The 144179-nt window shown below is 36.7% G+C and overlaps 3 protein-coding genes across 16 annotated transcripts; all 3 read left to right on the top strand.

Moving 5' to 3' along the window:
- Positions 1-36074: 36074 nt before the first annotated feature.
- On the top strand, positions 36075-42812 carry sfrp2 (secreted frizzled-related protein 2). Its single transcript, NM_001077384.2, is given in 3 exon segments — positions 36075-36601; positions 36715-36795; positions 40254-42812. Coding segments are annotated over 3 exon segments (885 nt in total). The 5' UTR covers positions 36075-36105; the 3' UTR covers positions 40562-42812.
- Positions 42813-45794: 2982 nt separating this feature from the next.
- Positions 45795-89813, top strand: arfip1 (ADP-ribosylation factor interacting protein 1 (arfaptin 1)). 14 transcript variants are annotated; one of them, XR_012388525.1, is made up of 10 exons: positions 45795-45947; positions 52635-52951; positions 65579-65677; positions 71226-71328; positions 76569-76670; positions 77548-77660; positions 79386-79607; positions 82260-82440; positions 84311-84552; positions 87644-89813. XR_012388525.1 is itself a non-coding variant. In XM_073918326.1 (10 exons), the coding sequence occupies exons 2-10, from the start codon at positions 52637-52639 to the stop codon at positions 87797-87799; spliced, it is 1320 nt and encodes a 439-aa protein (XP_073774427.1). In that variant the 5' UTR covers positions 45795-45947; positions 52635-52636; the 3' UTR covers positions 87800-89813.
- Positions 89814-92166: 2353 nt separating this feature from the next.
- Positions 92167-133743, top strand: fhdc1 (FH2 domain containing 1). The gene is made up of 12 exons (XM_001920021.7): positions 92167-92252; positions 111885-112778; positions 120276-120337; positions 123484-123586; positions 126022-126107; positions 126403-126503; positions 127018-127088; positions 127985-128092; positions 128251-128321; positions 128526-128643; positions 128800-128964; positions 129082-133743. The coding sequence occupies exons 2-12, from the start codon at positions 112332-112334 to the stop codon at positions 131245-131247; spliced, it is 3498 nt and encodes a 1165-aa protein (XP_001920056.3). The 5' UTR covers positions 92167-92252; positions 111885-112331; the 3' UTR covers positions 131248-133743.
- Positions 133744-144179: the final 10436 nt, after the last annotated feature.

Below are 144179 nucleotides of genomic sequence, written 5' to 3'. Positions count from 1 at the left end.
GTCTTTCAGCACTACAGTAGAGCGCTGAATAAATGATGGCCGACTATTCATCACCGCTGAACAACCTCCACAACACCAGACATTTAGGGATTGAGAACAGGTCAAAGGTTTGCCCCAAAATCCCCAAGTTCATTTGAGTTGTATTTTTGTTGAGTTTCTTTAATCCCTCTGCGTACGCCTGCTGGTCTCTGGCCTCATTATCAAGCTGAAAATGTAGCCTCTTCTCTTTGTGTTTAAAGAGACTAAAAGATAAAAAGATTTAAATGAAAATTAATGACAGCACCTTACATTTAATTAGTAATAATTAAGCTGTAAATTGGATATATCTTTGTTTGTGGTTCTTTCATTCTACAGAATATTTATTTATAAAACGTGTTTTTAAGATACTTTGATTTATCCATTGATCTCTACATATCCTTTATGACTTCATGTATTTTTGTACAATACGCCTTAGCTTCCCTCACATTCTGTTGTTAGCATTAAGCTTTATCAAAACCATGTGGAACACCAGCTCTATGATTTTCAGATGTGCTCTGGACCTTGGAAGGCAAGGGGAATGCATTATTTTTATGCACAAAAAAAAGGCATGATTTCACAGACTTGCTTGTGCTCCATTGAATGTGTTTGTTGAAACTTGAAAACTTTTGATTTGGTACTTTATACTAACTTTTGTTGTTGTTGTTTTAAATAAATGTCGATTGATATTTAATCTTTTTTAAGATTGATCTCTTTTATATTTAATACAACAAGCTGTAAATTATTTTTAAGATATATTGATTGAATTGAAAATTAGGTTGTATAGATTTATACTATTATTTAGATATATATTTAATTCTTTCCCAGAGATGGGTTGCAGCTGGAAGGGCATCTGCTGGGTAAAACATATGCTGCATGAGTTGGAGGTTCATTCCGCTGTGGCGACCCCAGATTAATGAAGGGATTAAGCCAAAAAAAATAAATATATATATATATATATATATATATATATATATATATATATATATATATATATATATATATATATATATATAAATAAATTTCATTCTAAAATATGGTTTACTAATGTCAAATATGGAAAAAAACACATTGTCTATTAATTATACATTTAAAATATACACAACAATGTGTTTTTTCTTCTAATATTGATATTTCTAAATTCTCGTATGTGTAATTGTTGTGTCAAAGGGGTCCTATTATGCTCTTTTATAAAAAGGTGAAGTATAGGTCTCAGAATGTAAAGTCTGTGAAGTTTCAGCTCAAAATACTTCACAGATCATTTATTCTAATATGATGTTGCAATGCTTGGTGTGTGATGATGGGTTGGATTCTAAATGCAGCTTATTTGAGTAGTCAGACAGGCAAAGTTCAATACAGGAGTGAACAGAAAGACGTAGAAAATCCAGACAGCAAACGAAAGGGTCAAGACAGGCAGCAAACAATCATGGACAGTAACAGTCCAAGATTTAAATGGCTAGGGAAAATGTGTAGAAAAGTACACAACACTGAAACAAGACTCAACAACTGGATGTTTATGTGAATGGTGTATACTGTATATCAGTGGTCCTCAACCACCGGGCCATGGACTGGTACCAGTCTGTGGATTCATTGGTACCAGGCCGCACAAGAAATCATTAATCATGAATAACTAATTATTAATTAGTCTAAACTATCTTTTATTTTGAAAAATCTTTTATTTTAAAAAATGACTGTATTCTCCCGCTTACATCTTGGTCACTTGAGCGGCCAAACATAACCCACAAGCAGCAAAATGAGTAACAAACAGACATCCTTGGAAAGTTTCTTTGCTAAGAGGAAAAGGTCCAGTGAAGAACCCGCACACCTTGAGTCACGTGATAAGAACTGATGATCAGCTTCATCTAGTATGGAATATACACATTTCGGTTGACTATTTATCTCAGACAACCATTGAACACCCAAGCACTGCAGCGCTTTGTAATTTTCTCCATAAATAAAACTTGTATCAGACTGACAGCAATGTTTTGTCAGCTTGTCATCCTCTGAGAAAATGGATGATGGTCACCTAGCTACCTACGAACCACCACCGGCCCCATTCCTCACATCCGTCCCAGTTTGAGGGAAAATTTTCAAGCAATGACTGGTCTCCAGTGATAAAAAGGTTGGGGACCACTACTTTATATGATGTCCTTCAGCTGTGTGTGTGTGTGTGTAATCAAGAGAACTGAAACTGGTGTGTGACTGCAGGGCAAGATGGGATATTTAATCACATCTCAAATGACAGGGAGTGCTCTCTAGCAACCCGCAAGGGCGATCATAAGAGATGTAAATTTTTCTTGGGTTCAAGCAAAAATATATTTTTGTGTCTATTTATATGCATATGAGCTGCTGCTCCCCAACTCCTTTCCTGAAAGTGGTGGGGTCTTTCTTGCTGGTACATTGGTTATACAAGAAATTAAGGATTATAAGAATAAAAGTGAGATGTTGAAAGCAAGCAAAGGCCTTCCACAGCCTAATGGGACTTATTGGTTTGGACTGCATTTACACTAGCTCAAAACTCACATTTTCTTGTATTTTTCTAATCTGTTTTAAGTCACTTCCAAATGGGGATTTTAATTGAATACATATCAGATATGTAGACATCCGACATGTGTCTAAACACAGATATCTGATTCACTTTGATGATTCTGCTAACAATCATTTTGCATCTGTAGCAAGGATGAGTGAGAATGAGGTGTTGTTATGACACAGACATATTCATTTGCACTGTTTACGCTGAAATTTTGTTTCATTTTCTTTAAGTCAAATTAGTGGACTTGATTTCCCCCCTTTTGCCTTGTAGATCTGGTCCACAGCTGTCGTGTCACTGATGTGGCAAACATTAAAGCCATGTGATTGCAGTATTTTAAAAAATGCTTTTAGATGTACTTATGAAAACTTTTGAATTAAGGAAAGTCGGTGTACAATCGACAATCCATAATCTTACAGTATTTGGATAGGTATCCTACACCTAGGAGGTGGTGTAAACAGACAGGTCATACAATCTGATTATATCAAAAGATTGTATCTGTGCATTAAGACTTGCAGTGTAAACGCATGGTTGTGAATAGTTAATGATTAGTAAGTGATTTCCTTTTGATTATGCTTTCTAATTTCATTATGGGTTCTATTTCAGCAAATTTTCACATTTTAAACTTTTGAGTTTAGCAAAGTGATATTATTAAAATGTTTAATATTTTGAAATTATATATTGTCTAGGTTGGTCATGCAAGTCAATGTGCATAAACCAGGTAATGAACTACAAGTGGTTTGGTTGGTCTATATTTGACCCAACTTTGGCTTTAAACAAAACGACAGATTTTATAGTGTATAAAATACGTCAATATTTTGGAATGTTTTTGTTTATTTGTATTGTCAGATATACTGGTAAACAGAAATGCAATTGAAAGTGTAATGCAGGTTTTTTTTAACATTGATTTATACTGTAAGTCTATAATTCAGCTGAAGATAACATTATTCCCATTTTTTAATTCATTTTTAATTTAATAGCTTGTTTATTTTCCTTCAGCTTAGTCCGTTTATTCATCAGGGGTCACCACAGTGGAATGAAAATATAGGGCATGTCTTTGGACTGTGAGGAAAACCGAAGTACCCGGAGCAAACCCACACCAACATGGGTAGAACATGCAAACTCCACACAGAATGCCAACTGACCCAATTAACTCAAACCAGAGACCTTTTTGTTGGCAGTACATAATAATTTTCTAGTTATTTTGCAAGATACTCATCTTGAAGTACAATTTAACAGCTAAACTGGTTAGTTAGGCAAGATAGGCTAACTAGGCAAGTAATTAGACAACAGTGCAACAGTTCTGTTGCCAATAAAATAAAATAATTTAATTTTAATAAGACTAGTAATTTTTATTCTTAGTAGTTAGTAATAAATTCCAGCCAAGACAAAAATCAACAAGACTATTATATACTGTAATGTAATAAGAAATACAGTTAAAGATTCAATGCTCTGTTCCACATCAGTTTGGATATATTTGAAATATTTAAGTATCAACAACAATTTCATTTATTTCATTTGGTCTTAAACTGAATATTTTGGGATATTCAAACACTCAAATAACGAATTCCTTATAAAATATTTTGGCAAAAACAAATGTCTAAGAATGACAGTGTGGAGAGGTAAGCATGATCGAACAGAGCATGCTCAGAGCCCGGCGGCTAATCAGCAGGCCAATCAGAAATAATAAGCAACACCTGTTTATTCTAGTGATTGGGCCGGAGAGACACCCGTCTTAAGAAGAACGGGAGGAACAGTCGGGAGAGAGAGCTGAACGACAGCCAAACAGTGGGAGCTGTCATTTGTTGCACCTTAAAATAAAAAGATTGTTACTTACCTCAACGCTGACCCTGTCTTCTTCTTCCCACACAAAGAACCTTTGTTACAGACAGTAATACAGTTTAAATCACATTCTAAATCCAACATCATTGTTGCTGTTTGCATGAATGTGTTCACAGTTTACAAGATTGTGTATACAAAATTGAGTTGTCATTTCATTTCTGTAACATATCCCTTTATTGATCTGTGGAAGAATAAAGTGTATCATAATGTGGGCAGATGTAATCAATTCAGTACCTAAATGTATAAAGTCACTGACAGACACTTCTCAGTTTTAAGAAACATTTGTTGGTTTTCTAATTGTTCATTGGTTTTATTAAAGACAATAAAATGTTGAAGTTGAGCTATAAAAGATCAGCATAAGAGGTGAAGGGTTGTAATCTGTCACTGATGATCTTGACAGACTGCAGCCAGTGAATCACATCACACTCTGCCGTTTGACTGCCCACAGTTATGGATGAGGTGAAAACAGCTTCAGTGATACAGGAACTGGATCATCAAGGTCTGTGACAGATTCAACTTTTTCAGCTGTCTTTAAGTATTTCTGGCTGCCAGCTCTGATTTACTTATCCAGATGCTCGTCCGCCCCATAGATGTTTTATCATCATTCATTGTAGTAGACTTTAAAAAAATGTTTTTTTACTTTTAAAATTGTGACTGCAGCTGTTTTTACAGAAACCAATGTTTGTATCTATATTTGGATGTATCTATTTTTAAAAAAAATTTTATGCAAACACACTTTTGTATTAGCACAATTCGTATTGTGTTGATATACACACTTATTTGTTATAAATATAGGTTAGTAAATTTATAGGACACACATATATTTATTATACACTTAACGGCAGTTTCAAAACATTTGAACATACATTTTAAGTCATTGTATTAATAATCTTTTATTTGAATGAAGTACGTTTAAATATTGTGATGTATTGATTGACATGCTAAATATCACATACTAATGATGTGATTATACGTGTAATTAAAATATCTGTATAGTTTATTTTATTCTGTATAGCACATTCCAAGGGGGCCTCATGGTGGCGCAGTGGGTAGCACAATCGCCTGTGGAATTTGCATCTTCTCCCCATGTTCGTGTGGGTTTCCTCTGGGTGCTCCAGTTTCCCCCACAGGCCAAAGGCATGTGGTATAGGTGAATTGAATAAATTGGCTGTAGTGTGTGTGTGTGTGTGTGTGTGTGTGTGTGTGTGTGTGTGTGTGTGTGAATGCAAGAGTGTATAAGTGTTTCCCGGTGATGGGTTGCAGCTGGAAGGGCATGCGCTGTGTAAAACATATGCTGGATAAGTTGGTGGTTTATTTCACTGTGGCGACCCCTGATTATTAAAGAGTCTAAGCCGAAAAGAATATGAATGTATGAATGAAGCACATTCCAATAATATGCAAGCATATGAGTAGCATAATTCAATTCAAGGTCAACATAGTGGACTTACTATTATGCTATGTGATTTACAGCACTCTAAAAAACACTGGGTTGCTTTCAATGACTGTATAAAATAGGTTGCTATAGCTCAAAGTTGGGTCAAATATGGACAAATCCAACTGTTGGGTTAGGAAGTATAATTTAAACTTAATTGAAAAATAATTCAGCCAACATTGGGTTGCAACAGTCTAGCATTTTTAAGGTGTAAGGTTCACAAAACGTTCACATCATACACAACAAAACTATTATAAGAAAAAGGTTTCATCTGAAAGCTTCAATTCCATATTACAAATTTTAAAATAGATTTTTTATCCCCACAGTGCATGTAAAATAGCTTGATGTCAAAATGACATCAAATTGACGTTTAATATTGGTGTCAAAAAAAGCAATTACAGCAGTCCTGTCGGTTGACATCAAAAAGATTTTCTTTTTTTTCACATGCTTTTTGAACCAGTTTTTTGATTAAGTTTTGCCATCAATGTGCCTGTTGGTTCAGGAAAACTTTTCTCAGAGTTAATTTTGCATTAATCTCTGACAGAATGTTTTGATGTGAATCTGAGCATGATTGGCATGTTCACATATGACCTAACAAACTTAAGAGAGAAAACAAACCAAATTCCAAAACAACAAGCCAGGTGTCAAAGCACCCACAGAATCTCTGCCTTACAACTACACTTAAATGTGAGTTGACTGACACTGCACAAATGTGACCCTGAACCACAAAACCAGCCTTATGTTGGAAGGGTATATTTCTGGCAATAGCCAAAAATACATTGTATAGGTAAAAAAAAATTTACATTTCTTTTTTATTATGCCACAAATCATTAGAATATTAAGAAAAGATTATGTTTCTTGAAGATATTTTGTAAATTTTCGACCACAAAAATATTAAAACATATTATTTGATTACTGAGAACTTTTTTGAGCAACTTTTAACACAATTTTTTCAATATTTAGTTTTTCCTCCCAAATATTCTAAAGATTTCCAATTAGACTTAATAGAATTCCAATTCGTTCTGTCTCAGCCAAATATCATTCTCTCTTAACAAAGTATACACCAATGGAAAGCCTATTTAAGATTATACAAAAATCTTAATTCCCAAAAGTGTATACTTGTTTTATGATCCAGGGTCACTTTGTCAAACTGACCTCTGATGAAGAGAAACTTTTTTGGGTTCAGGCAATCATGAAGAGATAAATTTGGCTTTGATGGAGTATTTGGCTTTGAGGCCCACAATAATTTATCACAGTCACTGCGCGTACACACTGAGATTCCTCGACCAAACCTTGTACAGCAACATTCAGCAGTCAGAAAGCATTTCAACCAGGGCGGCAGCAGGTCAAGGCCAGCAAGCTTTTGATTTACACCCCAACAGCCCCTCGGTTCAAGTGGCCTGCTGGGCTGAGCAGCATGCTGGAGTGTGACTGACAAGGGTAATGAGTGCACCGGCCCGCAATGCCTAAATTAAGCAGGAAACAATCCATATGTTATGTTGCACTGGAGGGTCACAGACTCCATACAGTACAGGTCAAGTTGTTCCAGTTCTCCTGATGGTGACTTCAGGAACCATTTGCCAGATCCCATTTGGGGCCTGGTGCAGAGTAAGGAACAAGTTTCGTCTTCTCAGACCGCAGCTGGGCCGGGATTAATCACTGATGCAAATGCAGCATATAAGACTTTCGTTTGAAGTGCCATGTGCGATTTTGAAAAAAAAGCTGCATTTGAAAGGAAGGACACTGTTATCGTAAGCAATTCATGGTGCGCTTAATCATTAATAGCTTCTGACTTAAACGAAAAGAGAGGGTGAAATGAGGGCTTAATTCCCCACATGCTCCAGAGCCCTGACTATATGGAGAGGAAGTTCATTTTTTTGATTGGTTGCACATGCAGTGTGTTACATAAGCACGGCTTAGCGACCTCACACATCTTCTTTGTTCCTCACTAACAAACTTCATATATTTCTTGCCCAAATTAATCCAGTTGAAAAAGAAACCAGTGTTCAACCAACATTTTTATTTAAGGAAAACCACTTTGATCATTATATGAGTTTGATTTGGTTCATAAACTTGGATTCCTGTTGTAAATTAGTTTTCCATTAAGCAATGGAAAATCATTTTCATACTGAACTTTAACTCCTCAATATTTATCAGCATGGACCAGTCCGATTTATTGAAAGAGATGCCATGAAATTCAACGCATGTTCACTGCATTACTGTTCATTCCTGCGCACATGGATTTCTGTAATGTAGTCATGCCTGGAATCAATAAAGCTATACACAAAACATTCTGTAAGAAGACTTCAGGACTAAACAAAGTCTTGGAACATTCAGTCAGACCTTTGGCACACACTTCAGCGGTGGGCAATGAACCTTGTGCTGCTGTGAGATCATGTTTCAAACACCTCACTTACACTGTACACTCTTTATGGTGTGAAACTTTGGTGCAAACAAGTTCTCAGTGAATTATGGAATGAAACAAGCTAAAACTTTAACAATCCCTTTTTATAACAGTGTTACCCATCAACTCTCTCATGCTCTCCAAGAGTACATTTACAGAATTTTTGATCAAACAAAAACATTTTGCTTTCTACCTTAAGTCCATGTCAACCAGACATTTCTGAGACTTTTAGTTTAATATGTTGATGTACATCCATTTGAAATGGAATAATGAATAGAGGTGTGTGTGTGTGGGGGGGGGGGGGGGGTGCATAATTCCATCATAACAAGTTAATAGGTAATATTGGGCGTGATTAAAAAATATTGTGTCTGAAGCCTTTAACTTTAGCTACCATCATTAAAGCTCCGCCACTTCAAACGTGGAATCAAATGTTTAGACTCTATTGTAAATTCAAGCTTTATATTAGGTAAGTTATTTAGAATAACTGTTGCTGCCATCTGCATTCATACATACAGTACATAATCATTTTAATAATAATTCGTCAAACATGTCTTTTGTTTAAATTGCACTGAAAGGCACGCACAACTTTCACCGTGGGATATTTTCTACTGCATGCGCCCGGAAAGCCGCAAGCGTGTCGCTCCGCTTGTGCACGCATTTTGTCATATATTCTGACATTAGAAATAACAAACTTGCAAGCGGAAAAGACGTGATATGGGAACGCTGCTGTAGTTAATCCATGCGTGTGCGTATTAGCCTCAGTGTACTTGGTGAACTTTAAAGTAGCGCACAGTTGGCAACTTGGCATAACTTTGTAAAACTGCAGCAGTTTCTTTCTGTGCAGCTTAAAGAAGCCTTTACGATTAATTAACTGTGACGTATTAAAGTGCAGTTAATAGTGAAATCGGCTAATTGTTGCATCCCTATTAACAATATCAGTGCACTGTACAAAATTCCTTTTCTACAAACATTTAAATGTTTTTCGGCTGCCCTTGCAGAAGCACTTCACTTCATAACTATAGCGGCCGTTTTTCGACTGAACTGAAATTATTTTTGATGTCTTGGTCACACTGTTTGAAGGGCCGGAACAAATTGCCTCGCAGGCCACCTATTGAATAGCCCTGGTGTATGTTTTTGGATGGTGGGAGGAAACCAGGGAACCCGGTGGAAACCCACGCGAACACAAGGAAAACATGCAAACTCCGCACAGAAACACCTACGGCACGATAGGAGGTTGGACCAGCGCGTTCTTGCTGTGAGGCAACAGCGCTAGCCACTGGGCCGCCGTTTCGCCCTATCGGAAAAAAGGGTGGGAAGTAGGGGTTGAAGCTTCAAGACGAAGATAATTGGAGTGAAAAACTCTGGTTATTTATAATGCTTCTGTAATCATCTAGGGCAGATTATGGAGCTAATGTGGTGCCAGCTGTGTTCATCATAAGCACGTGATCCTCTCAAAATTAGTTTAGAAATAAACCGCACATGTATGTGCATCTTGGCATATCTATTGAGTATTTTAATGTGATATTCCAAAATGTAAAAACATAAGAAAATGGACACACAACTGTTGTAAAATTTGATTCACTGCCTTATTCAGCAGCACTTACAGGGTTAAATCTGTATCGTTCAGCTGGCCCTGCAACATTAAAATGCTGGTGTTGAACAATCTCTATTTCTGCCAAAATCATAGAAAATCACAGGCACTGAGCAAAACCACAACTTAATGGTGCAAATACTGCCTTGTAACATTTTTTTCCAATGGTTTGATAAGCTGAAAAGAATGATATATAATTTATTTCAATTTATTTTGTGATTCAGACCTATAAAAGGCCTCTCCAAGACACAGTTAGAGCAAAACCACAAGATATTTGTATTGTCTGAATCATCCAATACATCTTTTTCTCTGGCTTTACTTTGTCAGTGAAATGCTGTAGACATTGGGTCAGATCATATATTTCCGTCATGTCATCTTACACAGACCAACACTGTCATAATTTTCCTGTGTCGGTTCAGTTCAGCACGTTCACGTCATAATTCATTTTAACAGTTCACATTAAAACGTGTCCTTGACAGACTGAAAGAAGCATTTTAATCCAGGCCTCTTTTTATAACTCATTCAGGGCTGCATTTCTTTTGGCCACTGGAGTGTTGATCGAATGAGAAAAGAAAGTTCACTTGGATGAAGGGTCTCATAAAAACTGATCATTGCACAGCTTGCAACCAGTGCTGTCATATATTATTACAAATGTGTATGAAAAGTCTCATTCCTCTGTAGCTGTTGGGTATGCAATAGTTACACTTTAAATTACATTTAAGATTATGTTGTCAGTTTCAAGATGTAGTCATAACAGTTTTAGAGTTTAATAAGCGTTTACTGTATTTTCTTTAACAACTGTAAAGAACAAAACACATCTGGCTGGCCGAGAATTGCAGTGAGACAAGCCAACATTCAATCAGACAATGAGATCATTAACCAGATACAGATCTTAAACACAGACACACACACACACACACACATAAGCGCACACACGCAGAGGCTACTGGTCACAGCTCTGAGAGGCTGAATCGAACTGAGCTATAATAAACTAACACTAGTGTACAAATTTGGGAATGTAATTTTATTTGGATTCCAATTAAATATTAATTGTTGTTATTACATTTAATAAAACAGCATAGATATATTGTTTATTACATAGATTTATTGTTTTTTTATTTTCTGAATGAGACATGTCGAGGCATATGTCGAGCTATTGTTGACATGAGTGAGTGATTAGTGAGTTTCTTTAAATTATAGACAATCGGACAAATTCTGAGGAATGAAAAAGAAACATCAAGGTTTTACATTTTCATTGCGGTGGTGTTTGACCCACAAGTAAATGAATACATGTTCGATATGTAAATATATTTGGGTCTCATGAAAATATTCATATTTTTATGTTAGACAGATTAGACAGACTTCACATGTCATTCGTTTTTGTCTAGTTGATGTCTACACTTTGAACTATCGTTAGACATCTACTAAATTTTCACGGACAGATAAAATTTTGCCTTGTTTTGGCCAAGATATCTTTTGCTGCATCCCAATTTGCATATTCTCCGTCCTAAAAAGTATTTGAAAATATATTTAGTATGTCCCAAATCGTAGTATGTTGAACTGAGTAAGCCAAAGATTCCTGGATGGTTTGCTACTTCCGGTGAAAAAATTTAAGTCTAGAACCGTCCATACTCTAACCGCTGATATTGCTCACAGTACATCGCACGTTGGAAATGAATTTAATTACAAACGCAGGTGAAAAGTGTAAATAAACTACAAGCATGATGGATGTACGAGACCAACTGTCAAGCAGAGAGGCTACAGTAAAGATGTTTGTATGACTGATATTTAATATCTAGCCCACTGGAAAAAATTCAAATCGCTTTGAATTTTCTGTGTTAAATTTCATCTGCAACAACAACATGACCTTTTATAAAAGGGTGTTTGGACATTAACATCTGATTGCAGAATTATCTAAAGACCTGAGTAGATTTCTCTGCATGAAAGACTTGTCAATGGGAGATTAATCTGCTGCTGCTTCTCCAATAAGGTAGGAAATTAAATATGAAAGAAATGTGGATGATTGACAGGGCTCATAACTAAGCAACGCAATGATCTGTTAACAAGGAAGTCGTATGTCCCAAAGCTTGCATACTGTTCTGTTACTCACTCAAAAACATATATTTTTCCTTCATAAAAAAGTACATAGGCTACCTTTAGTATAAGTATGTGAATTGGGACTATGCACGTTTCACAGTGTATTAGGCTTACTTTAAACACACATTCACAAAATAGTAGCTAATATAAGTTTAAACTTCAGAGTATGTCATTTTAAATACAAAGAATCTCATGCATTTTAATGTTCATTATCAAAAATGTTTTTGAGAGAATTAAGTTATGTTGTCTTGGTAATAAAAAAGTTGTCATGACAAAAATTTTCATGACAAAGACATCTCAAACAATGTTACTTTTGCATTTAACGTGGCATAACTGAGTGAAAGTGAGTGAAAGAAACTTAGGCCCAATACCAATTTTACACCTAAGCCTTTCCCCTTACCCTTTAGCTTACCAGTGTGGTTTAGTTTACCACACTCGAGACCAAGGGGTAGGAAAATTTCTCAGAATACGTTTTTTAGGACAACAGTATTTCTAGCAAAAGAATATACAAAAATGCAGTTTTAAATTGTAAAGAAATCTGTGTTTTAAATGAAAACAGAAGTCTATGATTCACTGTAATTATTTAGCGTGACATGTTTATGGTTCCAAAATATTATAAATCATTCAAAAAATACAATATATTGTTTTCAAAGAGTAAAAAAAAAGAGTAAAAAAAAGTTTTTTGTTGTTTTTTTACCCAGACATTTAAAAAAAATTATTTCATAGCAGTGAGCACAATACAGTGATATTGTGAAACCGGGGTATTTTTATCCAAGGTTATCATACCATAAAAATCTTATACCAGCCCATGCCTACTGCTAAATTTCACTATCTACAATCCAAAATAATAACTTCTCTATAGCAGTCACACAACATTCTGACACTCGATGACACTGGAATACCCTGTCAGAAAAGTCTAACATTAGTGGTTGGGAATGGCCTTTTCACAGTGTCTGCTAAAATGTTAATGTTATATTTGTGTGTTTATATAAATTAATATGGCCATGGTGTAAATGTACAGTATAGTCACAATCTCACTGCCACATTATATCATTATAATAACTTGTTATATGCCTTCAGTGATTTCCTGAAGATAAATACCAAAAAAAACAAAAAAACACAACTATAATAACTACAGTACTGGCGATTGTCGATCTCAAATGAAGCAAGAGCTCACTATAATATAAGATGACGTGTGTAAGTGTTGTAGTGCTGTACCATTTCTAAGGGGTACATTTTGAAGCCCTTCCACTTCACACTCTGTTTCAAGGGCCAAGGAGATGGGGTAGGGGTACAAAAATAGAGTTGGAATTGGGCCTTAATGAAAGTTATTATAAGCATGCATAAAATTTCATTCATATTCAAGACCTGCATCATGTCATGATTATAAAGGTTTCATTGCCTTTTCTATGGACACAGCTTTCAATTAAAGTGTTCCCAAAATAATTTAATTAAAACTAAATGAAAAGGAGGAGACCTTCACAGCAAGAAGGTCACTGGTTCGAGCCTCGGCTGGCTCAGTTGGTGTTTCTTTGTGGAGATTGCATGTTCTCCCTGCGTTTGCATGGGTTTCCTCTGGGTGCTCCGGTTTTCCCCACAGTCCAAAGGAATGCAGTACAGCTGAATTGGGTAGGCTAAATTGTCCGTAGTGTGAATGATGGGTTGCGGCTGGAAGGGCATCCGCTGCGTAAAAACGTGCTGGATAAGTTGGCGGTTCACTCTGCTGTGGCGTACCTGGATTAATAAAGGGACTAAGTAGAAAAGAAAATGAATGAATGAATGAATGAATGAATGAATGAAAAGGATCAAGAAATGCACAGTGGATTGCTAGTAGGTCCCTGGTGTGGACCAGGTTGCCTTTTTGTGTGAAGCCTGCATGTTCTCCCAATATCTATGCGATTTTCCTCCATGTATTCCCGTTTCCCCCACAATCCAAAAACAAGTGGTTTAGGTGAACTGGATAAAGTAAAATTGAAGATTTTTAGATGCAAACACCTCCATGTGCCATCTGAAATTTTTCTGGATTTTTCTCAGACTCGTGTATAGATTCAGTAATTTCAATTTTATGTCAATGAATAGGTCTCTATTATTGTCTTTAAAGTGAAGTAAATGAACATATACAATGCAGGAGGCAGAGAAGAGGAAATTTTTAGAGGAAAATTTGAGATGGCACCTAAAGTTTTTTCAATTGAGCTCTCCAATTGTCTGTTATAAGTGTGTGCCTGTGTAAGTGCGTGTCTATGAGTATGTGTGTGTGAATGTCTCAAATAACGAGCAAAAGTGTGTGTGAATGGGAGTGTGTTTCCCAGCATTGAGGTTTGCACTGCACTTTCAGTGCTTGGTTGTGGCACGATGGCATCTGCTGGAAAAACGTACCAGAGTAGTTGGAGGATCATTCCACTGTAGCGTCCCCTGATAAGGAAGGGAGCAAGCCAAAGCAAAGTGAGTGAGAAAAGAGGACGCTGTAAATGTCATCAAACAATCCTTTTATAAGTATCATTAACACTCACTTACCTTCCTTCAGATTATTTCCTGTTTATCACCAAGCAGAAGGAACTGCCAATTATTCTTGCAGCTGTTTTACACAGTGAAAACCATGGAGGACTTCTAGTGGTATCTATAATCCTGGACCAGGCTGTATCCTGAGCAGATGTTGTGGCAGTTATGGAGGGGTGGAGAACGTGAAAATGATTCTTGAAAGACCCCAGTGACAGACGACTCTCCGCATTGATTCCATGGGCCAGCCTAAGCATCCACAGGTGACTTACTCACACCTGCAACTTCTGCACGATGATCGTCCAGTGTTCTTCAGCCTCCGGTGCCTAAACTGCAGCTCTGCACAAGAAGTTTGGCCGAAGGAGAAATGGTCATGCCCAACTCTCTGTTTTTTTTTCCTTCACTTTGGTCAAATGGTGAAGTTTGTTCCTCTCCACTGTCACCACTGGCTTGCTTGGTTTGTGACTTGTGGAACTGCGCATTGACGGATTTGCTCTTCAGTGTTTGGACTTACAGCAGTAAAAATTAAACCACACTGAACTGAACTGAACTGAACTGAACTGAACTAAACTAAACTGAACATCAACTCTGAACTGGACTGACAGTTTCAATTTACTAGAACTTCGATGTTAAGCTGCTTTGACAAAATCTACATTTTAAAAGTGCTATAGAAATAAAAATGAATTGAATTCAATTCCTTGTGTACATAATACAACCCTCAGTGCTGGGAAACACCCACATAATCTCCCATTCACACACTGTAGCTAAATTTTTTATCCAATTCACTTATACTGCATGTCTTTCAATTGTGTGGGAAATGTGTGAGAAAGGCCCTATCAATAACATATTTATGATTTACTCTTTTTACATATTTACTCTTCATATGTACAAAGTTTTGTAAAACTGAAATAAATTCAGCCTTATAGCAAAAGAAAAACAACAAAGAAATGACCCAGACTCCCAAAAGCCTTCATGCTGTGGGACTTCATGCCACTGCAAAAATCATTCATCATGCCTTGTCAAAATAATCAGACACCAAAACACTTCAACGTGCAGCAGCTGCTTGATGAAAGCAAGTTTCATTATGTGCAACATTTGACTTGCAATGATACAAAAAGGGTGACCTTGTGATAGCACTTAGCGGGAACATTGATTACAAAAGACTGTAGCCAAGATTAGAGCAAAATGTCCCATAGATCAAAAGTCATTTTACTAGCTCAGTCTGGTCTTTATGGTCAAAAACGACAATAAACCTTGACATGTTTAACACTTCTTGTCACCCACTACTCTTCTACAACTAAATTTAGTGGTGTTTATGATGCAGCAATGCAAACTGAAAGAAAAAGTAGACATAGAAAGTATTTTTACTCAGAAATTAGTAAAATCCACAAACAATCTCAAGAAATGGCAGGTAACATTAAATGCATATCAATTTCATGTCAAAACCTTGATGTACATTTTACAATCACATTTATTTATTTATTCTCCTTTGGCTTAGTCTCTTAAATATCAGGGGTCGCCACAGCAAAATAAACCAACTATTCCAGCATTTGTTACGCAGCGGATGCCCTTCCAACCCTTAACTGGAAAACACCCTTTACTGACAAATACTACAGCCAATTGAGTATATTACTATAGCTAGGCCCACAAGGAATCTGTGCGCGCAGAAATTTGCAGATTTTTAGCCCATCGTTGAGTCTATGGATTTATTCAGTTTTTGAATTAATTTCACTAATATTATTGTGATTTAATAATAATAATAATAATAATAACAATAATAATATTAAAGTGTTTATATAATTTATTAACAATACCGTACATTTTGTAAAGTTATATTTTCTGTCATAGATATGTTACACAATAGACTTGCTTGTTTAAAAAGTGGATTTAGATGGATTTGCATTGTAAACATTAAATAAAAGTTGAAAAGCTATTATTTTATATTTCATAAATAAAGTTTTTAGCTACGATACTCTCAAAATAACTCCAAATAAATCCAAAGTTTTTTACAAATTTTTCAGCAGAAATTGGAGTACCCAGAGAAAACCCACAACAAGCAAACTCCACACGAAAATGCCACCTGGGACTTGAACCAGCGACCTTCTTGCTGCGAGGTGACAGTGCTGACCACTGAGCCACTGTGCTGCCCCTTGCCAATCGCATACTGACTCAAAAGTATTATATTATGAGGAAAGTTTTATTCATCTGAATGCTCTAATTCCAAATTCACACTCAATTTTGCATCCCTACAATGCATGAAAACTACTGTGGTGTTAAAACAACACCAAAATGACTTCAACCACTGACATCAAAAACACATCAAAAAGTTAAATTACGAGTTAATTGCACTTTTTATCTTACCAAAGAATATAAACTGGCATAAGAGATGCGGAAAAAGTGAAGCCTGCCTTTTTGGGTTTGTATGAAAAAAAAACTATGCAAAAAAGTTTTGGATGAGAATCGTTTGAGTACCTTTTATTTATAGTCACCTTTACATATTCTATAAGTAACTTTGCAACAGTACATGCCATCAAGCTCACAGTATTTTTAGGGTATTATGCATTCATTCACTCATTTTCCTTTATTCAATTCCCCTATACTGCATGTCTTGGGACCCACATCAACATAGGGAGAACATGGAAACTCCACACAGAAATGCCTAATGACTCAGCTGGGACTCGAACCAGCAACCTTCTTGCTGTGAGACAACAGCGCTAACCACTAAGCCACAGTGTCGCCCATTAGGGTATTTTTACAAAGTTAAATTAAAGATGAGGTGAGCAGAATAAGTTGGCAAACTATACATTACATACTATAGCCGGTTGAATGTGTCCAATATAGTGTTAGCAGATACTAAACAGACAGTCTAGTTGTGCTAGTTGACTGTACAATAGTGCTAGTTGGCATAGTTACAAAAACACATATTGAACAGAAAGTCTAAAGGAGACTATCAAAATAGTGTTATTATTCGTTTATTTTCTCAGTTTCTTTGATTACAATCTTGCCTGCTATTTTATGTTCCAGAGAACGTGTGGCATTCCTTCTTTCTTGATACAGCTGGTTCAACAGATTTCTATCTTGAGACTTTTTACCTCCTTCTGTTAGTTAAAGATCTTTTTCTCTGTAAATCACTCAACGCTTCACTTGTTAAAACAATATAATCTTGTGCCTTTCAAATTAAAAACTTTGTCTTTTAATCTGATTAAAAATTTAAGTATACTAACTTTAATCACGCTCAAGAGGCTCCAATATTTATGAGCTTCTTTTTTCTTTGTTATTGGAAGAAAAAAATAATAATTTGAAGAAAGTGACTTCAATGACTTCTGTAATGGACAAAAAAATATATAAAATACATTGAAGTCAGTGGTTACAAGCTTCCAGCTTTTTCAAATCCAAACATTTTATTGATATCAACCAAATAAAACAAAATTAAACCTTTCAAACGAACATACTTAGTTTGCATGAGAAGTTACAGTCATATAAAAGAAGGCAAAAGGATTAAAATTGTGCACATGTTAGATACAGTGTGGTGGGGGTTATTGAGGGTCTGTTTTGCTTCATGTATCACCAGGTCGTTTGGCTGATGCCTGTAAACCCTTTTTTGCCACTAGGCAAACTCCTATGGATGCCAAGCTTTATTTACCCACACAGCGATTCTCTGGAATGCCCCAGGTCACTTCAGGTCACATTGCAGCCCATCTAACACTCTATATGCAGTGGATGATTTTGCTGAACTCTGACATTCAACTATTCTATGAAATAGTTTCCAGTGAGTACATCACTTTAGGAAACAACGGTAAATTAGGAACTTCTCTTACATGTAATTTTAATAGAGAACTCTTGAATTTATTTTACATTGGTTTGAAGAGTTAAAAGCTGCCTTTGTTGTAGTTTTTTATTCAATTTTCACATTAATGGCACATAGGTGAGAGGTCACAGACATTTGTGTCTTGTCATGTCTTATTCTGAACATTTAAATAGGTTAAAGAAGTCACGCTCCACATATTTTATGCACATTTTTTGGATATTGCATAAAACACACTGGATGTAAACACCAACATACACACAACTTGAGCACTTTGAGTTGAGTTGTTTTAGTTACAGTTTGGTTGTTTTATACATTTTGATTTGCTTGAGGCAAAGTCTCTCCTCTATATTATTTAGTGAAATTACCTCTCAAAACTGTTCATTAGCTTGTTTTTCTCAATGTAAGGTACAGTAGCATGACATTGTCTGTTTTGTGTGTCTGTCAAGGCAAAAGAATTTATATTGTAAATTCAATGTAAAAAAAACTATTTTTGTTTAATTTACAGAAATTGTATTGGGGGCATACGACCATGTTTACATCAACTTCCATCATACTTCTCATGAAGTAATAATTTTCTTCTTTGAAACACGTAGGATCTAAATGATATGCGTTATTAACAAATTATTACAGACTTAGGGTAAAAGGATATTACAAACTTAGAATGGAGTGGATCTTGCAGTTTGGGTTGAATCTCTTGTTGATTCAACACAAAAAACGGTTGTAGGAAACTGGGAATTGTGGTCATCCCAGTGAAGAAAAATCCAATAGTATGGATGCAGCCTTTATGATGCAAGCTGAGATTGCATCTCTCATCTCGTCAGACACAATGCACTCAATGCACTCAATGGAGTTAGTGTTGTCACTGTGACGGGTAGGTTTAGAGGTGGGGTTAGATGAGCCCATTCAAAAGCATTGCATGCAGCTCAGATCTGTACTTTCCTTTTAAATTTATCAATAATTATCTAGCCTAAATTATTGCAGCTCTCTGGAATAGTTTATTGTGATTGGTCAATCACAACATTCTAAGATATTATTCCCAAATAATAACTGCTAAAAATTAAAATAGACTTCCATTCACTTGCATGCAAACAAGTCTGATGAAACTGAAATGAAAAATGTGGAGCAATCAGTTGCAGAACTGTTTGACGAAATTTTATATGAACAAACTGCAGTGTGACCATGGATTCATCTAGCTATTTTGATCGTCCATGATTGCATTTATATACATATTTATATGCTTATTTTGCATCTGTCATTGATTAATCTTTTAACTGAAAACATAAAGGTTAGTGGTGGCTGCAATTAGCCATTTTCTTTGTGTGTGTTTTACATTAGACTAAGGAATTAGTAAATGATTACCGCTCAGAGAAATTATTTATTGCAATTTTTGAAAAAAAAAATGGCTTACCAAATGTGTTTCACTATACTGATTGTCGAGTTAAACTCTCAGCATAAGTACTGAATAGAAGCTATATGTATTAATATGTGTACAAATTTGGATCAATAGCAATAATTAGACCTGGTATTTAAGCACCTTTTGACAGTAAAAAAAATGTATGACCATAATTATATAAATTATGGTAATTTCTTGTAATATTCTACTCCAGCCAGTGAACAAGAGCATGTGCACACATTGTTTGTTTGTTTGTTTGTTTCAATATGGGCCAGACTTTGACTTATATATCTAGCATAAGAAATAAATCACTAAAGCCTTTATGTTCCTATAAGTCTGCTTTAGAATTCAAAAGCACAGACAAATTCACACATGCAGACAAAGTCTTCCCACATTAGTCATTCAGTCTATACTGCCATTGGTTACATGCTGACTCAATTACCTCCCGCTTTCCTCTATATGTGTTAGTGAGGGGTAATTTTGAATTACAGCATGTAGTTGTAAGCAGAGTCTGTATGACTACATGGAAGTTTAGTTACATTAATATGTTTGCAGTGTGATTGAATTCTTCAGCTCAAGCTGTGCAGAGCCGAGACTGACACTAACAAGCTTGTTAGAGCAGCAGCTTATTTCTCTCTCTAAACTGCCCTTTTCCTTCCCAGCAGGAGAGACACAGTCCACATGAGCGTTAATGCCCTCTGCTGAATCTGTACACCTCGTCCTCAGTTAATCCTCCACATTCCCTCAATGTGGGTCAATGACATATAAAAGTGGTCACGACAAACTAAAAACAGTACATTTATATATATATATATATATATATATATATATATATATATATATATATATATATATATATATATATATATATATATATATATAATGAGGTATTTTGTTAAAATGTGCTAAAATGTCCTGAAAGTCATTTATTCATTACATTTTATTTCGACTTAGTCCCTTTCCTAATCTGCGGTTGTCATAGCAGAATGAACTGCCAACTTGTTTTCCAACAAGGTATCGAAAGACACTTGAATATTTAACCTTCAATAGTGCATAGCATAATTAAAAGATTTAAGGAACCTGGAGGAATTTCAGTGCGTAAAGGATAAGGGTGCAAGCTGAACTACCATGAGCATCAATCTCTCAGGTGGCACTTCATCAAGAATCATCATTCATCTTTAGGCATTATCACCACATGGGCTTAGGACTACTTTGGCAAACCTTTGTCAAGTACCACAATATGTAGTTACCTCATAGTTACTGTACTGTGCCAAAAGGAAACCGTATGTTAACAGTGTCCAGAAGCACTGTCAATTTCTCTGGGTTCGAAGGTATCTGGGATGGACCATCACACAGTGGAAACATACTGCAGTTATATGAATAAGTATTTCAAATATTTTTGGGAGAAATGGATGCTATGTGCTCCGGACCTAAGAAGAAAAGAATCACCAAAACTAGATACCAGCAACAAGTCCAAAAGCCAGGGTCTGACACGGAATAGGGTTGTGTCAGTGCCCTTGACAAAGAGCTGGCACTATCATTGCTGAAAAGTACATAGACATTTTTAGCACAATATGCTGCCTTCTTTTCCAGGGACACCCACATTCTGTACACATGACAAAATCCTGGCTGCGGAGGAAGAGGATATAGTTACTTGACTGGCCTGTTTACAGTCCTGACCGCTCTCTAATAGAGAATGTGTGGTGAATTTTGACGTGCAAAATGTCACAATGAAGACTTCATATACTGTTGCTCACCTTAAGACTTGTTTACAGAAAGATTGGGACAGTGCTCACAGTCCCCAAACATCTTTGAAGTTTTGTGAAAAGGAATGGTAACATGACAAAGTAGTAAACGCTTTACTGTAGTTTTTTGAAATGTGTTGCAGGAACCAAAATTGAAATACGTGTTTATTTCAATAGGATGCAGACTTGGATTTGCAAGTTGAGACTGCATATCTCAGAGATGTCTGAGATGATGTCATACACAATGCACTCAATGGAGCTAATGATGTCACTGTGAAACAAATCCAAGTCTGTAGGGTTAGGGGTGGGGTTAGGTGTGTATATTAAAAAGCATTGCATGCAGCTCAGATTGCAACAGCACAGAGTCTGCATCCAGACACTTCTTGTTTATTAAAAATACATATAAAAAAATATAAATAAGAAAAATAAAAAACAATTATATATATATATGTGTGTGTGTGTGTGTGTGTGTGTGTGTGTGTGTGTGTGTGTGTGTGTGTATATAATATATATAATAGGGTATCATAATATATATAATATGAGAAACACATGAAATAATGTTTGTTATATTGTCTGCAATGAAATACAAGTCAAAGAAAATTTCCCATATTGTCCCAACTATTTTTGATTTGGGGTTTGAAAGTGTCACATCCGTCTGTGACCACCTGAGGGCGCTGTAGTGCTCTAGGACTTTGTAGGCGCTACAGTGCCCCAGGAAAAACTACATTTTCATACATGCCCCGTGCACACACCGGAACACCTACACTGACCTGTCATCACATCTGTTTTGTGTTACCGTTGATTATCTGGACTATATATTCTACCATTCCACCCATGTTTGTCATCGCGTCGTTGTCTACCTTGTCTGTCTTGATCCCAGTCCTGCAGTAAGTCTGATATTCTTAGTTGTTTGTTCTTGATCGTGTTTTTGTATTTTTGCTTAGTCTAGTTTTTTCGAGTTGTGTTTCCTGAGCCTTGTCTCTGTTTTAGTTTCTGATTTTGTGGTTTATTTGTACTTTGAACGCCTTGTTTTATGTTTTTTTTGCACTGTAAATAAATCTGCACTTGAATCCGCAATCTTTTGTTCCTGTTTTGATATTGTTTTGATCTCGCCTAACGTGACAGAACGACGCGATCACCAATGGATTCAGCAGATAGTATTATCGTGCGTATAAAACAAGGTAATCGCTCAATTGAGCGATATATCAAGGAGTTTTTGGAGCTAGCCCCGAAGAGCTCTCATAGTGACCTATTACTAATGATGTTTTTTCGGGGAGGACTTTTGGATCCAGTCCGTTCATTAATGCCACCATATGAGGAGGACTGGAACCTTTACCGGTTTATTGAAGCAGCTTTGTTGATCGCTGGCTCCCCTCTCTCTGTTGCCCTGAGGGAGGAGAACCCTCAGGAGGGAGGCCTGAGTGGAGGGCAACAGAGAGGGATATTTTCGGGGCCAGCTGATTTAACCAAGGGAAAGAGGAGAGAGGCAGGACTGGAGTTGCGGCCTTATCAGCGTCGGGCTGTCCGAAGATCACCTTTTTCTGAGCCTCTGGAGAGCCTGCTTGAACTGTGTGGAACCCCAGTGTCTGCTCCAGTCCCACAATGCCCGCCAGTGTCGGCTCCAGCTCCAGAGCAAGCTGTTAACTATGCTCTTCCTTCTCAAACCACCAGACGGAGGAGGCGTAGGAACAGGACTGCTCCAGCCCCAGAGCGCCCGCCAGTGTCGGCTCCAGCCCCAGAGCGCCCGCCAGTGTCGGCTCCAGCCCCAGAGCGCCCGCCAGTGTCGGCTCCAGCCCCAGAGCGCCCGCCAGTGTCGGCTCCAGCCCCAGAGCGCCCGCCAGTGTCGGCTCCAGCCCCAGAGCGCCCGCCAGTGTCGGCTCCAGCCCCAGAGCGCCCGCCAGTGTCGGCTCCAGCCCCAGAGCGCCCGCCAGTGTCGGCTCCAGCCCCAGAGCGCCCGCCAGTGTCGGCTCCAGCCCCAGAGCGCCCGCCAGTGTCGGCTCCAGCCCCAGAGCGCCCGCCAGTGTCGGCTCCAGCCCCAGAGCGCCCGCCAGTGTCGGCTCCAGCCCCAGAGCGCCCGCCAGTGTCGGCTCCAGCCCCAGAGCGCAGTACAATGCCAGTTCCAGTCCCGCCCCTGGCTTTACCGGCCCCACCCAGGCTCCTCGCCCTGCCGGCGCCACCCAGGCTCCTCGCCCTGCCGGCGCCACCCAGGCTCCTCGCCCTGCCGGCGCCACCCAGACATCTTGCCCTGCTGGACCCAGTCCGGCTCCAGGCCCTGCCGGTTTCAGTCCGGCTCTTTGCTCTGCCGACCTCGCTCGGGCTCCTTGTTCTGCCAGCTCCAGTCCAGCTGCCTTCAGTTTCGCCGGCTCCAGTCCAGCTGCCTCCAGTCCCGCCGGCTCCTGTCCAGCTGCCTCTAGTCCCGCCGGCTCCTGTCCAGCTGCCTCCAGTCCCGCCGGCTCCAGTCCAGCTGCCTCCAGTCCCGCCGGCTCCAGTCCAGCTGCCTCCAGTCCCGCCGGCTCCAGTCCAGCTGCCTCCAGTCCCGCCGGCTCCAGTCCAGCTGCCTCCAGTCCCGCCGGCTCCAGCCCAGCTGCCTCCAGTCCCGCCGGCTCCAGCCCAGCTGCCTCCAGTCCCGCCGGCTCCAGCCCAGCTGCCTCCAGTCCCGCCGGCTCCAGCCCAGCTGCCTCCAGTCCCGCCGGCTCCAGCCCAGCTGCCTCCTGTCCCGCCGGCTCCAGCCCAGCTGCCTCCTGTCCCGCCGGCTCCAGCCCAGCTGCCTCCTGTCCCGCCGGCTCCAGCCCAGCTGCCTCCTGTCCCGCCGGCTCCAGCCCAGCTGCCTCCTGTCCCGCCGGCTCCAGCCCAGCTGCCTCCTGTCCCGCCGGCTTCAGCCCAGCTGCCTCCTGTCCCGCCGGCTCCAGCCCAGCTGCCTCCTGTTCCGCCGGCCCTCCTAAAGACCCCTGCCTTGTGTCCCCTAAGGGATCATCCATGGGTCATCCCTCCCGACCCTCCCTGGTGGTCCTTCCCACTACTTGGGACGGATTCACCGGCCGCACCCTGGCTTCCTGCTGGGGTGCCTGACCCACAGACTGACCCTGATATGACCCTCCCATCCCTCCCTTTGTTCCTGCTCTGCTCCGCCCCCCCTCTTGGAACCAGTCTGGGAGCGTCTGGAAGCCGCTCTTTAGAGGGGGGGTAATGTCACATCCGTCTGTGACCACCTGAGGGCGCTGTAGTGCTCTAGGACTTTGTAGGCGCTACAGTGCCCCAGGAAAAACTACATTTTCATACATGCCCCGTGCACACACCGGAACACCTACACTGACCTGTCATCACATCTGTTTTGTGTTACCGTTGATTATCTGGACTATATATTCTACCATTCCACCCATGTTTGTCATCGCGTCGTTGTCTACCTTGTCTGTCTTGATCCCAGTCCTGCAGTAAGTCTGATATTCTTAGTTGTTTGTTCTTGATCGTGTTTTTGTATTTTTGCTTAGTCTAGTTTTTTCGAGTTTTGTTTCCTGAGCCTTGTCTCTGTTTTAGTTTCTGATTTTGTGGTTTATTTGTACTTTGAACGCCTTGTTTTATGTTTTTTGCACTGTAAATAAATCTGCACTTGAATCCGCAATCTTTTGTTCCTGTTTTGATATTGTTTTGATCGCGCCTAACGTGACAGAAAGTCAATGGCTGTTTTTTTCCAACATTCTTCAGTAAACCTTCCTTTGTGTTCAACAGAAGAAAAAAAACTCAAACAGGTTTGGAACATGTGAAGGAAGATGATGACAGAAATTTCATTTTTGAAACTAAGGGTTTTTTTATTATTCTTGCTTATGATATCCCACTAAAAAGGGTATAGTAAACATGTTTAAGCAGAGGATGTTAGTGAAAGTTAAGGAACATACTAAATTAAATAAAAAAAAATTTAAAGTAGAATAATAAAAGTATATATTATTGGAATAAAACAATAGTCTTTACATTATGCCATATTATTTGAAAAATATAATAGATTGTAACAACAAATGCATTATTAATGTATGTCATTGACTTTAGTGTCTTCTTCTAGTCTAAAAATAACAAACATTCAAAGATATTAACTTGTTATCAACCTGTTTTTGCACTGTATAGAAAGATCTATCTTACGAGAAATATTGACTGTTTTATATCACAAACTAGACTTAATATTCATTTCAGAGAAACAATTATGAGAGAAAAAACGTGCAATCATGAAATTATGATTGCTGTACGTCCTTCGGGAAACAAAATATTCAGCCTATAATAACAACTGCTGGATGCATTTATAGTTTCTCTGCGCCAACATCCCTTCCTCTTATTTGATTTTGCTGTTTGTAAAGGGAAAAACACTTTAATGTAAAGAAATAAATGAACTGAACTCGCAGTATAAGAGATCTATCAAAGGTCTTTTAGTTCTTGCCAAAGTAAACATATGTTCTGTAATTATTCATGGCAGTGGCCTGACCTGTGAATCTCAATTATTTTAAAAAATGTTTCGGGAAAAAGCGAGGAGTAAGAGACAGAGAGAGAGAAGCATGGGTTAGAGAGGTGCAGATGTAAGATGCTGAACTGCTGCAAGCTGGATCTCATTTTCTCATGGGCACATTAATGAAAACCTGCTGTCCGCTGAAGGTGAAGGTTATGTCTCAGAACTGGACAGAAAACAGCTTTTAACCATTTTTGGAGGAACACAACTGACCAGGGACTGCAGCCCGAAATCAGGTGGAAATGTATCCATAGACCATTTTATGGGATGTAAACAAAAACAATGGTGCCAACATATGTCCTGTTTTACATTTTTAATTTCTAGAGAATCCATTAAAGAGCCACATATTGATAAGTAATGTTATGATAATGTGATGTTAAATTGCCTGTTGTTACAGTTATGAAATAGTTTGATAAAAGCAGGAAACGTTCATGGGCCAACGACATGACAACATTGAAACAGTCTATAATACATATTATCCGAAAAGTGGCAAATTTGTACAAATACTTTAGTATGAAACTGTATGGTTTTAAAAAGGAGGCATCTCCCCAAACCTCGCCCCTAGCCCTCATTGGGGGATGAGCAAAATGTACTAATATTTGTGAATGAAATGTAGGTACAAATTATTACAGATTGGCCACTTAATCAATAAGTTATGAATTGCCATGAGATGAGCCACTTTATTAGGTACACCTTACTAGTACCGTGTTGGACCCACTTTTGCCTTTAGAACTGCCTTAATCCTTTGTGGCATAGATTCAATAAGGTACTGAAAAATATTCCTGAGATTTTTCTCCATATTGACATGATAGCATCATGCAGCTGCTGCTGATTTGTCGGCTGCAAATCCATGATGCAAATCTCCCGTTCCATCACATCCTAAAGGTGCTCTATTGGATTGAGATCTAAACCCTAGAGATGGTTGGTTTCTGAAATACTCAGACCAGCCCATCTGGCATCAACAACCATCCCATGTTCAAAGTCACTTAAATCACCTTCCTTTCCCATTCTGATGCTCGGTTTGAACTGCAGCAGATCGTCTTGACCATGTGTACATGCCTAAATGCATTGAGTTGCTGACATGTGATTGGCTGATTAGAAATTTGCATTAACAAGCAATAGAGTGGCTGATGAGAATATCCAGATTTTATTCTACACATACGACTAATACGTTTCAAATTATAGGCTGCGCTTCCTATTTGGGGAACGTTCGAGGTTACAGAAGTAACCCTTCGTTCCCCGAGGAGGGGAACGGAAGTGCTATAGAGTGGATTTGATTTGAAATCCACGAAATGGAAGGATTCAGATCAGAAACCGCTTGTCTGGAGAGTATTGAACGGGCCAATGAATTAAATGAATTGGTAGCGTAAGCTTGCGCAGGTGTGCTGCATCGCCAATTATCCCAGCATATAAGCACACCTGGAGCGAGCAAACGCCATCCTTTTAAGCTGAAGAGACTTTCAAACAGCTAAGGGACAGTCATTATGGCGACGGAGTATAGCACTTCCGTTCCCCTCCTCGGGGAACGAAGGGTTACTTCTGTAACCTCGAACGTTCAACTTCGGTTGGGGAACTTCAGTGCTATAGAGTGAATTTGATTTGAAATCCACGAAATGGAAGAACTATGGAAAGCGCCATAATGACTGCACCTTACCAACGCCCCCAATGAGGGGATAGTCAAGCAAGCGTGACGCACCCACATCATGGGAGGCGCGGTCCTCCAACGTGTCCCTGGCCCTAATTTATCCTACTTCAACAGAAGTCTTACGGATTTAGATATATTTTTTGGGAAGTCGTGAGCATCTAGATAATTCTAGGAAAAAACGACAGTACGTTGGGAAGCGTGCAATCCCTATAGGGAGAACGCTGCGGAGGCCATCCGTTACCCAAGGGGGGATAGATGGCCGAATTTACATATGGACTAGCCCTAAAAAGGGGGAGTACGCATAGCAAAAGAGTGGTTAGCGGAGAGGGAAGACACGGGTCCGCCCGGGGGGGGGACTTAACCGTGGCGGAATAAGCATATGGGATTGCCTAGTGGGGATCACGCATAGCAGGCCCCTATACCCAAAACGCGGGTTTCAGACAGTTCAGCAACAGGCGAGCACGTTCCTCGGAGAGGTGCGCTACCATGGTGATCGAGTCCAGCTCCATCCCGAGAAAAGAGATCCTCTGCACGGGGGCGAGTTTGCTCTTTTCTCGGTTGACCTAAAGCCCCAGTAGGCGGAGATGCCGAAGCACCTTGTCCCTGTGCACAATCAATTGCTCCCGCGAGTGGGCTAAAATCAGCTAGTCGTCGAGATAATTGAGTATGCGGATACCCGCGAGCCGAAGGGGCGCTAAGGCACCCTCCGCGAGTTTGGTGAAGACCCGCGGAGACAGAGAGAGCCCGAAGGGGAGGACCTTGTACTGCCACACTCGACCCTCGAACGCAAACCGCAGAAATTGGCGATGGCGTGGAAGAATGGAGACATGGAAATACGCGTCCTTCAGGTCTATGGCTGCAAACCAATCGCGAGAATGAACACATTGGAGAATGCGCCTCTGCGTGAGCATTCTGAACGGCAGCTTGTGCAGACAGCAGTTCAAAACGCGCAGATCTAGGATTGGTCGTGACCCACCGCTCTTTTTGGGTACGATGAAGTATGGGCTGTAAAACCCACTCTCCATCTCGGCTAGAGGAACTGGCTCAATTGCACCCTTTCGTGAACTGAATGGCGTAACCGAGTCTGATTGTGCGTATGAGCCACCGCGAGGGGCTGGCCTGCACTAACCAGGCAGGCAGAGCCCTCGCTAATGGAGTCATCGCTACAATCGCTGACGTACCAGTGGTGGGGCAGCGCGGAGTGGATGTGCTGATCCGGGCAGCACGAGGGTCCCGCCGAAGCGATTCGCTCTGGCTCCACACCCTGACTCCGGAGAGGGGGCTGGAGGGCTGAGGGAAGGGAGACCGTCCTCCCAGCGTGAGCCACTGGCGAAGCACGTAGAATCTGCGAGCCGGAAGGCAGCGCGTCCCGGACTGGCAGAATTTGTGCTGTCACATCCGGGGAAGGGGAAAAGTGCTCTTTGATTTGTTTTGGTGTTTTGGTGGCACTGAAAAGTACCGTTGTAATCGGGGCCCCGTCCTCCAGCGGGGAAAGAGCAAGTTTCCTCTTCTCCGGATGGCCTGTCTCAGGGACGCTTCGCGGTCCGTTTGCCGGATTTAACGGTGCCCTGGGCAGGGGGGGCTGCCTGCTTTCGAGGTGTACGCCGCGGAGCAGCGGAGGTGGATGGCTCAGCGGGCGGAGCGGGCTTACGGCCACGCCGATAGATGATATTGCCCATCGCATCCGACTGCTCTTTCACCGCCTTGAATTCCTGGGTGAATTCACCGACGGTGTTGCCGAACAGGCCAACCTAGGATATGGGCGAGTCAAGAAAGCAAACTTTGTCAACATCGCGCATATCGGCCAGGTTTAGCCAGAGGTGGCGTTCCTGAACCACAAGTGTGGACATCGTCCTCCCCAGCGCACACGCGGCGGACTTAGTAGTCCGAAGAGCATAGTCGGTCGCGTTGCGCAGCTCCTGTAATAAGCCTGGGTTAGACCCGCCCTCGTGCAGCTAGGTGGCCATCGCGTGCAAAGCAGAAGCAGCCTGGCCCAACCTACAGGCTTTGGACGGGAGGCGGGGCAAACCCCGCCACGTAGAGGCGCCACGCGGACAAAGATTGACCGCGATAGCGCGCTCCACTGACAGGATCGCCTCATACCCCCTGGCAGCTCCGCCGTCAAGGGCGGTGAGGGCGAAGGGACACGCAGCACGGGCAGAGAAAGGTGCCCTCCAAGACTGCGTGAGCCTACTGTGCACTTCCGGGAAGAAGGGGACGAGAGGCTTCGAAGGCTTCGCCTTCTGGTCCTCTACGTAGCACCCATCTAGTCGGTCCGGCCGCGGAGCTGGGGGATGAACCAGCTCCAACCCCACGGCCGAAGCAGCCCGGGAAAGCACGGCTAACATGTCCGCTTCAGGATCCGATTTGACGGCGCTCACCTGCCCGGAGGGGGTGAGTGGGTCCGGATCTTCGTGGGACAGTGAAAGCCCACCCTCCGATGCCGCGGAGGACATCTGATCTCCAGTGTCAGCGAGCGTGAGAGCTACCATCTGGTTAGCAAGGTCACTCCCACTGCCCGAAGCTTGGATGGAGCGCCGTAAGGAGCGAGAGGTCCACGAGCCTGTGGGCGGCGGATTATCTCCCACTGGAACCCTCAGATCTGCCCGAGCGCCCGCTGCTTTTTTAGAACAGGAGGCAACTGGGGTGGCTCGCTCTCTTACGAAAGTTAGCCACGATCTTAGATGTGCAACGGTCATGGCATCGCAATGACGACATGAACCGCCCGCGAACACCGCATTAACATGCTGGACCCCCAAACATGCAATTCAGTGATCGTGTCCATCATCCGGAGCCAGGAAACCCCCGCATCCAGAAACGCACAGTCGGAGTGGCATCCTGAAAAGGACGTGCTGCACGACTGTGTTGCTCTTTTAGGAAAGTTGCAACAATACGCACCGACCTAAAGAACCGCAGGCAAGGGAGAAACCCAGCTCGACCGTCTGCCGCCGCGAAAACCCACTCTGGACCGGGAGACACTCGTTCGCTCTGAAGTGCTGAATAGCAAGAGGAACCCTCATTCACTCAGAAAGGATCTGAAGCGAAAAGGATGGCGTTTGCTCGCTCCAGGTGTGCTTATATGCTGGGATAATTGGCGATGCAGCACACCTGCGCAAGCTTACGCTGCCAATTCATTTAATTCATTGGCCCGTTCAATACTCTCCAGACAAGCGGATTCTGATCCGAATACTTCCATTTCTTGGATTTTAAATCAAATCCACTCTATAGCACTTCCGTTCCCCAACCGAAGGGGAACTGGGAGATCATAGTAGGCCTATAACTGATATTTTCTACTGTGGTTTGTACCTCCATATTATTTTCTTGTTGTTTAGTAATATTCAATATCAACCTATATCAGTCAAGCCCAAAATTATGCATTATTTTGGGCTTGACTGCATATTCAATATAATTTTAGCTGAAGAAATATTTGGGGTTGAATATGGTCTGCTAAAAGTGATTTCTTAATTCTGTTAAGTTGCCTTTTAATGTTGAATGAATGAACACTAAAGAATTCACAACTCATAACATTTTGATTTAGGCTGATTTGTATGAATTTGAACATTCTTATTCATTAATTTTAGTAGTGCATTTTTAGTCCTCCAATAACAGTTAAAATCACAAGTTTTCTTATAGATGAAATGTTAAGTATTTATATGAATTAGCCACTTTTTTCAAACTATATAAGATAGTTACATTTCCTCTTGATATTGTTATTTTTAATGAGCAGCCTTATTGGATTCAGAAGTCAGCATTGTGCCTGCTGGTTATATAAATAAATGAGATTGGATTACAAAATGCCTTCTTTAAATATTCAAGAAAGTCAAAAAGACTTTTCTTAAAGGGCACCTGTAATGAAAATCATCTTTTGTAAGCTGTTTGGACAGAACTGTGTGTAGGTATAGTGTGTCCACAGTCATATCATAGTGATAGAAACACAATAAGTCTCTTTTTTTATTTCCTGATGTTAAAATAGGATCCAAATCCCTCCCATTTTAAAGCCAACCGCAACATGACGTAGGAGTGCGGTTTACCCACCCACTGAATTGATTGACAGCCACACTTTAACGTGTCTCTGTAGTAACGCATATAATCTTATCAACAAGACAGGACAAGCACAAAGCAACTGGGATTAAAAGATCTGTTCAGCTCGCTGTGATCATCAATCATCATGAAATGTGATCAAGAATGTGTTTTACAAGTTTAAATCATAAAAATGGAAAGAGTGCATTTTACCGTCTTTACCACCACAGCTGCAGGTCAGTACAATAATAAAAGAAGATTCTTCAATCCCGTTTGTGGATGTTAAATCAGGTTAATTTTTAACATTAACATAACAGATATCCATAAAGCAGTGGATATTAACATGTATCCTGTCACAAGTTAAACGCGCACTGTGTGTGTATATCCGTGAGTACTGTGTGTGTGTGTGCGTGTGTCTCTGTGTGTGTGCATGAACAACATTGTAACAACATTGTGTGTGACTCATCGAAAGGCTTGAATTAACTTCACAACAAATACATCAAATAATCATTGGGAAAGTTCTTACTGTAGTATTTCTCATAAATGTTGCGTGAGATCTGCATACTTCATGTCTGTCGCTGTGCTCTTTATCTGACGCAGCCGAGGCGAAGTAGCGGCACACTCTGACAGGCACGTGGGAATGGTGAGGAAAACCAGCATTTAAGGCAAAGGCAACAAAAACAGCGACAACAGATACAGAGAGCTGAAAATTACAAACTTCAAAAAAAGTTTATAAATAATCTGATGGGTGTTTTGAGCTGCAACTTTACAAACACACTCTGGAGACACAAAAAACTTAACTTAAATGTTCAAAAAGGGTAAAATAGGTGTCCTTCGGGCTCTAGGTTAACTGGGTAAGCTAAATTGACCATGGATGTGTGTGAATAAGATTGTGTGGGTGTTTCTCGGTGATGGGTTGCAGCTGGAAGGGCATCCGCTGTGTAAAACATATGCTGGATAAGTTGCCGGTTCAATCCGCTGTGGCGACCCATGATTAAAAAAGGGACTAAGCTAAAAGAAAATGGAGCTTCTGCATACTTCATGTCATAAAACTGATTTTTGTAAATGTTGCATCATTTTGGCAAGGTTTGTGAGGTTTTCGGTACCTTCTAATAATAAATTTGTTCAGATTAATGTTTCAGAGCCAAAAAAACTAGCACAGTTTGATTTTTAAATCTTGAATATTCAGATTTTTATTTCATGCAGTTTAGCTAAAAAAAAAAGTGCAATAATACACACCATTGTCTGTGACACCCATAAAATGAATCCCTGATTCACACTGAAGAAGACCACATCAATATTAGAAACCCCTTCACTCAGGCTAGACAGACAAATACTTACAAAAAAAAGGGCCAAACGGAGGACACAGATCTCCTAGAGAGCCTAAGTGTCTTATCGTCATAGAGACCAAGGGCTATCACTTTACAGCTAAAAACAAGCCTTTAAACGGCTACTTCTTCCCAGCATGATCCCAAAGATGGGAAACCCCAGCAGCTAACCTGTATTTAATGGGGGCCTCTGAACCTATGACCTTTAGGAGCCTGAGGGGAATTTCTTCGTGATGACTTGAGGAGAAGCGGTTACCCAGTAAACCTGGTGACAAGAAAGATCCACCATGTGGCTTAACATTACTGCATAAACATTGAATTGTGTTAATATTTTGATATAATAATTGATTTTTTGATTTTGTGGTTCAGATTTGTCACTCTCCATTGCTGTAGAAGGATAAGGGTATGAGTCTGTCTTGAGGTGAGAAAGAGTTTGTTTGTGTGACCCGCTTGGTGGCTTAAAACTGGACCCTACAGAGTGATGAATGATGGAGAAACCAGACCTACTGCAGCAAGGAGTTCAGTTTCACTCAACAGCTCCGTCTTGCTCTTATTTTCTCCATCATTCTTATTATTTCTACTTATTCTCACTTCACACACATGCACACACACAAATATACAGGAAAAATCTTAGACATATTGTATAAACTTGAGAACTACTTCACATTTTTTGCCTTAATGATGACAGATGGCCATGAGTGTGAAAAGCCTAAAGACCACAGCATCGCTCAACAAAGAATTATGAACTCTTCATACCAAATGAAAGCCTTACTGTGGCTCATAAATCCACAGCTTACCTTAAAAAGAGAGAATGAATGTTAAATATTTTCTTTTAACTATTGGTTGAGAAACATGCTTGTAAAAATGGTTCATCATCAAGTCTTTTAAATATATAAATTTGAATATTAATGCATCACACTTAAACAATCTTTAAAACCAGCCTGATCTTGCGAGGAAACGTAAGAATTTTACGTTTTGTCAGTTTAGTTGCTAATTCGTACAAATTTGAGTTCAGTCGTACGAAAATGTACGATTTTAAAAAGGAGTCATGGCACCTAACCCCACCTCTAACCCCAACGGTCATTAGGTGATGAGCAAATGGTACTAAATTGTACAAATTATATCGTACGAATTCATACGAATTAGCCACTAAATTAAAAAGTTACGAATTGCCTTGAGATTGCGTGTGGTAAAAACACATTTAATTGCCTTCTGTTAATTTTTACAGTAAAGTTGTTAGTTAGTTAGTAAAAGCTGTTAGTTGTTTCATAAAATTATAATGTTTATCATTTAATGTCCGACATTGTTGTTTTGATCATCATGCCTGTAGACAGATGATATGCATGACTTCAGCATTTGAACAATATTGCGTTTGTAATACCTACATTATATAGAGATAATAAGATATCATTTACAAGAACTTTATCGCTCAAACCCATTGCATTTTAGATCCCCAAATGCATTACTTTTTTATTTTTATTTTTATTTTTCATTTTTTACAGTGAAATCACTTTTGCACTACCTGGTACTTGTGGAGCTTGCTCTTCAGTGTTTGGACTTTCAGCAGAGAGGATTAAACCACACTGATCTGAACTAAACTGAACTTCAACTATGAAAAATGGACTGAAACAGTTTCAATTTATAGAACTTCTCTGTTAAGCTGCTTTGACACAACCTACATTGTAAAAGCGCTAGAGAAATGAAGATGAATTGTATTAAATTGATAACTTTTTTTGTCTGCTTCCCCTTGTCCCTCTTTTTGATGCTACTTCTCACCAAGCAATTTTTTGTTTAAAAGACATATTACAGACATCCAAAAATAGACATCTTGGCTAAAAACAAGGTTAAAATTAGGCTGTCAATAAAAATCTAATAGATATCTTACAATAGTCCAAAAATAAAGTTATTAAAAAGAGAGACTTCACAAATGTAATCATTCATTTATGTGTATTTGATTTTGATTAAAAAAATTCAAAATCCACATTTATTCTTCCTAGTCTTGCTCAACATAATGCAACATGAGGAAATTTAAACCTAGAGAATATACTTTTTATAGAATTGACACCAATATGCTTCATTTCAGAAATTCTTTACAGTGGAAAAAAGTACTTAACGGTACATTCACTAAATGTTCTTCACACTAAGAAAAAAAAAAGTTATTTGAAAATTTAAAGGTTCTTTGAGCTATCCCAGCAGGCACACAACACCATACATTGACATAAGCTTAGATTAAGGTCATGACATCAGGTGACCAAAATTCAATGTCTAGCCAGCATCTAAGGACAATGTTATTTTAACATCCAAATACAACATCAAAATAGGTTGATATTTGACTAATTATTCTGACGTCAACCCGAGTTTTATTTCCAAACAAAATCCAACGTCCCCACAACGTTAGGGTAAATTTGGGCACAACGTCCTGTGCCTGCAGGTATGAGTATGAATGAGTCAAAAATGACTTACACAAAAAGTATATACAAAAAAGTTGAAAAAGTTTCAAGTATATTTTTCTAAGGAATACACAAATAAAAAAATCAGTGTTGCATATACGGCTATTTGTATACATTTTTGATTCTTTATGTTAAGATCCTCAAATGCAAATTAAAAAAAAAAAATACAGATTCAGCTAAAATAATTCATTGTTTCATTTTCTTTTCAACAGTCCCTTTATTAATCAGGAGTCACCACAGCGGAATGAACTGGCAACTTATTCAGCACATGATTTACACAGCAGATGCCTTTCCAGCTGCAACCCAGCACTGTGAAATACCCATACACACTCTTTCGCACCCAGGGGTCAGCTAAAATTGTGTAAATGTATTTTTATTTTGTACTACCTTTCTTTTTGTTCCATTTTAAAATATGTATAAAACACATAAAATATGTATTATAGACATAACTTCAGGTTAGGCTAACTAAAGCATTTCTGTTGAATGGGAGTTTGAAATGTATTGTTATTTTGGTATAAAGTTAGTTGACTATCTGAAAGATATGAAAAACTTAAAGTACACTATCTTAACTGAGCAACTTGAATAAACGTAAAAAAAACTGAACCAACCAATGCTGTCAGATTTAACACAAAAGTTGGAGGCTTTAATCACCGTGCTCCGAGAGGAAAAACGTTCTTAAGGCACAACCTATGCTGTAAACAGCATGATCTTGAACAGTGGACATCTGAGCTGCTTCCCTCGCTCCGCCCAGACTTTCCTATGAAGACAGGTTGGCACAGTGAAGAATTCAGTAACCCACGGACGCTCAACTGAAGTAAAGATGCGTGCCTATCTGGCTCTGCTGGTTGCGCTTTCCATCCCGGGATATCTGGATGCGCTTCATGGATTATACGCCTTCGATCAGCCTGAGCTCTTTCAGAAAAAGAGCAACTGTAAGCCCATACCTACAAACCTGCTCCTGTGCCATGACATCGAGTACACAAACATGCGTCTGCCTAACCTCCTCGGACACGAGACCATGAACGAGGTTCTGCAACAAGCATCCTCCTGGACCCCTCTGGTGCAGAAACAGTGTCATCCGGACACCAAGAAGTTTCTCTGCTCTCTCTTCGCTCCGGTGTGTTTGGATGACCTGGACGAGCCCATCCAGCCGTGCAGGTCTCTGTGTGAGAGCGTGAAGAGCGGCTGCGCTCCGGTGATGGCCGCTTTTGGGTTCCCTTGGCCGGACATGCTGGACTGCAGGCGCTTCCCTTTAGATAATGACCTGTGCATACCGCCTGCTGGCGCTGATGCTTTAGTACCAGTCACTAAGGAAGGTACGAAAAGTTTCAAGTCACTATACAAATGCGCGATCAATTCATTTTTATTGTCTTTGACCCTTTCTGTATTGATTATTTTTTCTTTTTTTTTTCTTTTTTTTTTTGCCTAGTTCCAAGAGTATGTGATGCCTGCAAGGAAAAGCCTGAAAATGACAACGAAATTGTGGACAGCCTATGCAAAAATGACTTTGGTAAGGCTACCATGTATAATTTGCTTGCTTTTTTTGCAAATTAATACGTTACTGCGTATAATGCGTTATACTCCGAAAACACATGCTCCAAATAAAAAAACAAGTTGTTCAAAGCAAAGAAAAAATATTTAAAGACATTACTCAGCCATAAATGCAGTTTTACTCACCGTGGTGTTGTTTCAAGACCCTTTTTGTCTATACAATAAAAGCCATTGTTGTCCAAAACAACACTGGACTCCATTGACTTTTACTGAATAGTGATGGAAAGGGACACTTTCTTTTTTTTAGAAAAATCATCTTTTGTGTCCCAAAGAAGAATGACATGAATAGTTTGAAACAACAAGAGCACGAGTAAATGACAGAATGCTTTATTAAAAAAAAAAACAAAAAAAAACATCTGGTGTTTTAAGGAATCCAGGAACAATTACATTGATTCAAATAACATGCACCCAAATATTTTTGGTTTCACCTTTTGTAAACACTTTGTGTGGTTTTAAGGCAAAGGGTTTCCACACAATTTTCTAGTAAAGTCTTTTCTATTTTTCTAGTAGTTGGGTTACAAGAGTGTAGTACAGCATCTAAAGCATTTAACTTTCAAAAAACTATTTAAACCAACCTAAGTCATTTTGCAGACAGTTTAAGATAAACCCTGAGCCTGTTCAAGCTAGTGTTCAGCTGGGTAAAAAGTGAACAAGACAATTTTTATACCAACCAACAGACCAACCTGAAAAAGATGGAAGATAAAAAATGACGAGCAAAGTTTGACTGGGTTCAAACTGTTTTATAGTCACAGTTCAGGCAATAGAAGGATATCAGTTTTAATGTGAAGAGCCAAACTGAAGACTAAATGATGTACGAAACCAAACACTGGTGAACATAATCAATTATCAATGAATAACTACTGAAACAGACAACACGAACATAGGGCACAGTAATGATTGTATACTTCAAATGCATAGAAATGTCCTCCCATTCAGGAGTTCACACTTACGCCCCATTCACACGGGGCGTCAACGCTTCCCATTCACTTTGAATGGGTGACGTCAGGCATTGCCGAACTGCATTGTGGATCCGTCAGCGCCGCTGCAGAGGCGTTGCTCTTTGCAGAAGTTGGGACTAGCTCAACTTTTTAAGCGCCGACGGAAGCGTCAGCCAATCAGATCGCTGTATGCAAATACACCTGCTAGACAGTGGCCTATTGCTGCCTGAATTTCATTGGCTGACGCTTCTATGAGGATCGTTTCAGCCCCAACTTCAGACATGCCTTTAGTCAAGCGTTGACGCTGAAGCCCAGTGTGAATGGGGCGTTAGCTGATGATTGATTATAGAGCTTGTTTGGCATGCTGTCCCAGGAGAGAGACCTGAGCTCATACGATTTTTGAGCCCGGGGCTCCCTCCCGTTTGCAAGGCGAGAGGGGAGTTTCAGCTCAGGTATATCTCAAGAACTCCCCTGCTGTAGAAGCTAATGAACAGATAGTAATTGCTCCTAAGAGATAACTACTTACTAGAAGCATGTCTATGGTGCCGATTTGGATTAGTCAATTAACTTAAGTTGCATGTTTTTGGACGGTGGGAGGAAACCGGTAAACCCAGGGGAAACTTCACTTCCTAATCTGCAATTGCCTCTCTGAACATCACACTAACTGTACCCAAAAAAAAAAAAAAAAAAACTAATATTACTAATACTTCCCTTCTTAGACTTTACAGACCTGAAACTTGCCTATAGCACTTATTCATTGTTGCTCTTAGTTGTGTAAATTGCTTCCTTGTCCTCATTTGTAAGTTGCTTTGGATAAAAGTGTCTGCTAAATGACTAAATGTAAATGTAAATGTAAACCCACGTGAGCACGGGGAGAACGTGTAAACTCCACACAGAAAAGTCGGCTGGCTTGACTTTTACCAATGAAGTTCTTGCTGTGAGGCAACAGTGCTAACCACCTGGCCCCCGTGCCACCCGTATAGGAAAGGAGGAGGAGTAGGAGTGGAAGGGTTCTTCAAAACGGTGATGGCTGTTATATGGAACTTAGGGTATATATAGTGGCTTAGGAATCTTCTGATTGGTTAATCATAAATTAGATAATTCAGTACCTGCCGCAAGCAATCGTAAGCATGTAATCCTCTTTAAATTAGTTTATAAATAAACTTCACTTTATAAGGTTGTAATTATGTGCTTCTCACATTCAAGTGCATTGTAATCTGAAAAAAAAATAGATATAACATTCCATTCATTGATAGCCACACAAACAGTCCACTGTGCAAGGTCAATTCTGAATTTTCAGTCAAATATATGCTAGCGCTATTCTTCTGGCCTTCATCTTAAAATTAATCTTCGAAAGGTATCCAAATATCTCAGTAGTATTTATGATTGAAAGGCCATTCATGTCCAATTTCAGACTAGAGAATGCATATGTATTTTGATATTAGCAATTGCATTTGAGTGCAGCACATATGTTTAAAGGACATGTGATCCAAAAGAATCAAAGCAAAGAGAACATAAACATTACTGGTATGACATTATATAGAGTGAAAAATAAATGATTATTTATTGATAAAGGGATGGTTCACCCAAAAATGAAAATTATTTTATCGTTTACTCATCCCTCACTCATTCCAAACCTGCTGAGTTTCTTTCTTTTATTGAACACAAAAATGTATGACCTGTTATGGATTTCAATAACTTCTTTAATAGTGTTCAACTATATAAAGTTGAAGTTAGAATTTTAAGCCCCCCTGTTTATTTTTTCCCTGTTTTCTGTTTAACAGAGAGAAGTTTCAACACATTTCAACACATTTCTAAACATAATAGTTTTAATAACTTAATAACTAAATCTCAAATAACTGTTTTATTTTATCTTTTCCATGATAGTTTTCAAGACACTTCTATACAGCTTAAAGTGACCTTCAAAGGCTTAACTAGGTTAATTAGGTTAACTGGGCAGTTTAGGGTAATTAGGCAAGTTATTGTATAACAGTGGTTTGTTCTGTAGACTATCGAAAAAAAATTAGCCTAAAGGGGCTAATAATTTTGTCGTTAAAATGTTTTTTAAAAATTAAAAAACTGCATTTATTCTAGCTGAAATAATACAAATAAGATTTTCTCCAGACGAAAAGATATTATCAGACATGCTGTTAAAATGTCTTTGCTCTGTTAAACATCGTTTGGAAGATATTTAAAAAGAGAAAAAAATCAAAGGGGGGCTAATAATTCTGACTTCAACTGTATATTGTTTATATATTGCTTGTTTGTATTGTAGGCTGTGAGGACTGTAATTTTATCTGTGCTGTTACTGTATATCAAGAATGTTCAGCATAGTTGACAAAAACAAAAAGGGCTTGATTTGACTTGAAGAACATACAAAGAATTTTCATTTTGGGGTGAAATCAGAAATGTTTATATATTGTGTCTGTGCTAAAGTAATATTCATTGTCCTCAATCTTTAATTGTATCCACTCTCTAGCTTTAAAGATCAAAGTCAAGGAGATCTCCTACATGAATGGTGACACCAAGATCATTCCAGAAACCAAGACCAAGATGATCTACAAGACGAATGGTGGCGTCACTGACCATGACTTTAGGAAGACGGTGCTTTGGCTAAAAGATGGTCTTCAGTGTGTGTGCGATGAACTAAATGACATCAATGCTGCTTATTTGGTGATGGGCCAGAAGATGGATGGAAATTTGGTCATCACATCGGTGAAACGCTGGCAGAAGGGTCAACGAGAGTTTAAGAGAATTTCTCGCAGCATTCGCAAACTTCAGTGCTAGGATTTGTCCACTTGAATCACTAGAGTGCTCAAATGATCTTACAAAATGAACACCTGTAACAATCACACTAGATACAGGAAGGTTTATTCAAGAGCCTTCTGTCTGCTTTACCAGTGCCATTATGAGAAATGAATGGTCAGAGCTCAGGATTGAGAATGGTGGATCTTTCAAAAAGCACCTAGTATAGATTCAGCCTCACCAGTTAATTTTTTCCTCATAAGTTTTACTTTACCTGTTATATTTACTACAAAACATATTTGCTTATTTCTCTCCTTTAGGATAGTTAACTTTACAAAATAAAAGAAATAAAATAAAAAAAAGATTAAATTAAGATTAATTTTATATTATGTGGGCAAAAATCATGGAGAGACTCAGTTACTCAGTTCAATTAATTTGACTGTTCCATAAATTTCAGAGAAATTTCAAAATCCAAACACATTTATTCATCGTTTTCTTCATAAAACCTGAGATATTTCAGCCTTCCATTAAATGTCCACAAACGTTGATGCTTCAAAAAGTTCATGAAGACATTGTGAATCCAAGTCATTATCCAGTTATGTAAATCCAGTTAATCCATTTCTTTTCAAGAGATATTATCACTTGATGAGCAAGCTTATTTTAGGCAATTATTCTGAAAGCATGGAACTGACATTTATAGTGGAACAAACCTCACTCTTAAACTTAAAAAATAACACAGAATATTAACAATTTGATCCATATTTAAACTGTTCAAAGCAGCAAAGATTTAGATTTGAAATCTCAACTCACATAAAAAAGATCTTTGTTAGTGTTTCAGATATGAAGAGAATTTTTGAATGAAATATTTTGGAATTACATGAGGTATTTGGTGATAGAATTGTAATATTTGGACAAACGAATCCTTCATTTAGCGTCATTTAAATCAACTGCGCTTCCAGCTTTGTTTTGGCATTTGAGAAGGGTATTTTTTTCTGTTTGTACATCACAACACCACTGTACACAAATTAATGTATATGCAAAATTGATTTACTGAGCATAACAAGAAGTAAATCCAAAGGTTTAGCTCTTGAACTTAGATACACCTAAAAATGAAAATTACCTCATCATTTATTCCCCCTCATTTGAGTTTCTTCTGTTGAACACAAAAGAAGATATTTTGAAAAAGGATTACCATGGAAGTCAATGGTGCCATCTACCTGCAATTTCAAAATATTTCTTTTTTTTATTCAGCAGAACAAAGAAATTAAAATAGTTTGAACAGGTGAAGGGCAAAGTAAAATCTTGAACGTAAGATTTTGAAATTGGGTGAATATGAAAGAAGATGCCAGAAGATCAAATACCTGTCATTGGACATAGACAGTAGTACGTATCCTAAGCAATTCTGTTGGGTATTCTTATCTTTCTCATATCAAATATGATCAAAAACATACTTTACTTTAGCAATCCATTTTCTACATGGATCTGAATCTGCCAAAAGTGAATAAGTGAGAGTGCATGTGTGAGTAGTTTTGCTAAAAGTACTTTTTTATCAGCACAATGAGATAGCTGGCTCTACTCTCAATGTTTAAAAATATCCCAAGTGACACTAGCATATGAAACATGGTCATGTATGTTAATGTGAATGTTTTCATTTCTCCCCAGACATCTTTTAAGAAGGTCAAAAAAAATACATGATGCCTTTAACCCAGTGTTTTGCCTTCTTTACTTGAGCCTAAATACTGCACTGTTCCTATGTTATATCTACCCTTTGAAATACAATCAGTTGTTTTATATAGTTTTGGATTATTTCCTTATTGTGTCAGTTATATTATTAGCGTTATACTCTATTGGTCTGTGTCTTGTCATGCTTGCATAGTTGCTTGCTCTTTTCAGTTGTTTAGGCTTGAGTACTTAGTATTAGAATAAAATCACATGCTGGTAAAACCACAGAGCAGTTCTTTTCTCTCAGTCTCAGTGCTGCACTGTTACAGCAATGTTGATTCAATTGTATTTTGTTGTGCAAACTGATTTGGTAAATAAGTTTCATGATAATATCCAAACTTTTATGATACTCTGTAAATATTCAGATTTTATGCTTGTACATAGTTTCAACACCTGTAGCATTTGATGTGTTCCTCGCAGTTGCAATATGTCGTCATTTAATAAGTGTTAAGTACATTTATTAACACCCACCGCCATGTAATGTACATTACTATTACTATTAATGATTTGTATCGTTTTTCATCAGCAGTCACACAATACAAAGAGCAAATAAAAAACATAAAGGACGAAATTGTCTGAAATTGTGTATTGTTTTCCTAAAATACAGATTTGTTTGACTTTAGATTACGTTATATATTTTACAATACATGACACTGCCTGATTAATATACCACAAACTTTACAGACTAACACTGTCAGTCAGTTACAGCTGTATCTGTGCTTTGTAGATCCACCTATAATGATCTCAGAAATGTTTTATATATAAATATGTGTAATCAGTACTGAGACAATATGCATTTTTAATACATTGACTTAACAAAGGTAACATAATGACTTCTTTAGTCTGTCTTTGGCACTACATTTTTAAACAGTATTTCCTCTGAAAGTTTTTTATTTCAATTTATCTTTATTTCTATAGCACTTTTACAATGTAGATTGTGTCGAAGCAGCTTAACATAGGAGTTCTAGTAAATTGAAACTGCATCAGTCTAGTTTTCAGAGTTGAAGTTCAGTTTAGTTCAGTTCAGTTCAGTGTGGTTTGATTTTTACTGCTGAAAGTCCAAACACTAAAGAGCAAATCCATCAATCCGCAGTTCCACAAGTCCTAAACCAAGCAAGCCAGAGGCGACAGAAATTTCTCCAATTGATGAAAGTGAAGGCGCTACATCTACAACTACATCTAGGCGCCGGAGGCTGAAGAACTCTAGACGTCCATCGTGAAGAAGCTGCAGGTGTGAGTAGGTCCCTGGGGTTCAGACTGGCCCATGGAATCAATGCGAACACTTGTCTGTCACTGTGGTCTTTCAGGAATCAGTCTTTTCAAGATACAATCACCAGCTCTGCTCAGTGGTCAAAATAGATGTTTTAAAATGTTAGCATTATGCTAAGTCAAGCAAGCAAATTGCTTAACAGGCTAGCAACTAACTAAAACATTAATTTCTGCTGGTGTAGTCGAAACATGTTAGCAACATGTAGTAGGCAATAAAAAATAATGTTATAAAATATTATTAACATGTTAACTCCTGATAGTACAGTGTTAAGGGATGCTAAAACATGTTTTCCATCTGCTAACTTGTATATCACACATACTGTATGCATGCCTGTAAAGTTTTTTCAAAAGCATTTGGTGTGGAAAGTCTAGTTATGCTGTATTCAAAGATATGATAAAGTTTTTTTTTTTTTTTTTTTTTTACAAACATTCTACATCAAAAACCTTTTAAGGACTAAAAACATACCTAACATTTTACAGATGTCTCAGATGAGCAAATAGTCAACAAAATAGATACAATGAACACAATCTACTGTAAACATCTCTGAGATGTACGAGTGCATGAGGGAAAATAGTAACATGATGACCTGGATTTTTCATGCCAACGTTAAAGATTGTCGAACTTTACTAACAGTTTTGCTAACTCTGTGGCAAGAGGATTTTGGTTGTTGCATCAAGAACAACCTAATTTGAAAACTCAAAGAAAATAGGGTTGAAAACAAAAATTGCAACACAAAATCTATAACAATATCAGAACTACATTAAAAATCACTTTCTTACGGCACATGTACATACAAAAAATAATCAATTGAAATGTTTAGAACAAGAAGAATGAAATGAATATGCATTCGGTCAAAATTAATTGGAGGGTCAGTATTTGCAGTATTGTACTGGAAAACAGAGGGCTCTAGGGTCAAAGACTGAGCAATGTCCTTGAGCACAGGTGCCAAACTCAGTTCCAAAAGGGCCGCAGCTCTGCACAGTTTAGTTTCAACCCTAATTAAACACACCTGATCAAACTAATTGAGTGCTTCAGGCTTGTTTGAAACCTACAGGAAAGTGTGTTGGAGCAGGGTTGGAACTAAACTGTGCAGGGCTTCGGCCCTCCAGGAATTGAGTTTGACACCCATGTCCTAGAGTGTGCAGGCTGTTGTAAATTTTGAATATTCCATGCCATCTAGTGGCTGAACAGTTTTAATCTCACACTGCTCTCAACATTGCTCTATTACTTTACACTACTTTACACTTTTTTATATATATACAAGAAACTAATTGTAATTTAATTTATTAAAATAGGGATTACTGAGAGGACCACACTACTAATATTATTATTTTTTAAATTATTAATAATAATAATTTAATCCAGTTAAGCTTTAAGGACGAGTATGCAATTGTGGTTTTCTGTTTGTGCACTGAGGGAAATAAATGTTTCATTCTTTCATTATATTTCAAATTTAATGTATGTGTGTATAAAATTCTCCATTTGATCCACTTTAGCTACTCTTCAGGATTCTTTGATGAATAAAAAGTAAACAATCTGAAATAATATCATATGTAGCTTTGATGTTTCTCTGTCATTGTTGATTAATTTAATTTAGATTTTTCTTCATGAATGAAGTTACTTTTTAAAAGAAAAATATATTTAACGGTATCTAAATTGTTCTCGAGCAGCAAATCAGCATATATGATTTCTGGAGGATCAAGCGACATTGAATAAATACATACTGCAGTTAAATAAAATTACTCATACAGTAAATAAACTATTTACATAATTTGTTATGTCAAATAACACAATCAAATCAAATCATACCTTGGTAGCTAATCTAAATTAAATAAGATAATTAATAGCCTATTTAAAATTAACAGGGACAAAATTAAAGTAATAAAGATGTTAATCTTACAATACATATAAAAAATTAAAACAAAAAACATCAATAGTGCATAACAGTTTTAAAACTAACTTAAGTCAAAACTTACTATACATCTCTCTTTTAATTTTTTCTTTTTTTTTTGTCTGTTATTTTCTCTTTTACTTTTTGTTAACTGTCAAAAAAATCTGATAAAGTCTTACTAAAAACTTACACAAGGTGATCAAAATATGAATAAATTGTATCCCGTTTCCCGTTATTCAAATAATACTAAAATAACACTTTATTAAAAGCTAGTCGTGTATATAGGCTACTGTACGACACTGTATTGTTTATCGATGTTGGCATTGTTGTTTTGACCACTAGGAGACAGACATGCTGTGGCTCAAGTACATGTAGCTACTGACACTCACGTCCTCTTCCGGGTGTGTTTGAAAAGACTTTCACTGAGCTGTGGAGGGACTCGCAGCGTATCGAATGATACACAAAGCAGCTCAAACTCAAGCCGGGATTGTTTTTATGAGCAGAGTCGTGCAACAGCGAAGAGAACAGCGGTAATCGGTGTGCAGGTGAGTGTTGTTGAACACGATCAACTGTTGCATCGGGGCTCGTGTGTGATGATGACTGCAGACAGGCGTGATGGCTTCAGTGTGCAGGGCTGATCTTCTGTCTTCTCATATGCCACGGGGAAAAGTCATTAAACCAAGTTCAGTGTTTTAAACAGGTGAAATATTCTCTTATTGTCTTAAGACCATTGCGCTTATCTAAAAAGATGGGCGAAAAATGAATGTCTCCCATCCATATTATGGATCTGTAATATGTTCATCCTTACTGAAGAAGATCGCAAAAGCGGTATAGAGAGTTGAGTGTTTATTGTGTTTTGTAACAAATAGCTCGGCTGAAGTGCTTGAGGCAAAGGAAGTAACTCAATCGCAACTTTGTGACGTGCGAGGCGCAACAATGAAGCAACGCTGGGAAACCGAATAGCAGGAAGGAACGAAAAATGTGTAAATGTACTACGAAACTTGTGTTTGTGAAGCTGGTGATTCTAATGTGAACCTTATTTTGCTTTTAGGTTTGTAAATGTGTATTGTTTTTAAACATTGGAAAGTAGAAAAGCGTTTACGTGTCCATGAAGCGAGTTAATAAACCCTACTATGGCAAATGATTTGGTGCCTGAATAATTATTAGGTCATGTGACTGTGCGCTCAAATGAGAAGTACCAAGCGTGACCTAAGATGTTCGTGTGCGAAGCCTTCGCCATACTAAGTTTCATAACTTCTTGCCCATGACCTTTTTAAAGGAACAGTGGGTTTCCTGCAATTGTATATGGCCTACTTTTAATTAGATTCTATTTTCTATTACTATATTACTTTTCTGTTACTGTTTCTGTTTCAGGATGTCTAAGTAGGGGGAGAGCGGGACACAAAGTAACATTTTTGCTTTTGGCCAAATAATAAACAAAGTAATGGGGTTAGACAAACCATATTTTTTTTACCAACAGCACACAGGCCTCTCCTACAAATAATCACTCGTTGTATGTTCGCCAGACCTATGGTTTCTGTGCATTTGCCAAAAGTTAACACAATTAATTTAACTTTAAATTTACTTTTAATAGTATATTTCCTCAGTAATTAACTCAATTTGATGTTTTTTATTTTAATTGTATGTTTTACTTAACTCATGTTTATTTATTTATCTGTTGGATAAACATTTGTAATTATTTGCATTATTATACATTATTATATAACACATTTATTTGCATTATTAGCAATAAAATGTTTTTTTTCTATTAAAAATAATTTCTATTAAAAACATTTTATATAAAAAGTTCTCATCATTACAAATAAAATAAAACAAATAAAAATTTAGTTTAATTTATGTTCCACAGTGTGTGGCTTATTTGTAACACCCTGTTACAACTAAAGCCTGGTTTATACTTCTGCCTCAAGTGATCGGTGTGACCCACGGCGCATGCAACTCGCGTAGTTGTGCATTCATACTTCTGTTTCTGTTGCTCTGCAATAACACTTCCGAAACGCTAGCTGGCAATTGATGTTTATGTTCCTCTGTGTCGAGTTTCTTTGCTGGTGTTTTGTTTTTTCTGAACGCTTCCTTAAAGTACAAGTGGTTCATACTCGCTCATTTTGAGGCAGGAACCGGCGGACATGCAACAACTTTAACCATAAGGTAAACACAAAGCAACAGTCTCCATCTGGAGCTCCTTGTAAACAGTCAACACTTGTAAACACTCGCTCCAACGGACTCGTGCGGCTCTCGGTCCCGCCCACACTCGTAAACGCTTCCAAGCCGACCAATCACAGAGCTTGCTCTATGCGTCGTTGCAGAGTGTAGTTACAATTTTTGAGAGGTGCACCTCAGCGAGGGCTATGCGTCCACGCCTAGGCTGCGCCGTAGCATATATGTACGCTTGACGCAGAAGTATAAATCAGCCTTAACCCTGCTGTGCTGTGTTTTCCTCAAAACTGGCTAGCAGTCACTTTCTGCATCCTAATTTGCATACTTGTACTACGCCCTAAAACAGGGGTCACCAATGTCATTCCTGTAGGGTCGGTGTCCCTGCAGGGTTTAGCTCCAACTTGCCTCAACACACCTGCCTGGATGTTTCAAGTATACCTTGTTAGAGCTTGATTAACTTGCTCAGGTGTGTTTGATTAGAGTTGGAGCTAAAACCTGCAGGACACCGGCCCTCCAGGAACAAGTTTGGCGACCCCTGCCCTAAAATATACTTTTTTTGTGAAGAAAAAAATATATAGTTGTCTGTGGGGCTGTGCGATTATTCGAAATCGAATCGCAATCGTGATTTGAAGTGTTGCTATTAGCTAATCGGTTGAGGCTGTGATATAAAATGTATATTATTTAACTTCCAGCACCCAGAGCAAATGCGTGACTGCCGTCTGTGTGTGACAGTCTTACTACGCAATTGAGTGAGCTCATTTTCATTCTGACAAATCAGAATTGCGAAACCAAACAATGCGGAACGCCCACCATAAAAAGCAGGAAAGCGCAAACAAAGGGGATGAAAGTGTCTGCTGTTTCGAAAGCATTAAAGGGCACCTATGGTGAAAAATCTTGGACAGACATTTATGTAAGTATAGTGTATAGACCAGGGGTGTGCAAACTCGGTCCTGGAGGGCCGGTGTCCTGCACAGTTTAGCTCCAACCCTAATCAAACACACCTGCTTATAGATTTTTTGTGATCTTAAAGACACTGATTAGCATGTTCAGGTGTGTTTGACTAGTGTTAGAACAAAACTCTGAAGGGACACCGGCCCTCGAGGATCAAGTTTCCTCTACAGTCCAAAGACATGCAGTACAGGTGAATTGTGTAGGCTAAATTGTCCGTAGTGTATGAGTGTGTGTGCGAATGTGTGTGTGGATGTTTCCCAGAGATGGGTTGCGGCTGGAAGGGCATCCGCTGCATAAAAACTTGCTGGATAAGTTGGCAGTTCATTCCGCTATTTATATATTTAATCCGTGGATTGATAAGGGACTAAGCCGACAAGAAAATGAATGAATTAACTTTTCGTAGGTTTGCAAACGTGTACTTTTCATTGCATCTACCCTTAAGTTAAGCCGTTTGCATTTCTCGCAGTCACAGTACCTCCCTATGATCGTAACTAGGAGCAGCTGGAAAGTGCAACAGTCCGTTGCCTCACATGCGCGTCTCTCCATTTGAAGTAAAATAACGAACTTGCCTGCAGGTCGCACACCAGAAGCACTTCTCTGCGTGGCGCGACACTGTGCCATGCATTTTAGAATTCTAAACATAGGTTTCTATCAGGGTACACAAAACGGCGCTTCAAGTTGGCAGTTGTCCTCAGCGCCCAGCCACGATTCGGAACACTTCATGTTTCTGCCGCGTCACAAAGCGGCATCTGAATAGTTTAATTTTAAAAACATCCGAATGTGCGTGTCTGGTGTGCCGTGTCGAGGCTCAGAGTGGCACATCCGGTGCCTCAGTCAAAGTTAATTCAGTGTGCATAGTCTCGGTGTACACACTTGGCACTTTAAAATAGCACACAGTTGGTTGTAAAACTATACAAAGACACAAATGATTTTGTAGTCTCTGCTTGGTCTGTGTCCGAGTTGTACATGTACGGCTGAATGCTGGTCCTCTAACTCGTGTTGCTTCTCTCTGTCTGCCTGTGTCTGTTGCCAAACACAGAGCTCCGCCCTCTTGTTACATTAGGCGGGAAGTCGAAACTAATTTTCACGTGACACAACACACCCCTAAAACAGCGAGCTTTGTACACACCCCAAAATAACACTTTTTAACACATTATAATAAACAAATCTAAACTGTGTTTTGAATTAACCCTAAACTGGCACACTCAGAAGAACCATAATATTAATATTAAATCATAAAAAAGGAGTATACTATGTACCCTTTAATAGCCTAATTAATATTACAGAAAAACACCACGTCTGTAATACATTTTTCCTATATAACAAAATGAAGTAATTTGTAAGAGCTGTCAGAGAATTGCTGCCACTGCATGAGGAAATATAACAATAGCACCTTAAAAAACAACACGAGCAGCTATATGAGGAGTGTCTTGCTGAAAAGTCAACTAAAAGTACTGCCAGTTACATTCAATCTAGTAGCAAGCAACAGCAAAGTACAATGTCAGAGTTGTTTGCTAAGTTTTTTTTTTTATTAAGCTAGCACTCACTGCATTTTAGCAGTAAGAAGCTACGATACAGATTATTGAGCTGAAACTTGACTACAAAATTAAATCGCAAATCGAAATCGCAGTATCTGTAAAAAAAAATTGCAAATAGATATTTTCACCAAATCACACAGCCCTACTTTTAAGTGTATAAATATGCAAGCTTTGGGACACGCTACTTCTTAGTTAACAGATCGTTATGTTGCTTCAATCATCCACATTTCTTTTATATTTAATTTCCCACCTTATTCGAGAAGCAGCAGCAGGTTTATTTCCCATTCACAAGTCTTTCATGCAGAGAACTTTCTTCAGGTCTTTAGATAATTATGCATTCAGAGGTTTATGTCCAAAGGTCAGTATTGTTGTTGCAGATGAAATATACCACAGAAAACGTGATTTAAATATTTTCCGGTCATACAAACATCTTTACCCAAACCTCTTTACTTTATAGTTGGTCTTGAAAACCTTGCAAGCAAGCCATAATTAACCCTAAGCAAATATCTTAAAACTGTTACATTTTACCCAGTGTTACTTTGTGCCCTGCGCTCTCCTACATTTTCACAATTTACGGGTAATGCTTGAGAAATTTCCTTGTACAAGATTGTTTAACAATCTTTAAAACTAGGACACGTTTTCATTGCATGCAATAAACTTCAATTGTGTAAATGTCACAGTTGAAGCAGGATGATAAACTGGAGTCGCTTTGAGCATTGCTTTTTATATTGTTTGTATATGTGTGAATACATGTAGTACTCAGTTTAATATCTGAGCTATGTTTTTTAGGAAGCATTATCATGTGTAACTGAAACTATAAAGTCATTATATTCAGACCTGTGCTATGTTCAAGCAGTTTACCACCATTCCTTCCTATTCCCTAAATTAGTTCAATTGAATGTGCGAGTAAAAATGAATGATTGATATTGCAGTCTAGGCGTGCCAGAATTAAAAAGTATAATAATCATTTTGAATATTAGCAAACGGCCAGGTTTTGTATAGTACTAATGAAAATGTTCACTTAAGATTTTAAAGGTTTAATTTTAATATAAAAAAAACATCTATCTGTATAGTAATAATGTGTTGCATATTTGACAAGCTGGATGGGACATAGATTGCATTATTCATGCTAGGGTTTGGTCGATAGACAATCCTATCGCCAATGGCCGATAGATATGAATCGCGATCCTCTGCCCCGGCCCATCAGAAACCCGCTCACGATAAACACACACTTAGGCCCCTTTTACACTAATACATCCTAATTTTAAACTGGCATTTTAGAACAAAAACGATCCACACCCACACTGGTGTTTCACCTAGTGTTTCTCAACTGCCCTCTGTCCACACTATACTGCTGAAAACACACATCAAGTGACCACGCATGCATGCTGTTATGCACTCGTCTGAGCTCCAGGCAGTCAGCGGGTCAGTACACTGCTTCAATCTTTCGCTTGGTAATTTTTGTGAAAACCTCACATACTGTTGGTTGGTTGCTGTTGGTTGTGCACCTTTTTTTACCAATCAAGTTTGTCTGTGCCATTAAAACGACACAGATCACTCTGCCTATTCATGCAAGAGTGTCGCGGAAAAAGTGATTGACAGGTGGTTATTTGTGTGTAACTTATGTTTATTTATTTATTTATGATTTGGTTATGGGTAAAACAAAGACCATGCGGGTCAGGTAGTTGAAACTGTAGGCTACAAGTAATCAATTTGTTATGAATTAATTAATTATTTATTCATAAATGATTAATTCACTGACAACAATGCAATAGTCCATCGCTATGTTTCACATTCGACATCAAACAATGCCAAATTGGTCGACTTCCCCCAACCCTAACTCATGCTGCTCCATTGTATTTTATCATACAAGAGTTTGCTTATAGACCATTTCAATGTGGTCATGTCAGTAGCCCATGAACATTTCCTGCTTGTCATCAGAAAGAGGCAATTCAATCCTAATTTACTGTTAAAACAGCTGTCATACGGTAATTTTTCAATATGTAGCTCTTATTGGGTTCTCGGAAGCTAAAGAAATAAAAAATGTAAAACAGGAAATACGTTGGGACCATTGTTTTTGTCTACATCCCTCAAAATGGTCTATTGTTAAACCATAACACACTCCTGTAAAACTAGTTTGCTTTAGAAGTAGCGCATTCCTTATTAAACTATAAATATTTAGTATGTGATTGACTATATATTTCCTGCTAGCCCTGAATTTGCATTTCTCTGTGTAAAGCAATGTTAGATATAATAGACCATATGACTTTTTTGTTAAACAATGTTAACTAAAAGGCAATTTAAACTAACATTTGGCCAGAAAGATTATTCTTGTGGTGGTTTATTAACCTAACTGTTGCCAGCTCTGTCATTGAAAAGAAAAATTACGACTTTCAGCTTTGGTTCCCTTCTATATTAACCTTTAAAAAATTGGTGTTGATTTATAGTACTTAAGTTTGTTTTGTAATGGATAATTCTAGCCTCAAGGGAATTCTAACCTTAACTTAAATTCAGCACAAGAATCAGAAACAGATTTGGTCAGCTGCTCACATGTATGTTTACTTTCAGGAATGTCAGAAGCTAGTTTTGACTTGGAGAAGAATGCCTCACGGGAAAAACAGTCGGATCCTAATGAACAGGCCTGCCAAAACACTGCTGACTCTCTGAGCCAATCAAAGGCCAGAAAAAACAGCCTGGATGAAACGCAGATGACTGAAATTGACATCAGTGAGAACAAGGAGGTTGAAAACCACAGTAATACTGTAAGTGAGGATGATGGTCATGAAGATGGGGATTCTGAGGCCCAGAGTAAAACTAGTGGAGTCATTCAAGATAATGCTGATTTTCAAAGAACGAGCAGAGTGGCAACAGAAGCTGATGTGAAGGTGACCGTAATCATGTAGTAAAACCTGTAGCTTGGCTTATGCTTGATCTCGCTCTTATCCGTTGCTGTCATTTCAGACATTTTGATTTTTGAAAATCAATAATGATAATCAACCAAATTGTGCCTGATTTTACAACTGCCTGAATACGACAGTGCTGGGTTTTTCTCTGTGTTTTCATGTCTTTGTGAGGTGTATTCTGTCCTTTTAATTGGGCGATGGTGGATTTTTTTAGTCTATTGTAAAAACTTGCTTGGTGGTGGTTTTGTTGCATCTAAATCTTTTACGTTTTTGTGCTCTGAAGTTCGCAGTCTTGTCCTTGCTGTTGTTGGTGGTGATTTTATTTATTTGATTTATTTGTTTTATTTTTTTTAGAGAAAATCTGATTCACAGATTCCCTGTGTAGTGTATAAAAGGCTGAAAATAACAGGCTTGTGGCAAAAATGCCACCAAACCAATACCAAAATAATAGTATGCTGCTTCACAATCAAAACAAACAATTACACAATTAAAGTGAAATGTGAAAGAATGGAAGGTGCCAGTTCACAGCTTTACATTTAAAGGAAACTTCTGTTATCATTTACTCATCCTTTACTTTACTTCCAAGCTTGTTTGAGTTTATTTCTTCTGTTGAACACAAATGGAAAACAAAAAATGTTATGGAAGTCAATGGAGATTGGTTTCCAGCATTCTTCAGAATATATTGTTTTGTGCTTAACAGAAGTAGGGATGCATCGAATAACCGATTCCACTATTAATCGCGCTTTAATTCGTCGCGGTTTATTAATCGTAAAGGCTTCTCAACACTGTGTTTTTGCATGGAACAAAACTGATGCAATTAAACAAAGTCTTGCCAATGGTGTGCTAGTTTAAAGGTTCTTGTACACCGAGGCTAATACACACACACACACACACACACACACACACACACACACACACACACACTGGATTAGCTATGGCTCAGGCTATTAACTAAGGGCCGTTCACATATCGCGTTCACACTGTATTCATATTTGTGGACACATATTTGTTCTCTTTAAAAGGTAAATACTTACATTTACATGATTAAATACGTGCAATAGATTTACATTAGACAATACTATTTATTTATTTATTTATTTAATCATTGTACTGTTATTTATTTTCGGTGTAAAATTATTACTTATCTTTAACTGTCAAAAACAAATGTTCTTATATTTATGCCCAAAGAGAAATGGACTATTGTTTTTTTATTATTATTTTGTACTGTATTATTTCTATAATCGTTGCATCCCTAAACAGAAGAAAGAAACACATCCAAAATTAATTTAGATAAATTTACGACCACTTGATGGTAAGGAAATGTTAGTTATTCATTTATCTCACTTCTCTTTTTTTTGTCTTGAACATATTCTTGCTGTTGTTTTACAAAGTTCTGATCATAACCATATTAATAACAAATGAGACAATGGCCAATAACATGTTTGGGTTAGTTTCCAGGGTGTCCGCGAGGATTACAAAGTATTAAAAATTGATGGAATAAATTTAGAGAAAGTTAAGGCCCTTAAAAGTATTTAAAAGTCTTAAATGCTATTTTTCCAAGGTATTTAATTTAGTTTCGTATTATAAGTTTACCTGAATTTAATCTTTAAATATTGAGATGCTGTGTAGTTCATTAAATAAAAATATCCTGCTAGATTTAACTGCTTTGTTTACTGCAGTAACCAGGGAAACACTGTTATTCCTGCTGCTGTAAAGGCGCCACCTGCTGGATTAACACTTTTATTCAGTTTATAAACAGTTTTAGTTTAGTATTCGTTTCTTGCAATCAGTATTTAGTAAATATACTGCAAGTTAAAATGTCGGCAATGGTACTGGTTGAAACCTTAAGTGGTGATGAGGTCTTATAAAGTATGCAAAGAGTAGTTATTGTTTTTCAATCTCTGATTCATGTATGTACCCTGGTTTCTAAAAACATCAAAGTTTTGTTGATCACAAATGTGTGCTGTGCGCAGCCTAATTTGTGCTCTTTTTAGTTCCCTCATAAACAACAAGCTGTAGATTATCTAAAAAAGAAATTTAACCACATAGACAGATTCAGTGATAATCATAGACTGTAAAATATATAAACGTAGTATCCGTGACGTCACCCATAGGTTTCTGAAGAGCGCAAAAGAAGTCACAAGTAGGTGTGGCCAACCGTCGCCATTTTGTTCGCGGATCATCGCACTTACGGCGGGATACCAAACAAGGGCAAAGAGGCGGAGAGTGAGCGGAGCTACAGACACCTGCTGGCATTTTGCTTGAACCTGGCTTAGACACATTTTACTTTGGGAGAACGCTCAATACTTTATCACCTGCGACTCGTTTGTGTTCTGACCACATGTGCTTGGCTATACACTATATCAATTTAGACTTGTGTAAGTGTTTAGACTTTTATAAACATAGTTGAAATACATTGAGCCACTAAACATTGTTCTTATGACGTTTTTCTACAGGAGGAAAACGCGAATTACTTCCAAACACTTTAGATATAGTCTGTGTTAGCAAATGCAAGAATATTGATGAAATCTAGCATAACACTGTATAATAACGCTTCAGATGACTGTTCTAGAGCCTACAGCTAATCAATCTATCAGATTCTGGAGTGCATTACAGCTCTAAAGAACATTATAAATGATAAATGATCTTAAAAAAAACAAATGCATTAATAGAGATGGTTTACAATTATATAACTTCACTCACATGGGAAACGGAGGCCACGTGAATGGTTTGTGAGCACAATTAAGTGCACACAGCATCCTAAATCATCTGATAATTGTATGAAATAATCCCAAAAGGCATCTGACTTTGTAAAGCCACATAAAACAAAACAAAAATATGATGAATATGCCAAAATCAGTGGCTAATCTGCCGGAGTCAGCTGAGGTTAAGTGTCAATCAAGTGGCCACGCCCTCAATTATGCAAACTTAATATAACCTAATATAAAGGAAACTGATTAGTTATAAAATAATTCACCCCCCTCACAGTTGTCATGAAGGGTAATATTAGCTTTATGAACCAACATCGTTCTTTGTAGCAGGCTGTAAACACCTTTTTTCTGCTGTAAAGTTGGCCATTCTAACAGTGTGCTCAATTGAAATTTGCTGTATTATGGAGCCAGGACTAGCGGATTTTCGATGAATTGCAGTTTTAGTTACTTCAGTATTGGCCTCCCGAGGGAGAGCGGGAGGTTGCCGCTTGGTGATAATGGGGTTTGTTGTGGAAGTCATGCTATAATATATTTGTGTAGCCAGAATTGATGAAGCTTTTTGTTTACAGCAAGATTGCTGCTGGGGTCTGTTCTTCGTACGTGGATTACTCAGTTAGCTGGATTTGGTTATTGATGATTTGACATGATCCAGGATCGTTTCGTTCTTCAAAACTCATCTGAGAGTTGTTGTCATAGCAACAGTTCTGGTAGTTCAAACCTGATCGGGAGCAGGTTCATTTCATATAAACAGGATTAGATCGGGTCAGTTCAAGCAAAGATAATACTGAAAGAATGTACCAAATGCTGGTATTTTCTTACAGTAGCAATACACACTTGAGAAAATAGTAAATATATATTTAACTATATTTATATATTATATGTATATATTATATAAGTAAAAAAAAATGTGTATTAATTAAACTTATGCAATCTGCACTCAGAAATAAAAGTACAAAGACGGCCAGCTGGTGGTTCAAAGTGAATATATTGAATATGAAAAAAAATTATTGATATGAACGACAAACGCATACATGCACAATATTGGAAAAAGGATAATAATTTAGGCAGTCATGCATGTGTTTTGACTGCTAATATACCAGTTATTTGATGTTTCAAAAAAGTAGCAGATACCTTTAGAGATATCAAAATCCTTTTTTGATGCAAAATTATTTATACAGTTATTCCTTACGCCGATTAAAAAAAAAACTTGAGGATAAAAATTTTTCTAAATGTGGAACTAAATACATTGATCTGCATTGAAATACATGATGAATACTCTTGACACATGAAAGTGTAAAGCCTGCAGACCACAACAAACGTGGAAAGTTATTGCGTATTTAACAAACCGTTTAACTGCTAATTTAATGTAATTTTGCTCACATGGATAATTGAATATTACTCGGATGATGTCATTACGCTGCTGTGCGTCAACCAATCGTTACATTGCTGATCATGATTTCGAGGATCGATAGATCTGTCCTTCACAACACACGCAGTGATCTCAGATCAGTTTATCTAGACATTTTAATCTGATTCGCAAACTTGTTTGAAGAACCAAATTAGCCTGAGACCAGTTATTAAGATGAACAGATCCAGGATCTACCAAATCATCTAAGATCATTTAAGCGAGGTACGAAGAACGGACCCCTGTTCAGCAAAATAAATATGAAGGATTTATTTTATTTTAATTTTTGGTCATAGTATTGCATGCCTGTTTGCATAGTGTTAGGTAAGGTATTACACCAGGGTGAGACTTTGAAGCTGAAAGTCCTTGCAATCAACTTTTTGCCCCTATGTGGAATTGAAGCACAAAATTGACATTTGCTAGCACTCTTGTGTATTCTTTATAACCACAAGTCTAAATTTGACCTCACACACTTATAAATAACCAATTTAGTCTCTTTCAAATGAACATATTTATTTGTTTTATCAGTATGGTTATTTACCCGTTTTAGTACACAGTGCATTTGTATTTGCATTTCTTTGGTATCAAGAACAACTATCTGCACTTTTTCTAAGAATAGCGACCGTAAATTAGGTACTTGTCAGCAGTAACAAACTAACAGTGGTAAACTCAGTGCTGTACTATTTGCCAGATGGCAGGATTCAGATAGCTCATCAGCGTGTGCTGATAAGGAAATGGTACCTGAATATGTTATCTTGTCAGACGTCTTTGTTTTCTTTGTGATAACTGAGGTCTTTGCATAACTGGCCAAAAACATCATGGAATCCATATATCAAAAGAAGGTTCAATTTTATTTATTTTTTATTTATTTATTTGTTTATTTTACAGCTGAAACACATGCCTTGCTTTTAACTTTAAAACATGTTGATAATGCAAAAAAAAAGTAGTTATGTCATTTTTACTAACTCTAAATTCATCCTTCAAATTATTGACTTTTTGTCTAATTATCTAATGGATATATTGTATTTTAATTTTAACCAAACTGGACCATCTACAGAATAATTTTTTATGTTGATTTTTTTTTTTGTAATGTATTTATTTTTCGCTCCTTGTTAGGCCATGTTGGGCTTTCAGGAAATGAGTGAGCTGATACCATTATCAGATTTCTCCCTCAGAGATCAAAGTTTTTATCAATTGTTATAAATAAGTGGAAAGAGTACTGGAAGTACATGAAATTCCTCAACATACTAAAATAAGTCTCAGTAACATCTGGTTCATGCAGACTTTAAAGGGTTAAGATTGAAATAAGAAAAAAAAAATTAAATTGATCCGAGAAATATTGTTATGTACTTGTGACTGCTTTGGGAAATAACGCTCATCGTAGATGTCACAGGATGATTAATCGTAAAGGGCCGTGTAGTCTGGCTCATTTGTTTCCCACGACAAGTCAAGATTTTATCAAAAAAATAATTAGCAAAATTGGACATAGTGACTTTAGTTACCGACACTAAAAGTCATGTGATCTGACCGGGGCTTAACTGGAATTATACAATACTCCCAAGTTCACTTTTGTGGACCAAAATACCACAGTAAAAATGTATTTTTTGTCAAAGTTTTCCCCATCAGATTAGGGTGTGCGTTTACTATGGGCAATACAAGACTTTCATATTACACTGCTGACTCTAATGGCAATATGCCTTTCTGACCATAATAAACGCGCACCCTGACCTGTTGAAAGAAAGAAAGAACAAAGGTGAACAAGGTCGTTTTTACAGGTTTTTTGACACAAAATATTCATAAAGCTTCATATAATTACTCTCGAACCACTGAAGTCACGTGGAATGTTTTGAAAAAAGTTAGTTTCTGGACTCGTCTTTGTCTCTGGAACTTTGCTGTTTATGGAGGATTTATCTAAAATATCTTAATTTGTGTTGTGAAGATGAAAGATTATCTTGGGGGATTGGAACAAAATGTGAGGAATTCATGTGAATGTGAGTAATTCAAAAAACTTTTTTGTTTGCTGGATTTATTGTATTTATTACATACTTGTATTTGCACAATTAATTTGATATGGAAATAACCTGGGATGCTGGCATGGCATCAAACTAAAATATTGTATTTGCATGAACTTATATTTAATTTTTTGAGCAATTATTAGGCTAACCAAGCATGTTGTTTAAATGGAGATCTCATGATAGCAGCTTTGTCTTCAGGATGTCTGATCAGATTGCTGGAGTTTCTGTTGGTTTCTTTTTTAAAGTCTCTAAGCAACTAAACTCTAAAGGCCTCTTTTGCAGGGCTTGACCGATGCTGCTCTAATCATCAAATCTAGCGGTGACACATTGTGTGTGGTGTGCAGAGTTGTGACTTTGAAAGAAGGTGGAGGACGAATGAACTTGCGTAAAGCAAAATGTGATGCCACGTCTTGTAGATTTGAATCGCTCATAAGCGCAACAAGTGAGAACCAAGATTGTCATTTGATTAATCTGAGAGAGTTTAGCGTCACTGACCTCCTGGTGGGAAGGTATCAGGTGGCTTTGAAAGATTCATGCACTGTTATTGGACACTGTGTGCTGTTTTCACCTGCCGGACAAACAAGCGGCATGTCTTAAACATTCAAACCACTCTCAGCAGAACTTCAATGGTCTTTCTTTGTAGTTGCACATCAAGTCACAAGCAACAGCACTTTTGTTGAAATTAGTTATGTTGCTGATTTAAAAGGTTCTACCAAATGGTGAAAATGTTGTGGTTCTAATTAGGGCTGTGCAATTAATCGAAAAGTAATTGAAATCGTCCTTCAGAACCTATAATTGATTTGATTTTTCCAGAACATTTTTTTTTCAATTTCTTTCCCTGCGTGTCACGTGACCCCGCTCTGTTGAAGGCTGTTTCTGATTTCTACTTTGCAGCCACATCTGATCTCTGGTCAAGTTGGATGATGGACTTATTCTTGAGCCTTGTTTTGCACTACATTGATGATGATTGAATGCTGCATCAGAGATGCCTTTAGACGGCATATAAAATTTATCAGTGAACTATGAGGGCAAAAAAAATTAAATAAATAATTAAAATAATCGTCCATTAATTGTAATCGAGTTAAAATGTTCAATTAATCAAGATTTTGATTTTTAGACCAAATCAATTGTTAAACCAAAAGCAGTGATGTCTTGGATACAAAACGAGCTGTGACGTGATTAGTTACAACTGATTGTATCAAATATTGAATAAAACTAGACATTTACTTTTTTGTAGTTGACAAACCTACATCTAGATCAGGGGTGTCAAACTAATGGCCCGCGGGCCACATCAGGCCTGCATAACGAATTTAATGCGGCCCGCAAGATGATTCTGTGAGCTGCATTTTTTAATAAAATACACTGCTCTTCCGATATTGTCCACTGGATAGCGCAATAGCAAATTTATTTCAACCCATCCAGAAGCCTGAATCAGCATCAATTTGACAGCCATCTCAGAAAGAAAGACCTCACATCTTTTTTGCTATCCGTCCAAGAAAACTAAACCTTCATGATCGATTAACCAGTGGAAAATCTTCTCTCGCTCTGCACGTTTCTTACTGCTGGTTCTGTGTGTGCGCGATCTGTCACACACAGAAGTTCTCACATGCTCTACAGACCCACAGAGACGCGCCTTTTCCGCCAAAATGCATCCGACTGTACTTTCTAAATCTCCTAAAATGTCCAGGATTCAGGTTTTACTTTCGCAATCTAAAGTTGTCATTATTTGTTTGCGTTTTTGCATTACCATTTCGCAGCTGACTGTGCGCACGCAGCCGCGAGAAAAACATTAAATGATTAATCATTTAATAAACTAAAATAAAATTACATATTCAATGGCTACAAAATATTTGTACACTATTAGAAATGGTCATATAACTAATTTGCCTTATTTAAAGAATCCACACTTTTTATTCTAGTAGTTATTATAATTTTTTTGCAATGTCTATTTTTATTCATTTTTTCTGAGATTTATTACTTATTTGCTGTATATTTTATTAATTTAATGATTTTAATTTATTACATACTTTATACATATATAAAATGTTTTGATGATACTGTAAATGTCATTCCAATATAGAAACTTCAGACAGAAAGAAAGAGAGAGAGTGAGTACCCTTTAACTTTCAGTGGGTGCACATGGCTCCTAAATAGCATAAAAGTAAGAGAAATGGTGGATTTCTATTATTTCAACAGCCTTTTTAAAATAACTTTATTCCATTGAAAAGAAAAGGTGTATAACAGTGTCATAATAAAAAAATATCAAGTTAAAAATCACATCATTTTTTGTTTGTCGCATGAAGTTGACTATGTGCTGTGGGGAAAAAGGGGTTTTTCATGTTTCATCAGTATATTTCAAACCTGTGGGAAGCGCTGCACACTGAGGTGATCTCACGAGGAAATGTAACTATTTTACGTTTTGTCAGATTAGTGGCTATTTTGTACAAGTTCAGCCGTATGAAAGTGTACCATTTGAAAAAGGAGGCATGGTACCCAACCACACCACTAACAATACCCCAGCCCCCCTCCCCTTGGGGTCCGGCCCACTTGAGAACAGATTTTATTCCATGCGGCTCCTGAGCTAAAATGAGTTTGACACCCCTGATCTAGATGAATGTTCTAATAACTACTGGATAACATCATAAGCCAAATAAAAGACTTAGGAGAGGCAATTCCAGTCAGATCAAAATATACTTTATACCAGTGGTATACTGTACCTCCTCAAAAAAAAATGTCTCTCCAAGTACCACCATGATGATAAGGCAGATTAATTACTATTGTTTATTATAGTCAGCCACTTTAAACATTATTAAAAGTTTGAACATTAACACTTTACTGTGCTTAAAGGTAAAACAAACTAACAAAACAAAAAGTCAACATTTAAAATGTGCTTTTTAAGTTAGTAAAATGGTTGGCTACTGTTCTTAAAGTAAAAAGAAAACTGCTGTACTTAAATGTAAAGTGTCAACAAATAGTAATCTATTGATCAACCTGAACATGTTGCTTGGACCTTATAAATGTAGGATAATTGTCATCATATTCATATATAAACCATTTTTGATAAATGTTGAAATATGTTGCATGTACACATATTAGTACATCTTTGAAATCTAAACATTAACTTGTATTTTAAAATAAATGATTTTGAATCACATATTTATATTAGAAATTAGATCTGCATGTCCTGTATATTACGTGTCAGAAAAGTGAGTGACTATATGCATAAATACACTGCTTGACCAATTCGTACATGATTTATCCATTCATACATGCACAATTTCGTTGATTTGAGATCTCATCTTAACTGGACCATGGAGTTTAACCGCACACAGAGACTAACGTTTAATTTGGCTATATTCTAACTCCAAGTTTCTAGCAAGGCAAAGTTGCTTGAGTCTATGTTCTGTGTCCCGCAACATTTGAATCACATCCAGATAAATTAGCCTAAATCTGAAAAATTATTCAAAAGCCACGCTGGTTTACAAAACAAATAACATTTATATTTCAATAACGCACATTATTTTACACAACTACGAGCACACATTTAACACTTAATAATTATTTTACCAATGATTTATTCATAAGAGTATACAAAATTATATTGACCACAATCAGTAACCGGTCATAACCTGAAAACAATCAGCTTATTTGTTACTTTTAGTTTAGTTTAGTTTAGTTTGGTGTATGTGTGTCTATTGACCATTTGCAATAATTGTTGATTTTGTATAATGAATTGTTTAAATGATTGTGAAGATTAACTTAGGAGATAAAGTTAATGCCCACATAAAGTAAGACGGCTAGATAAAAAAAGTAACACTTGCGATATTGCAAAAAAAAAAAATAAATAAAAGAAAAAGAGATAATTAGTCTGCCGTTATTACTGAAACGAGTATATTCCATACAAAGAGTGAAGCAGATTGGTTAGTTCTACTCACTCGCGGCATTGAGAAAAGTTTAAATGTTTTTCAGCTAGGTTTACAAGAAAAATGCATGTGTTCCATGTGCGTGCTGTTAGCACACCACGTGCACATCGCTCCTGTTGAAAATGACAAACTTACACCCTAAGCTTATTGGCATTACTTCTAAAGCGCATGTTGAACTTTTATTTTAATCGTTATTGAAAATGGTGTTCTTTCAATAAGTATTGATGCCGATTTTATCGCCCAGCCCTTTTTGATAAATGGTAAATTTTGACAAATCTGTTTATTATTTTGCTCTGTTTTTACATTCTCATGATAAAACTACTAAAAATCTGGACATTTTCAGCTCATATTTTAGAATTTTAAAATTGTCTAATTTTATTAACAACTCAAAGTTACCATTTTCTTGTTGAGTCAATTATTTATTAAGTAAAGTTTTAAAAATCTTTATCATTGGCACTTTAAAAAATTGAAATGAAAATAGTTTATTTTCAAATAGATATATTTGTTTCCAATATTCAATCTTTAATCAGCTATAGGCCTTGTGACTCTTCCACAGGAAAAAGTATCACTGTCCGTCTCCACTCTCACTACATCGCACATCTGTGCTCATTGGTCAGATCAGTTATCTTTACTATATAGTCGCTGGTTTAATTGGTCACATTGTCTGTCTTAAGTTTGTCTCTTCAGTAAAAGTGCAGGGCATAAATACCCCTTAGAAATCCTTCTGTGTAGTTTTTGGTTCTCATATAAACACAGACCATAGACTGACTGTAATGCAGAGGGCTTAAGTCTTTCATAAGAACATTTAAAGACTGTCTACAAAGCAATCTACTTAGTCACTTGGCACAGCTTTCTGATACAGTGTCACATAGGCTTGATCTTGTTAATCAGTTTTCACTGGCCTCCTCTTACTTTCCTTTTTAGAATTGTACATTTGATTTGATTGTTAGCTCTTCATGTTCACCCCTCCCTTATTTTGTTTATTTATTTACTTAATTACTTGCTTATCTACCTTCTTCTCTGGGGATTTGTTAAATACTGCTTGTTATTCAGTAGAGGTTGGAACTTTATTGTTGAGGTAATCCTGGGACATTTGTTCAGCCTGATCTTAACTCCACCAACTGTCACGTTGTGCTTGGTCGCTAGGATATTTTACCCCAGAAGAATTATAGAGGAACTTTTATTCATTACATTACTTTTTTTTATAGACAAAAAGATTTCCAAGAGATTTACATTTTAAATATGTTAATGTTATTATTCCCTTTATTCATTTATTCTATCATTGGTCTGCACATTATTGGAAAACATGACGTAAAATAGCAGAGGTGTGTGTGTGTGTGTGTGTGTGTGTGTGTGTGTGTGTGTGTGTGTGTGTGTGTGTGTGTGTGTGTGTGTGCGCGTGTGTGCGCGTGTGTGCGCGTGTGTGCGCGTGTGTGCGCGTGTGTGTGCGCGTGTGTGCGCGTGTGTGCGCGTGTGTGCGCGTGTGTGCGCGTGTGTGTGCGCGTGTGTGTGTGCGCGTGCATGTTTTTTTTTTTATCGCAAAATTGTCCGCAAATTTCTGAAAAAATTTGTCATTTTTAAATCGCAATCAAATGAATGATTATATATATATTTAAAGTACATATTAAAAAATAATATTTTTTTTATGTATTTCCATTTTTTCATTTTAAATACAAATATAAAGCTTTTTTTTATCAGCAGCGATTCATTAGTATCACCTGATTTAATGCTCTAGAAGCATTTCCTATCAATGCTATTGTTCTATTAATGTTTTTGTTAAAGGAAAAAGTGTCAAATCTGTTTAAAAAATCTTAATCTCATGTGTTTATATGTGGCTCCTTAGAGATAATAATGTGTAAGATATCAATCCCAAACTGATAAAAATGATTAGCTGACGACAGTGAAATAGGATGCGTCTGAAACTGCATACTTCTATACTGTAAATTATGCTAAAATCAGTATGCGAGCCGAGTATAGTATGCCCCAATTCACAGAATTCGAAAATCAGTATGTGAAAAGTACCTGGATTACTACTTCCGGCAAGATTCTAAAGTGCGCATCCCATGATGTCCTGCTAGAGAATTCATGAATAGGAGTGAAGTGAAGCAACTGACGCAGGTAGGTCGCGTGATAATGACAATATGGCAGATGTAGTACGTCCGAATCCCATTCATACTTTTCAAATTCATACTGTATAGAACATACTTTTCTAATAGCCGAGTAGTACGTTTAAACTCAAATACAGTACCTACTGAGAAGTAGGCGGTTTCGGACGCAGCTATGTTTATACTTGTTTTTGATTTCACTACCAATTCTGCTTCCCTGTTGCTATTCAGTCATTTTTCCAAAGCAGCAGATGACCCAATCGTATTCATTCTTTATAGATGTCTCATTTTCTTTGCTTGTGGTGCTGCGGTAAGTCTTCACAAGCCTAGACGGGCCCTGACAATTACGCAAAGCTTTCTGGTGGTGGTTGCAGCTCTGCATCAGAACTCTCCGCTTGACTGTTTTAAACAGTTTTTATGTGTTAGTTATTGATGCTGTGTGTGTTAAAGGTGGCTATGGCAGAGGATGCCCGCAGAAGCCCGGCTGCTCAAATCTCAGTCACCAGAAACGGAGAAGCAGACAAGAGTCACGAGGACGTGTTTCAGAGGGTAAGACATCTTACATGGAGCAAACCAGGCATCAACTCACAATGGTGGCATTTGAGCAAAGAATGTTTAGACATGAATGTTTCCCAAGTATAATGACCTGATGACACTTAATGACACGCATCCTCTTTTCAGTGTTTCTCATGACTGTAGTTATGCTCCTAATTATTGGAAAGGTTGAACAGACTATTTTATTGTTAAAGCATACATTTCACAGAATAATAGGAACAGGACATGCATGCAAAATAAAAACCTGGTTAAAAGTTTTGTTTTTTAAATGAGAAAAATATATTTAAAAAAGTTTAAACTGACTAAAATATATTTAATCAATAGTTAAAGCTAATACATTGGTTTCAAATGATTGCTAAAATCAAAGTTTTAGCAGCATTAGTCTAGTCTGCCTAAACTGATACTTTTGAGCCACAAAATTATTTAATACGAATATTTTAATTGCGTTAATATATTTCTTTTGATCATTTGATTGTTAGCATGAATGCAAGATTTGCATCATGCAATTAATATTACATTAGCTTTCTACCAGCTCTGAAGTCTTTCCTCTCAAGTTACATGTCATTTTGGGTGTTTAATTGTTACATTTTCAACTTTAACTGCAGTTTGGCAGTTTCACTTTCATTCAGTAACATATTTTTTGTGGCCCTATGACAAACTGAGGTATTGGATGCAAGTATTAAGGAAGGACTGATTGAAGAGTTGTTTTAATGGTATTTGGAACCACACGCCGAATGAAAAGAAAAAAACCTTAAGGTCACTGCTTTAAATTGCTGTTTACATGGTAGACTCTTAATCAGAGTGCTGTCTCAATCATATTAAAATCGCAGCATTAGTGTCCAAGTTTAACATACAGTACTCTGAACATGAAAGTGCCAGAAGATGTTGCAAGCAGGGCCGGATTAACACAAGGGCTAGGTGGGGCTGAAGCCCCAGGGCCCACGGATGAAGAGGGCTCTTGATTGGCTGAAGCACCATTAATTTGCACAATGACGTGGCAAACACCTCTTTGCTTTATGCTTTCTCTAGTCGATAATTTAGAGTATTCCTTTCGATTCGCTACTGTTCAAAATAGTGACACCTAGGGATGGGTACCAAAACTTGGTACTTTATCAGTATTGGTGCTAAATTATAAAGGACCGAATGATCGATAAGCTCTGACATTATTGGTTATGCTATCGGTAATGGAGAATTGTTGCTGAATAAACATTACTTGGTTGCATAATTTAACTGACCAACCATTTCTAATTTGCCATATTCCATATTCGTCTGCACAGTTGGCAATCTCACATGAGAAATGCTCTTATTTCTCGCAAGCGCGTCAAGTTTAAAAGCCTTCGCTGAGTGCGCACGCACAGCCGAGAACTGTGGAGACTCGCGCTAAACACACACCTAGCTCGCAACAGACTTGCACACGCACAGCTTTTTAGTTTGCGGAGTAAACCAAACGGGTTGTATTTCCCGATTGGCCAGCGACAGTGCCCGTTGCAACAAATGCAACAAGTTGTTTTCTTGTATAAGCGGAAACGCAAGCAATCTGGCTAAGTGAAAGTATCTTTGAAAAGTGAATTAACTGCAGAGAGACAAATTAAAAGTTATTGACTGCTACTAACAGTAACGTCACATCATCCTCATTGTTATGCCAATCACCTAAATTAGTAAAACATTAATAGTTAAATAAACGCACACATTTAGTTGCAAGGAAAACAGTATTTTTTTTCTGCAGTAGCCTAAATAAATCTTAAACATTAAAAATGCTTTTACATCAGCTGTATTTACAAATATAGCCTATGAATAGCCTAATAATAAACTATGCTTATTAAGAAATTGTAATAAAAAACTGCTTATTTTTGCTTTGCAAGATGCTCCAAAACTGTGTTTAAAACACAGTTAACTCCCAAAACACTGTTAACTCATGTATGCGAAATAAACATAATAAACATTATCTCATTTACTTGCATTTTGCAACTCAATGAGGGTATTTTCAACTACTGGGAGCAAGAAACCAAGAAAGATCCCGACTTTTGCCTGAAAAGGCAAACATGTTGAATTTTCTACATGTAAGGTAATAATAGGTAATAATAAAGGTATTAATATAATAATAGAAGTAATAAAAAGGTAATAATAAAACAAATTGTTGTTTATTCGGTTAAATTTCTTAAGTTTTTTTTTTTTCATAAAAATCAAAAAACACTACAAAAGTACAGATAAAAGAACGGTTAATGTACCGAACAGATAAATGGTATCGATAAAAGTAGTAATACTGTTAAAACCTAAGGAATATCCATCCCTAGTGACACTGGTGCTAAACTGGGACTCGGAGTGGCTGTAGCCTAATCACAATATTAAATAATGTTAGCCCTGTTTAAGTCAGAACTGTCACGTCAAAGGTAGGCTAACCAAGCTTGTCGTAGAACAAAAAATAAAATTCAAACAGTCTTCATAATTGATTAACTTGTACATGTAGTAACAAAAGCTGGGATAGGCAGAATCATGCTGAATGGACTCGTAACTGAAGCACAGTTTTGTTGAGAAACAAGCAACTTTTGTAAAGCATCTGCTTTATGTTGGTGTGTCAGAATCCTTGCTTGTATACAATAGCCATACTTTAAAATGCTTAGTTTAAGCAAATTTGATGAACGAGATCATGCGTGTTGATGAATCTGAAGGGAGTTGATCACTGGATGCGCTGTGCTGCATGCTTTGCCTTCTATATCTTAGCAACAAGAACAAATGCCTAACATCGCAGACATTGTCTGTATTCCTCAAAGTTGTTTAGAATTAAATGTTTAAAGATGTTGTGACACAATGTGTACTTATGTGTGCTTTAGTGCACCTGATGCTTCTTACGTCCTTGTCACAACATTTAAACATTTAATTGATGCTCATTAAACAGTTTTGGTGTTGTCATTGTTGTCAGTTACAAAAAAATATTATAATAAAAAATCGTAATATTTTGTGGAAGCTGTCATAAACTATGGTTCAAGTTTTTTTGCATTAAATTAAAGTTTTGAATAATAAAAAAATAACAATATTTCATATAAGTACTGTTCATTGACATTATTATTAAGGAAAAAAAGAATTTAACAACTCAATCTATTGATCGCTAATAGAAAAAAATATTAAATAATAATCAAAATAAATATAACAAATTATATCATAGTGTTCAAATTAGTCAAGTTTTAAAAACATGCATTGCACCAATAATAATAATTACTTTTTTTATTGTTTTACTTGTTTAATTTGGTACACTAAATAATCATGCTACTGCTCTTATTCTACAACCAGTACACTATATTTCATAAGACCTGAGGTTTTTATTATGGTTTGTTATTTTATGGATAATGTTGGTTTGTTAAAGGGATAGATCACACAAAAATAAAAATGTACTCACTATTTACTCACCTCATGTGCTTCCAAATACTTAAGTTTCTTTATTCTGTTTAACAGAAAAGAAGATATTTTGAAGAAAGCTCGAAACCTGTAACCACTGACTTCCATAGATGGAAAAACAAACACTATGGAAGTCAATAGTTACTGGTTTCCAGCTTTCTTCAAATTATCCTCTTTTGTGTTCAACAGATGAAAGAAAGGCAAACAGGTTCGGAACCAGTGAAGGGTGAGTAAATGATGAAAGAATTTTCAGGTTTGGGTGTTCTATCCCTTTAAGCTCCACCTCCAGTTTCATGCAACCAGGTTGCCATTCATTGAGCTTGACTTCTCCCTATGAGCCTCACAAAAGTGTATTGGCTTTCAGGCAGCCAGTGAGCTCAAGGCTGAGTATTTAACTAAAAGAGTGTTGTGTCTATAGCAACAGTCTATATACTTAAACTGACTAACAGCTTCTATAATGTCACACTGCGAACATTGTGAAGAACGATTCAGAAACTGCAAAGCCATGCTGGTAGTATTTTGGGCCTTCTTCACATTACTTAGAAGCAAATAACATAATTAAAAAAGAATCTCTTAAAGTGCACACTATTTGGGTATCAGGTGTTGCACACTAGTATTTTGAAAGGTACCTATGACTGCTTCTACCCCTGGTTTAAGCTGAATTTGGTGCTGCCAGTTGTATACAGTGTTAAACAATCAAGCTAGAATGATACACCATGTTGTTTAGCAACAGACATCCAGTCATAAATAAATTAGTTCTTACTTCATAATATTTTCATGAACTTTGTACAGTTCAGAAACTTTCAGTGTCTGAAAGAAAAAAAAATAAAATAAAAAAACTTTTTGAAGTGAACAAGCAAATTTTTCTAATTTTGTATAATATTTTGGGTGACTTCAAACACTAAAAACTGACTTACTTGGTCTATTTTTCACAATCAACACGCACATTTTTTTTTCATTTATAAATATGTAAATAAGAGTGTTTGTAGTAACTATGTAATAACTGCATGTTATGTAAAAATGGCACACAATGTAATTATTACATTATTAAATACATTGTAATGAAATGTTTATAATGTCATACTTTTCACAAAATCTAATAAAAAATTGAGCTCCAAATGTAATACAAAAATGTACATAATGAGAAATGCATTACATTATAAACTTGACAAAAATACTGTCAGATTGTCATATCTTTTTAACAAAAACAATCATCAAATCAACAAACAAAAATGCATGCAAAAATAATAATAATAATAATAATAATAACTATAAATGTATATTTTCTAGAAGAAAATGATAAGTTTTCATTTCACAACATCATTATCACTGTATCAGAATATCACAGAGACATGAAGATTGGCACTTTTGACTGATGGTAGTAGCCTGAATTAACTAGATGCAAATAATGGTTCAAGTGCTATAATATGCTACAAATCCATATGAAGCATAGAAATTTTATAAAAACATCAAACTTGTGCTAATCTCACACTAAAAAAAACATTAAATAATATTAGCATCACCTATATGCATGTTAAAACATGCAAAATTTACTAATAACATTAAGTCAAAGGCTAAAATATTTTAACTGTAACGTTCACTTAATTTGCATAATGCTATTGTTGTTGTTCCTATATAAGATATACCCTGTTAATCACCAATTGGAGATAAATAATCATTGCCAGCTCCATTAGTGAAACGAGACACCAAATCCTCTATATTTAAATATTCAGCAGCAGCCACTGCTTTATTGTTGGATGGGATGATTTGAAGTGAAAAGGTCAATCACACTTTATTTTGATGGTCCGTTTGTTGAAATCAAGTTACACTGCATCTACATGCCAACTAATTCTCATTAGATTATAAGTAGACTGTTAGGTTGGGGTTAGTGTGTGTTGACATAAGTTGCTTATAGTCAGTTAAATGTATCAACAGATGGACCATCAAAATAAAGTGTTTCCAAAAGGTTTTTCAGGATGTCACAGCAAATAACCTACACTATAATGAAAACCCCACACTCTTAAAGCAGTTGGAATAGATTTGGACAAACAGTATATATGGTATGGTATATATGGCTCTCTGGGATTGCCTTGTTTTATTTTTTCTAGAACATCATTCATTTCTGTTCCTGTTTGTTATTTCTTATAAGGATATGTCACATGTCTCCTCTGGACCAGTCACATCGCACTTCCACAATTCACCTGAAAACTATGCAATGACTGAAGGAGTGGTACAAGTTGGGCCTGATGCAGGTTTGTATAACCTCATTGAACATTAATATCATAAGTATAAAGATGAAGATACAGTTCTTGTAGTTACTTGCTTGCGTATGTATACAATATGTTTTTTACAAAAGATTACATACAAATGTGCAATTTGTACAGAGACAGGTCAAGTCAAATCACTTTTATTGTCACATCCTCAGCAGCACGTGTGCTATGATGAGTGAACAGCTTGGGTGCTGGCTCCAGACAGTACAAAATACAGACAGTGCAAATACAATGACAGTGCAACATACATTTATTCATTCATTTTCTTGTCGGCTTAGTCCCTTTATTAATCTGGGGTCGCCACAGCGGAATGAACCGCCAACTTATCCAGCAAGTTTTTACGCAGCGGATGCCCTTCCAGCCGCAACCCATCTCTGGGAAAAGTGCAAAATAGAGATGGTGCAAATACAATGAATGACTGTGCAAAATAATAATAAAAAAATTAAATAATAAAACAGGACAATGTAAAATTGACAGCAGTATTTACAATGAATAGGTGTCCACATAGTTGTAGGCAGTATTGTTTCAAGTATTATTTGGTAAAAGTGCAGTGCGTGCTTCATATTGATGGTGTGAAGTGAGGACAAATTGTAAATATTTGCAATCATAATTTAAATTATTTGTTATTATTTGTAATTGGTATTTGAAAATTGTTATTATTTTAAAAGCTGCCTTTTATTTAATTGCAACAAAGCAGATCAGGGTAGATTAGGTGAATTTCTTTCTTCGGTCATTAGGTTAGTAGACTAGAGAATAGCATTGGTATAATCTCACTATTCAGTGCATCTAATGAAAGCCTACGTTTGTTTGTCTGTGTTTCTCTTTGAGTGTGTTGTGGAGAGAGGGACAATTTGAATTTGAAAAGAAAGGTGTTCCTGTCTCATTGCATAGCCGTCTGTGATCTTTTTTTCATCCACTTCCCCTTTCATTATTTCATCCTTGTCTACTATGTGAATTAATTTGTAGGATGGAAACCTAGCAACCTGTCATTAGCTGGGTGTAATTGCTGACCACCCCTTTTTGTTATTCCTGTACATTTCCCTTGACACTCTTAGGAGACTATTAGGCTTTTTTTTGTCTGTTGGCTTTAAAATTTTTATATTCATATGGTTCATATTGTAGATTTTTTATCATATCAAATTGGCAATATTGTGAAATATTAAAAACGTATGTATATACAAGCTTTTTTTTACTCCTGTTTTAAATCTCATAGAATTTAGTTGCTGGCACTGTAAATCAGTGGAATAACTTTTAACCCCTTAACTGTAACTGTTTTCAACGCATACAAATATGCAGATATCTATATAATAACTATATTATGTATGTGTGTGTAATACATGTTCATTAGTCAAGCCCGCAATTAGTCAACCCTTGGCAAATTATGATTTAGTTACTATTATTCAACCATCATTTTTTTTGCACTGAAAATTACACAGGCTTCTTCAAAAAATAATAAGACAACGTACAAGAGGCATCATTGTGGAAAAAATATTTATTTCTCAGCTTTTATTTTCCTTTGAACATAAAGTGGCATGTCCACAATTATTTATAACCTTTGCAAACTGTCACACTCTTGTTTTATACCATCCCAAGTAGTTTAAGCTGTTCTAAGTATCCTAATTACCCTGATTTATTGGGAACAGCTGTTTTAATCATCTCAACAGGTGAAAAACAGAAGCTCTCTGCTGTTGGTTTGTGGACAGTCATGACTTAAGCTGCGGTCACATTAGAGTTTAAGCATGCAAAATTCTGTCGTGCAGCGCTGCCAAAAGGGGCTGGACTAAACAGGTTTATTAGACATTTTAAAAAGCGAGCGATTGCTTCATGTTTTAAATTTCTGTCCAGAGAGGTCATGTATTCATGCAGTCAAGTTATGCGATTTCGCAGGTCAGAGTTCATCAAGCTTGAACTTTGCATTGCAGCAACCTGCGAAATTTGACGCACGACCCCACGTTTCCGCATTCGCATGCGTATGAATGGAAGTCTATGAAAGGAAAACCCCAGTGCGACCGCAGCTTAAGGCTAAGGAGCTCAGTGAGGACTAGGAGTGTGACGATAACTCCATCACCACATTATCGCCATAATCAGATGTTAGCCCTTTTTTAGTTAATTATTCATTTTTGCATTATTTTGTATAGAAAAACATAATAAACATAATAAAAATAATAAAATGCATGTCCTAAAAATTTCCACTTAAATGACAAATTTAGATAACAAAACCCAAACACTGACTGAATCAAGGGCTGCACGATAACAGAAAAAAATGCTAATCTAAAAATGCTAATATATAAATATACTAAGAATCTGATGCTTGTTAAATAATAAAATTTTGATTCCTCTTTTCAATTAAAATTTTTTACTCGCTACTCTGCCAGAACCTTCACCGCTGGAGAGCATCTTCAATAATAACCTAAACGATTGTTTAAAGATGGCCTGCAAGATGTGCTCAAAAGCGTGGCTACATGTGGTGAAGAACAATGACAAAGCTAAGTGTAATTATTGTAATAAACTAATAAGTTATGAGCAGAGTGTCGCGACCCAACATGACAAAGCATCTGCGGTTGGTTCATACTTCACGAATATCGAATTAAAAGAATGGCTTGTTAGGTTCTTTGTGCATCCAGCGGGAGCAACCAACAAGAGTTCTGCATTTTTAGTTTAACTTTTTGAGCGAGATGAGCAGTTCAGTGTTAGTTTTTGTTTAAATATATCGAAACTAAACAGCGCATTCTCTCCGCCTCCTCATTCACAAACATCGGGACGCACTGCTGAAGCACGCAGGAGACACGGCTTTACACTCAGTCATTTGTAATCTTGGCTTTTGGATCTGAGTCGAAAGAATATATTAAAGTTAAATGTTCTTTTAACAGCCTCGATATGTTTAATCATTTTTTCTTTTTTCCTGTCATTTCTCTTCAGCAAAATACATTTTTTAAAGCTGCTTGTTTCTTTCAAAACGGAAAGCAGAGCCTGTCAATTGGTGTTTTTCCATAAGATACACCTTTATGAATGTTTTATTTTATGAGTAAAGTCTTTCATGTGCTTTTTAATAATTTTATTCTATTCAAAGCAGCACTTACTGTAGATGCAAATTTATCCTTGAAAAAGTTGGATGAGAGCGATGCATGTGCCGGATGATTGTCTTTTTTTCCTGCGCCCGCAATCCTTTTGCATAAAGGTTTTAATCAAAAGACAGGCAATTTAATTACTTTCGATGTGATAAAATTTTTGTTAAACAAATGTTATTTAAAAAAAATCATATATACATATTAAAACTGTAAAACAGACTAACGTGCATGGTCTAATCGGAAATAAAGAAAATTTGTTATATATTTCATTACTAATTGCAAAAAAACAAAGGCCAGTCTTTTTATGAATTAAGTTTAATTGTTCTGAAACTTTTAATTGCATTTTTATTTCCTGTAAATAATAAAAGTTGCATCAGATTGATGAAAACAAACCTGAACCTGCGCGTGAACAGGGTCACAATTACTTTTTTTTTTTTATCAAAACAATTAGATACAGTGTCTTCTGTCTACATAACTGGCAAACGCGTCAGAAAAAAACTGCTAAATCTTTGCGAATATTTGGTTAACTTATAAAACAAATTTTGTCTGGTTTAGTGATGTTAGAAATGCATAGAAAAATGCAAAGCAGAATTTTCCTGATTGCATTAACCCACTGATGACAGCCACTTTGTGGTGGCTTTTAAGGTGGTTAATGAGGTTTTTTGTGTTACCTTGAAAGGTTTGGACTGTGAACATGAGTAAAGGCTACCTGATCAACATTACATGTCTCGAAACAAACACTTGCAATCTAGACACAGTCACCTCATGCTTGTGATGCGGTACAATCTGTAAACTCCGCCCATTAAAATAATGGCTTGGCCTTTATACTGTAAAATCACAACAATATTAACTTATTGATCGTGAGCCACAAATATCGTTATCGTGATCATAATATGATTAATCGTGCAGCCCTAACTGAACTTTTTAATATTCAGCATAGGCTGTTTTTTCCGTCAAATAAATATAGCAGGCCTACTAACTCAAATCAATCGCTCCACAGAAAATACTGTAAGCATTTTAATTCTCTGCTGTAATTTCTATACCACAAACCTCTATCAACATTTTTAATACAAGTCATTATTTTAAAGATTATTTTCTCCATCTCACTCATGGTGAGTTCAGGTGACATGCTCAGGTTTGTGTACAGTGTCAAACTGGCACAGAAATATCAGTATATCAATATAGGCCTTGCTGAAAGTCTGTTGAAAAGTATTTTTTACAGATGCTATAAACAGACGCGCATGCTGCGGCCGCGATAATGAGAGACAACAAATCGCATATGTGTTGACAAAGTGTAGGCTACAGGCTACTATAGCATATAATAATTTTGTTTAAATAAGTTTATTTAAAATGTAACCAGTGTATATCACAGTGGTTTGTGAAACAACAATGGGGACGTACAAAAATATATAATTCATATTTTTTTTGATGGGGAAAAAAATATTTTAGGAACGAAATTTGTTTAGTACAATTCATATCTTAATTTTAATGTATTAAAAAAAAAATATTGGTCAGTTATCTACAAAATAAACAAGAATATTTAATCAACAAGGAGGACGCCACTTCTTCAGAGAAGGCACACAAAAGCCTTAGAAACCTTAGAAGTGTTTTAGGGGGTGTTTTTCAACCAGTGGAACAGGGAACCTAATAACAGTAAATAGCACATTCAAAAAGGAGCAATACATCAAAATGTCCAACATCATGCAGTCTGCAGAGAAACTTTGCCTTGGCATTAGTGTTCATTTTAGCACAACAACAACCCAAAACACACAGCAAAAGTGGTGAAGATATGGTTAGCAGACAAAAACATAAAAATTTTGCCGTGGCTCAGCCAGAGTCCTGACCCAAATCCAATTGAGAATCTGTGAAGGACGCTAAAGATAGTTTATGATGGCAAGGAGACTCTCCAACTTGAAAGAGTAGAAGCATATTGCTAAAGATAAATGGGCAAAAACACCAATGAAGATGCACAAAAAGCTGGTCAGCAATTCTAGGAAGCAATTGATTGCTGTAGTAACCAATGAAAGCTTTTCTGTTTATTGAGAAGAGTATGAATAATTTTCATTTTATTGTGTTCCACCTCTGTGGCTGTACTTTACGATTCTAATTATTCAGAGTCTGAAATCATCAAAATTAATCACTGACCATTTTTAGGGTCGCCACCACAGACCAACACACCTCGAGTTGTGGCAAGTCCTGCAGCAGCCAGTCGGCTCGCTCGCAGCATCAGCGATAGTCAGGTGGAGATACAGAAAGGTACAATAGACTGTAACTGAAGATGCCACGCATTTGTTCCTCACTAATCACACTGTATCCCACTAAAGACGCTGCTTGTTCTAGTAGATTCCCGTGATGTCTGTTAAGTTGAGCAGTTTTCAAGAGAAATTCAAGAGAAAGATACATCTCCTCTGACTTTGACTGGTGTTTTGCTTTTTTTTAAACTCTGCCAACTCTGGTGTCTTCAGGTCTCTTGTCTTCCCTCATTTCCTTTTTAATAACTTTGAGTTGGGGCTCATTTATCTTTGCTGACTGCACTATAACATTTTGCTTTCCTGACTGATCACACTGGATAACGATTGATTTTAATTAATAATGAATTTAGTTATTTCCACTTTTTCCCCTCACAGGCATTAGTAATGCAAAAAAAAATGCACGGCTTTTATTATTTCCCAGTGTCTCTACCGCCTGCTTTTTAATGTTTAATATTGTTCATCCTGTTACATTAATGTTATTTCTTTAGTATTACAATTTAAAATTTCTTTTAAGTTTTTTTTGTTTTGTTTTATGTATTTTTGTATTTTATTTCAATAATTTTAATGTCGTTAACTTGTTAAAGAAAATTATAGAAATGAATAAAAAATAGTCATATATTTATATTATTTCGGCTTTATTTTATTCCTTTTTATTTATCACATTTATTCAACAGTTGATATGTGATATGTCATATATATATATTATGTGATATGTTATATATATATATAACTCGATTTAGCCTATCACACAAAACCTTATTGCATCAGTTGACATATTTAGGGCCTGATAGTTTATGCCACCGATGCTCAAGCAGAGTAAAGGGTTTTTATCATGTCACGGTCAATTATCATGACAGTAAACGGACTCATTCTGTCATTAGGTGCTTTGAGAGAGCAGCAGATGGGAGGTGCAGTGGTTCTTGCTGATGATATAAAGAGTCCTGCTATAGAGAAACTGGAGCTGGTGAGGAAGTGGAGCATCAACACTTACAAAGTGAGTTATTCTGATGTCATCTGTTCTCACTAAAAATCCTGTAAGCATCCATGTTTAAAAACCTGTGTAAGTTCTCTTTTTCAGAATGTGTTTTTAAAACATGTATATATACATTTGTGGTTAAAAGTTTATATGCCTGACGAAGGATCTGTTAAAATGTGAATAAGTTTAACAAAATAAAGAGAGATTATACAAATTGCATATTTTTATTTTATTTTATTTTATTTTATTTTATTTTATTTTATTTAGTGCCGTATAATGTAAAATCTGGTTGAGATATTTTATATAAAAGGCGTTTATTACATATTCAACTAAATCAAAAAAAAAAAAAGTTGGGTAAATGCAAATAAATAAATAAAAAATAAGTGATTTCTAAAATTAATTTGACTGTCATTTCAGACAATATTTTACACATTGCACATTATTTAGTGAGTTTCACGTGATTATTTATTTTTTTTATAAACGTATTCTATTTTTAATTCTTGCAACAGATAAAAACAAAAAATAATAGAAACAGTAAAGCATTTAACACTTTACCATTTAGGGACTGAAGACACAAAGTTATCAAGTGTTTCACGTGTAACTTTGCCCCATTTTTTCTGTAAACAAGTCTTAAGGTGGCCAACAGTATGGGGTCTTCATTGTCACATTTTGTGCCTCAAAATATGCCACGCATACTCTATTGGAAACAGGTCGGGACTGCAGTCAAGTACCTGTATTCACTTCCTCCTCAGCCAGGACTTTGTTATATGTGGTTTTTGGCCCTTTTTGGTGTCTCAGGAAAAGAAGGCTGCATTCTGTTCTTCAAAATCTCTATGCACTTTTCACATTAATGGCACTATCACAGAAGTGCAAGTTACCTTTGCCAAGGGCACTGACACAACCCCATACCATGACAGACTGTCCATCCCAGATGCTTCCAAGCCCAGAGAAGTCAACAGCACTTCTGGACACTGTTAACATAGGGATTCCTTTTGGCACAGAACAGTTTTAACTGCCATTTGTGGATGTAACTACGTAGTAGTCCAGTGCCTATGTGGTGATATTGCTTATAGATTAATTAAAATTATTTAATGAAGTGCTGTCTGAAAGATCTGAGATCACGGTTGTTCAGCTTTTACGTACTGAAATTCCTCCAGATTTCATGAATCTTTTAATGATATTATGCACTGTTAAAGGTGAAATAACCAAATGTCTTCCTATCTTTCTTTGAGAAACATTGTTTTTAAGCATTTCAATGATTTTCTCAGGTATTTGATGTCAAACTGGCGATCCTCTGTCCGTCTTTGCTCCTAAAGGACAAGACCCTTCTTGAATGCTGCTTCAAATCATAATTACAATCACCTGTTGATATCACTTTTTCAAATCACATCATTATTAACCAATTTACCTGATTGCTAGCCTTAAATTACTCTCAACATTTTTTTAGAATGTGTTGCGTTGTTTTTGCATTGAAATGGAGATCTTTGGACTAGAAACAAGACAAAAATTCTTAGTAAGAATTTTTGCATAAATCATACAGTATAAATTCCATATGAATACAATTCTGTAGCTCTTGGTCAACTATAATTCAGACTCAACATTGCATATCCTCCGATGTGACTTTTGCAGATGCACATATTGCAATATTGACGCTGAAACGCTACCTCATTAATGCAACTTTTATTTGTCAGGTCTGTTTACACATCTTTTTAGACATTTCGTATCTTCTATCTCTCTTTGCAGTGCACAAAGCAGATTTTGTCAGAAAAGTTAGGCCGTGGCTCCCGTACAGTTGATCTGGAGCTGGAGGCTCAGATCGATGTTCTTCGGGACAACAAGCGCAAATATGAGCATGTGATCAAACTGGCGCAGACTCTCTGCACTCAGCTGGAGCAGATGCTGATGACGCAGAGGCAGCTCGGGGATGCGTTTGCTGACCTTAGTCTCAAGACGCCCGCGCTACATGTGAGTACATCAACCAATATTTAGAAGATCCATCAAGGTGAAAGAGAAAAAAATGTTCTGAGTGAATTGAGTGTTTTATTTTAGGGCTTGTGTACCTTAGGTGATTAACACATGTGATAAACATGAAGATCAAACTAAATTATTGAAGAGTGATTACAAGCAGTGCTTAACTTGTAAATGAGTGATTTGCGAAACAAAATGAAGAAATAAAAGTTACAGTGACCAACGTCTGCCACACAATTTTTTTTTTTTCGAAACAGCATTACTAAGCGGTTAAACCGAAAGAAAAAAACTGCATAATTTCAATCAACCATGGATAAAAAAAACATGTTGCTACAAACATAAATCGTATAAACCATCACTACTCCGTTTACTTACACCGCTGACATTTAGTTCACTTCACTATTATGTGCCAAGTGAAAAATACTCTGTCTAATCTTCAAGAAGAGCTTAACTTGAGATACCTTTGCTTCTGTCTCCCGTTTTCCTGATCCAGGGGTACAGTTTCATCTTCTCAAGATCTCTTTTGATCAGGCTCATTATCAGATTTACGTGGTTTAAAAATGTATATTTACATGCTTGACTGCCTCTTTGGCATTTTGAAAATACAAATATTATTTGGGTAAGCCACTGCCATTATATATTTTCGCTGCTCACTGTGTGCGTAACAGTCATCAACCAATGAGAGTGATTGTAAACGCAAGAAAGCACATTGGTGGAAAGTGAATACAGCTTTGTTTCTGTGTTTTTCACTCCGACTTCACATTCGCTCTCTCTCTCTCTCACAGACACACACATGCAGGTATTTATCATGCAAAAGTTGATCCCGAATCAATTAAAATAAATACTGAAACGTAAAACACGAATATCTGACATTTCCCGGAACAGGGTCCGGCTCAAATTAGGCACTAGTTACAAATATTAACCGTCTCCAACTCATGACAAAATTTAAGTCTAAATTTACATGTTTTTTTGTTTGGGTTCACTTAAATAAGTTACATAAACAATTTGTCACCTTGGAATTATACGGTTGTATCTACATTTAGAATGATTTTAAGATAATGAGCTTTAAAGGTTTTGCATTCCATAGCAAACAGTATGTGTGTAGCATTTGAATGATTTAAAATGATTAATGTAAACAACTTGTAAAAAAAGATCCCATAATGTAAATAAGTTGTTATTTAATAAGAATATGTCAATTACTCATTTTTGACAAAAATGTCAGATAGAACCTGTTTTTTCTAAGGTAAAAAAATTACATGAAACATCCATTTTCTATATTATTTGCAATTTCTGTAATACATTTTAATGTCTGTACCTACACTCAAAAATGAGGGTGCTTTCACACCTGTGAATCGATTTATTTGGTCCAAAACAGGGATTAAAATTGTTACATTGTTGCTTATTATTCTTGGTGTGGTTCTCTTTCACAAGGCAAAGTTTCTAAACGGACCAAAAGAGCTAAAACAAGTCATGTGTGAGTAAACTCTCCTCACATTGGTCAGAGTTTCACAGTTTATTTTGCAGAGACCCACTCAGCTGTCACGGGGGGGTGGTGGTTTGGTGGTGTTTGACAGGGTGCGCGCGACATGTCTTAAGAGCGAGGAGGGATCTCGCCCCACTCATAATTCTCTCTTCATATAGCCGTATGCCTACTACATATGCATAATATACTGTGAGATAGCCGGGCTCGGATTGTAGCGCTTTCTCACTACAATCAATCTGCTCCAGAGTTTGTTTCAATCGAGTCGAGACCACCTTATTCAGGCAATCTCGGACCGATTTTTGCCGCAAATCTGTGCGCGATTGCTGGATTCACATATGCCAAACGAGACAGGTTTTCGAAACAAAAGTCTAGGTGTGAAAGCACCCTGAGATTTGATGTTTGCTCAAGGTACTACTTCAAAATGAGTGGAACACCACAAATCTTGAGTTTTTTGAGAAACAAGTTGTCTGTGTTATGTGCAATCCACTTAAATTTGTAAAAAATTAATAGGTTACCTTACTTCCTTCATATTGTCCCAACACAAATCGACTGTGTGCAACCCAGCATTTTTTACAATGTTCTTTCTGGTCAATCCTGTTACATATTTTGTAAAGTCATAATTTTTAAAGTACCGAAATGGAAAAAAAAGAATGTAACTTGCAGAAAGCATTGAGGCACATCTCATATTCTTCTTTCAGTATTTTTTGCAAAATGTTTATGGAACACCTTTGTAAACTTTGTTATTTTTATATTTCAGCAAATCCCTCATTCTCTTTTTAAAAACAATAATATAATGAAAATGCATGCATTTCTGATTCACACATGCTAAGTTGTATTTGGTTTAGCTTTTTGAGCTAAAGGACAAAATGCTGGAAAACGTCAACTCTGTTAGTATAAATTTTTTTAGTGATTTAAATTAAGCAACAATTAGAAAGGGCATAAAATGATCCCTAACACATTTAAATGTTTCCTAACACATTTAATAATTTAGCATTACTTAACATTTAAATATGGATTCTGTTTACTGTACATTGTACATATGTTTGATATCAATCTAATTCATAACAAATCAATAGAAAATGTCTGAAATGTACCCCCAATTCAGAAATGAGTCAGAGGTTTTTTTCATTGTGATCATTGTCATTATATTTATTTCTGTGTTTCAGGAGGAATTTGGCTACAATGCAGAAACCCAAAAACTCCTGGCAAAGAATGGAGAAACTCTGTTAGGAGCGATCAGCTTCTTTATTGCCAATGTTAAAACTCTAGTGGATAAAACTATTGAGGACACCTTGATCAACATTAAGCAATATGAAGCCGCAAGGTCTGAACCGATCTTTTAAAGCAGTGGTTCCCAACCTTTTTCTTAGGGACCCCCCCATGAACATATACAAACATTGGAGCCCCCCCACCATTTAAATACACACGCACGCACACACATATGTACTTTATATATATATATATATATATATATATATATATATATATATATATATATATATATATATATATATATATATATATATATATATACTGTATGTGTGTGTTTGTGTAATATTAATATATAATATGTATAGAAAATATAAATTAATCAGTTTTGACTTGTCTTGGCCTTCAATTAAACCAAAATTTAGGTAGGCTTTGTCATACTGTCTAATCTTTTTCTTCGCCTCTGAAGAATCACTGCATTTACGTTTCTCTGCCATTTTTGTTTTGATTTTGCCTTTACAACACGTTGACAAGCACATTGCGTGAGTGAGCAAAATTTAAATAATTATTTAAAGTTATTTATTTTAATTATTTTTACTATTATGTTAGAATTTTAAGCATGTGTTTTGATATATATATATATATATATATATATATATATATATATATATATATATATATATATATATATATATATATATATATATATATATACACACATATATATTTGGTACTTAAAAATACATATATAATAGTAGGGCTGCTCGATTTTGGGAAAAATCATAATCACGATTATTTTGGTCATAATTGTAATCACGATTATTTAAAACGATTATCAGTTAAAGTCAAAATTATTAGCGCTGAGAATTTTTTTTTTCATATAAATATTTCCCAAATTATGTTTAACAGAACAAGGAATTTTAACAGTTTTTCCTATAATATTTTTTATTTTAGGCTTATTTGTTTTATTTTATTTTTGTTATATGCTAGAATAAAAGCAGGTTTAAATATTTAATTTAAGGTCAATATTATTAGCCCCCTTAAGCAATAAATATTTTTGATTGTCTGCAGAAGAAACTACTGTTATACAATGACTTGCCTAATTACACTAATTAAGCCTTTGAACAGCACTTTAACCTGAATGCTTGTATTTAAAAAATATCTAGAAAAATATTATGTACTGTCATCATAGGATAAAATCATCAAGGATAAAAGAAATCAGTTATTAGAAATGTGATATTAAAACTATTGTTCAGAAAAGAAAAAAAAAACTTCTTTCCATGAAACAGAAATTGGGAGGAAAAGGTTAATATTCAGGAGGGCTAATAATTCTGACTTCAAGTGTATACATACAGTTATTTTCCACCCTGCAAAGGAAAGAGAAATAAATATAATAGAATAAAAATATTAAGCAAACTGTGCTTTAAGCATCTTCACTGTAAGAAAAACACTTTAGCTACAGCAGTCCTTCAGTCAAGACTAGTGAGGGATTTCCTCGTTGTTTGATTAATGATAAAAACAGGCGGCAGCAGGAATATTTCGCGCTGTCTCTTTAATGGTTTCTCTTTCACGTGTCTTTTGATCCTCAACTCGTTTGTTTATTACACAAATGAGGGTTAATAAAAATAATCACTAAACATCGTGTTTTGACACCTATTTGAACATTAAAGCGCTCACGTTAATGACTTAAGAGGTGTGCGAATGAGACTGAATGCTGACCGGCCGCATATGCTTCTGACTGAGTGTGCGTGCTGCACACACACATAGGCACGCGCTCGTTCGCGCTTTTAAGAGCAACACGTGTACAACTGCAAAGTTGGCGGTATATGATGCAATAATTGTTTATCTCTATTAATGCTTTTTTATAATCGTTTGAAATCGAAATCGGATTTTCGATTAATTGTGCAGCCCTATATTATAGTAGAGCATTTTTATGCCTTTTTCTACCTCAACACTTATCCTCTCCAAGGGGGGCGCGGACCCCAGGTCGGGAACCACTGTTTTAAAGCACCTTTATATTAGAACATTGAACAAAACCAACTTCATTCTGTAAGCTTTGTGCTGTCTTTTGGCAGGATTGAGTATGATGCGTATCGCACAGATTTAGAGGAGCTCAATCTGGGTCCACGGGACGCAAACACACTCCCCAAGATCGAACTCTCCCAGCAACAGTTCCAGATCCACCGTGAAAAATATGAGAAAATGCGCAATGACGTCTCGGTCAAACTCAAGTTTCTAGAGGAAAACAAGGTTGGTCGATGAGTCTTTTAAAATCAGCAGCAATTTAACAATGTATTTGTCTTTTCAAATCAGTATGTCTGTCTCATTTTAATGGCTGTTGACTGAACATGTTGATTAAATAAATTGGTTATAAAAAAGTATACATTTAACATTTTTAATAATTTGAGCGATATTATACAATAATATCTATAATTAATTTGGCAACTATTTAGTATCAGTTGTAGTATGCATAAGCAATATATATTTGCCAAATTGCAATTTGAATGTTCCTAAAAACAAATTGTATTTTCCCTAAAAATGTTATTTTCCAAAACACTGCACCTTCCCTATTTTCTGGACTATATGCTGTTGCAAGTATCAAGTTATATAGGTTATTCTGTAGCCTAAATAAAAATCTTGTTATTAATTATTCACCCTTATGTTGTTTTAAACACCCAAGACTTTTGTTCATCTTCAGAGCACAAATGAAGACATTTTAGGTGAAATCTGAGAGCTCCCTCATCCTCCATAGATAGCAACAGTCCAGAAAAATACAAAACAAACTTTCAAAAGAGACCATACGCCTTCAATATTATCAAGCTGTGAGAATGCTTTTGTGAGCAAATAAAAAAAAATACTTAATTCAAGTGTTTTTTCTCCTCAGTGTCAGTATAGGGAGCAGGCTCATGAGGATGAGAGAGCTCTTCGATTTCACCTAAAATATCCTCATTTGTATTTTAAAGACAAACGAAGGTCTCGGGTTTGAAATGACATGAGGGAGAATAAATAATAACAGAATTTTTAATTTTGGTTGAACTAACCCTTTGGTAGATAAGGGAAAAAAAACTATATGCAAGTTGACTGTATGCACGTTCAGTGTCTGTACATTTAAAATCTTATGATGGTAATGTTTACATTGATTTTCCTAATTGTATTAACTTGCCTTTCCTCAAATGAAAACCTCTTGTTTTCAACATTTCTTCCTCAATTACTGGGTCATTTTAAAACAGCAGAACACATTTTTGAAGTAAAATATGATATGAAACGCAATTTCACGTGAAAACATCCTATGGGGTTTTTGTGTCGAGTTTAAATGTTCTATCTGTGTTGGCGTGGATTTCCTCCGGGTGTTCCGGTTTCCCCCACAGACATTTGGTGATTTGGGTAGGCTAAATTGTCCAAAGTCTATGTGTGTGAATACGTGTGTATGGATGTTTCCCAGATCTTCCCAGCTAGAAGGGCATCCGCTGCATAAAACATATGCTGGATAAGTAGGCGGCTCATTCCGCTGTGGTGACCCCAGAATAATAACGGGACTTAGCCGAAAAGAAAATGAATGAATGAATGAACATCCTATTGGAGAAATCAATGCTAAATTATAACTCTGTTATTTAGTAGTTTAAATAGGAACTCATAAATAGGATCATTGCAGTTGTGCTAGCCTGTAGTTCACAAAAAAAAATTTCCATGAAGAGCACTATTTCTACTTAAATCTGATAGTTTTGTATAGATGTTCAGATTGCAGATTCAATGTGGTTAATATAAGATTTCCAGTGAGTCTTGTGAGAGTAAAAGACATGGCCAGATTGTTTAAAATAATTATCATTACTGTTTTCACAGACACAAGTGTGTATTTTGATTATTAAAACTGTAATAATAACCATCTAGATGAGATATATGCATACAGGCTTTATATTTCAGTCAGCCTCAGGTTTTCGGTTAATTGTGATCCCGTAAAAAATCACCATGTTTAAGATCTGGTTTCTTTAAAAAAAAACAAAAAAACAGCGATTATCACTGCCTGGCTGAGATACGATATAAAGTGTGTATCAGACCAAATAAGAAGCACTGCATTAAATAATATTTTTCTGCACCATGTCTTTAAAATATAAAAAATACAATTTACCCCAGTATTTTCAATGGAGTGTCTGCGCTAGCCTGCTGCTAATGATGGTGCTAGCGTTAGCGTTTGCTTTAACAACCAAATGAATGTTCAAGTCTATTTAACTGATTATATTTGAATTACATTACCACATCGATGCTGTAAAAGGAACTTTATGAAATTGAAAATAGTTACGCTAATCTTTCATTGGATCATTGTCTGAACAACACTAGCTGTGCATATAGCCCATTAAGCTACTCATCAAATTAGCATCTGCTTCCTACTTGTAGTCTTAAAAACTAGAGATTTGACCTTGATGACCCCTCACAAATCTTTTATGATTTTTAGTGGGTGTCTGGACCCCCAGGTTGGTACCCACTGGTATAGACTACACCAAAAATTTGGGATGCATAAAATGATTCCACATATTATGAGTAATTTTTTAAAAATGGGGGGCGCAGTGGATATCACTGTCACCTCACAGCAAGAAGGTCGCTGGTTTGAGCCTCAGCTGGGTCAGTTGGCATTTCTGTGGAGTTTGCACGTTCTCCCTCTTTTTCGCGTGGGTTTTCTCTGGGTGCTCCGGTTTCCCCTTACAGTCTAAAAGACATGTGCTATAGGTGAACTGGGAAAGCTAAATTGTCCGTAGTACATCAGTGTGTATGGGTATTTCCCAGTGATAGGTTGCAGCTGGAAGGGCATCCGCTGCGTAAAAAACATGCTGGATAAGTTGGTGGTTCATTCTGCTGTGGCAGCCCCTGACTAATAGGGGGACTAAGACCAAAAGAGAATACATTTTTATAAATTTTAATTGTTGAAACATAGTTACAGTTGTTAATAAATTTTGCTAATATGCTACATACTGCAGTTTGATTATAATGGGTAAGGTTTTTTTCAGTGGTGTTTTGATAAATGGAATTAAAATTGGTTTCATGGTATAAGTTAGAATGTTTATCACTTCACACAGACTGAGAGTTAATTGAATATATGCGCTGGTGAAGCATGACAGCAAGCTTCAAGCTTCATCTGAAACTTTTTGTACTGTAGTGTTATTGTAATGTTTATATCATATAATGTATCTTTTAATCACATTCAAATCATAATTATTTATTTATATGTGTATATAATCGGTCCACATAGTGCAAATGTAAAGTTTACAATCTTACTTTAAAAGTACTTCTGAAGTCTACCCTTAATGTGTGAGTTACTGAGCTCTCTAAAATGTTGTTTCCTCCTTAGGTGAAGGTTTTACACAACCAGCTGATTCTCTTCCATAACGCCATCGCAGCATACTTCGCAGGCAACCAACAGCAGCTGGAACAGACCCTTAAACAGTTCCACATCAAGCTAAAGTTACCAGGGGGAGAAACCCCGTCCTGGCTCGAGGAGCACTGATTGAGTCAGACGGTTTGATCCACAGCACACATTTAAAGGGATAGCTCACCCCTAAAAAAAAAAACACACATTCTCTCATGTACTCATCCTCCACTTGATTCAAACATGTTTGACTTTCTGTCTTCTGTTGAAAATAAAAGTAAGACATATTTAGGGATGTTGGAAAAAAACAGCCATTCTCTTCCAGGGTATATTTTTGATTCCTACCAATATTCTTCTGAATAACTGAACTTTTTGTGTTCGGCAGAAGAAATAAATTCATAAAGTTTTAAAACCACTTTAGTATGAGGAAGTAAACATTTGTCGGTGAACTATCCCTTTAAAAAATGCACTCCATGAGGAAACCAAATCCAAAAAAAAAAAAAAGCAAAAATGTCTCCCGTCACTCCTTTCTCTTTTTACTCTTTTCAGGACACTAAAAACCTGTCGATGAATGTACGAGACAGGAAACCGTTTTTGATAAAAGACAAATATTTAGCTCTTCGCTTTGTTCTTGCTATGTCTGACTTTACACTTGAAGTTTAGGTTTTAAATAAATGCTTGTTTTGTCTGAGAGTTTGCTCTCTCTTGTGCAGCAAAAAGAAAACAATCTTGTTGTTTTTGAATCCAGTTACCAGCACTTTATGGTACAAGAGATAGAGATAAATTGATCAGGAGGACGTGAAAAGAATGTTTAGAGCCTTTAAAGTAGTTTTTGACAATTATGATTAAATTCTAAACAGTTTTGGACTTTAAAAAAACCTTATCAGTCTGAGACTTTTTAGAGTCGAGTCTAAATGAACTTGCCTTTTCTAGAACATGCTGGTATCCACCTCTCCTGTCCTTTCTTATGTACTGTATTGCATTGTTGTATTGTCATCACATATAATAGTATAATCTTCATGCACACTGCCGTCTTTGAGGGCAGGTTGATCTGGAATATTAACTATGCTGCATTTACAAAAAATCAAAAAGGACAGGTTATAAATTCTCAGTCTTTGGCATTTTACCTTTTGTAGATCCCATGAGTAGGGGGAATATGGGGCTTCATTTCTGACTAGATGTGCCTTGCTCTGTCAATCCTCAATTCTAATCATCTTCAGTGTTTTCAGGAGGAGAAAAAAATACTTCCATTGTCATCCTTTAGACGATAGAATGGACCAATAAGCACAGCCCTGGATAATCACACATGCAAATAGACCAGCATACTCTACTTAACTTGAAACTACAATCCGTGTTACCTTTTTTCTTTTGTTTTATTGAGTTATTATAAAGAACGTTGCATTCCATTTCTTTAGTAACTAAGCCAGGAAACTATTTTGTACAAAATGTAAACCAAATTGATTTGTCATGAAATAGGATCTCTGCTGCCTCATACGTTTGGTTTGTTGTTGTTGTTTTTCATTTTTGGTGGAAGAACAGCTATTCTGAATCATTCCCCTCTAATTATTGTAGTGTCTAATGAGTTTAACTCTGTAGACAAAAAAAGCTGAAACATTTGGTTATTCCAGTACTAATTCACTTTAGATTTAGCCATGTATAGCAATTCAGCCGTGGCAGTAAGTTTGTGTGTGGGGAAACTATAAAAGTGAATGTAGAACAAAGTAATATAAAACTATATATATTGATGCCAAATGGGATAAGTTTGACTGTTATTCAGAATTCAATATGATGCAGTTGTTTATTCGTGGAGAAGCTTAAATTGTCTCAAATCTGGTTCACCTGTGTTGCTTCTTTTTTATTTGACATGCAACTAACTAACTACCTTCATTTTCTTCATTTTCTGTGTGACCTTTCAGTTCTGTCCTCACAGCAGACAGACACCAATGTATAGTAAATGTATAAGAACTGACTGACATGCATAGACACATCTATATATTTGTAAAATCTTGTATTTTACCTTGGGTATAAAAGAATTTTGCTGTGTGCTTTTTTGAGGATTTGTTGATTTAACAAATGGAATGGGTGTTTAAGGGCAAAAAAGACAATGTTCTAAATGTTGAAACATGGGAGACAATAAAACTTTACATTCTTAGGTTTTCTGTATGATTCTCTTTTTTAAGAAGTGATTATCTCTTGGACTGAATGGTATTGATTTAAATGAATTATAGAATCCAATAATAAAAATAAAATAAGGAATCCAACAATAATATATATAATTAATAAATAAATACTAATTAATAGATAAATACAGTACTTTAATGGGCAGAAATGTACAGTGCACAGCATAAGTACAGCTTATTTTGAAAATGAAAATTTGTATCCATTCCTCAGTAAATATTAATTATATATATATATATATATATATATATATATATATATATATATATATATATATATATATATATATATATATATAGGTGTATTTGAACAAAACAGATTCATTAACCATTTATTAAAATGATATTTTAGTCACCAAAACATCTTTAGAAATGAAAAGATAATACAATTAAATTCAAGCAAAATATTGCAACGTATACAAAAATACAAACTACGTTAAAAAATTATATATTTTTTGTTTCTCTTGATTTTTGCCCGTCTTGAACATTTAATATTTAAAATGTAATATTTTTTCCTAACATACATTTGGGCTACTAATTTGTGAACCATTATTTATTTAGTTTGATTAGCTCCAGATTTGGCTTCAGTACTGACTATTTTAATGTATATGCACAAATATATTCTTGTAAAGCTTCCTATAGAAAATATTAATTTAAATGAGAGATTTGTGGGGGGTGTACTCCTATATGCTGAGCACTGTATTTAAATACAATTGAACTCAGAGTGATTAGCCCCACCTTTAAATTTTTTTTTTTTTTTTTAAATATTTCCCAAATTATGTTTTCACTGTACAGTATGTCCGATAATATTTTTTCGTCTGGAGAAAGTCTTATTTCTTTTATTTCGGCTAGAATAAAAGCAGTTTTTTTTTTAAAGAACATTTTAAGGTCAAAGTTATTAGCCCTTTAAGCTATTTATTTTTAGATAGTCTACAGAGCAAACCATCATTATACAATAACTTGCCTAATTACCCTAACCTGTCTAGTTAACCTAATTAACCTAGTTAAGCCTCTAAATGTCACTTTAAGCTATATAAAAGTGTCTTGAAAAATATCTAGTCACACATTATTTACTGCCATCATGACAAAGATAAAATAAATCAGTTATTAGAATTGAATTATTAAAACTATTGTTTACAAAAGTGTTAAAAAAAATTAAATATCTGTTAAACAGAAATTGGGGGAAAAATAAACAGGGGGGCTAATAATTTAGGAGGTCAAAAAATTCTGACTTCAATTGTATGCTGAGCACTGTATATAATAGATATATTTACCCAACGTTCACAAGTAGCATTTTCACTTGATTTTCACTGTATACGTGTGGAGTCTTTATACAAGATATAATATCTATGCGGCGAGCCAGTGGCGCAGTAGGTAGTGCTGTTGCCTCACAGCAAGAAGGTCGCTGGTTCGAACCTCGGCTCAGAGATGGGTTGCGGCTGGAAGGGAATCCGCTGCGTAAAAAAACTTCCTGGAAAAGTTGCTGGTTCATTCCGCTGTGGCAACCCCGGATTAATAAAGGGACTAAGCCGACAAGAAAATGAATAAATGAATGAATAATATCTATGCATATTGCATTTTAGGGTGGATGGGGGTAAATGGCATCTAAAAGATTGAAAACCCCTGCATTATGACAAGCAGCTTTTTATAGACTCAAGACTGAATTATGCCGACAGAGGGCACTGTTGCATTTCTAACTAAAGTTCACCTTTTCACTGACATCTGCTTGTAGTATAGAATATGTATAAAGCCAAAGGCTCTATACATCCACAAACCACGTGTCTTTATGTTATTCTCATGGATAGACGGTCCACAATATTTTCCACAAGATGAAATGAGAGCACTCGACTTTGCTGTCTAAGAGTGATTTAATTTGTTTGACAGGGAAGCAAAATGTATGCAAATCACTACAGCACTGCCCACTAGATTTGAACCAAAAAGCTAATATAGGATTCGAGCTCAAACTGCCTAAGAAGAATACTTGGTAGATTACTGTAAATAACTTTAAAATAATTCTCAAATTACAGTATGTGTTTAGAAAACTGCTTTTATTGTCTCCATGGTTGCCAAACAGACCTGTATGTTTAATAAACAACCTGCGACGATGTGTGTCAATATTAATATTTGTGCCTGAGCTGTGTTATGTTATCCTCGTCACCAGCGGGTGACACACGTCAGGCTCAAGCGGTTCCGATTCACCTGAGCCAGTCTCACAACCTCACCGCTCATGCGAGCTCCCGACGCACACCGCATGCGCAGAACGTCAGCAGGCTGTAATGCACTGCATCCTTGAGCGTCGCTGCAGCGCTGGCCGCGCAGAATGCCGCTGACACCAACACACACCTTCTCTAGGATACACGCACCTGCCGCAACAGGGGAAAAAACTAGTGCTTATTTCCCTTACACTGTTTAAGGTAAGTTCTTTAACCCAGTTTAAAGTGTATGCTTAGTCGTATACATTTCGTTCAGCCTTTACTCTTTTATCTGCGGCTGACGGATTTTGTTTGCTCTAGCGATGTCCTAGAGATACACATATACCTTGCGTTCAGACTCATTTAACGGCTTGATTATATTGAAGGCATCATTTTAATAGTCTTCCCTTGAAAGCACCACATAGGTTAAATATCATTTTTAATGACTATGTATATGTATGTATGTATGTATGTATGTATATATATATATATATATATATATATATATATATATATATATATATATATATATATATATATATATATATATATATATATATGCTATCACACTGTGATGTAAATATTAACGCATGGGTTTTATTCATTTATTGATTGTACTATTTGAGTCTTAACTCTCATGTCTGATCGATCCATCAGTGTTTCCGTCTCATTAACACTCAGGTTTGATCTGTAGCCTTCAGTGTGGTCGCTGTCACCCTACAGGATGCATCACTAAAGATCACAGTAATGGTGTAACCTCACTCGTCCCATGAGTCAGCTCCCCTGTAATCTGAACATGTTGTTCAGACTTTAATAAGAAAAGTATACCATGGTTCCTGCTCCAAAGCCCTCCTTTATTTAACAATGTTGTGCTTGCATGGTCAGTAAACATTACATCATCTGAAATCTGTCTTAGTCACAGCAGGCTGTATTTTATGAATGTACATTGACAAGAGAAAAGTGTAAAGTACGAATGTATACGTTTGACTGATTCTGTTGCTTATCAGCTTGCCCCATCAGAGACCCTTAGGGCTATTACTAGTGCTTTTGTGCTGCTTTGTCAAAGATTGTGATGTGCTTTATTGTAATCCTCTGAAGCCAGCTTCTTTAGTAACCCATCCCATTTCTCATGGTGAGATGAATTGTAGACAATCCATTCAGGAGTTGTGGAACAAAGCTTAGAGAAAAGTTTTCCCTCAGGGTGAGGTCAACGGGGGAGGGTGCTCGTCTGTTGTCATATTGCCACGGTAACACACCCTAAAGTAAGGGAACTCGATTGGCAAAAGCCCCCTAAAATACCCACTTGATTGATTACGGTGTAACACTATCATTGCACGACTGTGAATTTGTGTATTGTTTTGGAATTCTGACAGTTTAGCCTTTCCTTTTTTAGGAAAATTTTTTTACCAGTTTAGCTTTTCCATTTTGGGGTGATAGAGTATTAGTGATGTTCATACACAATTAAAAAAAAAAGTTTTCATAGAGATGCTTGTATTTTTGGATCCTGTTTATGTGATGAAAAGGTTCCATTGAAGTTAAAGATTTTTCATCCTGGAACCACTGATGTCAATCATGTTCTTTTTTATTTTTGAATGATTAATACAAAAAAAAAATACAAATAGACTTTAAAGGTCTAATATTTATTAATAAAAATGTCTAAATTGAAGACAACACATCACCCATTATGCAGTGTATTTGGTACTTGTAATGTTTATTTACAGTTATGCTTAATAAATTACATGAATTAACAATTAAAAATTTTCATCTGTATCTGTAAAAACTGTGTCAGGGTAAACATAAAATAGACTGTTATTCCATGTTAGTTAATTTAGAAATTGTTTCAAGGGATACTTTTAATATAGCTACTACTTTAATTATATTATTGAATATTTGAATTACTTTTTTAGTTTTGTGTTCATTTCTATGATTTATCTTTACCCAAACATTTCCATTTACTGAAATATTTTCCATTCTACATTTTACATATTACAGTCCGTTCTAGACTACATTACATACACGTGTTACATATTCAGTCAATTGTCAATGCTGTATTTATCATTTCAACTGTTTAAGCTTACTTGTAATACTTGTTTCAAGTTATTTCAACTTAACAAAAAAGATTTTTTGCAGTTTTATATTAGTTAACAATAACATCACATGCATCACGACAGTCTCTGGTGACACAATACTTCTAATAGGCTCTAAAGGGACTAAATTCACCAATAAGCCTCTTGCTCTTTCATTTGCACACGTAAACATCAGGTGTTTGGGCTTCAGCTTCCCCTCCCACCCACTGTCGCCATGGCAACCAAAGCGCGTCTTGTGTCCCACTGCCTGAATCACTTCCTTGAGTAAAATGAATGAAACATTAGAAATCTAGTACTTACTATTTTGTAGATATGTAAATGCAGTTTTACCGAATGTCAAGATGCATTATGATTGTATTATAACGAGAGGTTTGATTTACACCCATGGCCTAATATTTCAACTCTCTGTGTACACATCAGGCCATTTATATTTTATTGCGGTCATTTCACTGTCTAGTTTTCCTCACTGTGCCTATGGGGAATAAACCACTTAGTGGGGTTTGTAATGACTGTGGAAGACAGAAAAATCTTTGTTATTTGTATATCATGTCAAGCCATTGGCTGTTTACAGTGACTGCACTGTGATATGAGAATGTCTGCATGTGTGTTCATTGATAGTTCGCTATAGTTATCACATAGGGTCAAATTTAGCACAAGTGTGAGCATATGTGAGAGATTACACTAAATTAGATACTCTTTATTCACACTTGGGGTACTGTTTTCTTGGTTCTTTTGAACAAGAACAAAGGAAATAATACATTCTGATGTATAAAGCATTCATGCCTGAAGATATATATATATATATAAAAAAAACTACTGTACTCTACACTCACCGGCAATTTTATTAGGTACACCTGTCCAACTTCTCGTTAAGGCAAATTTCTAATCAGCCAATCACATGGCAGTGATTCAATGCATTTAGGCACATAGACATCAAGACGATCTGCTGCAGTTCAAATCAAGCATCAGAATTCAACGTGCCTTGTGTCAATGCTTTAGGCTCGTAGCGATGGTGTAATGGTGTGGGGGATATTTTCTTGCACACTTTGGGCCCATTACTGCTAATTAAGCATCGTGTCAACGCCACAGCCTACCTGAGTATTGTTGCTGACCATGTCCATCACTTTATGACACCGCTTTCTAATGGCTACTTCTATTAGGATACTTCACCATGTCATAAAGTGCAAAACATCTCAGACTGGTTTCTAGAACATGACAATGAGTTCAATGTACTCAAATGGCCTCCACAATCACCAGATCTCAATCCGATAGAGCACCTTTGGGATGTGGTGGAACGGGAGATTTGCATTATGGATGTGCAGCCGATAAATCTGCAGCATCTGCATGATGCTATCATGTCAATATGGACCAAAATCTCTGAAGAATATTTTCAGTACCTTGTCGAATCTATGCCATGAAGGATTAAGTTCTGAAGGCAAAAGAGGGTCCAACTCGATACCCGGCACCTAATAAAGTGGCCAGTGAGTGTATATGTGTACATATGACAGTATTTTTTAGCAGTTGAGAACTTGTAAATGTTTAAAAAAATAAAAAAAAACCATGAAAAGAATTCCTCATTTGCACACAAATGAAGTTCTGCTATTAAAAAAAAAAAAAAAAAAAAAAACACTTTTTCCGTGTATGCTTAAGCATTCTGTCATTTTTACAATCACATCTTGTGATATCATGTTTTGGCTCATTTACTGTGATGTCTTGAGAGGGGTCTGGATGCAGACCTGGTACAGATGCAATCTGAGCTGCATGCAGTGCTTTTTAGTGGGCTCACCTAACACCACCCCTAACCCTATCCCTCACATTGACGTCACTAGCTCCATTGAGTGCATTTTGTCTGACATTGCATCTCTGAGAGATGCAGTCTCAGCTTGCATCATAAAGGCTGCATCCAGATACTGTAGGATGTCTTTGTTGTTCTGTGTTAGATTCATACATCAGTCATTTACATGTAAACTACATTATTGTGTGTGAATCAGGGTATGCATGAAATCGAACACCAGAGTTAATTTTAATTGATCAAACCTGTCAAGTGTGAACACACCCTTAGTTCACATTAAAGTAAAGCCTGTGAGGAATTAGTACAAATGCTTACCAGTCACTATCCAGAAACAAAGATTGACAGTAAAAGGCGTTTGTATTAGTTCAGTATCTCAGTCAGTGCACTTTTTAAAATCTACATTGAGACCTTGTCCCATGTGAATTGGACGGTCTTCATGGCTCAAATCCTGGGTTTCCCGGAAACTCTTTAAAATTCCCTTCTCAAATTGCAATTGTAGTAGCTGGTGCTTTGGATGTGTGCTTCTGTAAAACTTTGTTAATTAGATTATCCTAAAACCTCACTTCTTTGAGCTTCGTTGTCTCCTAAGGAATTGTTGAAGCTCTTCGTTTCCCTGAGAGTTCTGTCTTATGTCCTGTGTTGTTAGGTGGTCTTTGTTGCTGCTTTATTTACCTTCTTTAACGGCCCTTTGGAATCAATAGAGATCACTTGGCTTTCTCATGCTGGATGCTCGCTCACCTCCTTCCAGCTGCACTGGTTCAGTTTAAATGTCTGTTTTTACAATTATTAGGTTATATTAGTTACACACCATTACATAAAGATATTGAAATATTATTACACAGATTATTACACTTTTTTTATTTCTTTGTTTGATTGTGATTAATTTCCCTCAAATGTGTGTCCAGATGTGTTTCAAATCATAGCTTACTCTTTTTTTTAATCTCATCCCTCATTATAATGTCTTCCACTCAATCAGTATTTGGGTCAAGCGTCACCCTGCCTCCCAGCTCCAATTTGATAAGCAGAACATTCATTATAGCCACTAGCAGTGAAATCATGGTGTTGTTACAGTAGTTACATTGAATGTTACAATGTTACATTTTTTACCTTCTAAAGTAGCATGTAATCAAAGATACACTTCACCTTCAGCTCAAAATTGTATCAACATTGATATTTTAGGGTATACAGTGGGTAGTTTTGCATATGTGATGTATACAATTACATTATCTCTGGATATATGCAATCTTGCTGGCTCATCATGTCTTGATATTGCTGACATATATTTTAAATGTATTAGTAGGGTGTGTGTATTTTGTGTGTCAGTTTTATATATATATATATATATATATATATATATATATATATATATATATATATATATATATATATATATATATATATATATATATAAATGCTATTATAAAATAATAGTACACATTATATGTAATGTTAAGTTTTCCTATTAACATTTACTGTAGCACATGCAGGAACACAACATTTGTGATAATAACACAAGGAAACATTTGCAGGAAATTAAAGTTTGACAGAGTTGATCCCTTGTTTTCGAGGTCTAAATTGTGACAGCTGGTAGATAGTAAAAGTAGCCAGACATTAATGTTTGCTCACAGATATAAAGACGCTGGTCAGAGTTGTTGCAGAGTTTCTACAATAAATGAATGCTGCTTAAACTGCTGTATTCATTGTGACAGTTCGTCAGTTGTCATACTGTAACAAGAGAGATCAACGTTTTATCAACAGCTTCAATCAAGCTTCCATCGTGATCCAATATTGCCTAAAAAAAACTAAAAAGCTGCCATAGAATTAAAATCTGTTTATACCAGGCACTGCTGAATAAAAATCTCAGTATATCGATATGAAATACCATGAGCCTCAGACATTATTGTCTCCTTGTTCTTATGTAAATCTCATGAGTGTAATATTTTATTAAAAACATTGCAGCTGAAGGGGCATCCGCTGCGTGAACCATGTGCTGGATAAGTTGGCGGTTCATTCCGCGGTGGCGACCATAGATTAATAAAGGGACTAAGCAGAAAAGAAAATAATTGATTGAATCAATGTTATTTTGCACATGTATTTCAGAGTACATCACGCTTGAAGTGTGTGTGTGTGTTAATATTCATGACCATTTCAAATCTTGTCAAAATTAAGCTTTCCTTTCAGGGGGTAATTACCGCAATTCTAAATGAGCATTAAAAAGTGTTTCTGGATGTTTCTGCACTTAACTATGCCACATACATACTATGCAGTAGGGCTGCACAATATATCGTTTCAGCATTGATATGACAACGTGATCATTCGCAATAGTCACATCACGTGTATATGCAATGTTGAATCTGGATTAAATTTGATAATTTTGCAAGTGTTTTTTAGGCCTGTCACTGTGTTAAGATTTTAAAAGCATTTAGGCATAAGAAAATGTGCTATTTGTGACTTTAACAAATGAACAACACTTAATTTGATTGAATTGTTTATAAAACAAAGTAATATTTTACATTTGATTATTCAATTACTGCAGGGGTGCTCAACCCTGTTTCTGAAGGTCTACCTTCCTGCAGATTTCAGCTCCCAATCTTGACAAACACACCTGAGACAATTAATTTGGACCTGAACATTAGTTGATAATTACAGGCAGGTATGTTTGTTATGGATTGCAACTGAAATCTGCAGGAAGGTAGATCTCCTGGGGTCCGATCTTCGTACGTGGATTACTCGATTAGCTGGATTTGGTTATTGACGATTTGAGATGATCCAGGATCATTTCGTTCTTCAAAACTGATCTGAGAGTTGTTGTCATAGCAACAGTTTTGGTAGCAAATAATTAGTAAATAAAATTAATAATAATAATTAGTAAAAAAAAAGTAAATAATTAGTACATAAAAGTACAAAAACGAGGTGCTTCTCCCCAAGGGGATCAAAGAGTACATTTTATTAATATGAATTTTTTTAGATACAAATGCTTGGAGGTACCGATCTAGGTTTAGTACATTTTCTAAAAGATTATAGACAAACACTATTCAACTGTTTGTTTGGTTATTTGTTTGTTTGTTTGTTTGTTTATTTGTTTGTTTGTTTGTTTTAAAGGAATAATAATTTATGCAGTCATGCACATGTTTTGACCGCTAATATGCCGATGATTTGATACTTTGCAAAAGTTGCAGACGCCTTTACCGATTTCAAAATGCTTTTTGATGCAAAATTAATTTAAATTCCTTACGCTGATTAAGAAACTAGGCCTGGGCTACTATAATAACTATAATGCACTCTAAAATGTAAAACTAAATAAATTGCTAAATACTCTCAACAAATGAAAGCGTAAAGCCTGCAGCTCACAACAAATGTGTTAAGTTTTTGCGTATCATATTTAACAAACCGTTTACTATGAATCTTATGTAATTTTGCTCACATGGATAATGGAATATTAATAAGATGATGTCATTGTGCATTGTGCATTGCAACCAACCAAAACATTGCAATATTTTTATTCTGCAACAGATATATCTGCAATATATATATATATATATATATATATATATATATATATATATATATATATATATATATATATATATATATATATATATATATATACAGTATATATATACTGTATATATATATCGCAATGTTTTGGTTGGTTGCAATGGTTTTTCCAATATTGTGCAGCCTTACTATGCAAGTAATACAATTTATGAATCAGTGCACTCTATGACACCTTTAAATGAATAACTGATAGAACATTGGCTTGATGATTTGCATAGCTGATGTTGTTGTCAGTTTGTCAGGGTCTCAGACAAAACCAGTGGCTCTTGTCAGTGTTCCTTTCAGATCGTTTATCTCACTCGTATGTATTTCGATTATAAAAGCATTTTCATTTTCTAAGTACCCTGTGGACTTTGATATATGACTGACTTACATAAACACACTTGCACCAAAAACTGAATCCAAAGCACAAGCACCATTAAGACATTAATACTTGAATCGCATTAAGCATTTCTCAATCTCTGCGTGTTTCCTCAAAGGTTCTTTGTTTTGGTGCTGTTCATTGCACCCAAATATTCCACAGTAGGTATTAGATATCCAGTGTTTGGGTATAGCCTCAGGCCTCATTTACTAGACGCATTGGAAATCAATCTTTGAGCAGAGCGTTTCAAACTGCAGTATCATTTGAATCAGGTAACAGGACAAGACTTTGTCTGAAGACTTGTGAGAGTGTAGAAGATGGTTGATTGTCTGTGTTTATATGGGAGGAGCTTTCTTTATTTTTGTGTTTGTATGTAGAAGGACAATCAAGTCTGCTGTATTGTTAGCTGAATATGAGTGCACTTTTGTATCATCTGACGCCTGTAAAGGTCAACTAAAGAATCACTGTTGTCATGTTAGTTTAACGTCTTCACTTCACTGAAAAAAATTCACTGTTGCAAAATCTTAATTTTGTTATTTGAGTTTATTCACTGAATCAACCAATAGTAGATTAAACAGTAGGGTTGTAACAGATCACAAATCTTGGATCACATTAAGATTTTTTCTGTCACGAATCTGACAATTTTTCAGATCAGCTAAAAATGGGAGGAGACTAATGTCAATTTCTTTCCATTTAATGCTGCAAGACACTTTTTTTAACAAACATTTTAACAAACAGAACTTAAAGCCTGTAATTTTATTAAAAATAAAATAAAGAAAAAATAAATAAAATAAAATAAATTGAAAAATATTCAGCACTGTTAAAAAAATCACTGTTACTGTTGCTGATAACACTAAATGTATAAACTAACATTGTAATTTGTACGACCCATATTTATTTTTAGTCTCATTTTTAATAAATGATTCAGTTATTCTCTCATAATACTACATGTGTCATTGCTAGATGTGTCAAATTTGAAGAATTATTCAGTGGCATACTTTTGATGCCTGGTTGTCACCACCTATTGGTTCAATAATGTAATTGCTGCCTACAACTTTAATTTGAGCATCAAATTAAATCCATATGACAATGATTTTAATTTTTGCTATAAACATCAGTGGTTTTATGTAAACTATAAACTGTTATCCCAGTGCGTCTGTGTTATTTGACAAACTCAAACGACTAAAGACTAAATATTTTAGGATTAATAAATATGTGCAAATCACCATCATTTATAATTTGTTGCGTGGGTGTTGAGAACCCAATCTTTTAATCATTAATCGTGCAGCTTACACTGAGTGCATTAATCCAGGCTAAACAAGTAATGACAGAAAACACATTTAATAACCTAAGAAACCCACCACATCTGAATAACCTAAAACAACTTTTTTCGTCATCATTATATTTTACAGGAAAGCTGAAATGCTTTCATACATGTAATTTGAATGAGGCGAGAGGCGATCTCTCTTTGTGATCATTACACATTTAGGATTAATCTACGAGTAAAATAAATTATTAATATATTATTAATATTAATCCGTGGTTCACGTGTGTTCCGAAATTTGGGTTGGGATCTGTACAAATCACAGATCAACCGTGATCCATTACACCCTTTTTAAACAGACAGGGTAGATATATCCATGACAGAATAGATATTCTTCTTAGATCTTTTTGTTCATTTAGATTTAACCATTTAACACAAGTCTTCTGCGTTATGAAATGATTTTGTGTTGGCTTTTATTAGAAACAAAAGGACTAATAAAAACAAACTGGAAGAGATTTTCTCAAAAGGAGGTCGGATTAATTTGCTAACACTGCCAAGTATGTGAACAGATGTCTGTTGGTCTGGGTATACGCTGTGTACACATCAGCATTGTCCTGTTTTTCCCAAATGTGCTTGAAAATCCATCAAGTATGCTTAAAATGTCTGCAGCAATCAGATTTATGATGGCGTAGATTTTAAATCACAGTTCAGCTTCCAGTTCTGATTAACAAGAGGCTTAGCTGGAGACAAAGTAATATGAAGTACTCTGCTTTCTACATCATGCACGTATGTATCTATGCTGTCTGCATTCTTTATTATGCATACAAGTATAATACGCTATAGAAATATGAATAAAGCTCTAAGGATTTTTTGACAGCCGCTCCAAATTGATGTGTAAAATTGGGGATTGGCAGCAGGCAGAACAATACTGAATGATGTCACATGCATTATGTTGACTGTGACAAAGGGAGAGAACAACTTGGGAATATGGACAGTCATTATAACCAAGCACAAAATGTTTGTGTAACACATGAGAACAAACATTATTGCATATTTTATTTCAAGATAGCAGGGATGAGCTTTTGTGGTTAGCGTATTTGATAATCTTTATTAGTAACATCCTAAATTACTCATATAAAGTGGTGTCATATAAAATACTTTTTAATGTGGGAAAGTTTTATCCACACTTAAATTCTTTAGATATTTCACCCTTTTATACTACTGTGTTAACGAAAAAGTTATGTCTGGAGACATGAAATTATTATCTTTATTCATCAACTACTCTTTCTTGTCCTGCTGTATTAGTTTGAGGCTTTTTTATGCAGGCTACATTAATCATTTTAAGCTAAACAAATCTGCACTGACAAGGAGAATTAAAAGTAAAGACATATTTGGGTGGTTTAATATTATAACGTAATGTTGTTGATCATATATTAGAAAGTCATTTAAATAATTAGGATAGCCTTTATACAATAATGAACAATATTCCAATGTAAGTGGATAAATGATGCAATCCTAATTGAACTAATTGAACATTAATTTGTCTAGTCTTATAATTAATCGTTTAAATAACAGAACAACAAAACATTTTGAACATTCACTAGTAGATTAAAACATCTCATACACACATATAGACCCTAGGTTTGTGCGTTGAGTTGAGCCGTCATATACTGAGGCAACCTGGTTGCGTAACTAATTTCTCCACCATAAGACTCTCCATCATTTGTTTAATTATGTATTCTACAACAAATTGCTTTTTTTATACTGTTTTATTATATGTACATTTATATACGTTTTATTATATTATATTATATATATATATATATATATATATATATATATATATATATATATATATATATATATATATATATATACAGTATATATATATATATAAATATGTATATATGTATATATATATATATATATATATATATATATATATATATATATATATATATATATATATATATATATATATATATATATATACAGTTGAACTCAGAATTATTAGCCCCCCTGTTTATTTTTTTCCCCGTTTTCTATTTAAAGGAGAGAAGATTTTTTTTCAACATATTTCTAAACATAATAGTTTAAATAACTCATTTCTAATAACTGATTTATTTGATCTTTGACATAATGACAGTAAATAATATTTTACTAGATATTTTTCAAGAAACTTCTATACAGCTTAAAGTGACATTTAAAGGCTTAACTAGATTAGATTAATGATGTTAATTAAACAGGACAGGGTAATTAGGCATATTTTATAACCGTTATTGTATGTAACGGTGGTTTGTTCTGTACACTATCGAAAACATAAATAGCTTAAAAGGGCTAATAATTTTGACCTTAAAATGTTTTTTTTTTCTTTATAAAAACTGCTTTTAATATAGCTCAAATAAAACAAATAAGACTTTCTCCAGAAGAAAAAATATTATCAGACATACTGTGAAAATTTCCTTGCTCTGTTAAATATCATTTGGGAAAAAAAATAAAAAATAAAAAGGTGGGCTAAGAATTCTGACTTCAACTGTATCTCTTTATAAATATTATTTAATATTTTATATAGTGAGTGAAAAACATTGACTAACTAAATGAAAACATAAATCCAAGCATTATAGGGTGTAAATTTGACTCACATTGCCCCTTATATGTATAAATACCCCATTTTTTGGATTTGTTTTTTTGTTTTTATGCCGAGGCTGTACTAGTGTTATAAACCAATAAAATTCTGTTGTATTTTTTAATTGTTACTAAAACTAATAAATCTGGCTTTTTTACTGTTGAATTTAATTCATTAACATATATTATAGTGAGAACTTATTAAGAATTATTTTGTACTTTATCATTTTTTACTGTTGCAATATACATGTAATTTGATGGAAACGTTTGTTTTCTCTAAGCATGTATACAATAAAGCAATACAGTAAGTATATTTTGTTATTATACTTGTTAAACTAAACTTATTTGCAAATCCCTATACTGTGATAAAAGCTTTAGCAATAAATAACAACAAGAAAATTTAAAAAACATCATAAGCATAGCGAATATACGACGTTCCTAAAAATATTAACTTGATCTAATAGGTTTGGAACAACACAAGGTTGAGTAAACTATGTCAAAATTTGGATGATATATTCCTTTGCTCATTGATTTCATTATGGATTTTCTTCATCCATTAATAACAGCATTCATTTCTTGTCATTTCTTTAATTTCTTGTGGTTTTTAAATTTAATCATTTGTCTCTAATTTATCATAAAACGATTGTTGTCACAACATGCACTCTAATGGGTTTTCAGCATTCCTAAATCTTTATAAACATGATGTTGGTTTTTAATCATGAACAGATTTGGTGCTGTGTATCTGGGTGTGTTTCTGTATGCCGTTGCTGACATTGCAGCAAAGACACCACTGAGGTGAGAGAGAATTTGTTACAGTGTGTTAACCCTTTACTCACTTCTCTAGCAGCACAGAACATGTACATTTAGAATCCAAATGCAAAATCGCACATGCACACACACTCCCAATTTGGGGGTTTAAAAGAAATACATTGCATAATAAATGCAAATGTCTGTTTTAATACTTTAAATAACATTTGTGAATAAAATGTCAGATTTGGGAAATAGTGTTTCTTTAGCATTTACTTTAACAGACACAATACTCTATTTTTTTAATTAAACAATTGAATAATTCCGACCTTTTATATTTAAAATGTATTACACAAAATAGATCATGATAAATGGGATTACAATTTAATTGATTAAAAACTGTGCTGTGATACAAAAGTGCTGTGATCCTCATGTAGAATCTTTTATTATGTCAACAAATCATTTTAGCTGCACATATGGCTGGGATTATTTTGGTATATAAACATTTGGTAACACTTTATTTTGATGGTCTATTTGAGTATAGTACTAGACTGTCTGCTTAATAATTGTTGATACTGCTCCTTCAACAGACATTTAACTGACTATAAGAAACTTTGCAAGTACATGTCAGCTTACACTAACCCTAACCCCAACCTAACAGTCTACTTATCTAATGTGAATTAGTTGGCATGTAGATGCAACAAACGGACCATCAAAATAAAGTGTGACCAAACTATTATTACACTGAATGACATTTTCATGGGCGTTTGCATTAAGTAATGATAAAAACTCAGTCGTTAGTTAACATTGTAATCAATCAATTTGATTATTAATTACAATATAAAGCCCCTGTTTTCAACCAACACACGGTCAAGTTTAAAACCATATTAGAACATCATACAGCATAATCCTTCTGAAGAAGATGACTTTAAAAGGAAAAAATACATCTACTTTTACACATGAATAAATTATACTTAGTAGCTTGTGCCTAACTCAGCTGAACCAGCGCGGAAACAGAGTCTTCCTGTGACGTCAAATGTCGTTTAATAAGTAAAAACCTAGAGGATCAAATGAGACCCTGTTGCAGTATGAAGAGCTCTGGTTTACAGCGTTTGGTGTCTTTTTTTATATGTTTCTAGAACATCTTTTCAGCCATTTCAATCAACTTTGTCAGTAAAAACTACATATACAAACATGTCTGGATTATTCTCCTAGTCAACCTCAGCATTGTTGCCTTGCGTAACAATGCCACTATAGCATGTGTTTGATTTTACCACAAAATTTAACATCTGAGACCCTCAGTCTATCAGATAAATACAGGTCATGTATACTGTAACAGAATCCACATGAGATGGTTCATCCTGATATGCCGTTTTGCTGTATTTTTTCCCTGCAGACAGCAGTGTGTCACTTATGACATTCTCTGCACTTTCAATATCTGGGTGACAAAGACATCTGCATGACAAGACCTGAGCCGTATGAGCTGCTGATACTCTGCTGGCTACTCGCATACATCAAAATAATAGAAAATTAGCAATATCTGTTGTTTTTACAGGGCTTTTTGTGCATGTCTTTGCAGATTTTTCTGTGAAACAGCTGTTTCTGTGGATTGGTTGTTGGCTGGTCTCCTTGACAACCTCACTGTACTTTGAAGGCTATTTGATGTTGGCTGCTTTGCATATTCAAATAAGAGATGTGGCACGAGTGAATCACCTGTATGAAAACTCTTGTGATTCTGTATTCAGTAGCTAAACAGCTAAAATCTGTCATGTAAACTATAATTGTGGGGCTACACAATTGTTATAAATTTAATGTTTTTCTAAACATTCATTCAGTTTATTTTCGTCTTAGTCCCTTTATTGATCTGGGGTCGCCACAGCAGAATGAACCGCCAACTTATCCAGCATATGTTTTTCACAGCGGATCCATTCACACACATACACTATGGACAACTTAGCTTAACCAATTCACCTATAGCGCATGTTGTTGGACTTGTGGGGGAAACTGGAGCACGGCGACACCCAAACCTGAAGAGAACTTGCAAACTAAGGAAACAGTGCTGTACAGTCTACTGAAGACATCCATTAGCCTACTCTGGTCATTTGATGATATGCGCGAGTGTAAGAGTAAATAAAGAAGAAATTATTATTTTTTTAAGTTTTAATTTCTTTAAAGGTCCCCAGAAATAGCTTGATACAGACAGCAACAATAACATTAATTAAAGTACATGTACAATGCTGAATGACTGGTATTTTTGTTTTGCACAGTTATAACAATCGATTTAAAATGAAAAACATGAGTTATTATTTTCAAGATCTGAGGTTAACTATCTGCTGTCGCTTTTAGTATGATGATAAATGTTACATAAAATGTTGTTAAAATTTAGCTAGCTCTCTGCAACTCTCACATGGTCGCCCACTTAAGCTAAGCTGTACCTAGATGGGAGACCACGTGGGAAAGCTAGGTTGTTGCCAAAAGTGGTAGTGAGGCCAGCAAGAGGCGCTCAGCCTGTTGTCTGTGTGGGTTCTAATGTCCCAGTATATTAATGGGGACTAAATACTGCTCATGTAACCCCACTGGTCCTACGCCACCCAATTCGTTCCGAGCTGGTATCGAACCTGCGACCTTCCACATGGGAGTTGGTTGCTCTACCAAGGAGGCTAAAGACCATGGCCTCTAGCATGTGTTGCTTGAGCACCTTTAGAGGTCAGAGTAGTGAGGTTTACCTGCACAGCACACACTAGCTGGCCTCCGTACACTCACCCCCCTAAACCTCACTCCCATCCGGGTCACGGCACCAATGTAACCCCGCCGGTCCTACGTCACCCAACTCGCTCCGAGCTGGTATCGAACCTACGACCTTCCGCATGGGAGTAGGTTGCTCTACCAAGGAGGCTAAAGAGAGTGCCATCTTTCGAATAAGATGTTAAACCGATCTCCTTACTCTCTGTGGTCATTAAAAATCCCAGGATGTCCTTTGAAAAAGAGTAGGGATTTAACCCCGGCAAATGGGCCACATTTGTCCACTGGCCTCTGTCCATCATGGCCTCCATCATCATATAATAATTAGCTTAATCACTCTGTCTCCTCTCCACCAATCAGCTGGGGTGTGATGTGCGGTCTGGTGCAATATGGCTGCCATCGCATCATCCAGTGGATGCTGTACACTGGCGCTGGATGAGGAGATTCCTCCCAATGTGTAAAGCGCTTTATGTGTCCAGAAGTTAGGCAGTTTGTTAAAAGAGTGTTTTATTTAGTGTCATGTTTAGGGGTGTGAAAAAGTAAAGTTGATGTTCTGAACAGAATGTACAATTTTAGCTTTTCTTCCATTGTCAAAGTGACAGGAGGCATGCTATGGAAAACTAGGGAATCCATACAATCACTGGCAAAGGTTCAGTAAGGTTTGTATAATAATCACATATCAAACAAGCTAAAAAAAATCATTTATTTTATTGCTGACTCTTCTAAGAAAACATTCATTCATTAATTTTCTTTTCGGCTTAGTCTCTTTATTAATCTGGGGTCGCCACAGCGGAAGGAACCGGCAACTTATCCAGCATATGTTTATTACACAGCGGATGCCCTTCCAGCTGCAACCCATCACTGGGAAACAACCATACACGCTCATTCACACACATACACTAAGGACAATTCAGCTTACCCAATTCACCTGTACCACGTCTTTGGACTTGAAGAAACCGAAGCACACGGAGGAAACCCATGCGAACGCGGGGAGAACATGCAAACTCCACACAGAAAAGCCAACTGACCCAGCCAAGGCTCGAACCTTGATGCTGTGAGGTGACAGCACTACCTACTGCACCACCGCGTCACCCTCTAAGAAAACATCTTTAAAATATTTTTGAAAATCAGTGTTTAGTTGGTTCTGATAATTGCTCATAGTCCCAGTTGAAAACTCCACAAATTTATTTTTTCCATCAGGGGTTTGACATAACAATAGCTTTATTTTTTTAAGACAAACCATTAAAGAAAGAGAAATCATCCACAATACAGGCAATGAAATGACAACATTAAAAATCCCAGAGTGTTCTCCATTTAATGTGGCTTATGCATCAGATGTTTAGCCAGTGGTCCATGGGCATGATGCCTGAAGCTGCGACTGGTAGTTTTTTTAGCTCTGTTAACTTGTAATGTGTATTTATATAGCACATTTATCGTGTAATGGCCATACACCCTAAGCTCTTCACACCACCACCAGTGTGCAGCATCCATGATTCATCGGCAGCCACAGGACAACGGCACCAGTGCGCTCACTACACACCAGCTGTAGGTATAGTGGAGAGACAGTGATAGAGACAATTCAGTGGATGGGGATAATATGATAGTTAGGGCTGAGAAGAAATTTGGCCAGGACACCAGGGTTACACCCCTTCTCTTTAGGAGAAGTGTCATTGGATTTTTTTTAATGACCACAGAGATTCAGGACCTCGGTTTAACGTCTCATCCAAAAGACAGCACCCACTGACAGTATAGTGTCCCCTTCACTTTTACTGGGGCATTAGGGCTCACACAGAACACAGGTTGAGCACCCCCTGCTGGCTTCACTGACAAAACTTCCAACAGCAACCAACCTTTTCTATGTGGTCTCCCATCCAGGTACTGACCAAGCTCAGCCCTACTTAGCTTCAGTGAGTAGTCGTGGGCTGCAGGATGATATGGCTTGTCTTTGTGGTTTACCACAGTGTTGTTAGGTGCTCCATTCTCAGGCCGTTTACATTAAAACATTTCAGTTTTAAATCTCATAAGTTTTGCTACGGTTACGCCTTCCGTCCACACTACCCCAGAGTTTTCGAGCCTTGAAATATGAGCATTTTGAAAACGTTGAAGAGGCCGTTTTGGTTTTAAAACGCTGCTGCTTCGTGTCAGTGTGGATGGGGGAAAACCAATGACTGTAAAAAATATGGACGACGCGACAGCCCTTTTTCCCATTGAACGCCTTGAGGGCAAAACGCCTGCTTGACGGGCACAAACTGTCGCAAAAGACTGCTGAAATTGGAGCCAGACATGCGCAGAAGGATTGTCTGATGGAGCCAGAGGAGGAGCCGCGAAAATGAGCAGAGTCGAGCTTCCAATCAAACGCTTTATGTAAAATCAACTACGCCCCCCGAACTTCTCAGCATGCGTTTGCTGTCATATCAACACAAATGGATGGAATAGCGTTAACAAATATGAGGGTTTTATATATTCAATCGCGCCAGCTCCAGGCCGCAGCGCATAACTTACTCGCGGCGTCGCGGGCTGATTCCGGCTCGCATGCGGCAGCGCCGGCTCGCTCGGCCGCCGCATCTGGCTCGATTGACTCGGACTGGAATCGGGCAGTGAGTCCAGGCACCCGGAGTAGGTCCAGCAGAGGTAACATTAGTCAGTCTGAGCTCTAAGAGATAAGTCTCCGGCAGGCGAGAATCTAGCCGGAACTGTGTTTTGCTATCTGGGTGGCTAGGCGTGTATCAGCAAACTAATAAAGCCCGAAAAAAGCCCTGAACTTAGCGAATAAACAGTGTTCCACCAGGATCATGTATGTCAGAAACTATAGTTTACTGCTGAACTCATTTTGTCATGGTAAAATAACACAGAAATCGAATAATAACATTTCAGTCTACTTCAGTCTCCTGCCGAAGCTCAGACGCCGCGCTTTGAGAAACTGTCAATCACAGCTGTCAATCACGATGACACGCCCAGCATTAAATTACTGCTAAAAACAAACTGTTCACAAAAATGAAGATCTGCACCTATTTCAGCACAATAATCAGTGCCTTAATCGACCAGAACTATCTTTCGGGACATTTTATTGCAAGTGTAATATTTTTTTTTATTTGGGCTCAAGTCTCCTTCATTAACACAGAGGAGGCGAGCTTTATGACTTGTACTGCAGCCAGCCCCCAGGGGGCGATCTAACGGCCGAAACCTTCACTCAAACGTAGGCTTGCGGCACACTTGGGGAAAACAAAGACATCTGAAAATGGAGGCACGGCTGCTTGGGGCTTTTTCTCAAAATCAAGTAGACACAGTTTAGTCTTGCAAATTGTCCTTAAGTTCAGACTTCGCAAAATTGATATGGAAAACAAACTCCCAAGGACACGCTTGGTAAATCTACAAAGAGAACAGTGTGCTTTATAACCTCATTCACATCATCCTGGCTACGTTGTTTCACTATCTTAACAACAAAAATAAAAATATGATATAAGGAACTGCCTATTTTCATTTTGATATTAACAACTTAAAAAAATAATAATTAAATATTTATATGACCGTCATCTTCACTGTATGCATATTTATAACAAAACGGAGCAAATGTGCAGAATCAGTGTACACAGTTACATAAATTAATATATTAACTTATCTTTACGCTCAAAACATGATACCTGAGAACAAGTAATATATTTAAAAGAGTCGTCAGACAGAGACAAGATGAATTAAATAATTTGTTTACCAACTATAGTGAGCAGTTTTCCTTGATGAACTCTCTGACGTGCGCTGCTCTCACTTGGGGAGGTGTGCTCAAAGCTCATGACTGAGTGTGTGTGTGTGTGGTCACGTGATGTGTGTTTTTAGCGGTGTAGTATGGACAGATCTTTTTAGAAATGCTAGGCAAAACACCAGTGTCGATGTGGATCATTTCATTCTAAAAAGCTGTTTAAAAACAAAACGTATCAGTGTAAACAGGGCCTTGATCTATCATTGTGTGATGCTGCACTGTTTATGCAAATATATATATTTTTTTTTTCCTCTGGCTTCCTCTTCTGCTTTATCAATAGTAATGATACTGATGCTCCTGTTGTAACTGCTAGTAAAACATGTTAATGTGTTTACTTTTGGAATTTAATTTTTCTTTGCATCATTGACTCTGATGTTTAGTAAAACACTGCAGGTTATTATTTGAACATGATGAAACACAGGGTGACCCATATCACACATGAAGCATTTGTAAACTAATATAGTATAGTTTCATTCTTTATTTCATACAAGTGTACACTATTTAGTTGGCCCTTCACAAAAACATGTCAAACTTTTTCAGAAATACCTTCAAACTACTGTAGTCCCATGTTATGTAACTACAGTATACTTAATTTTATGTTACGGTAATTGATCATGAGTTCTGCCAAATTATTTTGCCACTGAATGGACAAATCAGTTAAATGTTCATTGTATGAGTTTTCATTAGTGAACATTCGAGTCATCTGTCAAGATCACTTTTACACATAGCAGGCCGGCCCCATTGACTTAAGCTGAACAATAGCATTCAGCGTTTTCCTACTGGGGGCTTTCCATTGAGCGTACAGCCACATCTCTTTTGATGTTTGGTACTTTCTCATTTCCCCTGTTTTTAGGTTCCAAGTGTGTTCGCTTGACTACACCTGAGTCATTTTGATTTTGATTGTGTGTTCTGTCCTTCCTGCAGCTCCAAGGGTTTGACCTCTGACCATACCCCAGTGGGACGGAAGCTTGGAGGTAACAGCTTGGCATTATGGGACGAGGTACAAGAAGTAGTGAAGAAAAAACTTGTGAGAATGTCAAGACACTGGCCTAAGGGGATTGCATAACACCGTGTCCATCGTCCTTCATTATTGCCAGAGTCATGAGTCAGTTGACAGGTTGATGAAAAGAACAACGTCAGCAGCCTTTGCACTAAATTTTAATTAAGAATGAACTCATATTCCTCTAGTGGAAAGACTCATTTTTTACTCGGCTTAAAGTTGTATCAGCAACTATGAGTGAGATAGACTTCAGCACTCCATCAGACACCACCTAGAATTCAGCCAAGAGACTGTGCTGATATTATAAAAGGAAAAAGGCAACATTTCCCCACACAGCCTGGCCCTCCAGGACTAGTGTCATTGCTGATGTAATGCTTGTCATGGCCAGTGTCACTGCTGCGGAGGATTCGGCAAATGACAGTACCACACCAATAGGAAATCCACTGCCATTAAAACCGTCTACAACCTCAACAAATGACCCAAGCCAAGGACGTGACAGCAATACCTGCCCTCCAGCAGTACCTCCGCCACCACCTCCACCGCCTCCACCACCTCCCCAGGCACCAGGTAATTCTGGCCAACATGCGTCACGCAAGAAACGACGCGTACGGAGCTTCTTCTGGAAAACCATTCCAGAGGAGAAGGTTAGGGGGAAACCCAATATTTGGACTCTAGCGGTCAGACAACAGCAGTATCAGATTGATGTGAAGACAGTAGAGGAGCTTTTCGGCCAGCAGGAGGAAGTTCGAACTCAGACAAGCGGTGGGCATTCTCGTACTGGGAGATCCAGAGGTTCATTCAAGGAGAGCAAGGATGAGGTAAGGCAAACCTGAGAAAAACTGAATCATTGCCATAGTTGTTGGAGAGTGTCATTTATCTCTTCTCTACAACCTCAGCTATTTATCTAAATCTAATTCTGATCTAATTTAAATTCATTTTTTAAAGTTGACTGAACAAGACGATCTTTGATAAGAATAATATTGCCTAAGACTAAATTGTATCCAACATGCCATGTATAATAGATGCAACAGTATAGAAAGATAAATGACTACTTGCTTATATAATCACGCAGATATTAGCTGTAATTATACATCTTGTCAGAATGATTGTATACAAGACTCTCCATAAACATTCAGGGCTAAATTTCCCAAAAGCATACACCTAGGTAGATTGCAAAAAAATTATTGAACTGACCTTAATGTTATGAACTGTTTGCCAAAAGCACTGGAAAACTTGAAAAACTCTATAGCTCTATCAGTGCTTTGCACAGGGTTTCTGCAGATTCAATCAAGTTCCAAAACTTTTTAAGACTCTTTTAAGAACATAAAGAATTACATTTTAGACTTATACAGGTTTAAACATAAATATTTTTTCCTACCAGTAGTTGTGAATTGCATTTGCAATAAACAACTGTAATATATATTTAAAAAAAAGGTTTTACTGCAGTGTATTGTTGGTGTTTGGATGGATGTCAGCCCGATTGAGTAGCTTTACTATAGGACAAAGCAACACTAATACTTGTTCAAAATGATTTAAGGCCTACAACTCAATATTTCACTGAATTTAATACTTTTTAAGGCCTAAAATTTACTTTTTGATATTTAAGACATTTTGAAACCCAGCAAACACCCTGTCTAGAGTTGTTTTCCGAATAAAATTTAAAAAGTACACTATGTTATTAGCGCACATTATATCTTTTAAGGTTGACAATCGGGGCATGTTTATCTACTATAAAAAAGAAAAATGTTTTAGAAATGTTTTATGGACCCGATTCACAGTTCCAGCTTTCTCAGTAGCAGAAGTCATCTTGTTTGGATAAACTTAGAGCACTGTGACAGGGAGAGTAAAACAATTTTGACAATCTTATTTGCTTAAATAATAAAAGAAACATCGTACAATGGTGTTATCAAGACTTTCAGAAAATAAATGGTGTGAGAGTAATAATGGCAGCTAGAAGAGAGAAAAACGTCAAAATTACTATCCTGGCTATACACTCTCCATTTCAAACGCATCACACAAGCGGTCATTTGTTTTTTTGTTTTTTTTTTTGTAATTTGATGCAAAGATGATATAATACATACATAAATACATATAAATGTTCATATGTTTGAAACAAAAAATGGAAAGACTGGAATGACAGTCTTGATCTGATCACGACAGTTTGACTGCTTGGGTAAAATACGCCACTCTAACCGTTAGTTTGCTGCAAGTGAAAGATGAGGAGGAGCACAAAAACTTAACTACCTACTAAATATTTTTCTTTCAGTATGAAATACAGGACCTTTAACTTCAGTCAAGGGCTGTGGGATTATAATGAAGGATTGTTTTTATTGGCCTTTTTATTAATCTTTTTTTAACATTTATTAAAAACTTACATACTTTTTTAAATAGAACAGAAAATTTCTTCTGCACTTTTTTTAGTCAATTTGCCAGTGCCTCAGTTTATAGGTAGGTTCTTTATATAATATCTCTTGATTGCTAGTTTATTCTTATATTTGTACAAATATATATATTTTTATTCCCATGGGGAAAGTTAAAAATTGCTAAACATCTTGTATGAGGCTAAATCTATTAGTTAGCATTACTTGATATTACTGTTGGTCATTTAACATCAAAATCAAAATTAAAAACATTAAAATTATGATTTAAATTAGACTGCAATCTGCTTCTGTGTACCAAAATACTGAATAAACCTTAATGTTGATCTCTTGAATAATTTTGACATTTTGACAAAGTGGGAGAGGGAGGTCATTTAGGTCATTTGTAATTATCAGAAATCGCATTGCATCTTCACTAAGTATACAATGTTTGTGATTATCGCTTTGTTTCCTCTGCTTTCTGAAGAGACGTAGTTCTTTCATCTTTTATTGTGGCCTTTGGAAGTCTGTGTAATTTGATCCAGTTAATCTGTGGAAAGGATATTAGGAAAATCACATGTTGAGCATTTGCTGTGTGCACTGCAATCACTCAGTGACTCGGCTCACTGATTATATAAGATCTGAGACAACAATATCATAATCAACACTTCTAGAACATCAACATTGATATTTATCTTCTCAACACTTACAAAATCGAATACTGTAAGTGGAAGCTAACAGAAACTTTATATCACTGAACTCTTTGTTTCTTCTTGTTTACTCTTTTCTAAAATATCTGACACATCTGAAACATTTATTTAATATTTAACATGATTTTGTTAATTAGTTATTAGTATTTATGTAAAAAAAAAAGCTAATTGGGGTTTTAACAGACATAATTTTTTTGTATGTTTGCACAGACACTCAAACATATCTTGGTTTGAAAGATCCAACCCTCACTGACATAGGTTAAGAATTTGTCCCATAGCTTATTTGTCCTATTTTGACTGCTACTGTATGTCATAATAAATTGTGAAAATAACCTATCAGAAAAAGGTTTTAAGACCAAGTGGAATCCCGTGTCCTTGTTCTGAAGTCATCCCATGACAAATTCGTCGTCCCAAATTCTGACTGAGGAAAGTCAAATGGACTGGCCAGTTAGTTATTTGATATTTAATAAATGAGAATAGGCTACAGTTTAGAATCCTATTTTTTTTTCTATTGATGATCTAAAAACAGGGTTTCTGCAGATTTCTTCAAATTTAAGACCATTATGAATTATGACTACAGGGCTAAACATTAAGGAGTATTTGTAATGAGCCAACTACTTCTGTGAAAAGATTTTGTTTTTATGGAAGATTATGTAAAAGGATGTCTTGCTTTAGTTTTCTGTCCCTGATTAGAGAATTTAATTTGGAGAATTTGCTGTAAAAATGTCTTAGAGCTGTTGTGAATTGCATCTCTTTGCAATAAAAAAACTTTAAAAATAAAAAAAAACCTTTGAGATGGATTATAGATGATAGGGTGTTGGCCAGATTTGATAGCTTTACTTGGCCATAAGAAAATTAAGACCTGCTTAAAATGACCTACAACACAATATTTCAGTGAATTCAAGACTTTAAGGCCTGAAAGTTTGTTTTTGAAATTTAAGACATTTTAAGACCCTGAGGATACCCTGAATAAATGTGTATTTTCATATTTCTTTATTCTAAATCTTTAGGAATTATTTGTGGTACATTCAAAAGTGTTATGATAACCATCCGAGAAGCTAATCCAGCAAAAAAAAATGTCCTTAAAATGTCACTAAAATGCAGTATTTAAACCTCATAATTAAACAGAAAATGAGGCGAATAACTGCAATAGATCCACTTTTTGAGGGAAAAAAAAGAACCACCTCTTTCACCAGGCTGGCTACAGGCCTGATCATTTTTACAAAATCTAAAAGATTATTAAGAGGCAAGTATTTATCTACAGATTGAACATATTTTAAGATTTACAAATTAATATGAATTGATGGAATTTGATCTTGTTGTAGTTAAAATATTAAGATTACTTTGTTCAATCACATAACAATTATAATTAATGATAAAACTTTATTTTGATAGTCCATTTGAGTATTAGTAGACTGTCTGCTTAATATCTGTTGATATACCCCTTTAACAGACATTTAACTGACTACAAGAAACTTTGCATGTACATGTCAACTTAAACTAACCCTAACCTCAACAGTATCAGAATTAGTTGGCATGTATCTGCAATATAACTTAAATTCAACAAACGGACCATCAGTATAAAGTGTGACCTAATTAATTATTTGATATTACAACACCTATTGCTTCTGGTATTGCTAATAATAAAGGTTCATGGTGTTTTAGGTGCTTAAAGTATATAATTAAGTTATACTATTTTGCATTTTTAAAGCTGTGAATGCATACATGCAAAAATATATAATTTCAATATATTTGGTTTATATCCAGTGTAAGCATAAGGTACAATAACAAATTAAAAGTAAAATTATCAGATATATTCCAAACAAAGTTATTTTACAAGATGTGAAAATGTTTGTGTGGCTGTAGATATGCTAAAATTTGATTAGACATCTCTTAAGCTTCTTTTTGTTTTGTTTTTTTTTTTTTTTGACCGGCAGCTCAGTTTTTGCCCTCTGCATTGAACAAACATGTCACTAGGCATGCAACAATAACCGTTTTCAGGGTATACCGCGGTTTGGAAAAGTCAAGGTTTTAAAACTGCCAAAATGTTCTGTTTACATAAATTTTCAGGTATATGTAAGGCTTTTTTTTTTTCAGGACAACAGCATCTCCAACAGAAAAGATCTTCAAAGATGACATTTAAAATTGTAGTTTTTAAAATTTAAAATGTAGTTCAAAATAAAATGTAGTGTGTTCAAAGGGGTAAAAGTTGTAGTTTTTTACCCAGGCATTTAAAAAGAATATATTTTAGAGCAGTAATCACAATAACGTGAAACTGTGATATTTTTATCCAAGGTTATCACACCGTCAGTCAGAATCATATATTTCATATAAGCCAATGCCTACATGTCACTATAACTAAAAGCATATGCACCTGAGAGCTTATCGTTTTGCATCTAAGCGGCCAGCTGTGTTTTTGCGTTGTTTTGTGTGGTTGTTGTCAGTCTGGGTAGCTTTGTAATTATCCTCGAAGCCAACAAGTGTACCTGTGCACATCTAATGAAGCTTCTGTATTGTCTGTCGGTAGTGGCGTGCACCATGTGTGTGGTCTCGTTTGTAATTTCAGACACCGCCCTGTTAGTCTTTTGAGTTTGTAATGCGTCACAAATTGCAGGTATCACACACATGGGACATGCAGATGTTTGTGCTAGAGAGAGAGTGACAGGCTTGGTGTATGCTTAGTTACTATTAAAATGAATGCGTCATGTTAGTTAGTAAATGATCTCATGGGTCAAAATGAGTCATCACACTGCTGAGGGTTTCCTGGTGCTGATGCTGTGTTTACCAGAAAAACACCTGTATTGTATATGGCAGATGAAAAAACAAGGTACTCAAGGATATACCCTATTAAATTATTACTATTTCAGCAGAAATAATATAATATTATTGTCTGGCTTTTGCTTTACTAAGTAGTTTTAAAAATAGCGTACTTTTACTTCAGTACAGTTTGCTCTGTGTTTGTACTTTTACTGTGTGTTTTTTTTTTTCATTTTATTTATTACCTTATATGTTATTGTTTTGTCTACAGCAATTGGCTAAGAAGAATAATCCATTTCAAGTAAACGCATCAACCTGGTTTCTTTCGGCTTATTATAGGTGCACATATTAATGTAATGTGTTCTCATATTAAATTAATCTCACATTTAAACGTATATTCTATGAATGGTAAATAATTGAACTTACATTTAGAAACACCCTTAAAAGCAAATGCCAATGATGTAAGCGACATTTTTTATTTGCAGGCTATAAAGTGGAATAATTTTCAGAGAGTAAAACTCACTCCTTGAGTACTTTTAAAAGGGCTACATTTCACCCATAAGTAGTATTAAGAACATACAATCACCGGCCACTCTATTAGGTACATGTTACTGGGTTGGACACCTTTTTGCCTTTAAAGCTGCCTTAATCTAGTGATAGCATCATGCAGTTGCTGCAGATTTGTTGGCTGCACATCCACGATCCCAACCTCCCATTTCACCACATCCCAAAGTTGCTTTTTTTTACACCTTGTCCAAATGAATTGTTTTCAAAATAGGCCTACATCATCTTTGATTTGCTAAACAGACAACTAGGGTGGGCAACGCAGTGGTGCAGTAGGTAGTGCTGTCACCTCACAGCAAGAAGGTTGCTGGTTCAAACCTCGGCTGGGTTGGTTGGCGTTTCTGTGTGGAGTTTCCATGTTTTTCCTGCGTTCGCGTGGGTTTCCTCTACGTGCTCCGGTTTCCATAAAACATGTGCTAGATAAATTGGCGGTTCATTTCACTGTGGCGACCCCGGATTGATTAATAAAGGGACTAAGCCAAAAAGTAAATGAATGAACAACTAGGGTAAGTCGTGTAATACTAGAACTATCTTGGTTCCCTTAGACAGCATAGAATCTTTTCTCCTAGCACCTGAAATGTTAAAAACACAAATAGTTATCAAAATGCACATCTTGTGGACTATCTCACATAAAAATCATCAGATATCACTTATTGCAAGTAAACATAATGAGCTGAGATCATAGGTGCTGGAAAGTTCTGAAGTGTTTTCCCACACCTTGTAGTAGGTTTTCGTCATTGTCCTGTAGTTGGGTATTTTGCAAATATGCCTATTCTTTAGCCAATAAAATTTTTTTTTGAATAAAAAAAATAATATAAACCTGTACTTTTACGTCAATATGTATACAATAGCTGCTTTTATTTATTTATTTGTTTTATTAATTTGGCTAACTTTGACATAATCTATATAGATAATTATTATTCCATATGCAAATAAATGTTACATCTTTGTTCTTTAATTTGCACATTGTCAGTAAATAATCAGAAATTTCCATTACTATCAGCATTGTTTTAGAATGTGCTTCTCATGTAAATGTGCCCTGTTTATAAATATGGCCCAATATCAGCTTATTTGGTGCTCACCAAAATTCTATATTCATTCATTAATTCATTCAATCATTTTCTTTTTGGCTTAGTCCCGTTATTAATCTGGGGTCGCCACAGCGGAATGAACCACCAATGTATCCTTGACGTTTTACGCAGCAGATGCCCTTCCAGCCACAACCCATCTCTAGGAAACAATCATACAGACTCATACACTACGGACAGTTTAGCCTACCCAATTCACCTGTACCACGTCTTTGGACTGTGGAGTAAACCGGAGCACCCGGAGGAAACCCACGCAAATCTCCACACAGAAACGCCAACTGACCCAGCCGAGGCTCGAACCAGCGACCTTCTTGCTGTGAGGAGACAGCACTACCTACTGTGCCACTGCGTTGCCCTCTTTATTAAAAAGTTTGTTTGAAATAAAAAAAACCTGCAAAATGTAAACACAATTTCTTTGCTGCTGTCTGCTTATTATTGTAATATTTTTTAATTAAATTCTACACTATTTTACTATAAAATCTGCTACCACCGCTTTTTAGGAAATTTTAGGAAAGATGAAATGTGGCAGCAAATACAATCTTTTCCTAATAAATCAATACATCAAAGCTACAGCTGAAATATGGGTCAGTGCCTTTAAAAACAGGACGCCGTTTCACTGGATGTCTACCTACAGTCTTCTTGCAACATCAAAAATATACAGTAGTATTTATTTAGCTTTTCAGAAGTTGTATTCAAGTCAGCGCGCCATTGAATTCTCAAGGTTCAAAATTTGAATGAGCACAACGCTGCTTAAAACACACACAAAAAACACAGTGTTGGTGGTGCTTTGCATATCTTTCCATCCTCATTAATTAATCTCTATTTTTCTGCTTTCCCAGATCAGCATCTTGGACTCCAAGAGAGGAATGAACATTGGAATTTTCCTCAAACAGTTTAAGAAGTAAGTTTCTTAAAGTCATCACGTGCAAGAATCGTCTGCATGCATGCGCTCTCTCACAGAAATAAGATCTGGTGGTCAAGGGAAACCCAAAGCTCTTGTGTAAAGATCAATAGCTTTCAGGTTGTGATTGATACTTGAGAGTTCACATGAGGATGAGTTAACTGTGAAAAGTACTGGATACGGATAAGCACATTGAATATTGTTGGTACTCAATAAATGGTGAACCAAGAAAAGATGTAACAAGAAAAGTTTATACACCGTCCTCACCTGTTGCAAGGTGAAATAGGCAGGTGAAGGTGGATGTGTCTTGTGTAAACAGGCTTTTTTGTTTATTTTTGAACAGGTATTTCCACATCCTCAAAGACAGCATGGCTATAAATGAACTCACAGAAAGATGGCGCTTTCATCTGTGATCAGTGTTACTGTATATCATGTTTTTATCTGTCTGGGATTTTATTGAGTAGTATGGTAACTTTCTCTACTGAGTCACTCGTGTCATAATTAATCCCTGACTTCCAGCATACATTTTTTAAGTGTTAAGACTTCAGTGAATATATTAGTTATTACAGCTTTTGGCTGTATTTTTAGATTTTCAAGGGATATTAATGTACAGTTGAAGCCAGAATTATTAAACCCCCTGAATTATTAGCCCCCCGTTTATTTTTTTCCCCAATTTCTGTTAAATGGAGAGAAAAATATTTTCCACATATTTCTAAATATAATAGTTTTAATAACTCATTTCCAATAACTGATTTATTTTATCTTTGCCATGATGACAGTAAATAATATTTTACTAGATATTTTTCAAGACACTTCTATACAGCTTAAAGTGGCATTGAAAGGCTTAACTAGGTTATTTAGGTTAACTAGGCAAGTTATAGACTATCGAAAAAATATACCTTAAATGGGCTAATATTTTTGACCTTAAAATGTTTTTTAAAAAATTAAAAACTGACTTTATTCTAGCCAAAATAAAACTAATAAGACTTTCTCTAGAGGAAAAAATATTATCAGACATAATGTGAAAATTTCTTTGCTCTGTTAAACATCCTTTGGGAATTGTCTTTAACTACTATGCAGAGCAGGGGTGTCAAACTCCCGCAACCCAGCAGTTTAGTTCCAGCCCTGCTTCAACACACCTATCTGTATCAAGCAAGCCTAAAGCACTTAATTAGTTTGATCAGGTGTGTTTAATTATAGTTGAAACTAAACTGTGCAGAGCTGCAGCCCTCCAGGAACTGAGTTTGACATCTGTAATGTAGAGTAAGATGATCTCCCTGCACACGCCCCTATAATGTTTCCATTGACCATTAGATTTGACCACACACCATCTTTTTTGTTAGTGAAAATTATTTAAGTTTTACAGCTAAAATGTATTATTTGTTTTGGATTTAGTTTGAGGGGGGAAAAAAAACAGAAAACAGGATGTGTGTCAGTGTAATAGATCTGTCCATAGATCTGGTTTCTCTCATTTTTAGGCAAACAACAAAAGATAAAAAAACAGAGAGCTTTGTAACTTTAAAAATAAAGGTTTGTTTAATTTGTACCGCAAAAACTACGCAGCACAAGTAACTGTATGTGACTCTGGATAACAAAAGAAGTTAATTCTTGGAGATTGAAATCATCTGAAAACTAATTGAATAAGCTTTTTTTTTAATGTTTGTTTAGTTAGGATATTATTTGATCAAGGTTTAAAATCTAAATATGAACAAAATAGCCTTTAAAGTTGTCTAAAAAGTTCTTAATGCTTATTTCTGGAAAACCACAACAACCAAACAACTCAAAAACATTTGATACATTTACTTTTATTTGTACTTACGTATAAATATATTTATGGAGGATCATCTTTATTTAATAATTTTGGCCCAGTTTTGATACAAATACACCCATCAAACCTAATTGAAATAAAAATACTATATGCATTTTAGCATAATACTATTATAATTTAATACAGTTATAATATAACAGGCGACAGGGTGCTGCTGGGGTAGCGCTGTCACCTCACATCGAGAAGGTCGATGGTTCGCGCCTCGGCTGGATCATTTGGCATTTCTTTGTCGAGTTTGCATGTTCTCCCTATGTTTGTGTGGGTTTTCCCCACAGTCCAAAGACATGGACAATACAAATTGGCCATAGTGTATGTGTGTGAATAAGAGTGTATGAGTGTTTCCCAGTGATGGGTTGCAGCTGGAAGGGCATCCGCCACGTAAAACATATGCTGGATAAATTGGTGGTTTATTCCTCTGTGGAGACCCCAGATTAATACAGGGACTATGCCAAAAAAAAAAAATGAATGAATAAACAATGCTATTGTGATATTTTGTGATGCAAGATTGTGGTCAGATTACCCACCCCAGCTAAATATGAAATGTTTTATGGCTTCATGGGCATTTAGTAATTTGAGTAATTTGATGACACTGTAATTTATTTAGATACCATTTATAATATACAGTATTGATGAACTATGATTTACAGTGCATTATTTGGTCATTTTTCATGATCCATATACCAAGTAATTGGAATAATTAAGTTTAAACTTACACATCCTTTCAACGAAGACATGCGTCTTTACGTAATAAATAACACATAACACGTAGCACACCATAGTGATACACATTACTGTATCCCAGCCTCAAAAGTAGAAAATACAAACTTCACAGTAGTGTCTTGCAGAACAACATGTACAGAATTTGTAGCTGTTTTGCAAAAAAAGTTTAATTTATAATAATTACACAGCAATTAAGGCAACCAATCCAACCTTAAATGCCTACATTGTATAAGTCAACAGTCTTAAACTATATTCCTGAACTCTGCACCTTTTTCTCCAACCCAAATTAAACACACTACTAGATACAACTAATCCTAATCAAGTTGTTCAAGATTACTTGAGACTATCAAGCAGGTTTGAGTTGGAGGTGTTTTAAGCTAAACTATGCAGAGCTGTGGCCCTCCATAAATCGAGTTTATGACCTATAGTATTTGTATATACTGTACATAAATCGCAATGTCTGTGTATAGTTAAAGCTTTGTATTAACGCTTTTTTTTTGGAGCAAACACTGGAATATACTACAATGTAATCAAATGAACATCTTGGTTGCATTTCATGAGCCAAGAATTGATTTTCTGTTGCGTATTTTTCCCTCAGGTCCAATCATGCAATAGTAGAGGACATCCGTCTGTTCAACAGTAAGCAATATGGAGCTGAGCCGCTGAAAGAACTGCTCAAACTACTACCAGAAGCAGATGAGGTGAGACTCGAAACCTTACCTGTATGCCATATTTGCGTAGTCACGTTTACTCTACCACTATAACCTTGATCCAATCACTACTATGTGTAAACAAGAAACTGTGTGCATTAAAAACAAATGAATTCAATCCTTAAACCAGATTTGCGGTAGTCAGAGATTCATATTATTTCCAGTGTAATTGCTGCATTATTGTTGTTATTATCTAAATGTGTCCCAGACAACATCTAGGCCACTTAACAATTAATAACTATATCATGTAGGGTTTTGAACAACATGTATATAGTTACAAATCAGTATGTGTGTGCATGTCTGTGCAGTATACAGTATTCCTCATATTGTGAGAACCAAATGTCTCCACAAGTGTTGTAATACCAGTAAATTTTGAGCTTGTAGAGAGTCACTTTTTGGTTATTAGTAAATTTATTCCTAAATTAGACAGAATGAAGAATTTTGCAAATGTTAAGATGCAGATTGTTTCCTGTAAGGGTTGCATTTAGGAGTAGGGGGATAGATTAAAGTGATTATACAGTATAAAAAGTATCAAATCTATGGGAAGTCCCTATAAAGATAGCTTTACAACTGTGTTTAGCTTTATTTCTTTAAGTCATTTTTACTACTTTAAGCTTTTTTTTTTAGTAATTTAGTTGATTTTCCACAAAATGCAAATCAAAAAGACAAAAACATTAAAGACATCTATTCATTTGTTGCATAAGTGAAAGAACAAGCACATCTATTTCCAACAAGTACAGAGACGATTTTATCCATGGAATAGAAACAGCACAATAATGTCAATCCCAGTGTCCATATAATTTAGAAAAGATTCCTATACCTTGCAGAAAAGATCTGTTTTACAATGAATTATACAAAGTATTCCAGTGATAATGGCTCCATTAAAACTTTAGCCAGCCCTTCATTTTGTGTTGAAAAAGTCATGACATTTAAGAACCTACGGGTAGTCACAGGAGTGCTATCAGGTAATCCTGCAGTATTAACAACAAAATCCAAATTCAAAATCTTTTGCATTTCACAAAGTTTTTTACAGCAGTAATTCTGTATAATCCGGCATGACCATAAATAGTGAGAGTGAAATTTCAGTTTTACATTTAAAAAAGGGCAAAAGAAAATGTTAGAATTATGTCTGCTATTATAGGGATATACACTTACCGGCCACTTTATTAGGTACACTAAACTAGTACCGGGCTGGACCCCTTTTTGCCTTAATCCTTTGTGGCATAGATTTAACAAGGTACTGGAAAATTCCTCAGAGATTTTGGTCCATATAGACATGATAGAATCACGCAGTTGCTGTAGATTCATCGACTGCACATCCATAATGCGAATGTCCACCACATCCCAAAGATACTTTGGATTTTACTAAAGTAAAATCATTGTCATGTTCAAGAAACTAGTCTGAGATGATTTGCGCTTTGACATGACCCGTTATTCTGCTAGCAGTAGCCATCAGAGAATGGGTACACTGTGGTCATAAGGGACTGGCATGGTTAGCTACAATACTCAAGAAGGCTGTGGTGTTGACACGATGCTCAATTAGTTTTAATGAAAAAGAAAATATCCCCCACATTACGGTATTGTGATTACTGCTCTAATATATATATATATATTTAAATGTCTGGGTAAAAATCAAAACCTTTTCCCCTTTGAAAACAATATTTTTTTTATTTTTTGAAAGATTTTTAATATTTCGGAACAGTAAACATGTCAGGCTAAATAATTCATTTGAATCATTGACTTCTGCTGTCCACAGGTTTCTTTACAATTTAAAAACTTCATCTTTGGATACCTTTTCTGCTGGAGATACTGTTGTCTTAAAAAAAAAAGTAAATAAAAAAAATCTTACACATCCCGTAGGAACAGTATTACAGAAATTTTCGGTGGTTATAAAACCTTGACTTTTCCAAACCTGCGGTACACCTTAAAAGGAATTCACAATATACCATATTAATTACATTTCATATGTTTATAATAACTAGGTCTTATACTTGCCATTATCTATAATCTTTAATTTAAGTATGTGTCTTTAATCAGAAAAAGAGATTGTGTTGAGATATAAATAATAATACTGTGGCCAATAAAGAGAAGGCAAAAATCATGTATGGCAGATAATCGATAAATGGCAAACATTTCTTTATTATATGCACGTATGTTATTTTCAGCTCTGAACTTGGAGACCCACTGCTCTGCACATGTTGTATATCTTTCTTTAACACACATGATGCCCAGTATAGATTTATTTGTGTTTAACAATCTTATTATCATTGCTTTAAAGATTAACTTTTCAAGACAGCAAAGGTAATCTATATTATAAAAAAGAATGACTTGCATGTAGAATGAACAAAAATCTACTGTACGTGCAAATGTTTTGTATTTTGTTGTTACTTAAATGTGGCTTTAAAAAATTCACATTATTTAACTAGGTGAAGAGATTGAGAGAATTCAAAGGAGACGCAAATAAGCTGACACTGGTTGATTCCTTCATGTTCCAGCTCATTCAAGTACCACGGTAGGAGATCTCCCTTCTATCAATTAAAATACTAATCTAGTGTTTTCCAATCCTGTTTCTGGAGGCACACCAGCAGTACATGTTTTAGCTGTCTTCCTTATCTGAACCATTCATTTTAGGTTTTAGAGTCTCTTCTGATGTTCTGATGATTTGATTCAGGTGTGCTTGAATAGGAAGAGGTTGAAAATGTGTACTGTTAGTGTGCCTTCAAGAACAGGGTTGGAAAACACTGTCCTGATCTATCATTGATATCTAAATCTTCATAAAACTTAGGATTTTGTGTTCAATTTTACAGCTTTGATGTGCGTATCGAGGTCATGGTACTTCAAGAAGAGTTTTTCCCATTATGTACTGCCATGAGTCGTGACATCAACATTGTGCGCCAGGCAACTGAAGGTATAAACATACTAGGCATATTACCAAGTTATCTCAAGGTCACCAGCTATCCACCCTATATAATCTGATGCACCATTGACCATTTTCAAAAGATTCGCTGTGATGTGTGGGCCAATAAACAGTAGATTGAAGTTTCAGCAGGACTGAGTTGAGTGCGTTTTGCTGAGTCATTTTCTATCACTCAGCTGTGCCTGTATTAGCCTTCTCTAAGAAACCAATGGCTCATGACCTTTTAGTCCTGACAGTACTGAAATACACTCCTATTAATCTTTGCCCTGGTGTAAGAACTAAATTGAGTTTTGTTAATTCTGCAGTAACTATTTCTAGCAGCCTTTCAAGAAGTACCCAATGTTATATTGTCAGCACTTTTTTCTCCTTTAAAAAAGACATTAAGCATTAGTTTTCCTTTTAATTTCTTCGGCTTTACAATGGGAAGGATAGTAATAGCATTTGGAGCATTGTGTAATTTACCAAATGGCCTGTGATTGTTATGTTTCCACTGATTATTCTACAGATCTAATGAATTGTGAAGAGCTCCATGCCATTTTACATTTGGTTCTCCAAGCGGGAAATATCATGAACGCAGTAAGTCTCTTTGTCTACCCAGCTTTTTCTCAGTTTATTGTAATTGCAGAGTTCCCTAAACTTTTTGCTTCATCTGCTTTTTTTGAACATAACATATATATACATATATATACATATATATATATACTTTTAATAACAAATTTCTAACAACTAATTTATTTTATCTTTGCCATGATAACAGTAAATAATATTTGACTAGATATTTTTCCAGGCACTTCTATACAGCTTAAAAGTGACATTTAAGGCTTAACTAGGTTAATCAGGCAGGTTAGTGTAATAAGGCAAGTCATTGTATAACAATGGTTTGTTTTGTAGACTATCGAAAACACACACACACACACACACACACACACACACACACACACACACACACACACACACACACATGTGTGTGTATGTATATATATATATAATAATTATGTCTTTAAAATGGTTTCTAAAATATTTAAAACTGCTTTTATTTTAGCCAAAATAAAACAAATACTTTCTCCAGAAGAAAAAATATCAGACATACTCTGGAAATATCCTTTCTCTGTTTACTTAATTTAAGAAATATTTAAAAAAGAAAAACAAAATTTGAAGGGGGGGGCTAATAATTCTGACTTCAACTGTGTGTATACATACAGACAGACAAACACACACACACACACATATATATATGTGTGTTTGTGTGTGTGTGTGTGTGTGTGTGTGTGTGTGTGTGTGTGTGTGTGTGTGTGTGTGTGTGTGTGTGTGTGTGTGTGTGTGTGTGTGTGTTTTTTATGTTTGTATGTATGCATGCATATCTTTTCAATCTGTCTTTTCAACGACTGTACTCCTCATTTTTAAATCAACAAGTGTTGGTGGTTTTTATTGCATTGACCAGGCATTGACTGATCTTCTCTGTGTTTTCACAGGGTGGCTATGCAGGAAACGCTGTAGGCTTCAAATTGTCCTCTCTTCTCTCTCTGGCTGACACAAAGGCCAACAAGCCTGGCATGAACCTGCTCCATTTTGTGGCATTAGTGAGTTGTACTGTACACAACCAGTAGCAGAGTTTTCTTCATTTTCAAATACATATTTTTGGTTTTAGGAAATACACTGTAGTAGAAGTAGCAATAGTAATGGCAACATTTTGTTTTAGCTGCTTTGACTTTGATTTGTCTTGATTTTTCTTACGAAGGAAGCACAGAAAAAGGATGAGGCACTTTTAAAGTTCCCAGAGAAGCTAACACATATTCAGAGTGCAGCCAGGTAACGTCAGTGTTAATTTTGCAAAACTAATAATTTTCTCCTATTAATATTCAATTAATCTTCTATAAACCTTTACAAAATATTACATATCTTGTTGCACAAGACTACAGCAATATCAAAACAAAGTCTATTACTTCTAGTGCTAACATTTTATATAATCATTATTCTTTCTGTAAACCCTTACTTTGTCTTACTCTTATATAGAATTTCAGTAGAAAATATAGAAGGAGAGTTTTCCTCACTCTATGTGAAAACACGGTCTTTGGAACAGAAGATTCAAGATGACGATGAGCTGCAAAAGCAGCTAGATCCATTTTTGCAGGTAAAATAAAGAACAATTTCCCCAAATAGATTTTCATAGTTGATTTATTTTGTTATTTAGTATTGTTTGTATTTCTGTTGTCTTTCTGTTTTAATCTCATTTGCTATAATGAACCACTAATAAAAATGGCTCACCTGCATTTCTCTTGTTTGCTAGAGCTCTGCAAAAGCCTTGCAGGACCTTAAGCACCGCAGGCTGGACTTGCGCAAAGAGGGTAATGCCCTCATTGACTTCTTCTGTGAAGACAAAGACACCTTCAAATTGGATGAGTGCTTCAGAATCTTCCAAGATTTCTGTCTAAAGTTCAAAAAAGCTGTGAAGGTATACACACATTAACTAAAAAAGTCTACCTGTCTATCCATTGTGGCATTTATGCATCATGATAGAGATTATATATTTCTGAACACACACTTTAATAGCAATTTATTGTAATTGCAGGACAACTCGGACAGAGAACTGAAAGAGGAAGCTAGACAGCGCCGCTTACGGGAACTAGAGGAGAGACGGTGTGCCTGGGGTGCAGCCAATATTGAAACAGGTGGTAATGGAGGTTTTGGTCGCAGCAGCAGTGAAAATGATGTTGACATCTTAACCAAAGATGGCCTCCTAGACTTCCTGCTTCAATCAAGACCTCAAAGCCCCCACAGTCCTTTAGGACGCTCAGCTAGTGCTCGCCGCTACCACCACACATCTAGTGACCGCAGCCTCCGTGGCTATATGGAGCTGGTCTCTGGGTCTTCAGCAAGTGAATACGCCAAATTCAGCAGCCTGCCACGTTCAAGCAGGAACCATCAAAGAAAGACCATGCCATGGCTTGTCTTGCAGGATGATAATAGAGAGCTAGATCCACAAAGTCAGGTTTACCAAGAGAAGCTAGCAGCTTCACCAACGGCTGAGACTGAACCAATCAGTCCTTTGGCAAGATACTCAAATTTAGGCTACAACTTGAACAGTGATCCCTATAGTAATAATAATAACAACTATAGTTCTCTTTCTGAAGGTGGTCTTACACCTCGATTAAATAAAACAAAGAATGTCTTTCAGGGGACATCTGGTCAAGGCATTGGACACATGAATGTTTCTGTTGAGAAACGCAAACTAGTGCCTGGGCTTCAACCCTTTGAGATAACCAGCCAGATCAATAATAACAGTCATGTTTCTTTGGACAATCAACATGAAGTGTGTGTGACTGATCTGGAACGAGAAGACCTTCCCAAAGCTTTTGTTCTTGATACACCACCATCTAGTAGGAGTTCTGAGGAGGGGCATAAGCTAGAAAAAGTATGGAATGACAAAATAATCTCATCACAGAGAGACGAAGCAGACACAAGTACCTTCTCTTCAACATCTTGTGACACCCCATTGCCCCTTGATCCCTCCAGTAAGAAACCTGTGTTTTATGTCATGGACTGCACTGAAACGGATTGTTCCATTGTGTTGGACTGTTCTGAGATTGAGAGTTCTCCTATTATAAAAGAAGGACCTGGACTTATCCCAAAGTTACAGGATGTCAACTTTCCAAGAATCATTCAAGACACCAATTCTCTTTCATCCAATTTTGAGTCTTCAGACTGTCACTTTGTGTCCACATCAAGTGATGAACCATTTGTAGGAAGGGTCGATCAAACTTCAGAATCAGTCAGTCCATCTGTAACAACTGAAGAAGCAGAGACAGACAGCTGTGATACAGCTGAAGGGCAAAGAGTTGATGAGAAAAGTGTTCAGACAGGTAGCCCCAAAACGACACTTATCAAAACCAAGACTTCATCCAAAGGGATGACTGCTCACACCAGCCGTCCTACAAGAACCCTCACAGCTACTGAGACTCAGAACATGCGAAAAGTAGTGCCCATTACAAGGCAAAATCGATCTAGTAGCAGCATGAGAAAGGTTGATAAACCACCTGTACATGAGAGCTCTGAACCCAGACGTCCATTTCGAGACCAAAGCATGCCAGCCAGAAGAGGCGAGAGACAAGGTAGACCTACAAGACATTCAAGCCTCCCACCAGAGGATCCTAGGACACCAAGAGGTTCGACACCAAGCAGCTCTCGTTGGGGAAGGGACTCAATTCAACACAGGCCCTCCATCAAGAAAGCCAATGCCAAACCTGTTCGTAACATTCCTAAACCAGCACCAGAGGAAAAGATGTGTCGCTCTACAATGCGTGCCTTGGCTCAAGCTCAGGCTCAAGGAACCTCAGAAGGAGGTACCGCTGACAGCCCTAACACCACCCCAAAAAGTTCTTCACCTTTGCCTAGCTTTGCTCGCAACACTGTGGCATCTACTTCTAGATCTAAAAAAGACATGTCATCAGCAACTGTAACCGGAACACCATCAAAGAGCCTATCGAGAACTAGCTCTCAGAGATTGCCTGGTGGTAGAACAGAGTCTGTCAGTAGCGGGCCTTTACCAAGGAGTGAGGATAAACTAGGAGGCTCGATTAGGAGGGTTCAAAGTGTAAGAGCTTCCAGTCGAAGCAGTGACACACCTTCACAATCTGGTCGGGATCACTCCCTTAAAAGTAGCAGTTTCTCAGACAGATCCACACCAACTAGAGACACCATCATCTCCAGCAGGACCAGCAAACCCACATGGAAATAGGGCGGACTTGTTAAATAGTGGTTCTAAAAACAATGTTCAACAAGGAAAATCATTTTTTTTCTGCACATACTTAAGAGGCACAAATGCCTTTTAAATTATTCTGAATGTATCTACAGCCTTTGTAGCTGAATTTGTGTTGCTAGATGCTCAGCAAGACTTTTAAGAATTCCATGAGCTACTGTCACCATTTGACAGCACATTTAATAGCACTTCCACATCCACGAGAGGATGGTTTTGATGGCCTTTTCTTACATATACTTGACACGTTTTCATCTGTCACAGAAAACACATCAATCACAAATTGTACTTGGTGTTAGATTAAACATGTTTTATATTCTATATTAATACTAAGACCTTGTTGAGATGTTCTCACAAATTGCTGAGAGCAAATAAAATAGAAAACAATGTCAAATATATACACACATATGCTTGCTCTATTTTATATATGTAGTAAAAGTAATTGTAGTACTGTTTACTAGGGTAACATTTCAATTCAAACAACTTAATGAACACACAAAGATTCATCTTAATGTTCACAGTGCATGATGACAAATCAACCTGAAGACTGTTTGATCTTACATGTCTATGAATGTTCTCCAAATACACCTTAGTGTAGCTGATGCAATGAGTACTACAGCTAGTAGTTCGAAGATGCCTCTCCAGTGATGGTTTTTAAAATGCTCAAAATACTTTGCCGAGTTGCTTGTTTTCAATTTGCCTTTTCATGCAGGGTACAAGCGCTGTACACTGTCTTGCTGCTGATGACACTGTATTTTGTGACTTCTCTGTGAACATGCTGTACTGCTAGCTCTTTATTTTTAAAGCCATATGGTCAACCAGGAGTGGCAAAACCTGGTGCTAGAGACTGTGAAGTTTCAGTTTGGCCTGAGAAAGCTCAAACAACATATGCATCAAATGTTCTCACAGTATCTGCTTAATATTAATTTGACAGGTAGTCAAATAAAAGTATGTTTACATACAAAAGTATGTGTTGCTTTACACCTAGCAAAATCAGTGTTAGAATTAGCGATAACATTTTACAATATGGTTCAAAAAACGAATACTCAACGGAATTTAATATTAATATTTTTATTGATCTGTCTTATCTGTCTGTGTGTGTTTTGCATGTGTCTGTATTCAAAATGTCTCCACAATTACTATATAGCAATACCAGTAAGTTTTGACATTGTGAAGACATTTTTGGTCCCCATGATGAAAACAGCTCATTAATTATACAAAAATGATATTTTGAAAATGTAAAAGATTGCAGATTGTTTCCTGTGAGGGTTTGGTTTAGGGTTAGCATTACGTCTTCAGGAGGTCTTCATAAAAATAGCTGTAAAAGTGTGGGCAGACCTTGTATTCCTTATGTTGTGTTGTGTGTATGCGAGTTTCCCTAATGTTAAAATTATGTAAATGTAAAAAAATTAAAGGGATGGTTCACCTGAAACTGTAATTTACCATTTATCAGTTTCTTTTTTTAAGGTACTTTGAAGAATATTGGAAAAAAAATAAAAATAAAAAATTCTATGGAAGTCATTGGCTACTGGTTTTCCAACATCCAAAATAATTTATTTTGTTTTGTTGGTATTTCTATTTTTGTATGAACCATTTCTTTAATTTATTATGAATAAATAAGAACAAAAGGACATTTATAAACTAACATGAACCCACTGTAGATTAATACATATTATGAACATTGTTTTTCACTACTAGCATCTAATATCATAATTAGTTAACTAAACTGTGTTAACAAATCGAACCAAACTGTAAAGTGTTATCGGTCATGCATAATGACAGTGGTTAAAGCTGTTCAATATGACCCAGACACCACGCAAAGTAAAGCTTTTTTGACATTTATCTTTAAGCTGTGTCTACTCCCTCCATGTGGGTGCTGAATATGATCACAATAAATAGGTTATGTGAAAGAATTATAGATGAAAGATAAACGCTAATAGAGAGTTGTCAGCTAATGGTGAAATCAATTCTGATTTTAAATGATGACAACTTAAAACAGCCTAAAATCCAAATTTCTACCTCTAGAATCACATTTGCCACCTCTGGTTCTTATATTCTGATGGCTCACTCATCAAGTGAATCCTTGGCTTACACAGAGTTCTGCAGATGTACCTTATTTACAATGTACAATGCCTTTTTATGTTCCTAGAAAGGCTTATGTATTGACTTATCTGTGTTTAGCACTGATTTATTAACATGCTTTAGAATGCATCCATGGCAACATGGTGAAATCTGACACAATGGAATCCTTGTTCCAGCTGTAGATAGGAGTTAAAACTAGCAAATTCACTTTAAGCTATGACTTTGACATGAAATGAAAGTTGCATATATGTCAATGTGATGTGATGATATTTTATTGATATTGCTTCAGTTTTCTATTTTGAATGTTATTTCTGAGCCCTTTCCTCTGTGATTGTAGCACTACAATCATTATAAGCTAATCAATAAATCTACACGTGAAAAAGATGTATGTACACTGAGCAAATGTCAGTTTACAACTGTGATGTGTTCATTTTGTGAAGAAATGTGAATAATGTTAAAGGTCACTGCAGATTTTTTCAAAGCACCTGACAATTTTGAGATTTTGGGGGTTTTCATTGTGTATTTTGAGTACAGTAAAGAACTAAAATACACTTTTTAGATTTTTGTTTTGTAACAGCGTATCAGTGAAAGTCTGTAGATTTAAAATAAATTACTTTTTGTTTCTCTCCTACATTGCTCCTCTCAATGGCCACTCAAAATCCTGGCACATTCTAAAACACTTAATGTGAAAAAAAGCTTAACATGGCTTAATGTACCTAAACATCAACCAGAGTAACCCACATTTTGTCAAACTTTACTTGCAATTAACCTCAACTACTGTAAAAAGAGCGAGCCCCAATTCCATAGATAAAGTGAAAAATATCACATTAAACGTTTTCTCCCCCATTGTCTATTATAAGGAAAAAGCTTAACGTGGCTTAAAGTACCTTAACAATAAGCGGGGAAAATACAATTTCTATCAGATTTACTTGTGATTAACTCTAACCTTGATTTTATAAACAGCTTTTTTAACATTTGGTTTCCCTCGGTTGTTGTAAAGTTACGTTAAGCCTTTTCTTATTATGAACTTTAATGTGAGAGAACACAACGTGATATTGTTCACTTTATCTATGGAATTAGGGCCCACTCTTTTGACAAAAGTTATTGGTATCATAAGTCAAGTTTGACAGAATATTTGGGGTTCCCTGGTCGGTGTTAAGGTGAATTAAGCTGTTTCCTTATAATGGACTTAAAATGCATAACAGTAAAATTTTTACTTACTAAAATCAGAGTTCATTCTTTTGACATCACAAAGTGTTTTGGAAGAAAACGCTTAATGTGATGTTTTTCACTTTAACTGTGGAATTGGGGCTCCCTCTTTTTACAGTAGTTGAGGTTAATTGCAAGTAAAGATTGACAAAAATTTGGGTTTCTATGGTTGATGTTTATTTCCCAGAGAGGATTTGCAGCTGGAAGGGCATCCACTGCGTAAAACATATGCTGGATAAGTTGGCGGTTCATTGCGCTGCAGCAACCCCAGATTAATAAAGGACTAAGCCGAAAAGAAAATGAATGAAAAGTTAATGTTTAGGTACATTAAGCCATGTTAAGTTTTTTTTTCACTTTAACTGTTTTAGAATGTGCCAGAATCTTCAACCCGTGGCACTTAAACTCACTAAGCTTAATTTATTTATTTTATGTTACACATTATTATTCTGAAGCTATATGTCCAAACATAACTTGCCTATTTTTAAACATTTTATTCTTTGTCTGAGCACAACACGGTGGCATAGTAAATAGCACTGTAACCTCACAGCAAAAAGGTCGCTGATTCGAGCCTCAGGTGGATCAGCTGGCATTTTTGTGTGGATTTTGCATGTTTTCTCCGTGTTGGCATGGGTTTCCTCTGGGTGCTTCGGTTTCCCCCACTGTAGTGTATGTGTGTGAATGCAAGGGTGTATGGATGTCTCCCAGTACTGGGTTGCAGCTGGAAGGGTTTCCTCTGCGTGATAACATATGCTGGATAAGTTGGCAGTTCATTCCACTGTGGTAACCCCTGTTTAATAAAGGGACTAAGCAGAAATGAAAATGAATGAGTTTTTTTTAGTTTCTGAGAAACAAACAAAAATTTCCATATTTCATAAAATAATGCCTATCTTGCATATTTGAACATAACATTAAGAAAACTTGAAATAAACTGCATTTTGTTTTGTTTTGTTTTTCCCTTTTCATCTTCAGTGTCTTGTCCGTAGGGTATTTATCAAGCCAACCATGGTTTTCTATTGACAGTGGTCACCTTTTTTTTGTTGAGCCACACCCATTGTTTAGTTGCGTGGGTGTGTGCGTATGAGTGAAAGTAAAATGCAAATCAGGTATGGTGAGGCAAACAAGAGTAAACCCATACCTAGCACTGACAGAAAAAAGCACAAAAATATTGCCTATTTGTGTTGCTGCTTTTTTAACACCTTAAAGGCACTTGCAACACACCACTGTAGGTCTGGGCAAACACTTTTTTTATTATTCTGCCAGAGTTTCTTTTTCATTAATGTTTCCTCTACTAGAATGCCACCTGCTGTTGATTGTTTGAAATAGCATTACCAGTACTGGCTAATCCTGGCACGAGAAACTTTTCCCACCGCCTGACTTTTATGGTGGTCTCTATTCTAGCTCTCCAGTTGTCATGGTAATGCTGTTCCAGTCAAGAACTATTTACCCTTAAAAGGCACTTTCATTTGAATCGCTCTAAATATCAAACTACTGTACAACTTAACGGAGTGAAAACACCTCTGTACCATTGCAAGAGATAGTTCTCCCGCTAAATTTATTTGACTTCTGACAACATTTAGAGCCCCTCTAATGTTGTTCCCAACCTATGACTGTGAAAACAAAAAAATAAGTACTTTTTATTAAGATCATAATCTTAAATAAATTTAAAAAGCAACATTAATTATACTATTGAACAAAGAGTGAGGATGTGATATTTATGAAGGTGAATGAATTAAGTTTTTTTGGTGCAACTACAATTTTATTTATTTTAATTGTATTTCTTATGAAAAAAAAAATCAGTCTTTGCAGCAAGCTAAATGTTGTTATGCTGATGTTAACTAAGGATAGAAAACCGAGCATATCTTTTTAAAGCGATTCTTGTCAAAGTAATACATTTAAAGTTTTTCTCACTACACAAATGATGTGAAATTAAAGCAAGCCTTACAGTGCAAAAACATGTATACTACAATACAACACAATTAAGAAAATCTATAAACAAACCAGGGTATGGTTAGGCCTTATCTGCAAAACAGACAATAATAAGTGCAGTTAACAAATCAAGTGCAACTAACAACAATAACAAAAATAAATAAATAAAAACTAGGATAAAAACAAAAATCTTCACTGACTGAAGTGTGAAGACAACTATTGCACAAGAAAACTGCACACCAGACCTGATATTACCCACTATGAAACAGTGCTGAGTGCAAATACAAAAAGAAAATTGATTGAATAAACAGTGTTTATGCACACTCAAATTTGTGTGTTAAATAAAATACGTGATAATTTACTGTCAACATATTGGTGCATTTTATGAATTAACTGCCTGCTTCTATTATTAATTAGGTTTTCTTTTTGGAATTTCAAATTACAATTTATTTTTGTTATTTTACATAAAATATATTTGAATTTTACAAAGAAATGTGCCACATTTGAGAAATTATATGCTCAACACTGTCAGCGGTTTATGGTGAAAGTCCTCAAATAACAATCTCGTACTTGCAATGTCACTCAGATCTTTGTTCCTGACCATTTTGTCAAGCATTGAACAAGCAATGAATCACTGTCTCACTGTCTAATCGATCCAACCCAGGCTCATTCTAAAAACGTACCTCTATATACAATTCTGGAAAGCGCCAGAGACATTTATTTATTTATTTTTTTGCAGTTTTTGTTTTCACGAATCCACCAGAGGCCGCTGTGTACACTTTTTTTAGATCTCAAATTTCTCTTGCGTACCATTTGCGCCTGCTCTTCTATCGTAAATTCACCAGAGGCCACTGTCGACTGACTGTTTGACTGACTGACTGACTGTCTGACTGACTGACTGACTGACTGACTAATCGACTGACCCACCCTCCTCTTTCCCTAAATCCAACCGATAGTATTTTCAGAAGCACTGATTGACCCATTTATCTGTGACTGATCATAGTGTTTTGGATCATCATTGTTAATCAGTATTAATACGAGTCATGTTAATTATGGTTCAATTTACTTAAGTCTACATATATAGACCAATAAAATGTATATATAGAGACATCAAAACTTTCATTTATTCATTCATTCATTCATTTTCTTTTAAGCTTAGTGCCTTTACTTCAAATTCCAAAAAAAATTCTTTAAACTGGAAGTGTTCCACAAATCATTAAATTATTCTTAGTTTACAGTAAGAAATGTTTATTTTTAAGAATTGTTGACAAAAGGTTCTTTGTGGAACTAAAAGCCGTTCTTCTGTGGCATTAGTTGCAAAAACCCTCATTTGCAACCTTTACTTTTAAAAAACGTGCAATATTTAACATTGTATTTTAATCTACATATAATATGGACTGTTTCTCTATGAATACATCAGAGTAAAGACTATTTTGTTTTTTGCCTATTGTCTAGGGCAGCAACTAGATCTCAGAGGTTAGATCCACTTATTTTCATTAATTAATTCATTCATTTACTTTTCACTAAGTCCCTTTAATTATCCGGGGTTGCCACAGCGGAATGAACCGCCAACTTATTCAGCACATTTTCTACACAGCATATGCCCTTCCAGCCGCAACCCATCTCTGCGAAACATCCACAAACACTCATACATTACGGACATTTTAGCTTACCTAATTCCCCTGTACCACATGTCTTTGGACTGTGAAGGAAAAAGAAGCACCCGGAGGAAACCCACACGAAAAAGAGTGAGTAATGCCATGGATTCAGCTGTCAGAGAAAACAGACAATGGCAAACATATTCAATAAATATCCAATAAGTCCTTTTGGATTAAAGCCAAAGGTATAAATACAGTGCTTTGTTCATTTGTTTCTGTAGTAAAGGTGCTTTCATTCACCAAATAAATCAAGAGTATCTGGTATCTTATTTGTTGTTGTTTTTGTTTTCCCCCAACAAGAAGTAACCTTTAAACCACAGAAAAACAATGTGAACATAAACAGCAAAACCTTATGTCTTATGTCACACATGTATATTTTTGACAGTACCAAAAATAGTCAAAAGTATAATGTTTTAATGGCAATAAATCTTCTGAATATGAACTTAATTTAGACATATTTAAACGTCAATTTTTTACACATTTTAACCCTCAGATTCCACATCTTTCATTCCACAAAAGTTGTATCTTAGTCCTACCCAAACATTGTCATATCCTAATAAACCTCACATCAAATGAAAGTTTATTTATTCTATAGTTTTCTCATACACAAATCTTAATAAAAAATAAATAAATAAAAAAAAGTCTTATGACTGGTTTTGTAGTCCGAGGTCACATACTCATTCAAATCTAAACAATGTAGTTCACCTAATTTCCAAAAGGAGGCACTACAACATAAGACAATCAAATCTGATCAAAATGACTTACTATCCATAAACAGAAATTGTGAAAATAGACCTGCTGCCTATGAAAGAGATGTGTTCAGGCTTTCAGTCAGAAAACTTGCCAATGCCAAATGACCACATCAGTTTATTACATTGAACATGAAGATTTTTATCATTAATCCGCTTCACTGTTGCATTATTCGCAGAGATTTTATGAGTTCACTATTGCACATTCCAGCCCACATGTTCAGAGAAATTGTTTGTAAATGGTTTAATAACTTTTGTTGGTCCAAAACTATTTTCTGCAATAATGTCAGTATATTAGTAGTAGAAGAAGTAGTAGTAGTAATACCAGTGCACTGTAAAACCTAACAATCAACTTTATCAAATGAAATGAGTGTGGTTAACTCAGTTTCCTGAAATTTAATTCCACTTAATTGACTAGTTTTAAACTCAGTGTTGAAGGTAATGAGTTAATTAAATACCTCATTACTTCAACTTAAATGGAGTAAGTTCACAGTACTTGTATAGATGAGTATTTTTACTCAAATGGTTTGTAGCAATCAGTTTCCTTAAACGATTTGATTTACCTTAACTTATTGGGTTTTAAAGTATTCCGTTGGTTTGAGTTCTCTTCATTTATTGGGTTTTACTGTGGTCAAATTGCTTCGTTTACTTAAATTCACAATTTAAATGGTTTGTTGGCTATTACAGTGTAGAACATTGTTACTAGAGTTATATTTCCATAATAAAAAAAATCTGCATAACTCTTTAAACTTTAAAGCATGTGATCTTAATCATAATAATCTGCATAGATGCAAGGCCTCTGTATTATATAATTTATTATGTTTAGACCACATGACTTCTTTTTCAAGAATTTCACTATTTTGTCAAATAAGTTTTTTATTTGGTCATTGAATGAACTCATAATAACAATCACAGAATCCAGGATTAGTTTTCTGATGCATAAACCTATAAAAACAAATAAAATAAATAAATAAATAAAAACATCAAGCACAGCCTGTAAGTATACAATACAGTGATAATCAAAACCAATTTTTAGTTGCAATTAGGGATGCTCAAAATAATCGTTTAACCGTTAACCGAAAGGGTGCGTTTGTAACCGATTAATGCTAAAAGTTAAACGATTAAAAATATTATTGTGGAGAGGTAAGTGTGATCGAACACCCAATAAAGGGGGAGAGCATGCTAGGAGCCCGGCGGCTAATCAGCAGGTCAATCAGAAATGATAAATAACACCTGTCTTTCTAGTGATTGGGCCGGAGAGACTCCCTTCTTAAGGAGAACGGGAGGAGTAGTCGGGAGAGGAGAGAGCACACACACACAAAGAGACACAGTTTGCAAGTGGTGTGCAAAAAAAAAAAAAAATAGATTGCTTACCTGATATCGCCGACCCTGTCTTCTTCTTCCCACACAACAACGAACTATACCACAGTGGTGCCGAAATCCGGGGAAGGAGAAGAGCCTCACTGCCAGAATGACCACTCCGTCAAGACTGCCATTTGCGGAAGCTATCCAGGCCCTCTCGGTCCTCCACCAACAACAACATGACACGCTGGTGGAACTGAAGAACATCCAGGAACAACATTTCCAAGTCCTCATGGAGGCCCAGCGTGAGGACCGCGAGCAAATCCGGAGTCTGCTGTCCCAGGGGATCCGGCCCGCTCCGACATTTGCCGCCCACCCTCCCATCGCCTTACAGAAAATGGTGCCGGAGGATGACCCGGAAGTGTTTCTCGACCTTTTCGAGAAGATGGCGGAGGCGTGTGGCTGGCCGCGGGCCGAGTGGCCAGTAAGAGTCATCCCGCTGCTTTCGGGCGAAGCCCAGATCGCAGCACAACAGCTACTGGCCCAGAATCTCCTGGAATACGCTCATCTGAAGCGAGCTATTCTCTTCCGATCGCTGGTTTTGGCTGAAGGCGGCCGGCCCTTTGCGTTCGCCCAGCAGCTCCATGACGCCTGCCGCAGATGGCTGGTACAGGATGGCCGAACCACCGAACAACTGGTGGATACCGTGGTGCTGGTGCAATTCATCACCCGCCTCCCCTCCCGAACATCGGAGTGGGTCCAGTGCCACCGGCCTGACGATCTGGAGACGGCCATCCGACTGGCAGAGGATCACCTGGTGGCGATGTCCAGGGTCGGCAAGATAACCTCTCTCTCTTCTCCCCCTCTCTCTCTCTCTCTTCCTGTTCCCAGGCCCAGACTGCGGGGACCGCCCACACCTAAACCCAGACAGCGGTGCACAATGGCGGATCTGCCAAACGTCCCAAGAGGGGCGGGGCCCCATTCGGGCAGAGGGGTGGAGCAACGACCCCTGGCGATTACCCAGACAATGCCAGGATTCTCTCCGGTTCAATCGGTTGCTCCTGCTGGCCTCGGGGGTATAGTGGGAAGGTCCGGGCCGATGCATTTGCGTCACGGGCACGAGGATAGCGCACCAAAAATCTGCTCCATGAAGGAGGCGAGTACGCTGATTCGCATCCCCGCCACGCCAATCGTCGCCCCCGGTCGCAACGGGCTATACCAGGTACCAGTGAGTATAAAAGGGGGTACATATCAAGCTTTGGTGGATTCGGGGTGTAACCAGACTTCCATCCACCAAAGCCTGCTTCAAGACCCGGCATTGGATATGAGCCGCACGGTAAGGGTAAGGTGTGTGCACGGGGATGTAATTCACTACCGGCAATAGACATTCAATTTCGGGGGAAAAAACAGAGTAGAGGTAGCAGTTAACCCGCACCTCAAACACCCGCTAATTCTGGGAACTAATTGGCCTGAATTTAATAGATTATTGGGAGTCTTGTGGGGGTGGTTCTTGGAAAAAGAAATCGCCGGATAGGGGACGTGTCGCTCAGCTGGGGGAATCCCAGGCGGTGACGTCACGCGCTGACTCAGGGGAAGGGCTGGGAATTTCCCGGTGTAAGGACTTTCCCCTGAAGCAGTCGCGTGATGACACGCTATAACATGCAGTCGAAAAAGTGCAGGTTATTGATGGGAAAATCCTCCAGCCTGATAGACCCCTCTCCTATCCGTATTTTACGGTTATTAATGATAGGGTGTATCGAGTAACCCAAGACGCTCAGACAAAAGAAGAAACAACCCAGCTATTAGTACCAAAGAGCCGCCGGGAAATGCTTTTTCAGGCGGCTCATTCTAATCCTATGGCCGGACATTTAGGTCAGGCGGCCACACTAAATCGCCTCATGACCCGATTCTTTTGGCAGGGCATTCACGGTGACGTCAGCAGATGGTGCGAGGCGCGCAGTGAATGTCAGCTGGTAAATCCACCGGCCACCCCAAAAGCGCCGTTGTGCCCTTTACCAATTATGGAGATCCCCTTCGAGAGAATCTCAACGGGCCATTAGAGCGATCCCCATGCGGGCATCAATTTGCATTAATTCTGGTGGAACCCGCTACCCGGAAGCAGTCGCGCTCCGTAACATCTCAGCAAAGAGCGTTGCGGAGGCGCTGTTTTGCATCATCTCCCGTGTGGGAATCCCCAAGGAGATTCTCACTGATCAAGGCACCGCGTTCATGTCACGCACGATGCGCGAGCTTTACGGATAATTGGGCATTAAATCTATTCGCACCAGCGTCTATCACCCACAAACAGACGGGCTGGTGGAAAGATTTAATTGCACGCTTAAATCAATGATCTGTAAATTCGTTCACGAGGACGCGAAAAATTGGGATAAGTGGTTGGAGCCTTTATTATTTGCTGTGCGGGAGGTTCCACAAGCCTCCACGGGGTTTTCCCCCTTCGAGCTTCTCTATGGCAGACAGCCCAGAGGGGTTTTGGATGTTGTTAGAGAGGCTTGGGAGGACGAGCCTTCTAAAAGTAAAAATGAAATTCAATATATCCTGGACCTTAGAGCAAAACTCCACACACTGGGGCGGCTCTCTACAGAGAATTTGCTTAAGGCCCAGGATGACCAACGCCGGCAATATGATAAGGGCACTAAACTCCGTAAATTTTCACAGGGAGATAAAGTACTTGTACTGCTACCCACTTCCAACTCTAAATTACTCGCCAAGTGGCAAGGGCTGTTTGTGGTCACACGACGAGTCAGTGATCTCGATTACGAGGTGGTTCATTCGGACAGGGCTGACTCGCGTCAGATTTATCACGTTAATCTGCTTAAGCAGTGGAGGGAGCCGGAGGACGTGGCGCTAGCTACGCCTGTTACAAACGAGGATGACCTGGGGCTGGAGAGCTCCGGCCGGGTACGGCCGAGCGCTCTGGTCACTGGGGGCGATCATCTCTCAGCGAGCCAGCTCCTTGACATCCGGCACCTCCAACGGGAGTACTCTGATGTGTTTTCGCCCCTGCCCGGTCGTACTAACCTGATCCAGCACCATATCAAGACCGAACCGGGCGTGGTCATTAGGACCCGGCCATATCGCCTTCCTGAACACAAGAAAAAAGTGATTCAGGAAGAATTGAGTAATATGTTGAAAATGGGAGTAGTAGAAGAATCCCACAGCGACTGGGCCAGCCCGATTGTCTTGGTACCTAAGACGGACGGCTCAGTCCGGTTCTGTGTGGATTATCGCAAGGTGAATGCTGTGTCGAAATTCGACGCTTATCCAATGCCACGTATTGACGAGTTGCTCGACCGGTTGGGTGCTGCTCGATATTACTCGACATTGGATTTAAAGAAGGGCTACTGGCAGATCCCCTTATCTCCCGCGAAAAAACAGCCTTCACAATTTGTGACGCTTCCGTTCGGGCTGTTCGGGGCACCGGCGACGTTTCAGCGCCTGATGGACAAAATACTCGGCCCTTACACAGCATTCTGAGGCGGGCGGTGGGGGTATGTGGAGAGGTAAGCATGATCGAACACCCAATAACGGGGGAGAGCATGCTAGGAGCCATCTTTTGCACGCGGCTCATCCCAGAGCAGCAGTTTGTGTTGTCAAGACAACTACAGAGAACTTTTAAAGAGCTTGGTTTCCGCTACATTCATTCTTCCTTGGCGGGGACCAAAATGCATCCTTCCACGGCTACATTACCCATTCAAAACATTCAGTCCTTGTTGTTTTTAATAGCGGATTATAATCGCACCAAAACGTATTAAAAGGTAAGTGGATTATAACAGCACAAACTTTTCTGTAACGTATAGTGCTGTGCGCTATCTGTTTAACCCTTTTGGGTTACGTGCTGACTGACTGACTGACAGGTGCGCGATGCGTGAGGCCAGCAAACACGCAAAAGCTTTCAGTTAAGATGAACACAGTTTCTATATATATTCTATTCTGTTATACTTTATTTATAGATAAAGGTATATGGCTC

Source organism: Danio rerio, chromosome 1 (genome assembly GCF_049306965.1).
Source record: "Danio rerio strain Tuebingen ecotype United States chromosome 1, GRCz12tu, whole genome shotgun sequence".
In the NCBI taxonomy this organism is placed as follows: Eukaryota; Metazoa; Chordata; class Actinopteri; order Cypriniformes; family Danionidae; genus Danio; species Danio rerio.
The sequence above is the reverse complement of the archived record's forward strand: the minus strand, read 5'-3'. Positions and strand labels throughout refer to the sequence as shown.

Coding starts and splice junctions, on each gene's coding strand:
- fhdc1 (XM_001920021.7), top strand. CDS start 112,332: ATGCTTGTCATGGCCAGTGTCACTGCTGCGGAGGATTCGGCAAATGAC. Junction 123,587..126,021: donor TACTACCAGAAGCAGATGAG/GTGAGACTCGAA, acceptor TTATTTAACTAG/GTGAAGAGATTGAGAGAATT. Junction 128,965..129,081: donor AGTTCAAAAAAGCTGTGAAG/GTATACACACAT, acceptor TTGTAATTGCAG/GACAACTCGGACAGAGAACT.
- arfip1 (XM_005170891.6), top strand. CDS start 52,637: ATGTCAGAAGCTAGTTTTGACTTGGAGAAGAATGCCTCACGGGAAAAA. Junction 52,952..65,578: donor CAACAGAAGCTGATGTGAAG/GTGACCGTAATC, acceptor TGTGTGTTAAAG/GTGGCTATGGCAGAGGATGC. Junction 84,553..87,643: donor AGTTTCTAGAGGAAAACAAG/GTTGGTCGATGA, acceptor TTTCCTCCTTAG/GTGAAGGTTTTACACAACCA.